Source organism: Oryx dammah, unplaced genomic scaffold, assembly GCF_014754425.2.
Source record: "Oryx dammah isolate SB20612 unplaced genomic scaffold, SCBI_Odam_1.1 HiC_scaffold_10, whole genome shotgun sequence".
NCBI lineage: Eukaryota > Metazoa > Chordata > Mammalia > Artiodactyla > Bovidae > Oryx > Oryx dammah.
The window spans coordinates 4,752,677-4,893,598 of record NW_024070194.1 but is presented as its reverse complement, the minus strand read 5'-3'; the positions used below and the strand labels follow the sequence as shown (position 1 = coordinate 4,893,598).

At 52.0% G+C, this 140,922-nt stretch overlaps 3 protein-coding genes across 7 annotated transcripts; 2 read left to right on the top strand and 1 right to left on the bottom strand.

The window, feature by feature from the left end:
- The first annotated feature begins 29,470 nt into the window (after positions 1 to 29,470).
- PTPN1 (protein tyrosine phosphatase non-receptor type 1) lies at positions 29,471 to 51,213 on the top strand. 2 transcript variants are annotated; one of them, XM_040248179.1, is made up of 8 exons: positions 29,471 to 30,046; positions 33,405 to 33,505; positions 35,765 to 35,863; positions 41,772 to 41,909; positions 44,942 to 45,151; positions 45,446 to 45,607; positions 45,979 to 46,205; positions 47,886 to 51,213. In XM_040248179.1, exons 2-8 carry the CDS (start codon positions 33,470 to 33,472, stop codon positions 48,070 to 48,072), a joined length of 1,059 nt encoding a protein of 352 aa, XP_040104113.1. In that variant the 5' UTR covers positions 29,471 to 30,046; positions 33,405 to 33,469; the 3' UTR covers positions 48,073 to 51,213. The 2 variants fall into 2 exon arrangements, with proteins under 2 accessions (XP_040104113.1, XP_040104112.1); XM_040248178.1 differs by having other exon boundaries at positions 29,928 to 30,026.
- Positions 51,214 to 52,289: 1,076 nt separating this feature from the next.
- RIPOR3 (RIPOR family member 3) lies at positions 52,290 to 126,501 on the bottom strand. 4 transcript variants are annotated; one of them, XM_040248146.1, is made up of 23 exons: positions 126,209 to 126,501; positions 124,490 to 125,556; positions 80,338 to 80,456; positions 72,079 to 72,225; positions 70,451 to 70,529; positions 68,064 to 68,087; positions 67,705 to 67,758; positions 66,988 to 67,137; positions 66,768 to 66,831; positions 66,375 to 66,418; positions 66,069 to 66,194; positions 65,839 to 65,984; positions 64,251 to 64,380; positions 62,260 to 62,832; positions 60,871 to 61,001; positions 59,934 to 60,057; positions 59,307 to 59,442; positions 58,556 to 58,717; positions 57,751 to 57,912; positions 57,058 to 57,260; positions 55,880 to 55,963; positions 53,966 to 54,056; positions 52,290 to 53,544 (listed from the first exon to the last, which is right to left on the bottom strand). In XM_040248146.1, the coding sequence occupies exons 3-23, from the start codon at positions 80,445 to 80,447 to the stop codon at positions 53,441 to 53,443; spliced, it is 2,844 nt and encodes a 947-aa protein (XP_040104080.1). In that variant the 5' UTR covers positions 80,448 to 80,456; positions 124,490 to 125,556; positions 126,209 to 126,501; the 3' UTR covers positions 52,290 to 53,440. The 4 variants fall into 4 exon arrangements, with proteins under 4 accessions (XP_040104080.1, XP_040104078.1, XP_040104079.1 ...); XM_040248144.1 differs by lacking the exon at positions 124,490 to 125,556; XM_040248145.1 differs by lacking the exon at positions 124,490 to 125,556 and having other exon boundaries at positions 72,079 to 72,210.
- Positions 126,502 to 135,954: 9,453 nt separating this feature from the next.
- LOC120869097 (60S ribosomal protein L35a-like) lies at positions 135,955 to 136,400 on the top strand. Its single transcript, XM_040248195.1, has one exon. The coding sequence runs from the start codon at positions 136,013 to 136,015 to the stop codon at positions 136,343 to 136,345; it is 333 nt and encodes a 110-aa protein (XP_040104129.1). The 5' UTR covers positions 135,955 to 136,012; the 3' UTR covers positions 136,346 to 136,400.
- Positions 136,401 to 140,922: the final 4,522 nt, after the last annotated feature.

Sequence of the window (140,922 nt, the reverse complement as noted above, 5' to 3'; positions counted from 1 at the left end):
TAATTCTGGCTCTGAAGATCATGTATCAAAGTAACACTGGATTTTATTTTTTAAAGAATAATTGTTGATTGCTAGTTGTCAGAGATTTGAAAGGGGGAGAGTTTTTCTGGATGGTGGGTGATGAAGTAGAGTAAAAGACGCTTTGACTGTCTTTCTTTTAATAGTGAAGGAGGATGTTTAAGTGTGCTTTTGGTTTTTGTCTTTCCTCCTTACAGTTTTATTTTGGAGTCACTTACATGTCACTGCATGGATATACTATGGAACATCATAGCAGTAGATGTATGGAGTAGAACAACAATAGTTCATAGACCTCTCACAGAATCGCCAGGCGTGGGGTGGGGGTGGGGGCGGGCGTGGTGTGAGGGAGCAACTATTTTAAGATGGAGGTGAATAGGAAAGCATCATAAAAATAGAACTTCAATAGAAGTCCAAACTCTGGACAAGACTCCGGTTCGTTGATTATGCTGTGTCTTCAGATTTGCTGAAGACAGTGAGAACAGTTAGGGCTGGAAGGGAGGTATAGGTGGGAGGGTATATCTTAGAGAGAACCCCAGCAGGGACTCATCTCCTAGTCAGTAAATCGCCTTCAGGGACTGGTTTAATTACTCGCCTGTATTGTGCTGCTTATGTTTTAAGTGGGCCCCTCAGCATCCCTCCGTCCCCCCTAATTTTCCCGGCTCCCAGCGAGTCCTCTGTCCCACGGCTGCGGTCCATGCGGACCATGTCAGTGATCGCTGGGGCCGGCCGCCTGCCATCCTCACCTTGTACAGTTCGTGTCTCTGTTCTCGGTTCCCCTCACATAGGCGTGCTCTGGCCCTTAGGGTCATCTCTGTCTTTGCCGTCTCGTTAGACTCAGACCTTCCACTCTCCAGTCACAGCGCCCTGCGCCCCCACACCCCCTCCCTCGGTTGCTTCCCTCCTGTGGATTTACTCCATCAGCCAGATTTTCAGCTGCTCGCTTCCAGCTCAAGCCCCCCTTCGCTCCTTAGGCAGTGGTCAGTCCCCTGAAATGCTGCCTCTCCAGTATTCCTACCTCGCCCTTTTGCCCATCTTCTTGCCCTCAGCACGCCAGCTTGTCTTCCCGTGGGCCCCCGCTCCTAAGTGCTGCTGGAGAAAATCTTCCACTTGTGCAGATGGACCCACTAGGAGTCTGGTCAGTAACCTCAGATCTGTCTCCCCCAGCTCCTGGCTGTCGGGTCTGAAGTTTGCCAGCCATCCTTCAAGCCTTATTTCTCTCGACGAGAAAAAGGAGCCTTTGTTCCTAAGAGAGCCCTTACCTCTGTGCTCTCGCGCCTTCCTGTCCTACCTCTGCAAGGTGTCTCGTTCTGACAGCTCTGTGGCACTTTTGGGTCTGTGTCCTGAGCCCTCCGTCTGTTTTGCCATCTTTTTGAGCCACGTAAACATTTGCCCACTTTCTCTGGCAGCAACTCCCCTACCATCAGCACTTTCCAGTTGAAATATTTGAAATAAATAGGTCACTCTGTCCATTGTTCACCTCCCGGTCACTCCCCGACCCAGGGAAGCTATGCTCCACCCTACCACACCGTGAAAGTAATTGTTCACAAGGTCACTGTTCGCTTCCTTGTTGCTAAATCCAACGGATTCTTTGCATCCTTATCATAACAGCATTTAACACGGTCGACCTGTTTGCTTCTTGAACATTCTGTAACTGCAGTCTCCATCGCTCTCTCCTTTCCTTTCCCTTTCCTTTCTGTCTCCTTCCTTTCTCGCTGGCTAGCCCCAGCCCGCCCTCCTGGGCTCCTCTGCTGGGGGAGCCCCACGCGTCTCCCCACACCGTTGCTTTCATCTGCCTCTCTGTTCTTTGCTGTTTCAGTTGTTCACCCAGAGGTAGTAACAGCCCCTGAATTTAGAGTGGCTCATAGGTGGCCTTGGAGTCGGGTACAGCTTCCAGAATGAGCTTCGTTCCTGAAATGCCAGCTCGCTGTTCCCCACAGGGCCTGTGTGTGCTGCCTCCTCTGCCTGGAACATTATCCCTCACCAGTTCTTGTTCTGCCTTCCAGTCCCAGCGTGGGCCTCTCAGGAGGCCTTCTCAGACTCCCCGACTCGCCCATCCCTGTACTTCCGTTTCCATAGCGCCCTGTGCGGTGACACTGTAATGACACCCATGGTCCTGTAATTGCCTGTTTGCGTACGTATCGCCAGCTAACCCGGCTTAGAAGTCTCCGAAAGGGCAGGACTGACAGGATTGCTTTTGTTTGAGTCATTTCTGTCCCTTATACCCGGTATAGTGCCAGGCACATGAAAGAACCTAGCATGTAGTTCCCGGCTGAGCTGATGAGCTGTGCTCTTTGGTCCGTGAACCAGAAGCTGGTTGGCAGGGAGGCACTGACTCGGTAAGCGTTGTGCAGGCCGTGTGTTGCTGGCCCACGATCGGGTCAGCACACACTTTGTTTTCTCTCTTGGAGAGTATGTGTGAAGCCACCCCCTCCTCCACTGAGATGGGGAGCCCTTCTAAGCCGGATCCGGGTGGAATCTTGGTGTCTCCCTCACAGTGCACTGCACGTAGTGGGACTTCATGCCTGTGGTCCTCATCTCAGATACGTAGACACTACACACACAAATACACCCACCGGAACTAAGTCTCGCCTGTAAACTGCCTCTGTCTTCCTCAGCTGGTCCTGCCTCGGGGCGGTGCACAGCCCACGCTGCTCGGGAGGGGCCTTTGCCCTGTGGCTTCTCAGTCCTCGTGTTCCGCGGTGCTGGCTTCTCAGTCCTGGTGCTGGCCAAGTACCAGCGGACGTCAGCGGAGCCGGGGCCGGGGGGGGGCCCCCCTCTTCCCTCGTTGAAACTCCTTAGGTTTGGTAGCTGCGACTGGCCAGTGCTGACAGGAAACAGGGGCATTTATTGAAAGCCAGAGCTGCCAGCGCGCAGGACCCAGAGCTCCTGTTAGCATATGGTTTTGCGGTTGGTTCGGTGCTCCTCTATAAAAGTGAAGAATTGGGCAAAAATGGGAGGCGCGTGCTTGTGTCTCTAAAGTTAGATCCTTTTTCCTAAGTAATTTGCCTTTAGAATTTCATTTGTTTGGAATTTCCTGAGATTTTGATCTTGCCAGAAAATTTCCAGCAAAACAAAATTCTGGGCAGGTGAAGAATTTGCATGTGAAACGAAATCATTGTTTTTGTTTTTAACTCTTTTCCTAACGTATTATCCTTAGTTCAACCTTGAAGGTTATTCTGTTTTTTGTGACTCTCAACTTTTCCCTCATCTTCTGGTTCTTAGGAAAGGACTGGTATTGTTTGAATGGAGGAGAGGAATAAAAATAAACGTAAAAGCCTTGTTCTTGCCTAGGCAGGCTTGGCTTTATGGCTTGGAGCGGAATGACGTGTCTTATCTGGTGAAGAAGGGGTATTTTGGATTGATTTGGCTTCTTGTTGGATTTGATTTTTTTTTTTGAAGGTTTGTCTTTTAAACTGGAATTTTTATGTGAATGTAATCAAATGTGCATAAACACCCTTAGTTTCACAGTTGGCATCACACATTTCTGTTACCTGTATTAAACACAAGTCATTGTGGTGAATGGCGTGAGGCAGGGTTGTTTTTTCAAACCAGCCGAGGCCTGGCATGATTAGGTGGTCGCAAAGCGGACTTGTGACCAGAGAGTTCTTTTCTTCCTGGTCCAGTGTCCTTTCCTCCAGATGTACGCCTTTCCTGGAGCCCGGGGATGCCTTTTGTCGGAGTAGAGGTTTCCTGTTGGGACTGCAGCACTCGCCTGCCTTCAACCTGCTCACCTTTGAACCCTCATTGCTCCTTAGAGAAGTTGTTTGTGTTGAAGATGGTTATGGGAAGCAGGAAGCTTTTCTATCCCAGTAGGCTGGGTTCAGGCATACTGACACGGTCCCGGGGTTGTGGCCTCCGTTACCGAGTCCGCACTCACCGTCACATTCTCGGTCTTGTTTCCCCCTTCCATGCTTCCCCTGCTCACCACCCTCTTCCCCCAAAGCCACCGCAGCCACCAGTAGCAATTAGCCCCATGTTGGATCTCGAGGCTGCTTCCCTGAGGACACAGGGCCAGTGGTGTTGGCTGTGGGCGTCGAACCGAGCTCCGCGGGTTCTCGCGCTGTGGCCTTGGGACATTTGACTGGCTGCAAACTACAACAAACGACTGCTCCCACCTTCTGATGTGTAGTTGCTTTCTGTCTCTGTGTTTAAGGCTGGTTGAAGAGGATGGATGATAGAAGCAAGCCTGTCTTACACTTGCTTAAGCAAGCCTTTAGCAGATTGGGAGAGGTGTTCACGAACAGCCGGAAAGCTGGGTGCAGCGGCCTGTAACACAGAACAGGCTCCGAGTGGCCAAGTTCGGTGTCCACGGGTTTTGTTTTTTGTCTGAGTTTTAATCACCCTGTTTTGTTTTTTTTAAATTGACAGGCCTCAGATAAAAAGCTGTGGGTGGTCTCCTGTGTCATGGAGTACCTGGGTGTGAGGCTCAAAGTTTATGACTCTCCGGAGCGTCCCTTAAATCTTACTTGGGTCAGTTCACGGGAACAGTGTTAGATGGACTCTTCCGGCTGGCAGAGTCTAGAACGGAAACCAAGCATGAAAGTACAGACAGCCCCTAATATGTAAGCATGTCCAGTACAGAAGGTTGAAAGTTTGTTGTTCGTGACACGGAACGTTGTTTCTATAGAATCAATGCGGTGGTTAGGGTCCAAACTTACCCTGGTACCTGTTTAATCTGCAGTATACCTGAAGTGTCCCTATTAATATGTGCTTTTCCTGTACAATTATGATATATGATGATTACTATATATAATATTTAATATTATGCGTAATAGTGATTTTATTAATAAAAACCATTCCAGGTTCCATCTGGGAGGTAGTGTGTGTGTGTCTCTGGGGGTGGGGGGTGGGATGGGTGTGTATTAATGTATCCTGTTCTCATGCAACCTTGGCACTGGAAGTCGTTTTTCTCCTCCCTTCCAGGTAAGTATGGACTCCCATGGATTTCAGGGGAGAGGCTGGATTCAGGGATGCAGGGGGTAGACTAGAGCTTGAAGAATTGATTAGGCTGGTGCTTCTGGGGCTGGAGAACAGTGGCAGCTCCCACAGCACTTCTTGGGCTGACCATCTCTTCATTGTCCTCTGTTGTCCTCTGGGGTCTCCATACATTGACCTTTTTTCCTTGGTTACCTTTTTTTTGCTTGGACCAGGGTTTTTGCTTCTGATCTGCACCTGAATTTCCTATCTGAGGCTCCTGTTTTTGAAATAAATACATAGCCTTTTTGAGGTTTTCAAAATTAAATGTTGTAGCTGAGTTGTCACCTGTTAATTTTGCTGTGAGAAATTGTAGAATCCCAGGTGACTAAACTTTATAAACTGTACCTGTATTTCAATTTCATTCTCCCCTGATATGTATCACATTGCAGAAAATAATAGCTTTTATAGTTAATACTGATTACATTTCCCTTGATTATATTTCTTATTTAAGACTTGTTTTCACTAAGACCTTTTCATGACAGTACATGAAACTGTACAACGCACTTCCTACTTGAGCCTTCAGAAGCTGTCCACAAGAGTCCAAGATGCATTCCATAGGCGCCTGGGTAAACCTCCAGGCAGGCAACCTCTGTGGCCTCGGCTCGGTTGGAGCCCCACTTGATGCACAGAGATCTTCATGGGCAAGGACTGGCAGCGCGAGCCAGGCCTAGCAGGCGGGGCCTAGAGAGTGTCTGAACGGCTCGGCAGGCCTGGCCCTCGTGGCCTTGGAGAAACGGTTTGCCTCTGGGGCTATCATCTCCCATAAATGTCACGTTCCCCTCCCTGAGCCCACAAATAGCCAGCTTGCACTTCATCTCCGTGCTCAACCAAGCAGTGCTGAGATGCGGGGGCCTTGGGCTGCAGGCTGATGGCCGTAGTTGCCCTGGGTGTTTCCATTTAGCAGCTGGCTGCTTTTGAACTGGCTCGTGGAGAGCTGCAGGGCCAAGGTTCCCTGCTAGCTCACATTCAGCTTTTTGTCCCTGACTGGATGGCTGCTGTTTCACTTCTCAGCAGAAAGGGATCCTGGGCCTACCCCCACACTCAGAAAGGAAGGTGTGATGTACCACTTCTGAAAGGTTGGGCCTGGCGTCATCATAAACAAGAAGGTGAGGTGGGGTCAAGTGGGGCTGGAGGTGGAACATGGCTGCTCCCCAGAATTACAGATTGTTCCACAAATGCACTCTGGTATAGTGTGATGGAAGTTTCTGGCATCTTATTCCTGTTAATAATCATAGCACAGAAGGGGATGGGGGAGTGGGCTTGTCTGGCCGTGGAAGCTGTCATATTAAACAGCACTTTTTGCTTTTAACAAATTTTATCCAAATGAGACTAGGTTTTCTCTCCCAAATTTACTGGCAGTTTTTCTGAAAACATCTAATTATTTTGCCAGAAAATCACTCAAGGATTTAGCCTTTTTTTTTTTAACCTATGCAGATATGTTATATTCTTTTACAGTAGATCAGACGGAAATGGGTTACCTGTAAGATTTTATATGTTTTCTAATGCATTCTTTTTATATTAGATGCATTTTTATAGACTTTCTTATGCTGTTATTTGGAGGATGTATTTTGTAACATAGAGCACTCTTTTATCCTGTCTTATAAGCTTGATAAATTCTTTAACCACTAAACATTTTTTTGTATATTGGGAAATCCACTGAGTAATTATAAAATCAGCAGATGTTTGTTTACACGTTAACATATGTATCTATTCCTGCTGCTGCTGCTAAGTCGCTTCAGTCCTGTTCCTAGTTGCACTAAAAACCTAAAGTAACCTTCAGTTCTTTAGTTTTCCCTTTCTTCCAGCTGATTGCCAAGTCTTCCGGCTTCCTTCTTGAAGTGTACGCCTGACCCTCTTCTTTCCTCATCTTCTCCCCTTGCCTCCATTCAGGCCCCCTCCTCTCTGGCCGTTTACAATCCCCTTCAGCTGGTTCGGGCCCTTGACTTCCAGCCTGTCTTTCATGGGACGAGAAGTGATATCCTTGTCCTACTCGAAGACTTCCAGTGGCTCCGTGTTGCTGGGCCTGGCGTCTCCAGATTCCTTGGCCTCACCTAACACAGGTGCTTAAAGCTGGTCTGCGGAGGGTGTGGCCGCTCTGCTGGCTAGCCTCCCCCGCCACCCCACCCCTCCAAAGCCCCCCTCACCCCGTTCCCTTTGCACTTCAGACTGAGTCATCGTGGGTGCTGGATCTCCTTTCAGCTCACAGGCCCCACCTCCATGGAGCATGTGCCTCCTGCTCCCAATGCCAAGCTGACTGTCCTGTTCAGTTCCCTTTTTTCAAAAAACTACAGCAAATATTATTAGTATGCTTTCTCTGTTACCTCTGTGAATGCAGTGATTTTCCCTTATCCGCTCAAGGAATCCATCTCCCAGGAAGAAAGCCACTGAGAAAGCATGTATTCTGCCTCTGACATGCCAAATAGCTTTTTTTTTTTTTACAGCATGTTGCTTCTTTTTAACAATTCCATTTTATGTGAATTAATATTTTTATTCTACTGCTTATATATTATTTTCTTCTTAGCTAGAACATGAACCCTCCAAGAATACGGGATCATGTCTTTCAGACCTTTGTATCCTCAGGACCAAGTGTATTGTAGCGTCTGGCTTATTGTCACCTTGTGGACCTGTACCATACACGCATTTAATCATGCTTAGTTAAACTATACATAGTGCCACAAACAAAAAGAGAAATTCCTCTAAGTACCACATGTCCTATCTGACCACCTCTCGATATCCTCTGCAAGGAAGGGGAGACTGCAGGTAAAGAGAAACAAAAGAAGTTAAGATCTAGACTTTAAAATATCTCAGGCTTCAGTGTTGACAATTCAAGATTTTTTTCCCCGAGGTTTTAATCTCACTTGCATGCAATTTTTGCCTCATCGCAAGTTATAGAATTTAGTTGCCCTATAAGATGGATACCTCTGTACACCCTTCAGAAATGTTTATGGAATTAAAGAAACAACATTAAGGACTCAACACTTAAGAGTAAGCTACTTAACAATTATTCACTAACAGAAGAGTTGTAATTTTCCCTACAAACCATTATGCTGGTCATCTATAAATTCATATAAATTATGTTGACACTTAACTCATCCCAGCTTGATCGGGTGCCCGTGGATACCAGGCGGGACGCTAGGCAGTGGCGCGTGCGCAGGTGCGGGTGGTCGGAAACGCAGCCCGTGGCCCCGTCACAGTCACGTGGGCGATGACTTGCGGAGCAAAGTGCCATGGAAGAAAAATAAAAGGTGTCAGGAGAGTGTTGAAGAAAGGGCTTCAAGCTGGTGAGAAGAGGTCAGTGAGTGCCTCGGTGAGGCTTACAAGATGGGGTGGGACAGCCTTTTGAACAGAAGGGGCTTAGCAGTTTTCAAGAAGGCAGGGAAGACATGCATGGCCTAAGCACTGGTCTCCAGAGTATGTCACCTCCTGAGATAATGATTCCCGGAAGTTAATTATTCACTTGCAGAAAGTAGGACTTCCTCTTTGTTTATAGACATTTTAAAATTAAGGATTTGTCTTATACTAGAGTCCCATGATTTGTTGAAGAGTCCTCTATTCACTTTACTCACATTGCTTGAGATTTTATGTAATATTTTGAGAATACCTAAAGTCTTGATCTTATCCTTTCAACCCTTGTTAAGAATTCTTTAGTTTTCTAATTTATACTGTATTTCATTATATAGTGATATGTTTACTGTGGAAAACAAAAAAGAATAAAAGTTTTCTTTATCCCTATCACTGCACAGTGTAGGTACTATAACCATTTTGTCTATTTTCTGCCAGTCATTTTTAATTGAAATTTTTATTGAGATAATTATAGATTCATGTGAGATATAATAGAAACATCCCTTGTACCCTTTGCCCAGTTTCCTCCACCTTGATAACATTATGCAAAAGTGTAATGCACTGTCGCCACCAGGATATTGATATGGATGGCAGCTTGTCCATCTTAGCAGGTTTCCTTGGTTTTACTTGTGCTTATTTGTGCGTGCTGTTTTCCATGAATTCTTGTATTAGTAATGCTATTTCGTGGTGTAATTTCATTCCAGTTTTTTTCTTTTTTGCCCTCAAAAAGCATCTCCTCTCCTAATCATATATCCCTCTCATATCCTTATGTGTTTTCTTGCAACTTGTTTTAAAAAGCAACTGCCCATAAGGGAAATAAGTAGACTGAGAACAGAATTGTCAGTCTGAATGTACTTTACCAGCTTACCGATTGTTTATAGACAGTTTAGCCAATTTACAGTCTCTGGCCCTGCTACTGAAAGATCCTCTGGGCGGTTTGTAACTGAGAGAGAACCATTTAGTGCCATTCAAAACAGACCAAAGTATGTCTGAAAAAAGCCTGACAGGGATGTGTAAATGTCAAGTTGCCTGTACTTTAAGCAGAGCAGAGTAAGTAGAAGAATAAATACATACAGGGACCGTACAGGTAACAAAGGAGGCTCTGAGAATTTTGCTCTTATTTCTTCAGTGAATAGTCTTCTCATTAAGCTAATAACCGCTTGCTTGCCGCATGTGTGGTCAGTTGATTTTCAGTAGTCATATGGTGTTCATACATGGTCTGGTTTTTGGTATTGTTTGAGTTTTCTCAATGGGAATATATTACCTTAATAATGAGAAAATACCCCCAGTTTTCAATTTTGAAGTAAAAAGAAACAGTAGACGTGTGAAAAGTAAGAAGGAAATTGGTTTAAAGTATCTGAGTTGAGGAAACCTGAGTAGAGTGGGAGAGAAGCCGAGATGGTTGATGCCAGTCGTGAAGCTGCACAGGGTCGCTGGAAGCATGGCGACTGGACAGGCAGCTTGAAGAAATTTCATAGTAGGAGGAAACTGCCAAGGGCATGCAAACGGAAAGGACCCCAGAAGGAACACGAGGCGTGAGTGTCGGTTTAGAGTTTGGAGAGTGAGAGAAGAGAGCTCCTTCTGTCCAGAATAGGATCTCAGTGGAGGTTAGGCTCCCACTGATGAAAAAGTTTGGTTCTGGCTAAGCTTGTTCAGCAACTCTTAATAATTAAGATTTAATAACGTAAGAGTATGTGGAAGGTACTTCAACAAGAGAATCTGTTTCTCAAACCTGGTAAAGTGGTGAAGTTTTTTTTTAAGTTATTGTTTAGTCACTAAATTGTGTATGACTCTTTTCGACCCCTGAACTGCAACATGCCAGGCTTCCCTGTCTTTCACTACTTCCTGGAGTTTGTTCACGGTCATGTCCCTTGAGTCGATGATGCCATCCAACCATCTCATCTTCTGTCATCCCCATCTCCTCCCACCTTCAATCTTTCCCAGCATCAGGGTCTTCTCCAGTGAGTCAGCTCTTTGCATCAGGTGGCCAAAGTATTGGAGTTTCAGCTTCAGCATCAGTCCATCCAATGAACACCCAGGACTGATCTCCTTTAGGATGGACTGGTTTGATCTGCTTGCTGTCCAAGGGACTCTCAAGAGTCTTCTCCAGCACCACGGTTCAAAAGCATCAATTCTTTGGTGCTCAGCCTTCTTTATGGTCCAACTCTGAGATCCACACATGGATGTGAGGCTACTGAAAAAGCCGCTGCTCCGATTAGATGGACCTTTGTCGGCAAAGCAGTGTCCCTGCTTTTCAATACACTGTCCAGGTTTGTCACAGCTTTTCTTCCAAGGAGCAAGCGTCTTTCAGTAAGGTGGTCTGACATTCCTATCTCTCTAAGAGTTGTCCACAGTTTGTTGTGATTCACTAGTCAAAGGCTTTAGCCTAATCAGTGAAGCAGGTGTTTTTCTAGAATTCTCTTGCTTTTTCTGTGAGCCAGTGGGTGCTGACAGTTTAATTTCTTCTATTTGCAGTGTGATTGATAAACCCAGAAAATGCAGTTTTAGAAAAATTACCTGAGTAAATGAAGGTAGGTTAGACGGCTGAATAACAAGATTATATTATAGACTAATACATATATTGTGGGCCTGTCTATGTAAAAACAAGTAGTAACAATTCAAAAACAATGAATTCATTATTTAAGAGTTCATTGTTTTTTATGTTTGGAGGAGTAGATACTGCTAGACTGTTAACGCTGGTGAAGTTTTTCATTACACCTTTATATTGTATACACTGGACATGTATTTATAATTCCTGTGGAGGGATTTTGTAAGTAAGTCTGAGTATTTAGGAATATTTGCATTTTCCGATGACCCCTTCGACACTGACGTCGCTGTTCTGTGCCCTTGGAGCCCTCAGTTTGGGACTGTTGCTGTGATTCCCTTCTGTGAGCACTACTGGAGTTACGTAGTAATCAGCCGTTCCCTCCTTCCCTCTCCCCCAGCATCCGATTTGAAGTATTTTTGGTTGGCGTCTGAGGAGTCTCAGTTAATATCCGTCGCTGATTGCCCTTCCTGTTCCTCCTTCCCCGTCCCCTCTGGCGGTCGTCCTCTGCATATACACTGCCCGCCGGGTATACACTGCCCACCGCGCCGCCATCCTCTTTTCTCAGGCCTGCTCTGTTGTTCAGTCACTAAGTTGTATCCGACTCTCCTTAATGCTCATGGTCGTTGCTCCTTAAACCTTTCTTGTCATTTTGGTTGCCTGATGCTCCTTCTCTACTAGATTCCTTGGGAATGGTTTATAGAAATATTCTGTGAATTATCAATGCGTATTCCTAACAGTTTGCAGCTTTAATATTTGAAGGCCATTTTATCTATATAAAAATCTTTGGATCACATGTTATTTCCTTAAGTAATTTAAATATGTTATTCCACTGTGTGTCTTGCGGTGTAGAGCGCTGCATTGGGTGTTTGATGGTCTGTGTTTTTTTTTGCCTTTTAAAGTGGTTTGGTCCTTTTGCTAGATACCCAGAGGAGTTTTTTCTTAACCTTTTGTGTCATAGTGTAATCATTTATTAAACTATATCTTGCTCTTGGCCATCTTGGGTCATTCTCCTCCCATACCAGTGTGTTATTTTAATATATAGTTTCACATCTTTTCTTTTTTTAAATTTCATGAGAGCCTTAAATTTGAAGTTCCAGTATTTTCTTTTGTTCCATTGTTTTGATTTCCTTCTCAGGGACTCAGCCTGTTGTGTGTTTGTTTGATTTTCTTGTTTTATCATCTATTTCTTTCACTTCCTCAAAAAATTTTTAAATCTAGTTAGCTTTTAAAGTAAGAGAAAAATTGTTAAATATACTTGCACGTTTAAAAAAATACAATTTCAAACTTATACAATTAAAACAGTACAGAGAACCTATTTCTCTTTGGTTATATTTTATGGAATTATTATTATTTTTTAACTCCACTATATCTGTTTCCTTTAAGGCATTAAACATGTGTTTGCTCTTGGGTTCTGCTTGTTTCATCTTTATTTCTGAAAATACTTTCTTCCTTTCTTTTAAATCCATCCCCGCTTTCTTTCACCAGCCTTTTCGAACCCTCCTGTTTCCCAGTTAACTCGGTTTGTGGATTCTCACTCTCATTGGTGCTGTTCTTCCTGAGCTTCTGCCGTGTTCTCAATGTCTCGGGTTAGTTTCATCTTTTGTGGGCCTCTTTCTGGCTTGCTCTTCTTTTCTGTAGGGGCAGCTTTTGTCCCTTGTTCTCTCGTATAGTAATGTTATGTGGAACTCAGCTGTTCCTTGTCTGTTGGCCATCTTTAAGCAAACAGTTTCCCAGCAGTTTTGAGGAGGAAGGGGTGTATCAGGCGGACGGTCTAGCTCAGGACTCTCGGGCTCCCTCTTCAGCTGCCTTTGTGAAGTGACTTTTGTGTCTCCAGGGTCTGCTTTCCCTGTTTCTCCTGTTTTTACCTATTAGCTCAACCTTCTCTCTCCTCTGCCCCTTTTGTCCTTACCGTGCTCGATGTGGTCTACTCCCAGAAGCCTCTTGGTACAGGCTTTGTCTTGGAAGGTCTTAGTCGGGAGAGTCTGGAGGGCCTCCGGGTACCTGGGGGAGGGGGAGCCTGCTGATGCCTGTGAATCGGAGCCTGCAGAATCTGCTCCGGGTTTGGCTACACACACGGTCAGCCTGTCGCCCCTCCCCGTGAGGCCTGATGCTTCGGGGTTCTCCTGATCACAGCCATCAGACTCCCCCATGTCTTGACCCTCCTCCCTCCCATACAGTGCAGTGCCACATGGGTCTTAATCACTGGCTGTGCCTCACTTCCGTGCACTTTCGGAACCCTAAGGGGCTTTGAGTTGTTGTCTGAGGGTTGTCTGTCGGTTTTGCCGTCCTGTTTACTTTTCTGGGGGAATTCAGGGAGGGGAAAAGCCTGTGCTGCTGCCACTGACTTCCCAGGACCGGAAAGCCAGAGTAGTCTCTCAGAAACACGCATCCGATGGTAGTATTGCTCCCTGCTCAAAAAAATTGAGTTGCAAGAACCCTTCATGCAGACTTTCAAGCATGGGACTAGATTAGGGTAACGAGCCCCTGTGTGTTTGTCACCCAGTTTCAGCCATTCTAAGCTCATGGCGCATCTTTTTTCCTCTGTAGCCCCTACCCATTAACCCCTCCCAGCTCTCATTTATTTTGATGTCCTAGCATCATAATAAATACTTTAAAAAAAAAATTGAACACTCAGGGATCAGAGGAGCCAGAGCCACATCACCTTTGGACTTGGGAAGGAAAGGGAAATGTCAGGGAAAGCTGACGTTAATGTCCAGGGTCTGGGCTGAGGCACCATCAGCCCGGACATACATGGACAGAAATTTGGAGTGCGGCCTCTAGGGAGCTGAACATCATGGCATGCTCTGCTAGGCAGGGAGCTGGGAAGACAGCACTTGCCCTTCCTGCCTAAATATTGTTTGCTGCAGAGGGCCCCAGGGGTGGGGGGGCGGTGGTGTGTGTGTGTGTGCTTTCTACCAGGCTGAGTTCTCAGCCCGGCTCCGGGCTCCAGAACAGCCTTCTTGATATTCCAGCTGCTGACCTGCTCCTCCGCTGCTCTGTACGGGTGGGGTTCATGGAGTGAAGCCTTCTCCAGGAATGTAGCACATCAGAGAGCCGTACCGCCTGCAGGAAAAGTGGAGAGGAAGAGGCACATCCTTCCAAGAAATGCTGCTCTCACACCCAGCCGTTCCCTGGGCATCATGGCAGGAAGTTACTCATTACTGGAAAATCACCCCGACCTTTCTGTTGAGGAAGTCCAAGAACAGAGTGCTCAGAGATAGTGGGGTCACTGGTGCTCGCTTCTGACAGCCACTGTTTGTTTTCCAGCGTCATCCTCACACTTTCTCGGATTTCTTCATTCCATGTTCCTCTCTCTTGGCTTGGTTCGTCCTGTTTAGCCCACTCAACTCAGGGGATCCTTGATGATGGCCCTGCGTCTGCAGGAGTCGTGCTCTGCAGGGAACACGCTAGACCTGGCGTGTCTGCTCCTTGGAGCTGAGGCGGCTCAGACCGCAGTCTGTGGGGAAGCCTGTGGAGCAGAGACAGGTTTAGGACATGGTAGCTATGCCCGATGCGCCCCTGAGGGTCAAAGACCCGGGTTGCAGGCCCGGATGAGGTGCGGGCCCACTCTCTCCTCTCTGACCACGGGCCTGGAGAGGGCCCAGGCGGCAGGCTGCTGGGTTTGCTCCAGTGGAGGGTGGCCATCCTTTCTCCTCCTCAGCCCTCGTTGCTCAGGCCTCCTTTGAATCAACAGAGTCAGAACAGACTAGGCAAAGCAGCTTGGATATCAGCCGTCTGACTTCTTTTCTCCGCTTAGCGCCAGCCAGCATGGGCAAGGAGACGCAGCAGGTCAGTAGCGCCAGGAAGAGCTCTGCTCTGCATGGATGTGGCTGCTCCCCAGGCGCTCCTGAGTTTGTCTCACTGTCACGGCCCTTCTCGATGCCTCTCCCTTCTTCCTGTGAATAAATGTCCCCTCTGGGCAGGACTCCACTGAGTAGTGCTGTGTTTGGCCACGGCTGGTCTTCCCCACTGAGTAGGAACTCAGTGAGGACAGGGATCATGACAGAGCCACGTGCCCCACAAAACTGGTGCAGCATGAAATGCAGGGCCAAAAATTGGCTGCAAGTACAATGATATATTGTGCTCTGGGTTCTGAAGGTGATCCTCAAAACTTGACTTTGGCATCATATGTGAGGCTTTGCTTTAAAAAATACACTTGGGTGTTAAGACCAATTACTTTTAAGAATGTTACAACTCTGGCTTTTTAACTACCCTGTTCTCTAATGAACATACCTTATTGAAGCTACACACTGTTTGCTATGAGTAATCTTGTGAAGATTGCTTTTCAGTGCAGTAAGAAAGCAAACATTCTAATGATGAGCTTTTTTTCAAGTTTAGGCATTGCCTGTTCCATGAAAATGTCACTAGACTTGGTGTCTCTAAAATTCTTTATTTATCCTGGTTTTTGCAAAATGTTTGATTTATTTGGTCCTAGGGATTTATTTTCCTGCTAAACCAGCATAAATGTCTTCATTTTCTGAGCCTTGGGAAGAAGAGTGTCTGGCTATTATTGTAATATCTTAAGGGATACTGCTTCTGCAATAGCTTCAGTTATTTATGTAATAATAGTGACCCTAGTCTGTATCTAGCAATATGTATATGGATTTTTAGTTCCTATATAGTTTTAGTTGTAGCTTTGAGATATTGAGCAAATCCGCTTGAGGAAAGACTTGGCATGCATCAGCTTTCAAAACCTTCTAAAAATTGATCATATATTATTAGAAGAGGTTTACTGCCTCCTTCCATCCCTTAGAAAATGTGTTTTTTATGAATCTAATTCTAAGAAGGCAGATGACCAAAAGATCATGCAGCTGTTGCCCACAGCTTATGACTGGAGAGGACGAGGGCACAGAGCCCTTTTAAAGCAGTTTGTGGTGGTGGTGGTGCTTTAGCCACTAAGTCGTGTCTGACTCTTTGCGACCTCATGGACTGTAGGTCACCAGACCCCTCTGTCCATGGGATTTCCCAGGCAACAGTATTGGAGTGGGTTGCCATTTCCTTCTCCAGGGCATCTTCCCAACCCAGGGATCGAACCTGCAGATCCTGCATTGACAGGCATCTTCTTTAAAACAATTGCATCTGAATATGTTGAAGGAGGCGGGAAGATGTTCTAATTTAATTTGTTGAGGTACAACTATTTTTGGAGAAGGAAATGGCAACCCACTGCAGTATTCTTGCCTGGAAAATTCCATGGACAGAGGAGCCTAGCGGGCTACAGTCCATGGGGTCACAAAGAGTCGGACACAACTGAGTGACCGAGCAACAATAACATAGCTATTTTATGCTGGATCTTGTTTAAAGAGTTACTCAGAAAGTTGCTTTTTAATTAAATATCCCGAAGAAAGACAATGCCAAAGAATGCTCAAACTTCTGCACAATTGCACTCATCTCAACACGCTAGTAAAGTAATGCTCAAAATTCTCCAAGCCGGGCTTCAGCAATACGTGAACCGTGAACTTCCAGATGTTCAAGCTGGTTTTAGAAAAGGCAGAGGAACCAGAGATCAAATTGCCAACATCCGCTGGATCATCGAAAAAGCAAAAAAGTTCCAGAAAAACATCTATTTCTGCTTTATTGACTATGCCAAAGCCTTTGACTGTGTGGATCACAAGAAACTGTAGAAAATTCTTCAAGAGATGGGAATACCAGACCACCTGACCTGCCTCTTGAGAAACCTATATGCAGGTCAGGAAGCAACAGTTAGAACTGGACATGGAACAACAGACTGATTCCAAATAGGAAAAGGAGTACGTCAAGGCTATATATTGTCACCCTGCTTATTTAACTTCTATGCAGAGTACATCATGAGAAACGCTGGGCTGGAAGAAGCACAAGGTGGAATCAAGATTGCCGGGAGAAATATGAATAACCTCAGATATGCAGATGACACCACCCTTATGGCAGAAAGTGAAGAGGAGCTAAAAAGCCTCTTGATGAAAGTGAAAGAGGAGAGTGAAAAAGTTGGCTTAAAGCTCAACATTCAGAAAACGAAGATCATGGCATCTGGTCCCTTCACTTCATGGGAAATAGATGGGGAAACAGTGGAAACAGTGTCAGACTTTATTTTTGGGGGCTCCAAAATCACTGCAGATGTTGATTGCAGCCATGAAATTAAAAGACGCTTACTCCTTGGAAGGAAGGTTATGACCAACCTAGATAGCATATTCAAAAGCAGAGACAGTACTTTGCCAACAAAGGTCTGTTTAGTCAAGGCTATAGTTTTTCCGGTGGTCATGTATGGATATGAGAGTTAGACTGTGAAGAAAGCTGAGCGCCGAAGAATTGATGCTTTTGAACTGTGGTGTTGGAGAAGACTCTTGAGAGTCCCTTGGACTGCAAGGAGATCGAACCAGTCCATTCTGAAGGAGATCGGTTCTTTGGAAGGACTGATGCTGAAGCTGAAACTCCAGTACTTTGGCCACCTCATGAGAAGAGTTGACTCATTGGAAAAGACCCTGATGCTGGGAGGGATTGGGGGCAGGAGGAGAAGGGGACAACAGAGGATGAGATGGCTGGATGGCATCACTGACTCGATGGACATGAGTTTGAGTGAACTCCAGGAGTTGGTGATGGAGGCCTGGTGTGCTGCAGTTCATGGGGTCGCAAAGAGTCAGACACGACTGAGTGACTAAACTGACTGACTGGCTCAATAAAGTGAAATTTGCTTTGACAGAAGTTAAAAAGTTAGACGTCAGGTAACATGGAGAAGTATGCTTTTTACAAAATAATCTGCTTATTGACATGGGGAACAGAAATAATATAATGTTTTCATTTTTTTCCATGTATTTCACTACAAATTTAGACACATAATAATACATACCAGATAAATACGGGGGCAGAACTTCATGCCAAAGCCATGCTGCCTGCCCTTTCCTTACAGAAGAACAAAGGAGCAGTGTTCATCTTAAGTGCAGAAATATTATTGTGGGTTTTTTTAATTTCCTACTATTTTAATCTCCTGTGTTCCTCTTGATCTTTGCTAAATAGTTGCAAAGAATGAATTGAGCCTGCATTAATCTTTTTTTTTAATTCTACCTAGTTTTAACAGTTTTTCTTTCTCTGAAAAATAGTGATTTGTTCTTTCAGAAATCTGAATGATTAGATGCAACTGCATTTTTGTTACTGTTTGAGTTTAGGGAGAGGGAGCTCGAGCACTCTGAAAGGGACACAGAGATTAGCAGAGTCACTGTGAGGCTGACGGAGGGGAAGAAGCACCTGTTCTTTGCCTAGCTTGAGATTTAGAGACAGCAGAGTGGGTATAGGTGAAAACTGTAGAAGGAAATAAACCAGATGGATGAAGATTCTTTTTTTTTTTTTTTTTTTGCTAAAGTGTTATTACATACTGAAGAAGACGACAACTTTCTACCATTAGAAGCAATAAAGGAAATCGCAGAGGAAAAGTTCGATAGGGTTTGAATACTTTAAAACTTAGAACTACTTTGAAACTTTTTATTACTTAGATAATGCATATGTGCTGTAGAAAACCATCGGAAAACAATAGAAAATAAAAATTCCCTCAATCATTCTCCCAAGTGGCAGCTCTATTGTTACAGTGACATTTTACGATCATCTTCCCACACTTAAAAAAATTTTTATGTAGGGGAAATTTAATGTGCAAACAAATAAATTGGAAAAGTGGTTTCCAGCACAGACATAGAATTGATAGCTTTAAAATATGTAAAGAGTATATAAGAGTAAGAAAAATGCTTATATTCTCAAAGACTGTTAGGCAAAGACAGACGTTCGTTCCATTGTACATCATTCAGCAGACGTTGAGTGCCTGCTGGTAAAGGAGTGCTTACTGTGTACAAAAACAGCTGTTAGAAGGGACAGACATGGCATTTTGTCATCTGTATGTTTTATTCCAGCGTTTTGAGTCATAATCAAGATATAAGTGAAAATATATGGGAAACATTTTTCTTTTAACTTTCAAAAATAATGTAGGCGAGTGTGTGTATAAACTTGAGATGGAAAACCATTTCTTAAACAAGACTCCCCACAAAAACTAACCATAAAGGAAAAGATTCATAAATTGAACTGTGTTGCCAAGAAGAACTTCTCTCCGTCGAAAGACACCGTTACCGTGGGGTTGTCTGCAGACGTGGCCCCGCGTGGGTCAGCTTATCCCCCATTTGCCTGCAGAACGTGGGGTGCGTGTGCTTCTTTGCACGGTGCCTGCAGTCCTTCATTTTTCCCCGGGCACAGTTCAGCGCTAGAACCCAGGAGGAAGTGAAAGGAATGCGTGTGAGGGTGGCGGTCGGGGCTTCTGAACTGCCCCTTCTGCTTCTCCAGGAGGGATCAGATCCCTGGTGGTAGGAGGGGGTGTAGGTAGAGTATCCGCTTGCTCGGAGCTCTAATCCTTCTGTTTTACCATCAGTCCCTGATGAATAGTGGTGGGCATGTTTGTGTGAGTTCTGTGTGGCAGTGCCTAGCTCAGAACCTCGTTTCTGTTTGTCTGGCCATCTTCCCCACCGGAGCACAAGGTCCACAGTGGCAGGACTTTGCCTCCCTTGTTCACCCTCCTATCCTTCTTGCTTTCCACACAGTCAGTGCTAAATAAATATTTGGATGAATTGAAGAGATTCAAACATTGAATGTAAACCTTGCTTCCTTAATTCACATGTGCTGAGTTCTTTGCAAAGCTGGGCAGAAGAGCTTGGTCACCGCTTCCTCTCTTCCCGGAATCGTCATCTTACTTTTGTGGCTTCACTAAAGAACCATCGCTTTAGAATGCTTTTGAGCATTGGCGCATCTTCCTTCATCATGTCTAATCCCGAAATGGTGTCTAGAAAAGTACATTTACATCTAGAAGGTATTTAGAAAACTCACTTGGTTGGTAACAGTAATACAAAAGCCTTTTCTTTGGTTATGATAAGAGAATCTTGTACTACTCTTGGAATGTTAAACAAATTCTTAACCAAAGCTGGTTTCATTCTGACATTCTATTTCCCTCCCATTCACACTCCCAGATTATCCACAGAATACTATCAGTTTCATAAATATGGTTTTCAGTTATTTCAAAGTGGGCATATTGTGTGGGTTCCTAAGGTCCCCGTAGGGAAATTAACCGTGGAGGGAGGAAGCTGGTGGTTGGCAGTCTGATTCCTTGTAAAGCAAGCTGTGAACCTTCCACTCTCAGATGTCTGCCAGCTACTTGTGTCCTTAGTCAGCTGTGCCACCGTCCTCGGCAGAGTGGCAGAACCCCAGGGCCTGAACACATCACCTGTCCTTATGGAAAGCAGAAGGTAAACAAAACAGAAGTGAAAGTGGATTCAGTTTTTTAGACTGTTCTCTTACAGGAATGGTAAGAGAACATTTGTGGTTCTCAGCATTCAAAAAAGAAAAAAAAAAACTTCCAGTATGCTTCATTGACATCAGTTCCTGTAAGTCTGATTCATTTTCTGCCTATTGATTTCTGCCCAAGGTGAAATTTATGACATTTAACAGAAAACGTAAGTGATGTTAAAAAGCAACAAAAACAAAAACCAGATACTTTAAGGATTGTAAAAATAAGGTTTAAAGTCAGTGACCCTTGAAAACACAATTTTTCTTTGTTAACTATTTGACTGTGTAACCGTAGAGTTATTAAAAATAAATGAAAATGTTAATGTTATATTAAGCATCCAAAGGATAATATAATTTACTTTGAAGATTCTTTTTTTCCCCGTAATACTCTGCGGCTTTACTCTGACCCTAGCATGCAGGCACTGACTTTTATTTTGGAGGCGCGCTGGGGCCGCCCTGTCCTGTGTATCTCCTGCTTCTCCATGCTGTCTTCCTCTGTACTCACTTCCAGAGTGCCTGTCCTTTGTGATCAATGCAGAGTTCGTCTTCGTCTGTTAAGGTCTGTTGTTGTTTAAATGCCAGTGGTTGTCGATTTCATTTCAGGATTTCTCGTTCATTCTTTCCTATCTGCTTATTGTGGCTCCATTTATTCCTTCCTAGATGCATATGTTACCCCTTTTTTATGCACAATTTCTGTATTTGTCCCTGATCGCAAATACATTTATCTTTAAAGGGCCTGACAAGCCAACAGTACATTTCATGTGAAATAGTTATTTTTCTGATTATTTTTCAGAACGAGTCTTCTATAGTGTGTGTGTGTTTCTTTTTTTGGTATTGGGCTTACAGATGATTTTGAGTGGGAGGTGTGTTGTTTTCATTTTGTTTTGGAGCCTAGCTGTGCCTTTGTGTTTTTCTTTGTTTAATCGACCCTCATTTGCGTTCAGAGCAGAGGGTGTAGTTCAGAGCTGAAATCAGCCCCACCACCTCCACCTGTTGATTCCCTGGTTCCCCTTGCCGACTTTGTGGAGGGTACTCCACACTTCCCATGCCTGCCCTCATCTTCTCATTTGTGGGGAATTTGTAAAACAATTTGATTCTGCTTTTTTCCATGTCATTTTCCAAATGCACATAATTGTTCTGGTAGTGATTTGTAACTCCATTATCTTTGAACCTCCCCCCTGACCAGTGGACAGGATGACCCGCAGGCTCTGGCGAGGGTGATCACTGCGGATCTGCTGTCTTTTGAACGCTGGCCAGTTGTGCTCATTTCTCCTTCCTCTCTCTCAGCTTACCACATTAGATTCTGAGGCTCTGGGATTACTTTCCAGCATCTTTTTCTGTTCAGTACATAATCATTTTAAACTTTAAACCAAAGCAAGCTTGCTACTCGTTAACTAAATTTTAAACTCTTTATTATCTAAGCAGTGTAGATTATCTTACAGTTTAGCAGTATTGACTGACTTCTGTCATATTGATTATATAAATGGATAAATATAATCGTTTACTAAGGCTTATTGGAAGGGCTGAAGCTGAAGCTGCAATACTTTGGCCACCTGATATGAAGAGCTGACTCCCTGGGAAAGACCCTGATGCTGGGAAAGACTAAAGGCAAGAGGAGAAAGGGGTGGCAGAGGATGTGATGGTTAGGTAGCATCATTGACTCACTGGACATGAATTTGAGCAAACTCTGGGAGATAGTGAAGAACAGGGAAGCCTGGCGTGCTGCAGTCCATGGGGTGGCAAAGAGTCGGATGTGACTTAGTTATTACTTAGCAACTAAACCACCACAACAAAGATCTTTGCAGTAAGTTATATTGTTCCATTAACCAGCGTAGACAAAAAGCACAGCTTGCTTTCAGCTTGAAAGACGCTGAATTTCTGATTTTGAAAGTTGTGTGTTTCTCAGTGTGCTTTACTATACAGTAATTTTATATTCTCATTTATAATAAGATTTATGAGTAACAGTTTGTTCAACACAAATGTCACTTGGAAGATTTGGTTCCTAAAATTCTAGTCTAGCCATCCCCGCCCCCCTCCCCACTTCTATATATATCTTCCTATTCAGTGGTGACTACTTGCAAGAGTTCCAGGAAGTGTGTGCCCTATATGTTCACTTACTATTTTAAATTATTGCCTTTACTGTACTTCTGTATTTCCCTTTGATCTAGCTCTGTTTCTGAGAGGCAGTAGTTTCCTTAAAGTACTAGGTAGCAGCTAGAACAATCAAATTAGGCAACCATTTGTAAAAAGAGGGTGTGGGAAGTATAGAAAATGTTGAAGATACTAAGGGAGTCGCAGTTCGTTGCGATTCTAGCAAATACAAGGTACCACTGGGGGTTTTTTCTTCTTTCAGACATTTAAAACAGATGGCTATCTAAATCATCTAAAAATAACCATTTATGCTTTGAATTTGTGTTTTAGTAGCTCTTTAGTACTATCTTGTTGAGAGGCTTTGTGACTCAATTGCAAACCAAAATAGTAAGAATAATAATTATTGTTATTATTGGAAAGCAGGAGTGGACCAGACGCTTGCTTAAACACACCCCCTTTAAAGAACATTTCTACAAGATGAAGCAGACTGGTATTGAGTTAAGGACTTTCTGAACACCTTTAGAACCATTCCTTAATTCAGTTAATAGAATTAGGTTAAATGCCCACTCTGGGCACAGGCTGGTGCTAGGAGGGTTGAGTCTAGGACCTTCCCAGCAGACTCCCAGCTTTAGTGAGACACTGGCTCCACCTCATCACTCTTGGATAGTTTTAAGAGAAATGATGCATTTTACAGTGGAGCCAGAGACATTCACCTTATTGTGGGACTGAAGAGAGAAGGATGTTCAAACCAAAATCGCTAAGTTTAACTTAACAAAGTGCTATAATAGAATATTTGTGCAAGCCTGGCTTTTATGCCTGTGTGTTTTCAAAAATTAGAACTCTCACGTAAAACATTATCAGCTTTACCCCATGTTTGACTTTTGCCTAATTGGATTTGGGACGTATTTAAATAATGGATAATGAGCTTTCCTGTAAATAGAGAAACTGCTTGACTCTGGGCCCGGATTCCTTCTGTTCCCAGAGCTTTATGAGAAGCTCACTGGGTGCTCACTGGAAGGTCATCAGTCATCTTGTTAAGTGAGTGTGGAAGGATGGGGAGTCAGAACTAGCTTCAGAAATTTTTCAAGTAATGATGGTTTCTGCCCTACCTTGCCTCTTAAGATTGATTTTCAGTTCAGATGTTTTGTTTAAATTTTATCAGGCATCTTTAGGACTTCCCTGATAGCTCAGATGGTAAAGAATCTGCCTGCAATGCAGGAGACACCGGTTCGATTCCTGGGTCGGGAAGATCCCCTGGAGAAGGAATAGGCTACCCACTCCAGTATTCTGGCCTGGAGAATCCCATGGACTGTAGAGTCTGTGGGGTTGCAGAGAGTCGGACACGACTGAGCGACTTTTACTTCACTTCAGGCATCTTTATCCCAACTTTCTAGCCCAGCTCAGTCATACTTTTAAAAGAACTGTGTTTTGTTTTTTTTTTCTCTCCCATGAAAATGATTCACTGTAGAAATGTGGCAGATCATTTTGGGTGCCCAGTGCCTATATAAAATGACACGGTGTAATGTAAACCACTCACCAGTAAGCCGTGACTGAACGTGAGCCCTCCTTTGGCCGCACACCATCAGATGTGTCCTGTAGGAGAGCGTGAACCTTTGATGTCTGTTACACGTGATGCTTTCTGCTGTCACATTTCTGAAGAAACCTGTACCAAGAATAGGAAGTAGACTCCAGAAAAGCCAGTGAAGCACCATCCGAAGGAAGGAGACGGGCAGCTGTCTGTTTGTTGGTGTAGGCCACTTCACTGTTACAAGGTCCCATTCAGTGTGATCTCATCCCTGCAAGGATGAGGTGCACATTGAATGGTGATTGAAATGTTGAATGGGGGTTTTCAAGGGATGCTTTCTGAGAATATGTTTCATGGCGAGTTTACTATTTCCTTCTTGGCTTGGCTCCTAAATTTACCCAACAGTCATCTTCTCATCATCAGCTTTAAGACCTTTATTTTATTTTCTCTGTGTGGATGTTTTGCACGCTTCAGTGGATTCTTTAATCTTTGGTCAGAGCAGTAAAAGATCTAGGGATGCCATATGCTGTGATATGCTTGGTCATTGATCTGCTTTCCTTCAGCTGCTGGAAAGCCGGCTCGCCTTTGGTACCCTTCAGAAGCAGAAATCTTGTTTTGCTGTAGTTCTGTCACATTTCGTGGTACAGTTGTTGATCTACTTTTTTCTAAACCACTATTGGTAGTTAACTTTTAATTTTATAGGTCCTTTATCACTCCTCAATATTAATACTATAATCCTGGCATTTTATTTTACTGAGTGAAATGTAAACTCATATTTAAAGCCTGCATGTATTTCTCATGTGCAGTTCTGAAATAGGGAAACACTTAAACTGGGTTTGTTTTATTATTTGTAAATTATACCTGAAAATTGATTAGACAACAGGGACCGGTTGTATAGCACATGGAACTGCTTCAGGTTATGTGGGAGCCTGGGTGGGAGGGGCTGGGGGAGAACGGGTCCAAGTCTGTGTGTGGCTGCCTCCCTTCTCTCTTCACCTGAAACTGTCACAACATTGTTAATCGGCTATACCCCAGTACAAAAGGAAAAAGTATGACATTTGGGGAAAAAATAAATCAGGAAACAAAAAGAAATTGGTTAGAAAAACTGACTGAACTACATATTTAAGATCTGTGCATTTGACTGTTTGAGTCTACCTTAATTTTAGACTCTTCTTTCAAAGCTATTGTGTGAATAGCTTCTATTTTCCCAATATTTTTATTAGCTGTTTCGGTGTGTTCTCTTCAACCAAAAAAGTACACATTACTAAATCCTTCAGCTGCATAAAATCAGTCGCACACTGTTGTTATTTTGGCCCTTATTTCCTTAAAATGAATATTTTTTCAGTGGTTTATTCATATCAACTGTTTCTTCTATCTCGTTTCAGTCACACCAGCTGGACTGATCAAGATTGTTTCATGTCATAAGGCAAATTTGTACCTATTGGTGAACACTTCCAAATAACAACTAGAGTAAGAAGTTTACAAATGAAATTTTTTTTTTCCCTTTCAAGTCATTTTTCTCTGCTGTGTAGCATTTCCCCCAAAGCTTAATCTCATCCATAAAAGATGTGATGGATACATTTACTACTAGACTAATTTGTTTAATCTCAAGTGGGTTTATAATATATTATCTTACTTTTCAGTTGCTGTCTGTCTTGCTCCTATGAGTCAAAAACCTTGCCATTTTGTAGGTTTCTCTTTTAAATAGCAGAATAGCAGAATGTAGACTTTCTCTTTAAATCCAAGTTGAATGTACACATGGTTTAAGAAGTTAAATACTACCACCGTGGTCTTAAAATCCAGTTATTTGCTGCCCACTGGGAATCTCCCCATTCCCAGTCTTTCTCTTTATGAATGACTTTTGAACTCTTTGAGCCTGCTTTGAGCTTGCATTTGTTTCCAGTTTTTAAGGGAAATGTTTGTCCTTTGATTCGTGAGTTTAGATCTTCAGGGAGATACAGGATGGTGCTTTCTTGCAGCCGTCCCTTCTGCTGTCCCTCTTGCCTCCCCTCCCCCGTCCCCCAGCATGTGGTGCTTGTCTGCCTGGCTTGTCTGCCTGGCGCAGCTTCACAGGCAGTGCTGTGCTGCCCTGCTCTCCTTTCTGATAGGTTCTCTTGGAGTCAGTGGTTGCCTTTTCTTCGTTTGCATAGTTTCCTTTCTGCCTGAGTCGCCGGGGAAGCCCCTACCTGTTGTTAACTCTTCTCATACCTTCTGAGAACCTCTCACAACAATTTTCCACAAGCTCAGTTCAGTTCAGTTCAGTCGCTCAGTCCGACTCTTTGCAACCCTTTGCGACCCCATGAATCGCAGCACGCCAGGCCTCCCTGTCCATCACAAACTCCTGGAGTTCACTCAGACTCACGGCCATCGAGTCAGTGATGCCATCCAGCCATCTCATCCTCTGTCGTCCCCTTCTCCTCCTGCCCCCAATCCCTCCCAGCATCAGAGTCTTTTCCAATGAGTCAACTCTTCGCATGAGGTGGCCAAAGTACTGGAGCTTTAGCTTTAGCATCAGTCCTTCCAAAGAAATCCCAGGGTTGATCTCCTTTAGAATGGACTGATTGGATCTCCTTGCAGTCCAAGGGACTCTCAAGAGTCTTCTCCAACACCACAGTTCAAAAGCATCAATTCTTCGGCGCTCAGCCTTCTTTACAGTCCAAGTCTCACATCCATACGTGACCACTGGACAAACTATACCCTTGACTAGATGGACCTTAGTCAGCAAAGTAATGTCTCTGCTTTTGAATATGCTGTCTAGGTTGGTCATAACTTTTCTTCCAAGGAGTAAGCGTCTTTTAATTTCATGGCTGCAGTCACCATCTGCAGTGATTTTGGAGCCCCCAAAAATAAAGTCTGACACTGTTTCCACTGTTTCCCCATCTATTTCCCATGAAGTGATGGGACCAGATGCCATGATCTTCGTTTTCTGAATGTTGAGCTCCGTTAGCACTATCCAATAGAAATACAGTACCAGCCATGTATGTAATTCTGCTTTTTCTAGTAGCTGCAGTAAGAAAGGGGCTTCCCAGGTGGCGCTAGTGGTAAAGAACCCACCTGCCAGTGCAAGAGACATAGGAGACATGGGTTCGATCCCCGGGTCAGGAAGATCCCCTGGAGGAGGGCATGGCAACCCACTCCAGTATTCTTGCCTGGAGAATCCCGTGGGCAGAGGAGCCTGGCGAGCTACAGTCCATGGGGTCGCAAAGAGTCAGACACGACTGAAATGACTTAGCATGCAGCAAGAGAGGTACAAGGAAGCACATGAAGGTAATAATATAGTTTGCTTAATCCAACATGTTCAAAATGTCATTTCAACCAACAGTCAGTGTTTCAAGTATTTGAGATGTTTTACTTTCTTTTCTTAGTACTGAGTGATCAAAACCCGGTGTGTGTTCTTTGCACTTGCACAGCATCTCTTTTCAGACTCGCCACATCTCGGGTGGCTTATGGCTACTGTATTAGACAGAGCAGGTTCAGGTGATTCCGCAGCTGCAGCCCTGGTCTTGGAGGAGGCATCCTTCCTGGACACCTCCGTCCACCCAGCTTTGCTTGCTTCTCAGTTGGCGTCCCTGTTTTCTGGACTGCAGGTATTCTCATTTCCCTCTGGTGGTCTTGCTCAGTCACAGAGGGTATAGTGGACAGAGGCATGCTGTTGGCATGTCCGTCTCTTGAGTCACTCTGGTTCAGTCTGGCTGCTCGCCTCCTGGGGCTGGTGTGTAGCTATCATCCTGCGGCCTCCCCCGCCGCAGCCTGCTTGGAAATTTCCTGTGCCTTTGCTCTTGTGGTGGATCCTTTTTTGTTCGTTTGTTTTTCCCCTGGGTAGCTTACATCTTTCTCTTCCTTGGTTTTTTCCTTCGCTCAGGTGGAAACGCCAGTGGATGCTGAGAAGGGGAGCAGAGGTGGTGGGGTCTCTGAGGCCCTGCAGATCTGAACCATGTCTCTTGTTCCTTCTTGCCTGACGATTATTGGGGCTGTGTATAGAATTCTAGGTTGGACATCATTTTTCTTCAGAATTTTGCTCTGAAGCCATTCAGATCCCCTTACCTTTTGAAAGTGAACTATTTTTTCTTCCTGGAAACTTACAGAATCTTCTCTTTGTTGGCGAGATCCTCGACCTACACATTACTGTGCTCTAGTGTGGGTCTGTTTTTATCATTTTGCTGAGCACTTGATGTCTCTGGTAGATTTCCTTGAACTATTTTTTAATGTTTTCTTTCCTTGTATTTTATTCTGCTTAATTTTCCATTATTTATTTAGGCTTTGCCTTCTGGAAAGGCAGTTTCTTCTACCTTTATCTTCTGACTCTTCAGTTAAGCTTATCATTTCTGCCATCTTGTTTTCAAGTTCCAAGAGACATTTTATCCAACATCCTGTTCTTAATCCATGAATGTATGGATCTTATCTTTCTGAGTATATTAATGATAAATATATTTCTAAGCTCTCTGCACTCTGTTTCCTCCAAGGGGCTTGTTTTTCCCCTGTTTTATTTTTCCTTCAGATCTCTTTCATACCAGAGGCATTCCTTCCTCTGACATCTCTTAATCGGTGGTCTGTGCGTGATGAAGACGAGGGGCTTCCGAGGTCTACTGCAGGCTCCCAGCAGGTGCCCGAGGCTGGGCAGCACACGTCTGCCTCGAGGCCTCTGGGGGCAGGTGGGCTGTTATTTGCATACCCTCGTGATGGTACCTTTTGGTCTTTCCTCTTGTTTGCTCATATCACCTGGACGGAGCTCTGCCCCCTGATTCACATTTTCCAGAAAGTAAATCTCCAGATTTCAGCAGAGGTGTGAGGCAGCAGGCACCCAGCAGCAGGAAGGGGGAGATGGGGGCGGAGATGCAGCTCCCCTCGCCCAGCCCCACCCCACCCTGCGGTGAGTCCCACCCCTCGTTCCAGAAGCAGGCTTCCTGCCCTCCTGGAGGGTTCTGTGGTGGAAACCAGGCCGGCGCTCTGCTCTCCCCACCGCCGGCTTGTGACTGAGCCTCCTCCCACCTGCCAGCTGCTCATCAGTCTGATTGCCAGCTTCCAAAGCTGTGCTGCTGTTGTCTGCTCTCCTGTTCTTTCACTGCAGCCTTGTCCTTTTTTTTTTCAAAGTTCTGGTAAAACATATATAACATAAATTGACCATCATAGCGATTTTTAGGTGAACAGTTCAGTGGCATTGAGTGTACACACATTGTTGTGCGTGCTTGTCTTTTCATAGTACTAGTGAAAGTACTAGTGAGATGCAGACGTAGAGGAAAAGGTCTCTACGCGGAGTCATAGCGCTGTTGATGTAGGAGAGCAGAATGCGCTGTGTGTGCTCTGTCTGGCAGGACACGCGCTGCAGCCTTCTGTCAAGGCTGTATATTGTCACCCTACTTATTTAACTTGCTTGCACTTTCTGACGGTTTGATTTAATGGGATTTGTTTACCATCCTCTAGGAAAGCATCTGGGGCTTCCCAGGTAGTGCTGCTGGTAAAGAATCCACCTGCCAATGCAAGAGACTCAAGAGATGCAGGGTTGATCCCTGGGTCGGAAAGATCCACTGAAGTAGGAAATGGCAACCCGCTCCAGTATTTTTGCCTGGAAAATTCCATGGACAGAGGAGCCTGGCAGGCTACAGTTCATGGGGCTGCAAAGAGTTGGACATGACTGATTGCGTGTGTGCGTGCATGTGCACACACACACACACACATATGGGAAAGTGTTTGGATAGTTGCTTAGCAGAAGAGGGCCTTTTATCTGCTCTTGATAAACTGTAGCTTTACAAGAGGTTGCAGATGGAATTCCCAGGCCTGACACAGAAGGCTCTCCAAGATCTGATCTCTACCCACCTGTGTACTCCAGCCCTGTCGTTCCTCCACCAGCCCGCTCAGCCCCGTGCCTCTGCTATGCTGGGTGCTCTGAGTACTGCGCCCCGTTCCCGTCGCCCTCTTCCACATCGTTTCAGCTCCTAGCCCCACGCCGCCTCCTCCCACCCACAGCACGCGGGTGTCCTTCTGTCTCCCTCCCATGGCCTTGGACGTGCCTCTGAATTAACACGTTGCCTTTCCTGCCCTCCCTGGCCCCCTTTGCTGTTTGTTTCTGTGCCATGTCTTCCTCAGTGCTTGGCACATGGCCTGCACGCAGTCAGCTGGGTTCCTGGTGCCAGAGATTTCAAGAGAGAACTCTTTATCTCTTATTTTGTAGGATATCCGACATGAAGCCAGTGACTTCCCATGCAGAGTGGCCAAGCTTCCTAAGAACAAAAACCGAAACAGGTACAGAGACGTCAGTCCCTGTAAGTATTCACACCACAGTCACCTGCTCCCATCCAGCCAGCTCGTCCGAGGCTGTGGGCCTCTCAGACTCCTTTAGCCCTGGGGTTTGGTAATAAATCAATAGCAGTCAAGGTTTGTGACTTGATTGTTTCCTATGATGAAAGTATTAGAGGCTTATAGTAATGGTTCGTTTTTCCACCCATGGAGGAGGGATAAGGTTTCAGTTTCTAGAAAATTCAGCGAAGTTGAAAGAGCTTTTCTTAGCTTTGACTATTTTAATGATGAATCATTTTCCTACCAGCTGAGTGTGTGTAATGGCAGGCGTAATATAACCCCTTCTGGGTGACTTGGTACTCTTGGGCCCCAAGCATTGTACTGACCGGTAGTGATGCCCTGCACTGGCACAGGCGGAGGTGGGTGAGGCACTCACCCACCGCCTCAGCTAGAGACGCAGTCGGCTCTGCTTGCTGACCTCACCTCCCCCCAGGTCACCCCCTCCACCATCACTGTTTTTCTGGCCCTTTGCTGCCCTTAGCTCTCAGTGTGCCTGCTGGCAGCCTCCTCTGCCTTCTGAGTAATTGGCTTTCAGTCCGTTGATCCCTCGAAAGTGAATAACTGTGTTAGAATCTGTGTAAAGTGAGAAAAACTAGAGGAGGGAAGGATGGGAACTTCACCACCTCCTCTAGGTCACAGAGAGCCTTGGGACTCACCTCCACGTGCGTCGCCCAGCAGTGAGGGCCGTGGCTGCGGCAGCTCCGCAGCAGTGCCCTCTGCCGGGGATGTGACCATGCCGCCAGGCCCGGGAGCAGGCCAGTCCCACCGAAGCCTGCTACAGGGGTGGCTCCTGGTGCCCTCCACAGGAGAGTGGCAGTGCCTCCTGCCAGATGGTGCAGTGCCCCAGGCTGTGGGCTGGGAAGTGAATCAAATCTGGGCTGGCGCTAAGCAGTCTACCTCTGACAGCTGCCGCAGCGCTCTGCCCCTCTGAGCTGCGTGGCCTCAGGCGGGTTGCCCTCTCCTCTGATCTTCAGTCACACCGGAGTCACAGGGATCTCAGGACTGGGTGCAGACTGAAGTCAGGACACATCAGTGCTTAGCCCCAAGTCTCACTCTCAGTGTCGGCTGTGGCTGAGATGGCCAGGAACTAAAGTGCCCGCCGGGCACGTCCACCACGCGGGTAGGTCAGGTGACACAGGATTTTGCCCCAGTGCCTGATTCTCTTGATTTAGCACTTCCAGGCTATGGCTGCACATAGATTTCATTTAAGAGTAATACTGATGGCCTCTTCTCAGGGAATTCTGCCATGAGGCCCTGGCCAGCTGCCCTGCGCTGGAGTCACCACCACAGTTCACACCACACATGCGTGCCCACCGAGCCGTTGGTCTGGAGCCTTTGCTGTACTTGCTCTGAATTAGGGAACAGTATTATCCTTCATATTTCTTTTCTATGTTTTCGATCAGTATTCATCTAAATAAGTTGTAAACCAGCTTTACAGAGGAAAAAAAACAGCATTTGAAATATTCTTCCAGGGATACAATTCCCAAACTTCTTCAGTTCAGTCGCTCAGTCATGTCCGACTCTTTGCGACCCCATGAATCGCAGCATACCAGGCCTCCCTGTCCATCACCAACTCCCAGAGTTCACTCAGACTCAACGTCCATCGAGTCAGTGATGCCATCTAACCATCTCATCCTCTGTCGTCCCCTTCTCCTCCTGCCCCCAGTCCCTCCCAGCATCAGAGTCTTTTCTAATGAGTCAACTCTTCGCATGAGGTGGCCAAAGTACTGGAGTTTCAGCTTCAGCATCATTCCTTCCAAAGAAATCCCAGGGCTGATCTCCTTCAGAATGGACTGGTTGGATCTCCTTGCAGTCTAAGGAACTCTCAAGAGTCTTCTCCAACACCACAGTTCAAAAGCATCAATTCTTCGACGTTCAGCCTTGTTTACAGTCCAAGTCTCACATCCATATGTGACCACAGGAAAAACCATAGCCTTGACTAGACCAACCTTTGTTGGCAAAGTAATGTCTCTGCTTTTCAATATGCTATCTAGGTTGGTTTTAACCAGTCTTAACTCCTTGCATTTTTCTCCCCTACCTCCACTCTTCACTAGAGAAGGTAATTTGCTTTTAAACTTATGAAGGAAATGGGGAGAATGTTTCAAGGTAGAAGGTGATCCTGGTATCTTCTGTTTGGCAGGTGAAACACTCAGCACTCAGAAGATAAGTTTCTGCCCAGGGTCACCACCCAGTGCTGTGAGGCCGCTTATGTCCATGGCCCATTTCAGTATCACCTGAGTATTTCAGTGTGTAGTAACCCTCTGTGATGAGAAACATTATTCCAAACAATGGCTAATCTACTAAAACATCTCTTTGGAACGCTTTCAAGTAGAAAGCCCCTAACTGCTTATCCGCATTAAGTTTTCCTTTCTCTCTGGGCAAGGGGAGAACTGTTTATGGGCCGTCACACTGAGTTTACTGTCCCTTGTTTGTACCAGAAATAAAAACACCCACCTGCTCTTGTTAATGGGCCTGGCAAGATAAGGAAAGTTGCCTTCAGGAAAATAGGGCTTTTGTGACAATGTGGTAAAGAGGAAAAGAAGTGGCTGTGCTTTTTTAGTAACCTGGGGTAGACCTTTCAAATGCAAGTGTATTTCTAAAAACTATTCTGAAAGTTACTTTTAATATATTTTCAGTGTTGTGTTTTGGATTCGGAGTCTATGTTTTCCTGTTAAACTCTCTTTTAAGTGTCTTTGATTGTGACATTCATGGTATACTTGAGCTTTTTTAAAGACAACCTTGTATCAAGGAATTCAAGTTATGAATTTTCACACTGTTGTATACTTCAGCCATTTAATCTTGGAAGCATTAGGCACAGGTGAGCCTGAGACCCGATCGTAAATGAACAGCTTGGTTCATTGTACCAACTTGAACTCTGGGGACTGGGTGGAATATTGGTGGATTTTGTTCCCTTTTAAAGATCAAAGCCATTGCATTTTTCACTCATAAAAATATGTTTTAGGCCTCAGAGAACAGATTACTTGACATCCCTAGTCTTCTGAGGTGTGAGGACAGTAATAAATATTATAAGACGATAAAGCCTAAAAGCAGATTTCCCAAACAAGAATTAATAATCTGTGTTTTAGTGTAATTTGTTTCTGTTGCTATTTTGTATTAAGTTTCAGATACTTTCAAAAACCTTCTGAAAGTACTAGTTGTTCCCATTATTGGAGACACTAATTTAATCTCAGAACAGTTTGGACTCAGCCAGTGTGAACACCCTGAGCGCCTCACTCGTCTTCTCTGCTTTCCCCATAGGGCGCATCGCCTGTGCAGGCACTTAAGTCCCCCTGGATTAACCTTGCATTCTGGTTTGCCTTTCAGTTGATCACAGTCGGATTAAACTTCATCAAGAAGATAACGACTATATCAATGCTAGTTTGATAAAAATGGAAGAAGCCCAAAGGAGTTACATTCTCACCCAGGTAAACAGAGTCTGAATTTTTCTCTAGTGGGTTTTGCCTCTCTCGATGTCAGCCAAAGAGTTTGACAGTGCCGTTATCCACGCCTCAAATAAAGTCTTCCACATCTTTTAGAAGACCAGGTTTCTAACCCAAAAAAGCAATGGAAGGGAAAAGTCTTCCTTCAGAGATTCAGTCTAGTCATGACATGAATCTTTTCTGGGAAGTATGGCATTGCTAGGTTTGTAGACAACAGCAGTAAAATGCCAGGGTTGTCTGGTTTGTTGACAGAGGCAGTAGCTAGAGAAGACGGTACCTGTGTTGAGTCCTTAAGTATTTGCCTCAGGGCATCAGAGCTGGTTATGGACACATAAGAGGGTTAGTAATAATGGACTAGAAATCTTTATCCAGATGGCCTTTCAGAATTCCTCTGCGTGGTCCTCATTCTTCGGGGGTGGAGGGGTGTGTTAGGTTATGTGGAGAAGCATGCAAAATGACTTGAAACTCCCATTGGTTTTTGGCATCTTTATGGAAAAAGAAATCACAACAGTGTTTTCATAATTGGCCTTTTGTGACACACTGGTATACGACCCAAAGACCATGAGAGTCTGGGGAAGAGGGTGAAGGGGTCTCTCTTAACCAATTTTCTCAAGTCTTCATCTGTTACTGGTACATTGATATACACAGTGTAAATCTCTCTCTCTCTCTCTCTCTCTAAATCCTCATTTCCTCTTCTCTCTTTCCATGTCGGTTTCTCAGTCTTATATTAGGTTGGGTCCTAGGGTGACTGTGAACATCACAACCCTGTCTGATATTTGGAAGCTAAAATGACAGTGAAGCTAGGCAGCACAGTCTGCTTTGGGGCCTTTTCCTGGGGGCCCTTCTTGACTGTCCCTTTTGTTCTATCCGGTTTCCTCTCCACACATGACCAGAGTCGGCCCGACACCCCTCCAGTCATTGTACGGAACATCAGTCCCCAGGCCCTCAGCCGTGGTCCTCCCAGCCCTCTGGGGTTGGGGTGAGGGGCAGGGAGACCTTGGTGGCAAGCTGGTGGGAAGAGGTTGTGGCAAAGTGGCTTCTTGGCAACTTCTCTTTTAGAAGTAGTCAAGTTTCTTCACTTCCTGATTTCAGCCGTTCAACTTTGGTCTGGGGTCAGCAAGCCCAAAGCAAAGATAGGGTATATAAAGTCAAACGGGCATTAGGAAATCACCGTGAAAACTTACCCCGCTGTCCTCCCCACCCCCGCACCCTTGCAGTTGCTTGGCACATCTGAAGTTCCGTCTGTCCGTCAGATCGCGCCCCAGATGTATCCAGCTGCTTGCTGACATGGTCTCCCTCTGCCCTGAGATTCACTTAAGGGGTTCAAGCAGCCTGGCCCCAAAGTTGCACCGCTGGACAGTGGGACTGAAATCATTTCCATGCCACAAAACCAAGAACACTGTGCCCATTTTTTCAGTGTCGTTCATTAAGCAAATAATGCAAGGCTCTCGTCTTACTTTTAAAATCTGTAGAGAGTAATGTCACGGATACTGGCCTTCACGCCCGCCTTCAAGTATTGGCTGTTTGTTGTGTGTCCTTTCAGATCTTCCATGACTTTAGTCCCTCAGACCCGTTCTGGACTGGAGTGATGTTTGGGGCCAGTGGCACCACGGCCCTTGCCCACCCCCGGCTGTCTGTGTGCCCTCATCTCTTAGGTCCCGTGCTCCAAGGGTGAGGGGAGTCTGTGGTCAGGTTGGCCATTAATAGTAGTAATAATGATAGCTCACACTTTGTAGGGTATTTACTGTGTTCCAGGTCCTGCAGAAAGGTGTAGTCAGTCTGTGATCATCTTCCCAGCCCTGTGAACATGTGCTCTGACGATTAGAGGCTGGGCGGAGGAGCTGCGGGAAGGGAGGCAGGTGGCTCGTCCGAGGTTGTGCGGGTGGGGCCCTTCCCCTCCGCCGCTCACTTGCCGCCAGCAGTGTTGCTCGCTGTCCCAGCTGCCCTGACGCAGAGATCTCTGGCCCCCTTGCTCCAGCGAGCCCAAACCAGAAAGCAGAATCACTGTTTTCTCTCCTCTGTCATTCGGCTCTGAACCAGCTCTGAGATACGGAAATGACCTTTCGCTACATGGTAGAAAATAGAACTGTGGTTACTGACCGCTAGGCAGGGAGAGGCAGGTCCTGGCCTCAGCCACGGCTTCCATGCTACCTGAGGGCGCTGTTGTCCACTCAGCACTGACAGTGAGCTCGCACCAGCACAGGTTTGTATGTAAGATGCACACACTGTGAATTGTGTTTGCAGGGCCCTTTACCCAACACCTGCGGTCACTTCTGGGAGATGGTGTGGGAGCAGAAGAGCAGGGGCGTCGTCATGCTCAACAGAGTGATGGAGAAAGGATCGGTGAGTCGGAGCTGCCCACGCTTGACACCACTGTCCGCGCGGGTGCCAGTCCGTTAGGGCGACGTTTGTCTGTTCATTTCTTCAGGTTGCTTTAGATTTCTGTTAGAAAAATCCAAAGAAGCTGTCTGTAATTACATGCTTATTATGAACAAGTCAGAGAAACAGGTGAGTTTAAAGGAGAGAAAGGTTGAGCGGCCCTTGCCCTGGTCTCCACCCCACCCTGTCGGCCGGCCTGCCCGGCGCCTGGTGCGTGAGCCCCGCCTTCCTCTCCTGTGCTTCTGGTGCTGCTCTGCTGGCTTCGTGCAGCTGTGCGAGCAGAGCTTCACTTTGGAAAGCAAGTTCCTGCTGTGCCTTGACCGTGCCTGCTCTCTCTGGTAAAGTGCCCCTTTGCACAGCCCAGCGGTGGGAGCGGCTGGACGCAGAGTCGGCCCTGTCAGGTATCCGCAGGCGCTGGGCCCTTAGCGTCTCCCTGGCTGCTCCTCTCACAGGGACGGTGTCTGCTTGCGCTTCCCTTCCGGAGTGTGGGCCTCGCTTCCGAGGACTTTGCAACATGAACCTGTTTGTTGAAGCCACCGCCTGCTTCTCCTCTGTCTCTTCTGCCTCTACATCCAGAGCGATCTTTCTAAACCAGGCCTCCCACGCCTCTTGCCAGCTGAAACCTTTCTGGGGCTCGCACGCCTCCCAGGACATATGCTGGACCGGGTACAGCTGGGCCCTCGGTGGCCTGGGCCCCGCTCTCTCCCTTCATCACCCTACTCCAGCCAGAACAGACTTATTTTATTTAAAAAACCTTTTTTTAAAAAAGTCTCTTGCCCCTTTTCTGGACTAATGACCTAAATCGCACTTGCCCCCTCCAGGTGCACGTGGCTGCCCTCAGGCCCACGTGGCTGTGCTGACCTCCCCTCACATCTGAGGGCACAGTAGGTGCCACGTCCTCCTCCCGGGCTCCTGCCCTCTCCCCAATGCCCACTGCCAGCACGCGGGGCTCCGCAGCCTCCGACGCGGAGGCCCTAGGGGAAGAGAGCCGAGGAGCATGGAGGCCAACGGGAAGGGGGCCCCAGGCTGGGCCGGCGCTGGCACCGTGCTCGGGCTCAGCAGGGACGCTGCTGTCCCAGCTTCTAGAAGGACTTGAATGCTCCAGAGAGGCCCGCCTCCGGAGAAAGGGCCATCGTGGCCCTCGGGAAAAGTGCAAGTGTGAAGCGGTAATGTGTCAAAGGAAACTTGAGCAGTGAAAACCTGAAGGGGTAACGCACCCGCCACACAGACTCATCCCTCTCTCCCCAGAAAGGACGGGGCTTGGCGACAGCAAACGGCCCTCTTACGACAGTTCATGTTTAAAATCGTCTTTTTGCCTCTGCCTCCTTTTCTGAGAAGAAAGGATTCATTTGCTCTACAGAAACAGATAAAGCGCTTACTTGAATATTCAGCTGCTACAACAGTGCATTTTGTCTGAGGAAAAAAAGTCTTAGTGAAAGTGGTTTTTTAATTTTCTCTGCAGTGGCTTGATTAGTAAAACACAAATTTGCAAACGTGAAGTAAGCCTTTATCCACCACCTTTCTTGTCAGCAACTTTGAATAAAGAAACAAAACATCAGGTTCCTGCCACACAGGCGCTCCACAAGGGAAAGCGAACCATGGTGGCCAGCATGGGTGCTGAGCGCAGAGGAGCACCGGGGTCTCCCAGCCCCAGTGTTGCTGCCGCTCCGGCCGGGTCGCTCTCTGCCAGGGTCGGGGAGGTCCGGCCTGTGCCTTGAGGCATCATGGTCTCTACCCACCAGCTGCTGGGAGCACCCTGCCGGCAGCCGAAGCCTTTAAAAGCGTCCCCAGACAGTGTCCGGTGTCCCTGGGGAGACAGACTTGCCCTCAGTTGTGACTCACTCTATCGTGGTGTGGAGGGTTGAGAATTTTAAATCAAGACTGACTTATTCAAAACTCATCAGAGAAGGTAGCATTTGCCTTTTATTTGTTTGTCACTAAAAGTTCAGGTGAAACCTCTTCACTGTTTGCACATGGTTTGCTCCAGCTACTGTGGTCAGAGGACACCAGGAGGGGTATCCAGGTACTCAAGTGGCATGCTCCTCAGCAGGCCCTGCCCTTGGTGGTCTCCCACCCAAGGCTGAGCTTAAACAGACCACAGGTCCACTGTGACGTCCTTTCCCCTTGGACTGCTGTGCTGGCCGTTTAAAACCATGTATAGTTTTATATGTAGCTTACTGTGGTAATGTGGCGTAGTCCCTGTCTTCCTCTCTAGCTCTTCTTTTTACCCTCGGTCACTTGGGCATGCAAATTGACATGGAAAGCAGTGTGTGGTTTATGGTTCTTAAACCTTCCTTGGGATAAACATCTTAAATTCTGCATCAGAGTGCTCAGTTACCACCCCCATCAGAGCTGACTAGGGGACATTAGAAGAAATTGCAGTCTCTTGTTTGCTCAACCAATCTAGTTATAATTTCTCCACTGCAGCCTGTGGTTGAAAACCAGCTGGCAGAGCGTCTCCATGTAATGCCTATTTGTTTTCTGGTTTCTGTCACCAAATAGTGTCCAGTGGTCCCCCTCGTATGTTTTGGCAGAACTACCCGTTAACCTTTGGGGACCCGATATACTTCCTGGAAGACAGTTGTGCAGAAAATGATTGTGTGTCCAAATGGCTAAAGTTCTCATTCATTCCATGTAGAAATTGCATGTAGACATGATAAGCTAGCGTGCATATGTATGCAGGGGCCGGGAACGCAAGTTGTCTAGACAGGGGGAGTAAGCCAGGCCATGTTCACCCAGAAGCGTCACCCAGATCTCTCTCCTGAAGTCGCTACTAGAGATGCTGTTTGATTTCAAGGGCTTTCAGCCTGGGGACCCTGAGTTGTGTATCGCGGGTGCTTTAGGTTTCGTCTGTCTGTCTCACATTCCACTTTTGGTTCTCCATGTTCATCCCTCTTTCAGCCAGATCACCCATCAGAGGGTCACCTCAGAGGCCTTCTGTGGATTTTTCTCAGCATGCCCTAGCTGTTTGAGAAGAACCCGAGAACTCTCACACCGCCCTCCTGCTGGTGACAGCGCCTCTAACAGGTGCCAGCACTGGCCTGGCCGCCTCGAGACATGCCCCCAGCTTAGCTCAGTGAAGGGCTGCTTTCCAACAAAATAATCTCCTCTTCCAGTCGCTGTGGACCCACTTAATAGGGTCACAGGAGTAGTGGTCTTGTGCTGCTGCTCTTCTGTTCTGCTTTATTTTACGTGTTTACAGCGAAAAACTTCTACAGGAGATGACAGAGAGCAGACTGTGGCATGCTGCTGGAGATGCCCAAGAGCTCTTTGAAGAACTCCTATTTTTAAATAAGTATTGGTTGATTGACACTCAGTGTGTGCCAAAATTCCTCAGCGATAGAGTTTCAGAGTCTTGGTCTTTATCCAGATAAAAGAGATTTGTGAGGCTTTATATTCACTTTTGAAAGTGAGTGCTTGCTGTGTGGAGATGAGATTTAAAAGACTTGCCTCTCTTGCCCATGAGACATGAAAGCATTGGTCTTTTCTCTGAGAGCAACTGGCCATTCTGCGTTTCTGCTGCTTGGCTTCACTCTGTCTGCTTACTGCTTTGGGTGCCCACTCCAGCACTCGTGGCTCTGGGCCTACCAAGGTGGTTTCTTTGTTTCTGGTGTCCCAAGGCATTACACAGATCTGATTATTCGAAGTGTAGGAATAAATGCCTCCTTTAAACATCCTCTAAGTAGTCATGTATGGATGTGAAGAAGGCTGAGCACTGAAGAATTGATGCTTTTGAACTGCGGTGTTGGAGAAGACTCTTGAGAGTCCCTTGGACTGCAAGGAGATCCAACCAGTCCATTCTGAAGGAGATCAGCCCTGGGATTTCTTTGGAAGGAATGATGCTAAAGCTGAAACTCCAGTACTTTGGCCACCTCATGCGAAGAGTTGACTCATTGGAAAAGACTCTGATGCTGGGAGGGATTGGGGGCAGGAGGAAAAGGGGACGACAGAGGATGAGATGGCTGGATGGCATCACTGACGCAATAGACGTGAATATGAGTGAACTCCAGGAGTTGGTGATGGACAGGGAGGCCTGGCGTGCTGCGATTCATGGGGTCGCAAAGAGTTGGACACGACTGAGCGACTGGACTGAACTGAACTGAGTCTTGCTCTCACCTGCCTCGCCCACTGTGGCTGAGCGTGCAGTCGTGATTGTGCGATGCCATCAATGCTTCTGTGTCCTGAGTGGCAGGATCACTTCGATGCTGATAGTTGGGCTCTGTTCTGGGGGTTCATTTTGGCAGCTGGGCTTCCCAGGTGGCGCTAGTTATAAAGAACCTGCCTGCCAGTGCAGGAGACTTAAGAGGTGCAAGTTTGATCCCTGGGTCAGGAAGATCCCTGGAGGAGGGCATGGCAGCCCACTCCAGTATTCTTGCCTGGAGAACCCCATGGACAGAGGAGCCTGGAGGGCTACGGTCCATAGGGTGTCAAAGAGTCAGACATGACCGAAGCGACTTAGCATGCACATCGGTGCAGGGAGATGACATGGGTGAGACCGTCCAAAACGTCCATGTCTAGGCTCCTTAGAAAACCTTACTGGCCTTCTGTTTGGGGACCACAAAGTTGGATGCTTTGGTGGCTTCACAATGTGGTGTTTATTAATTTGTCTCCCCCCTTTTTTTCTGTGGCTTTGGTTTTCATTAAAGCAGGATCAATGGGCATTTGTTCTGTCTTCAGCCTCTTCAAGAGCCTCCTGGCTCCTCTGAGTCAGTGCGTGTTGAATTCTAAGTGTCTTGAACTTGTGCTGTTTCCCAAAGAGCTGTTGACACGCACTGATACTTCATTTGATGGAAGTCACACTGCCTCCGAGGGCCCCTGTCTGGGGATGTGTCAGTTCTGGACCCGGCAGGTTCTCCCTGTCTACCTGCCAGTTTTGTCCAGAATAGTCATCAGCAGCCAGAAATGTCTGGTGTAGAAACTTGGCTCACATGAAGCGTTGCCACTGAATTTGACCCGAATTTTCTTTCTTGACCTCTAAATGAAACCAAGTCTTTGGGACCTTCCTTGCTTTAAGGAAAATGTTAATGAGCTACATTTAAATCAAGACTATCACATAGTTCCTGGGATTTTTAATTGAACATCAGAAGGACTTTTCTGAACTGAACCAGACCAGAATAAAAGGGTGGGATGGGGCAGGAGGTGATCCCCAGCCTTGGAGGACCCTTCTCAAGCCTTCTAGATCCTGGTTTCCATTTGACTAAAGCCTCCAAGGGGCTCCCTGGTGGCTCAGCAGTAAGGAATCCGCCTGCAGTGCCGGAGCCTCAGGAGGTGTGGGTTCCATCCCTGGTCGGGAAGATCCCCTGGAGGAGGGCATGGCAGCCCACTCCAGTATCCTTGCCTGGAGAATCCCTTGAACAGAGGAGCCTGGTGAGCTACAGTCATGGGGTCGCCAAAATGTGCGGACACCACTGAAGCAAATTAGCACGCACAACCCCTCAAGTTTTTCACAGTCTAGTCTTGTTATCGTCCCCAAGGTGAGGAGTCGGCGTTGTGCCGAGGGCACCAGTCAGGTTCTTGATAATCTTTGAAATGGCTACATGAAGTCATTCCTGAGAGACTGAACCTTGTGTGCAGGCTGGCTCCTCTCCTGGGTGACAGGGAGGGGACGCGATGCCTGGAGCCCGTCTCTGTGCGGATAACCTGGGCGGCTGGGTGCAGAGTGCACGTCCTGTCTGCCCGCCTCGCCCTGGCCTAGGTCTTCACACGCCCCTCCCCATCTCCCCAGGAGGCGGGCAGGTTACACTGATGTCAGCATCCAAGGTCAGAAAACCCTTGGTTTGGAGGTTATCATAAAGCTCTTGGACAGTACTCCACACCTCCATAGGAAGACAGTCCATTGCTCACAATAACTGGGCGCTATTTTCTGTCCTAGTTAAAATGTGCACAGTACTGGCCACAGAAAGAAGAGAGAGAAATGGTCTTTGAAGACACAAATTTGAAATTGACATTGATCTCGGAAGACATTAAGTCCTATTACACAGTTCGACAGCTGGAATTGGAAAACCTCATGGTGAGTAAGACCCACACCTGAGTGCCCGGGGCGGGCCATTGGTGACGTCTCCTGGAGGTGTTTCAGTCGTGATTTACTTAGTACCAGTGGTTTTCTGAGCTCTGAGCAAGATGCGGTTTTCACACCATGGTGAGCAGCGCCTGCCTGCTTACCTGCCAGGTGACCAGCAGTGTCTGGGGGGCAGACAAGTCTTAGTACCTCCCTTTTCACAGAACTCTCTCAGCCCCAGCTAACACCAGTTCTTAGGGGGAAGGGTAGGTCCTTACCTCAGACCAGCTGCAGAGGGTCTAACGTGATAGCCTGGGAGTTAACACCAGCGGGGCACGCGGGCCTCTCGCAGGCCTCTCATCCAGTTGCTAGTCTGCAGGGAGGGAAGAAAGGCCCAGTTTGTGGTCAGTGTGAAGTTTCTAGATGAAGTTCTGGGCTTCTGGGGTGGCGGGGCGGAGTTTATAACACCAGGGGCCGGCTCTCATTAAATGATGGCCTTGGACCACCTCTCGGCACTGCTGGACGCAACCCTGCTGAGGACCCTTTCACGGGGAAGCTGCAGAGCTCGCCTGCGCCCCAGCCCCCACTGGAGACCCCCACCGGTGACGGAGACCGCGGAGGGGAGCTCCGGGGGGCTCCCTCAGACGTGGGCACCCCAGCCTTGTGCAGTCCCACGGCCCACCTCCTCAAACTGTCGGCCCTGAGCCGAGGGCACCGTATCTCTCTGCGTGTCAGTCTACCCCCAGCCCGGGCTTTTGGAAGGCTTCCCGCAGCGGTCCGTGTGCAGTGTGAGCAGCGCAGGCCCAGAGCGCGCTGTGAGGGGCTCGCGGGCTCCTTCGGGGCCGAAGGAGCACGGACCCCCAGGGCCGCGGGCGGGCCGACGGGCAGGGTCTGCTCCGGCCTTGTCTTCATTCGCAGCTTAACTTTTGACTCCTGGGGTGGGTTCAGAGTGGGAGTGAGATGGAGAGCTCGGCACAGGCGCCTGGGAGCGGAGGAGGTGGAAACCGCGCGGGGGAACGCGGCCAACGGGGTCCAGGCCCTGCCCTGCTGAGCGCTGCGGTGGGGGGGGGGGGGGGGCCCCGGGGGCGGGGCGCACACGGCTGGCTCCCGCGCTGACCGGCGGTGGGGCTGAGACGGGCGATTTTCAGGAGTAATCTTGGCGGAGGGTTGGAATGTGCCTGGAGGATTATGTGATAGACTTTTTTTTTTAATGCTTTTGAGCACTTGCGAGCCTGGCATTACGAATGACTTCTGGTAAACTCGAGAAAATTTCTTCACTCGTTGAAGAGAATGGAATTCCCCCGAGCAGAAGAAGCTCCCGCTGTCTGGGCGGCAGAGCAGAGAGGTTTGAGGGAGATATGTTTGCTCTAACAGAACGGGGTTTTTTTAAAAAATCTGTTCTGAGCCTTGTGGATCTGTTCGCGCACACGTCTGAAATGAATTCCTTGAGAAAGAGGTGGGCAGGCATGAGGGAGGGCGTAAACAGAGATGACCCACACCTTTTCAAGAATTTAAAGAAGGAACTTGCTTTTGGCCTGTTTTCTTATTCCATTTTTTAAAAATCTTTTTAAGTGCTTTTCTTACTAATCCCCTCCACACACACAAAAAAGATACATTTCTCTTTTAAACCATTAAAGTATATAAGGAGGTCATTTTCTAGGGAGGAAGGCGTGGAGCTGTCTGTGTGGTTTTCAAAGTTATCCTGATGTGATCAGCAGATTGGTTCCAGTTCTGCAGGAAGACAGCATGAGTCATGGCTGGTGCGGGGTGACCCGTGTGTGTTCTCTGCGGGTGTCAGGCCCTTGCTGTTTGTTGTGGGTCCTTTCCCACATTTTTGTCACCATCTGGTCAGGGAGGGTGGTTGTACCAGAGGCATGAGCTCTGGGAGGGCAGGGCCGAGTCGCTCCCTCATGGCACCTGGCACCCAGGAGGCATGTGGTGGACATTCGCCAAATGAGGGGAGAGGCGCTGTTGGCCGCCAGGTCTCCGACCCAGTGTTTCCCCGTCAGCTGCTCTGCAGGCGACCTGGGGGCCGGTGTGGCCCTTGGCTCCGCGCTGCTGGTGGGGTTCCCGTCTCAGGCCTTACTTACCTCGTGACTGGCTCCCGTGACTGTGGGCTCTTGGTTTGAGGGCTCTCCTCAGTGAGAACCATGGTTTGACCATCGCCCCTAGCAGCCCGCTGTCCACCCTGGGAGTGGAGTCTCAGAGGAGCAGAGCTGGAATCAGCCCCAGAGGCCGTCCTCACAGTCCCCCTGGGAGCTGATAGGGCCACGAGGAGACACACTCGGGGGCAAGTGTCAGGGTCCACCTTCAGGGTGCCTGCAGCAGGCTGTGAATGCGGGCTCTGGAGTCAGGCAACTCAGATTGAAACTCCTGCCCCCCTACTAGTAGAGGGGTGCCTGCCAAGCCACAGGCTTCTAATCTGGAACTTGGGAGTAACTGGACTAGTGGGGTTGCATGCCAGAGCTCCAGAAGCCCAGGCACCCAGCGTGGGAGCGCATAGACGCTCACTGTGGGGCCGGGCCAGCGGGAATATCGGCACCCCCTCCTCGCTGAAGGGATTGAGCCACACGTGCAGCCTCCAGTCTTTGGGGACCGAGTCAGTAACCTTTTTCTGTAAAGTGACAGTCGTCTGAGACGTCCAGATCGTCTTGTAAAGCCCCGAGTTCCCCAGAGCTGGTGCCCCTCACGTGTGGTTACATTTCCACTCTTTGATGTGAAACCCCGAGGCGCTGATGACAGGACTGCTGTAGGCGGTGGTGCAGCACTACTGTGACCTTGAAGACAGCAGAAGGGAGAAGGGCGTCGAGATGAGGGCTCCTGGGGACGAAAGTGTTGCAGCTGAAGCAGGAACAGCCTGGCGCCTGCCCGGGGCTCAGGGCTCAGGTCTTGTCCACGGAGTCTGTGGTCCCGAGGAGAGAATCTGGGAACGAAGGCGCCTCGTGGAGGCAGGCGGGTCGAAAGGCACTTCGCGCTTACTTGCAGTCAGTGTTTCTCAGACAGGTGATTCTTTGAGAGTTGTCACGTGTGTATTTCTCTTTCAGTCTCGAGAAACCCGAGAGATCTTACATTTCCACTACACCACGTGGCCTGACTTCGGAGTCCCCGAATCGCCGGCCTCGTTTCTGAACTTTCTCTTCAAAGTCCGCGAATCAGGCTCACTCAGCCGTGAGCACGGCCCCATCGTGGTTCACTGCAGCGCCGGCATCGGCAGGTCAGGCACCTTCTGCCTGGCTGACACCTGCCTCTTGCTGGTAAGACAGCCCTCAAGACCGCAGGAAGCAGAGGGAGCATGCAGTGACCGCCAGGCTGGCCTGGCTGCGGCCCTCTGTCACTGTCTTTGACTTGACTTTGGTCTTGACTTTCTAGCAGCTTCCCTCCCATCAAGGGAGCTTTACCCTAAACAGCTTCACTTGGAGGAGTGCTCTTAAAGCCAGAGAATCCCCTCCCCTCACACTCTTCCCTCTCACGCTCCCCTAGGACGTGTGCAGTCATGTTGTACCTGACACCCAGACCTCACTCAGCTGTGTCTCCTCTCTGGCTTTCAGATGGACAAAAGGAAAGACCCTTCTTCTGTTGATATCAAGAAAGTTCTGTTAGAAATGCGGAAATTTCGGATGGGGCTGATCCAGACAGCAGACCAGCTCCGCTTCTCCTACCTGGCCGTGATTGAGGGCGCCAAGTTCATCATGGGAGACTCTTCGGTGCAGGTCAGCATTCCTTCCGCTTTAATCCGAGTGTGTTGGTTTTAAACTTTTGCCTCTAAAGGAAGCTGTTCACTGTCAAAGTTGAAATAATGTCACGTGTCAGGGGAAAGAGCTAGACTTCATGTTTAAGTCTGTTTAGCTAGAAAGTTGTGGGAACTGTCACCATGTTCCAGTTTCTTTGAAGTGTTCACCCAGAGAGCATTAATAGGGAAGTTAGACCTTATTTTCCAAAGATCTCATCTTCCAAGGACATGGCTGGAGACCCGAGAAGCTGAAAGGCCCCTCACCTAGCCCTCACCTCTCCTCACTTGAAAGGGAGCAGATTTCCTGACAAATCACCAACCGTGAAATCTTCCTCTTGCTGCTTTTTCAAGGAGCAATGGAAAGAGCTCTCCCATGAGGATCTGGAGCCCCCACCTGAGCACGTCCCCCCACCTCCCCGGCCCCCCAAGCGAGTCCTGGAGCCACACAACGGGAAGTGCAAGGAATTCTTCCCCAACCATCAGTGGGTAAAGGATGACACTGAGGAGGAGGATAAAGAAGACGGCCCCATCAAGGAAGCAACCATAGCCCCGTTAAACGCCCCCTGCAGCCTGGAAAGGTAAAGTAAGACGGTCCTGGCTTACTGGAGGGGGCGGGGGCAGGCAGCCTTCTCTTGGCAACTGGTACTTCTGTGTCCTTGGGGAGACGGGGCCCCTGGACCAGCCCTGCGCCTCCGCTGGTTGGCGGAGCCTCTGCACTGAGCACAGGTTGGCCGGGGAGAGGGACTGACTGCAGCAGAGGTCTAGCGCCACCTGGTGGTGCCTGTTGGAACTGGGGCTCCAGCGCGACAGTCAAGTCTTCAAGCCCAGTGTTGACGGCGTCAGAAAACAGGAGCCAGGCTTTGGGCAGGTCCTGAAACTGATATCCAGGCTTGACCACATACCTCCAGCCCCCAGAACTCAACCTTTTCGTGTAGCTTTGATTGTCGTTTTTCTTTCTTACAGTTTGACAAAGGTTACTGAGCACCTACTTATGCCTGTGAGAAATGAGATAATTAGAGCAGGGCCCCTGATCTGTGTTCTGGACCATCTTGTTGGGAAGGGAACAGTAGGTTATGGTGGGGGCTCCATGGACGGGACTGTGATGGAGGCGCACGCTCAGGTGGTCAGCCTTAGAGAAGAGCCATCCAGCCTTTCCTGGGAGGTCAGGGAGGGCTGCCTGCAGGTGGTGGCGTTGTGCCAGAGCTTGAAGGGTGGACAGGAGTCAGCCTGAGCCCGTGGAAGCAGTGCCCTCAGTGCCTGCTGTTTCAGAGGGCAGCTTAAGATTAGCGCCCACTCTGACCTCGTATTTGTCTGCACCTTGAGATTCAGCCTGCAGCAGTTCTCAGCAGGTGTGTGGAGTGCAGAGGTGTGTAGGCAGAGCTGTTCATGGTGGCATCACCTGTAATGGTGAAAAACTAGAGGTGGGTTGATTGTGTATCCAGGGAGTGTATCGGGAGGGCTTTCTCCCTGTGCTGAATGCTCTGCAGCTGTTGCAAGGCGGGATCAGGGTGTATTCTTGTGGCCCGGCTTGGGAACGTCATGCAGGAGCGAGCAGGTTGCACGCGGTATGTGTCTTGCCAGGCCCTCCGGCTAAGCTCACCATCCAGATCTTCCCTGATTACTTTGCCAAATGCTGGCTTCCAGACTTGAGTCCCGGCCCGTGAACCCACTCCCAGGGCCTTTCGTGCACCTCTCGTTCTGGGGCTCTAGAGACACTTGTCCGGGGGAGCCTCCCAGAGCAGATCCTGAGTGCGGGAGGCTGTGCCCGGCTTCCGGGGCCTCCGCTGACATTCGAGGGTAGACGGTGTGCTCCCCCCGAGGGCTCATCGCGGGCCACGGGCGAGAGGCAGAGCGGGCCCGCGGCTTGTGCCACATCAGGGTCATGTGTCCTGTTTCTTCATTCATGAAGACCGTGGAGCGAGGTGCTCTCCACATTCCGTGGGTGAAAGTGAGGAGCAGGGAAGCGTGGATCTGGGCACTGAAAGCCAGAGGGTGCCAGGAGACCATGGAGCAGGCCAAACTCCTGAGTGTCTGCACCGGGGGGAGCCCGCACGTTCCCAGGCCTCGCCCCGGACCCCTGCCCTGGCCCTGCAGTCAAGCCCTGGCAAGGAGGTGGTGACAGGCAGGCTTCTGGCCAGTGTCTACGTTGTCAGGCCGTTTCCAGGGGGCTCCCTTCCCTACAGTTCCTCCCGTGATAATAGCGTCCTTGCCGTTGTCTTCCGGGGTGAGTAACCGTTCTCTGCCCCCTTACTCCTCAGCGCGAGTCAAGACACTGAAGTCAGAAGGCGGGTCGTGGGCGCAGACCCCGCGCAGGGGGAGCCGTCACCACCTGCCGAGGAGCGAGACCAGCCGCTGAGCCACTGGAAGCCCCTCCTGGTGAACCTTTGTGTGGCCACGGTCCTCACGGCCGGCGCGTACCTCTGCTACAGGGTCTGTTTCCACTGACGGACGTGCTGGCCGAACCGCCTGCAGAAAGCCTGGCCTTCGCCCAGCGGCGGCGCTCAGTGCCGGGGAGGCCCTGAGCCCGTCTGGAAGAAGCAGGCCAGAGGTTTTCAGAGTCTAGAACTGTGAAGGGCTAACGAGAGAGGGCTGGGGATTGATGCAACGGGGGCTGGAGGCACTGTGGTCCCAGGAGCAGAAGAGTCTAATCTCAGGGCCTTAACCTATTCAGGAGTAAGCAGAGGAAATGCCAAATACGTCTCTCTCTCTTGTTTCCTTTTTTTTGTTCATTTGTTTTTGGAAAAAAAAAAATAGAATTACAACACATTGTTGTTTTTAACCTTTATAAAAAGCAGCTTTTTGTTATTTCTGGGGTGGGGGGGAGAAAAGACCAGGCACTTATGAAACTGCCTTGTGCCCTTAGGTGGCCTCTCCAGATACAGTTTTTATTTGATTTCCCAGGGAAAGACTCCCACACGTGTACGAATGTAAACTCCCTTGGAGAAGAGGGTTGAGAGTCGGACCCTGTCTGGCTTGAGCATGGCCCCTGCTGCGGGCTTCCCCCACTGGGAGAAGGAGAGCAGCAAAGGCCGTCTCTAGAAATCAGAACCTGGCTTCTGCTTCTGCTCAGGGTGTCCTGCCTCCGTTTCCCCACACAATCCTCCTCTCGCGGCTCCCCACTCAGGGTCCCCTGGGGCCAGAGGTTACCACTGGCCAGCCGCCGGCCCTCCACCCAGGCCTCGAGACCCAGATGGAGCAGGTACTGCTCGGCTCGGAATAGGAATGCTGTCTCGGCAGAAATCCCCCCAGTTGGAACGTGTCACTGTTCAAGTTAAGGAAAAGGTCAAGGAGGAGCCTCAAGCCTCCGGTCACGGAAATCACCTCCCAAGGTGATTCGTTCTTAATTGGTTTTTCACATTTTACCTCTTTTCTAAGCAACCGTCTTTGCATCCAGTGGTTTAGCAGCATGCAAACAACTTTTTGTTTGGAGGTGATTTTTGGGAAGGCGGAGCTCCTGTGAAAAACCAAACTCTTCATGGGAGGCGGGGGCAGCCAGGGTGTGCGTGCGTCTGCAGCTCTGCAGCACCGGGCTCGTCTGGAAACGCTTGGTTTCTTTTCAGTTCCTGTTCAGCAGCGACACACAGCCTGACCCAGCGCCAGCCTTGTCCCCCTGGCGGGCAGCCGCTGTGGGTGAGGCTGCGGGCAAGGCCGCAGCCGCCCGTGTGCGGGTCTGCACTGAAGCGGCCCTCCTGGGTGCTTGGCCTCAGCTGCACCATCTCCCCTTCCTCCTCCTCGCCTGCTTGGAGGACCAGACCCACGGCCCAGTTCTGAGGAGGGCACAGGAGGGCGCTGTGCCCGTGGCACAGGGCAGGGCAGTCTGGGTGGGCAGCAGGGTGAGCCTCACGTGGGGGCCCGCAGCGGGCGGCCCACAGAGTCCTTCCCGCCACCCTCCTGGGAGACTGCCCGTAGTGAGCCTCTCTCCACTCCATATTTATTTTCACATCATTTCCCCTGAAGGCATCCACAGTGCACTGGCGGCTTCTTAAACCAATAACATGTTCAAGGTTTTCGATGTCAGCCTTGCACCAAGGGCTTTATCCAAAAGTACAGCAGTAAACCCTCAGGTCGGGCTGGGAACGGAGGACTTTGCCGCGAGCCTCCACGTAGACCAGTGCCCAGTAGGAGGATGGCTGGGAGCTGTCGTTGTGTCGCGATGCGGCATGCTCGAGAAGGAGTCTGCGTGTGTTCATAGAGCAAGGGGATAATGTATAATGGACACTTGGCTATTTAAGACACGGTGTGAGGTTCCTTTGTCCCAGTTCCTCACCTCCCCAGTTATCTGCTCAACCTTGATCTCAGCCACCACTCCCGCTGTGTGTGTTAAGATGCATGTCCCGTCTTCCTGTGTCCCCATCAGATACGACGTGCTTGGAATACTTAGCGCTCTGCTGACTAGCGTGCCCTGGGTACAAGTCCAGTTTCCCTTTGCACGGTCTGATCGTTACGTGTCTGTGGTCCCTAAGACTGTTGCTGAAATAGTCGCCATTCAGCAGTGGAATGACGTTTTCCAGTAACAGATAGTTGCCTAATTCCTGGCAAAACACTCTGGTGACTTCCTAGTGAGGCCCAGCCTGTCCTGCTCCAGCTGGGTCCACTGCAGCTCAGACATTCCAAGGGTATGGGAAGCCATAGTCACACCTGCACTCTGGACACGTAGAGAACCAGGGTCCTCCCACCCACCCACCCCCACACACATGCACCTTTCGGATCAGCCTCCACTGCGCCCAAGTTCACACTCGCCTTGAGCGGACCGTGATTTGGAACCAAGGCAACTGTTGGAAGCCGCCCTTCCTGAAACACCCTGGACGATGGTCCCTTCAAGTCAGCCTGTGGCCTTCTAGGTCCGGGTGCCTTGCTGCACGAGGCGTCTGCCCCCACCTCGAACTCTGGGGACTGATGGTGCTCAGGACTCTGCCTGCGTGGGGGGAACCTATGACCTCCACATTCAGTGGCTTTTTTTACCAAGAAAAAATAAAAGGCAGCTGTGGCTCACGAGCTGCTCTTTTGCCAGCATTTTCACATTGTTGCCTTTCACGTGTTAGAAGCTCTGCATAAGTTTCCGTGGGGGAGCATCTGCGGCGTTGCCCGCAGGCCCTGGTGAGGTGCGATGAGGCTGGGGGCCAGGCTGCACGCGTGTTTGAGCTGGGCTTGTCCGTCTGTTCTGTTAAGTCCTGTATGTGTATGTAGTAGTTTGGGTGTGTATATATAGTAGCATTTCAAAGTGGATATACTGGTTTAACCTCCTATCCTTGGAAAACAGATGGCTCTGCGTCCTGTCACACGTATGTTAGAGAAGTAGTGAGCTGCTCTGCTATATGCCTTAAGCCAATATTTACTCGTCAGGTCATTATTTTTTACAGTGGCCGTAGAATAAACCATTTTTACAAAAAAACAGCCAGGTGTTTTGGTATAATACCTTTCCAGGTGTGTGTATACGTGGATGCATGATGGGGGGGTGTGGGGGGGGCCTGTCTCAGGGTCTTCTGTGACCTCACAGAACTGTCAAACTGTACAGTTTTCCAACTTGCCATATAAATGATGGTTTGCATTTTAGTTGCAACAATAAAAGTCTTTTTTTCTAAAGAACATGGATTTGGGGTGCTTCCTATTTCTTCGCTTAAACCAGGCTGGGCAACTCGTGTCTCTTTCCATGCCTGCTGCTATGAAGCAGATGTTGTCGTTCAGGAGGGGCTGCAGCTTTTCCACATCTGAGGATTATGACACCTCCTGGGGTCACGGGTGTCTTTGGCCTGCGAGAACGTTCTCCGCCTGGTGCATTTACTCGGAGCTTCGGGGCCTCTTCTTACTCTTATCCCTCAGTAATGGTAACAAAACTCACCATTTCAGTGTATGAGGGCCCTTGAATAACTTGACAAGTTTATACAAGTTGTTTGAAGAACTGCTCAAACTTGGCAAGCGTGTCCCCTTGCCAGGGGACCACCTCTCAGCCCCTTTCCCAAGCCACATTTGACGGGGAGCTGATGGCGCTGTAATGGTGAACGGATTCACGTAGTGTAGTCGGAAATCAAATGGGACTCTCCCCTAAGGTGATTTTTTTTCTTTTAACTTCTTATTCTGGAATAATTTCAGATTTGCAAAATGTTGAGGAAATAGTACAGAGAACTCCCTTACATCCTTTAAGGTTTTATGGTTGTTTCAAAGCTGGCTGCTGAGTAAACTGGGTGCTGTGGCCTCCCAGTGAGATCCGTGAACCCAGAAGGGAAGACAGCCTGTGGTCACAGGGCCCCCAAGCGCCCAGCAAGGACAGTGGGGACCCAGAAGGTGGTGCCTCCATCACCCACCATCACCTCCGTCTCCAAAACTGTCACTGTCGTCTCAGATACAGAAAAAGGCAGCTGAGCTTTCATGAGGTGGGATGCCAGTATGAAACAAATTTGTAACCTTGAGCAGAAATTAGACAGGGCCCAGGGCCAGAGAAGGGTGGCCTCCTGGTGTCTAAGGAGAGAGGACTCGGGGTGCCTGGGGAGACTCAAGGGGCGCCCTGCCCCAAGACCACCCTCTGCTGCCACCACGTCTATGGGAGAAGCCTCTTCACAGAGAGTCACGTTGGAAAGGGCCCTGGGGAATGGGGCGGGGGCTGAGGGTGGCTTCTTCCTTCAGGATATTTGAGAAAACCACTACTGCCTTCCATGTGTCTCAGATAGAGTGAAACACCAGTAAAAAGTTATTTTTATTGAAGTTTCAGAAAACATATCGGCAAGGCAATAAATACTGAATTAAACCAAAAAGCACAAGATATATACATGAAATGTAAATGAGCACATTTAAATTACAGAGCTTTCCGATTCCACTGTGGATTCCACATCCAGAACCCAGGGTGCCTCTGTATTAACCCAGAAACATCCCAGGACACTGGGGTTTTCTTAAGACTTAAATAGGAAACTAATTTTCTTTCTTTAAACGTGATGTTCAGTGAAATCTTTCTTCAGACCAGCGCATGGCCTCTGAAGCAGTTTATTTAATAAGCCCTAAGTGGACTTGTTTCAAAATTCCATTTTGATTTGTGCTTCATTGTGCTTAGGCAGCCCGCCAGGCTCCTCTGTCCATGGAATTCTCCAGGCAAGAACTCTGGAGTGGGGTTGCCATTTCCTCCTGGGGATGTTCCCGACCCAGGGATCGAACCCTGAGTCTCCCGCAGTGCAGGCAGATTGATTACCGACGAGCCACCGGGGAAGCCCCTCTGTTCTGACTGGTGAAGGTCAGAGCAGAGAACACTCAGCTTCTCGGCTGAAGCCCCGTCCTTGTTCGCTCATGTCGTACAACCACAGTGAGATCGAGGTCCATGGTTGGCAGGCCGCCGCCCGGCTCCACGGGCATCTGGGCTGCGTGTCGGGCTGAAGTGAACAGTGGACACCCTGGCTGGGCCCTCCCACGTGCCCCCTGACCCGCACCGCCTCAGCAGGGTCAGCCGGCCTGCTCGCTGCCTCAATCCCGGACTTGAGGGAACCAGATGGTGCCGAGCCGGCTGCCCTGCTGACTCCCAGCCTCGGCCTCCCCGTAGCAGGACCAGCCACCACTGACCTGGCTCTGCAACCTGCGGAAAGTCAGGCAAGGCAGACCAGAGTGCAGCCCTCAAAAGTGCCGTGCTTGCTCTGCCCCGGGACGGAAGTCCCACATACGCCCCGGGGCTTCGTAACTGGCCTGGATGTTCAGGAAGCAGCTCGGCCAGTTGGTGCTTCTCGGGGAGCGCTCAGCCTGCCCCCAGCCGCACCCTCCCAAAACCCTCTCTGTGTTGGGGCCAGGCTGCAGCACAGACAAGGACGCTGGATGTGAGCCCATCAGCCGAGGCTTTTTAAAAGATTGTGATTTCAACATCTGCCTCCTGGCCAAAGGCCACATCTCTCTGTTCTGAGCAGAGTCTGTCCATCTTCTCAAAAGCCAAGCGGCCTTTCTCCCCTGAAATATCAAGGTCGTCTGTCAGGGGACTGCCCCTCCACCTCGCTCTCATCTACTCTGGTGGGCCATGGTGGCCTCAGTGCTTCCAGACGCCCGGGCCTCTGGGGCCGGTGGATCCTATGACCCGCCCCTGTGTCCAGCACGGTCTGCCGAACCTTAGTCCCACCTTACATCTGGCCTTCATCCCCATGGATCATAAACGGGGCAGGTTGAGAGGTTAACAGAGCGCCTCTTGCCACCTCAACCGTAAAGGAAACGCCCCAGCCCGGCGTGGTGAAGCGGGTCGCTGGCAGTGCCCGTCCCGCGTGCGCGTTTGTGTCTTTGGGGAGCTGACCGTGGCCTCCCCAGCACAACCTCTCCATGGACCCCGGCACCCCCCAGCCCCTGCCCACATTTGGGAGCACGGCACGCTAGACCTCACCAAATGACAGCGTGGTTTCCCGGGCGGCCACACGCACGGCCTCCACGTCAGACTGGCACAGGCTGGCGACCTGATCGATGCTTTCCACGCCCTGTTCGAGGTTGGGGAAAAGCAGGCCCCTCAGGGGACATTTTAAGGAACAGGTGTCCGCTTTCATAAACCCTTGCACAACCAGCCCTAGCGCGGTCTCTGCGATCTCAGCCCCTTCCTTCTCCGAAGGCTTCCATGCTTCTCACGAGGCCTCAGGTTCACTGAAGTGCCATTGGCAAACGTCATCTTTTCCACCCTGACACCTTCTGAAAGGCCCAAGTTGGAATAAGCCCTGCTTTCTTCTGGACCTTTCTACCTCCTCTGCCTCGCCCAACCCCACCCTCCAGGTCAGACCAGGAGAGGAGTAACCAGTGTCCTGGTCCAGGCACGGCTGCCCACCCACTGACCTCCAGCCCCCAGGACCGGAGTGCAGGCTAGCCCCCTCTAGTGGGCACCTGGCCACTCCCTGGTTATTTGATCATAACCAGATGGACCGCATAGAATTTCCTGTTGGTTCCTTCCAGAAAGAATTTAGTCTGTATTGGACCAATTTTCATCTAGCAAAATGACAATGAGTTTTTTAAAATAGTTACAAATGCAAATAGGAGTAAAACCAGCACCCCTCGTATCTGCATCTTTACACAAATGAGTGTAAAGGAGTGTGTTGTCTCAAGAGTCTCAAAAGCATTTAGGGGCTTCCCTGGTGGTTCACTGGATAAGACTCCACCTGTCAGTGCAGAGGACACAGGTTCAATTCCTGGTCCTGGAGGATCCCACGTGCTGTGGAGCAGCTCACCCCGTGGGCCACAGCCACTGAGCCTGCATGCTGCGACGGCTGGAGCCCGTGCGCCTACAGCCTTTGCTCCGTGAGAAGACAAGCCCCCACGACGAGGAGCCCGCGCTTGTCGCAACGAGAGAAAGCCCGGGCACAGCCACCGAGGCCCAGGGCAACCAAACAGATGTTATTGTTTTTAATTCATATTTTCTGGCCCTAGGATAACACTGAACACTAAGTCTAGCGTAAGGAAGTAATTCAGAACTCCATATAAATTTTAAAAGCTTTATGCACAGAGAGGGATAACTTTGGGGGAATTGCCTGGTGGATCAGTGGTCAGGGCTCCACACTTCCACTTCAGGGGACACTGGTTCAAACCCTGGTTGGGGAACTAAAATCCCACGTGCCTCAAGGTGTGGCCAAAAACGCATTTGCGTTTCTGCATTTTACACTTTTTTCCGTTTATTTTTGGCTGTGTTGGGTCTTCACTGCTGCACAGGCCTTTCTCCACTTGTGACGAGCCGGGGCCGCTCTGCCTGTGTGTCTTGTCGCAGGGCCTCCTGCTGCAGTGACTTGTTGCAGTCTGGGCTCTGGAGCACGTGGGCTCGCTGGTGGGGGTCCAGGGCTCTAGAGCACAGCCTCAATAGTTGCAGCGCACAGAATTGCTTGCTCCGAGGTATGTGGGATCTTCCCGGACCAGGGATGGAACCCCATGTCTCCTGCATTAGCAGGTGGATTCTTTGCTCCTGAGCCACCAGAGAAGCTCTATACTGTTTCTCTACAATGAGTTTATCGTGCTTTTAGAAAATCTTAAATTGAGGCTATTAAACCATATAATCCAAGAGCACAGAAGTGAGCCTCTTGGGGCCACCTGCTTGCTCACAGAGCCAGAGCAGACGTGCCCCAGGCCACTGCTGAGGGGCCTCCACCCACGGAGCTGCTGGCGGAGCTGACGGCCGTTTGTGTACAGCCACCTCTTTCCGGTGCTTTTCCACTGCAATGATTTTTTTTTTTTTTGGTCCCAGTGGAATAATTTCGAAATGCACTAACTTCAGTGTTAATCACAACCAGGCTTCTCTCCATCGCCAGCAAGGGCAGGTTAGACTCACCCGGAGATGTCTTAGCGCCATGCATGCAGCTTGCTGGAGCTTTTCATCATTTTCAGTCAGGGCGTTGGTGTAGAAGAGCAAGGCCTAGGAAATAAGGTGGCTGTGAAGGGGGACTGGTGAGAGCATAAGCCATGGTACTACCCACCGCCCGCCTTCCAGTATGCTCATAGCCTGCGCACACCACATGGAGTTGGAGGCTGTGGTACTCAGTTGATCTGCAAGCACTGGTCTCAGGACTTTGCTGGGGGTCCAGTGGTACGACTCCACTCCCAATGCGGGGAGCCTGGGTTCCATCCCCCGTCAGGGGACTGGATGCCACAGCTAAGATCCAGTGCAGCCAAATACATATTTTTTTGAAAACTCATCTAGTGTTTACAAAATGCATTCTGAAACTACCATCTAGGGAAAACGCTATATCAGAGAGACCTGCTGTCCACGGGGGACAGCAGAACTGAACACAGAGCTTGGGTGAGCCGCCGGCAGGAAAAGCATCTCTTCATCACCCTTTCCGGTCACAGCTCTGACCCCGCTGCATCGGCCACGTGACCGTGGTCATGTCTGTCCAGCTGGAAAATAAAGCTGGTGCTTCCTTTGCAATATTGCTTTAGGGGTTCATAGGAAGCAGGCGGGGGCAGGGAGGGGGGCTTGGGGGATGTGCCTGGCACTTGGGTGTGCCTGAGACTATGGTAAGTATTGCCCAGTATTGCCCTTCTCTGACCCCGGTGGGCTGGTCCCCTAAATCTAGAATAGTCACAGGACCAGGAACCTAAAAGGCGAAGGGGTCCCATCTCTTGGTTTTTCAAGTAAACCAAACACAACGAACCAGCCAGCCACATGTGTTAGTCGAGAGTAAATGAGGGTGACTGTCAGAATTCTGAAAAAGGAACATTCTACATGCAGGTGACATCTCAGCGACCGACTAGATAACGTGGCGGTAGAAACACTGGGCTGGGTGAGCTGGCACGCATGGGGCATGCAGTCATGACAGCTTGGCAACCCGGCCCTGTCCCCAGGGCTGGGGCCGCCCCTGGTGAGGATGGCCACGCGTGAGACCGTGGTCATGTCAGGAGCATCTCGCGAGTGCAGCACCCCCATCACCCCCATTTGTGTTTCTCCGAGACGAAGCCTGCCTGCCCCCGGCTCACATGCCCACAGAGGCCACCGCCTGCCACACTCACCTTTTCCCGAAAGCTTTTGTTTCTGGCCGCGTCGGCCAGGCGGGCGCTGGCTGCTCTGCACGCCCGGGGGGGTCCGTCCAGCTGGAGCAGCGCCCAGGCCCTCAGTGTCTGTGGCAGGGGCTGGAGCTGGCCCAGCCGCTTCCCCTGCAGCTTCCTGACTGTCCTGGCCTGGGCCCTGCACTGCAGCTCCTCCGCGAGCGTTACTGGAAGAGACAGAAGGGGGCGGCTGGGGTGCCCTCTGACTGCAGCCCGTCCGGGCAGCTGCAGGCTGAACATCAGCTATGGAGGAGCAAATCCCAGGATGAGTCCTTGTGCTCACAGAGGCCCTCCCCAAACTGGTCCCGCAGGGGCCTCCTGGAATCTCCAGGAAGGCATTCTAGCTAGGGGTCAAATATACCCTGAAGATGAATCAATGCCAGCCCCTACTTCAGGGACTCAGGCCAGCCCAGCACACCCTCCTGTCCACTTCTGACCTCTGCTCTGTGCTTCATACAACTTCCTGCCCTTGGAGCTCATTTCTACGTAGGCTGAACAGGGAATGTAATTAAATCAGGTTCTCAAAAGAACAGCTGGAGGGGAAAGGCATTCTGAAAAACTGGCTTCGCAGAGCCGAGACAGAGGACTCCGCGATGGGCCGTCCCCCATCGTTACCGTGTTGCCTGTGGGGCGCCGGCCCACCGCCCCAACCCCTACCTTCCTTGGTGAGCTGGGCGAAGTGCTTCTCCAGGTCGGAGACGCTCTGCCTCCGAAGGTAGCTGTGAAACTGGAACCAGGTGATGGTCTGTTCCTCGGGGAGCCCGGCTCCAGGCAGCAGCCCGCTGCAGCTGACCACCTGCTCCAGGAGCCTGCGACAGGCTGGCGACACAGAGAGGGCGAGGGGGAAGACGGGGGTCTCGATCCCTGGGCGATGCCCCGGGAGCCCGGCCGGGTGGGTCTGGAGGCTCAGTAATGGCCCGTGGATGGGATCTCTGGGGCATCCCCCATCCCATGAGGGACACACGCCAGCTGAGGCCCCTCAGTCTGAATCCCAGAGGCAGGGCAGGTGGTTAGAGCTGCTTAAGGTCCAGAGCCTCTGCCTGGAGTATGCCTGCCACCCTTCAGTGGTCAACACAAAAGTGCTACAGCTCCACATTCCGGGGAAGAGTCCAGCCAAGACTCATGATGCTGCTGTCGAGCAGATAGGGGCCTGCCCACCTTCCCCGGGGGCCCTTCTCTGAGGTTCTGGTGGAAGCTATGCAATCAACCAGTCCCCAGAAGCTGCACCAGCCCACGGACACAGGCCACTCCCGGCGTTCACTGGCTCCGCCCTCCTCTCCCCGGGAAGAGCAGGTGCTATGAGGTCAAGTGAGTGACACCTCCCTTTGATGCCATGCGGGCATCTGCAGTGAAGGCGGGCACGGAAGGGGCAGAAGGGAGCCCTGTGGTGGTGATGCTCCAGGCCCCGGGGGCTCCACACAGTGTTTCCCGGGGGGCGTGGGGAGGGCTGGGGAGGGGCTACCTATCTCTAGCTGTCCCGGGTATTTCCCCCTGACTCTGTGTAGGAACGTCTTCTTGAGCTGGTCCAGCAGCGCCGTCCCCGGGCAGGACAGGGTGGCACCGGGCCCCGTGCAGCCCCTCCAGAGCTTCAGGCAGCCCCTCCTCCGCGTGGCCTGTGGGAGGACTGAAAGGCCAGGCTCAGAAAGCCAACCGGCGTCGGGGGAAGAGTGAGCAACGAGAGGCCCGGGGGGGTCCCTGCCCCTGGGACCTAAGGGCTCGGGGAGGGGGTCACGGCCTGGCCCCACGTGCAGGCATCACCTGCAGAGACAAGCAGCCTCATCCGGTAACTGCCCGCCAGCCCCACAACACCCCCGGGACTGTGCTGCCCCCAGTCTCCCCTGATGGACAAGGGTAGGTCCCTCGGGGGTGGGGTCCCAGCCCCTGTTGGGCAGCAAGCCGTGTGTGCCTTGAATATGTGCTGGGGATTCCTTCACTGACACCTACCCGGGGGCCTCCCCATTATACAGATGGGGAAGCTGAGGCTCAGAGCAGCGACTTGTTTGTCCAGGGTCACCCAGCTGACCGAAGCTAGCTGGCCTCCCTTCCCACCCCCACGGTGTGGGTCTGGTCCCAGCCCAGCCACTCCCCCAGTCACGTCCCTTGGGTGCCATTGACTGTAGAGTGTCGGGAAGGGAGAGGAGCCCCCCACCCCGCCACGGGCTTTCATCCTTATCACTTCCTGCCATTCACACGGCTGGACAGCAAGTACTTACTCTCCTCAATGGACATCGCTTTGCTGACTTTCTCAAAGTCAAGCACAGAAAGTGTCTCTAGAACCTGCTTCTGCTGCGCAGCTTCTTCCAGAAGGCACTCCTGGACCATCCTCGACAGATTAGGGGAGCCCAGTTTCTGGGAAGCAGCCCACAGTGCACCAGGTTAGCCCAGAACATGCCCTCTGAGGTCAGCTACTATGCCCGTGACCCCCACCTGCCCCTACCCTGTCCCTCCTATCCCCACAGTAGCGCTGTCATCTGGGGATTCCTCCTCGCCAGAGCAGCTGAGAGGACAGGATGCAGGCTGGAGCTGCCAGGAGCCTGCCAGAGCGTGAAGCCAACCAGCGCAGGCAAGCAGAGCCAAGAGAGGGTGAGACCCAATCGTGATGTTGTTTGCAACCCTGGATCCAGCTGGACCTGAAGCCCACCTCTGGGCCTTTCAAGTCTGTGAACCAAATCATTTCCTTCTGAACCAGTTTGGATTGGAGCTCCAGCATCTGCCACCTAAAGAGTTGTCACCACTGCCTTCGGTTTATGACCTGGGCTGCCTGAGGACCACAGGACTGTTTGCCCTTCCCACCTTGAATCTTCCACCCCACCCCGCCCCACCCCCAGGTCCTCGCCCACCTGCAGCAGCGCTTTGCAGACCTGGAGGTGAACCGTGAGCAGCACGTCCAGCTCTGGGGCACCAGCCGTGAGCTCCCTGGATGATGCTCTCAGCGATGGTGGTGGAGGTGGACTCTTGTCCTTTCTGAGTGGAAGTGAGAACTGGGTGACTGGTCCGTTAGCATTCAGCTGCCTCCAAGGACAGAGGAAACCCTCCCTCCTGGAAAGCTCTGATCAGGGGGACTGACTCCAGGTCCCGGGGAGATGAAGTTAAACTGGGGAGAAAACTAAGAAACAGAGACACGGCAAATGGGAGCAACAGCTCACACAGAGCGACTGGGAAGGCCGCCCCCCGCCCGCCCACTTCCCAGCGTGTGCAATTGGCAGCAGAAGCCTTAGGTTCAAACGAATCCCTAGCTCTGGGACTCTGGGTAAGTCTGCCTCCCGGAGCCTCAGTTTACTCATCCAGAAAGTAGGGGCAGGAACCCCAAGCTTGGGCCTCGGGGGGTTGAGTAAGACACCAGCACACCCAGCACCATGTCTGCTCATGACGGGCTGAGCCTGATCCCCGAGGGAGTGGACGTGGCACCACCTCCTCGTGGGGTCCCGAGAGGGGGGGAGAAACGTAACCCATTCCTGTACTTCTGTGCTGCTGAGCTGTGGGCGCCCGACGTGCTCGTGGGGCCGGGGCTGCGAGATTGCTCTGCAGAGGTCTGGGTTCTACTGCCCGTGTCATTTTATAAGATTTAAAAAGAAAGCCCACTGCTCAGAGTGAAAGCTCAAGGCCAGCTGAGGTGTCCTTGTCTGCTCCGTTGGTCACATGCCAGCAGGGCCAGGACCATAATAAAGAAAACAGACGCAGAGTGGGTGCCGTGGGAGACGCCGACGGGGTGAGGGGCCAGCAGGCCACTGGGCCCGAGGCTGGACTCCGGGTCAGCGCTGGGAGGGGCGCACTCACCGCAGGCCCTGGGAGCCCCCAAACAGGGCTAGCTCGTGGGGGGCGATGTGGGCGTTGAGGAAGGAGAAGCTCTCCAGGATGCACTCCATCAGGCTCTCAGCGGACGCGTGCTCCAGGCGAGCTCTGCGGGGCTGCAGGCGGGTGGACGGACTGATGGCCAGGCCTCAGGGGCGCCCGGGCCGGGGGGCACGTCCCCAGGGCCCTCCCCAAGGGGCCCTGCCACCCATGGTGTGGGGCCAGAGGCGGACCGTTAACGTTTCCAAGAAAAACCAGAAACCTCGACTTTGTGGGGAGCTGCCCAGTTTTCAACTATCGACAACCAATTGTAAATTATTTTGTAAAGACGGCATGGGTCGGGCCCAACAACCCAGGCCAAAGCCTGCCAGGTGAGCCTCTGGATTCCAGGTGTCTCCTCTCCCAGGGAAGCGTGGAAGGGGAGGAGTTTGGAGGCAGCCCCTGCCTGCGGGACGGGAAGGGTCAAGTCATCAAAGCTTCCCAGGGGCCGCTCCCCTGTGGCTGAGTCCCACAGAGTACATGGGGCTGACTCAGACGCCACGAGTCAGAACTGGGCTCCTGAAGGTTGATCCCAGGGAGAAAATCTTGAGCAACAAGACAAGAATAAGGCTACTTGCAGATATTTCCTTGTTTGATGGGGAAAAAATGTATGCATGTGTATACATGCACGCGTGCACACACACACACACGGCCCCCATTATTCACAGTAATTACGGTGCATAAAGTCACTGTGACCCCTGGGATTTGAAACTGAACCAGTCTTTGCTCCGACAGGAAATGCAGAGGCCATGAGCCTCGGGTCAATGCTTTTTATCCGCCCGTCAATACAGAACCTTGTCTTATGTGTCTGTGTGTGTGTGTGCGTGTGCTCACTCATCTTTGACTCTGTAACCCCAAGGGCTGTAGCCTGCCAGATTCCTCTGTCCATGGAATTTTCCAGGCAAGAATACTGGTGTGGGCTGCCATTTCCTTCTCCAGGGAATCTTCCTGACCCGGGGATGGAACCCCCTTGTCTCTTATGTCTCCTAGCAGGCAGATTCTTTCCCACTGTGCCACCTGGGATGCCTGTGTCTGTTTAAAGGCATCTCATTTAATATAGACATATCACTGACTCATCAACACTGAACTCAAGGCCAAGGCTGAACAAGGCTTATCCAACACACAGATTTCCTCCGCAAGGTGCATCAGGAACACTGGCCAGCATCTCAGCCCAACCCTTGGGGGCTGTTTCGAACAGCAAAGTCACCAAACCTAAGTACTGTGTGGGCCAAAAGTTCATTTCAGTTTTTCCCTAACATGCCAGGCTCCCTGTCCCACTGCCAGTCACGGCACCATCAGCAAGCAGGGCGTGCCCCCCGCAGAGAGCGCACATACCTTCAGCTGGTCCCTGAAGGCGAGGATCTGGTACTCCAGCTCCCGGAGCTGCGGCGGGGCAGGGTCCACGGACCTCAGTAAGTCCAGCACCTCTTGCAGAGGCCTCTCAAGGGACAGCCCAGGCCCACCCGCCGTGTCCTCAGGGTCTCCTTCGTCGGGGCCTCCCTGGCTCCCCGGGAGCGCTTCGTTGTGGAAGGGGGAGCCCCGTGACAGGTCGGGGGTTCCCACCCCCAGGTCTCTCCAGCCCGGCTGCTCCACAAACGAGCCCTCCGCCAGGTGCAGCATGTCTGGCAGGAGGCCCAGGGGTGGGGGTTCCTCTTGGGCCTCCTCTTCGATGGAGGTGTTGGGGCCCATGGCCGAGGGCAGGAAGCCCACATCCGAGGTGGACGCTGACGTGCTGGTCTCCGTGTCTCGGGGGTCCTCGGAGCTAAAGGAGTCCATCTCGGGCAGTTCCTGACTGCGGCTCCGCAGGCCGGGGCCCCGAAGGTCGCCGTCGGACAGGCAGCTGAGAACGGAGGGGGCCCTTGGCCTGTCCAGCAGCAAGGCCTGCTGTGCCCGCGGCTGCACAACAGACTGGAGACAGACAGACAGGCCAGCCTCAGCAGCTGCCCTGGGGATCAGAGTGAGACCCCCCAAGGGCGGCCCCCAGACGTCTGCTCTGTGTACCCACAGCCGCGAGATGACGGGGGTCCACCAAAGTGCCTGGCACCTGGAAGCGCCGGTGAGAGCCTGGCACCTCTCCTGTCCCACTCACTCACTCCTTTCCAGCCCCAGCCTGAGTCAGCTCGCAGTGAACCCTCACCACACCTCCCTGAGGGTGGCGCTCTTCTGCCCTCGGGGAAGCAAGGTACGCACAAGGAAGAATGAACGTGCGGGCATTTTAATCCAGGCCAGCGACCCGAATCTGACCCCCTCTGCTGTGCCCTCCCCCTCATCACCCAGACCAATGGCTGACGTTCCTACAGCACTGCCTGTTATTGCCAGGCATTCCAGTAAGCACTCCTCATTTACAAAGTCATTTCTTCAACCCTCACAAAGCCCTGTCGGGGCAGGGCGGATGGTTTCATTCCTGCGATACAGAAATGGAAGTCCAGAGGGGCTGAGTGACTTGCTCGAGGTCACACAGCAGATGAAAGGCAGAGATAGATAGACTTTGGAGCCCAGGCCGTCTGGCTTCAGAGTCCACGCTCTTGACCATAGATGACTCTGTAACCAAAGTACGCTGGGACCTCCCCGGCCGGACAACCAAGCTCCCTCTAAATGCACAAGCTGCCTGGCTCATCTTAAGCTGCCTTCCCCACCTAAGGTCCAGAGGAGGGCGGCAGGGTGGTCCTGCTCCGCATGCCTGGACCCTCCCTGGGGCATCGACACACACAGCGTGATGTGTGTACCAGCTTGTTTACTGCCCGCTTGTTGGTAACAGCAAAAACTGAACCTCAGTATCTTGTTAAATAATGTGCAGTTTTTAGCCAAATACGCGGCGCCAACATGACAGAGAAGGTCTCCAGGGCGTCACCAGGGCAAGGGCTGCTGAGGGACGCAGGCTAGAGAGGCTGCATCTGCTCCCAGGTGGCCTAGAGCCTCTCTGGAGAACCACGGAGGAAGGTGAGTAGGGGTACTAAGGAGGGGACCCAGGCCCCTGGAGGTCACAGGAAAGAGGTATCTCACTGCACACGAAGTCAAGCTATTACCTACTGGAAACACGTCCCAAAGTGCAAAACAAACAAAGCCAAGGCTGTGGCCGGGGTGGTAGAACCATCTGGAAAACCCCACCCCAGTCAAGGCCAGAACCAAGTCCAGAGGCCACAGAACAGAGGGCAGGCAGTGAAAAAGAAAAGGTTCCCGAAACACCCCCAAACAAGGGAGGCTGACCTCAAAGCTTGCTGCAGCTGGAGGTGCACTGCTGACCCCATGCTGACCCCTGGGGAGTCACCCCCCAACCCCCAAGCCTAGCCCGCCCACCACATCCCCACCCAGGGAGGCCCACTCACCAGGTAGTATCTCTCCCGGAAGCTGGGGGTGTTTGGGGGTGTCCAGTTGTACAAGGAGCCCTTTCTGCTGCCTATGGAGAACTTGCCCGGGGGGCTGGGCGACACCAGGAAGCTCTCGGTATCAAATGGGCTGGAGGAGAGCAGAGGCCAGGGTGTCATCGATGGCCAAGAGGCCATCGGACCACAGATAGGACCAGGGGACTTGAGACAGAGGCTCGGTGTGGGGGCGGGGGAGGGGGACAGGCACAGTGGAGGGACTCCAGGTCCCTGCTCTGAAGCCTCCTGGAAATGTCTCAGATATCCACTGCCCCGAGGGTCCTTAGCCAGAGGGGCCAATGAATGACCCCTCTTTGGAGGCCCTTTGAGAAGCTCAGCAGAGCAGCAGCGGATACTCAGAGCTGCCGTCTTCTGCTTAAACCACGTCACCGCCCCCCGCAGGTTCCTCTCGGGTCAAGGGGCTCCCGGCACAGTCCCAGGGGAAGCTGCAGACCCGCAGGGGAAGCACGGGAAGCAAAGCTCCAGCCAGGCGCTTGCCTGTCCTTGGAGCTGCCAGGGCTGCGTCAGCCCTCCCCGCCTCATGGACACCAGCTTGCCTGTCTGCACGCTGGCCCCCCTCACAGCGTCTAGAGCCCAGCCCAGCCACGAGGTCCCACAGCCCAGGGGCCCCGCCTGGATGCCTATCCTGCCTGCCCAGGGCAGCTATGGGCCAGCGGAACGCCCAGGTCCTTGGACCTTCCTGACCTGGGGTTGCAGGGTGCTGCAGGGCCACCCCCTGCCCTGACTGCTTGAGTGGTGTGCGCACCCCCACTAGACAAATGCAGGCACCGAAACAGGGGTGTCACTCCTCCAAGTTCACCCAGTTCACCCCCAGGGAGAAAGGACAGACTGGCCCCAACTGGGCACCAGAGTAGAGGAAGGGTGTGTCTGCCTCGTTGCTCCTGCAGCACCTACCTGCCCTGGAGAACCAGGAGAAGGGAATTTCCTCAAAACACAAGGTTTCATTTGGGGATTTTTAAAAAAAAAGGATCTCTGCTAACAAAACCCCAAACCTGTGGAAACCATCAGGACGGGATGGTCAGTGGAAAGCCCCACACTAGGGAGGGGTGCTTCCCACGTGCGTCCCCCATCCGGGGCGGTGGCCAGGTGGACCGCAGGGTGACCGCTCAGCCCTGTGCCTGGTGGGCGCCGGGGTCAGCAGGTAAGGAGATGGTGGGTGTAGGAGGGCAGAGGTGGATTTCTCCTGGGAACCCAGCCCAGGAGGCTGCCAAAAAGGGTCCTGGCCGCCCCAGTCTTTAATAGCCACTAATTCAAAAGTGAAAAAAAGAAGAGAGTTTAAACTCGGGGCAGGCAGCGGCATGGACAGGGCTGCAGAAAGAGGTCTGGGCCCCTGCCGGCCTCGGGGGCAGCCTGAGGGCGGGGCCGCCCCGGGGCGGATGCTGGGGTGAGCTCAGGCCACCAGGGGGAGCCGGAGAGGTCTCTCCGCGGTCCTGCGGGAGGCGGGGGCGGGTTTGGGGCCGAGCCCCTCGCCCTACGCCCCTCCCCCCACCCCTCCAGGAGGGGCAGCGGGGAAGCGGCCGCCGGCACTCACTTCCACAGCACCTCCAGCTGCAGCTTGATGGTGCCCAGCTCTGTGATGTCCACCACGATGACCTGCGGCCGGGTGGTGAAGAAGTCGGTGATGTCGCAGGTCACCGCGCCCACCGCCAGCGAGCTCAGGCCGCGCAGCTCTGTCACCTGGGGGAGGGCAGAGTGGTGGGTGTGGGCACCGCGCCCCTGTCAGGCGCGGCCCGCCCCCCCCCCCCCCCCGGCCCCACCCACCTTGATCTCGAAGTTCTCGTGCAGGGTGGGGATGAAGGCCTTCGCCTCCTCGTCCCAGGTCTGGCTGTCGTCCGACTCGATGCGGCCCCGCAGCTTCCAGCGCTGGCGGCCCAGACGCAGGAGCACCTGTGCGCCAGGCCCCAGAAAGGAGCGGTCAGCCGCGCCCCCTTGCCACCCCCTGGGGGCCCTCCCTGCCAACTGGGGGGCGGGGATACAGGAACCCAGTGGAGTCCCTGGTTCCCAGAAACCCCACTTCCAAAGGCCCGGCAGGGAGCCCTGAGGACGGATCCCAGAGGGCAGGCGTACCTCGTACTGGTCTCCAGGACAAAGACGTGCATAGCCCACCAAGCCTGGAACACAGAGACGGGCTCATCTCTCCGCTGTCCACTGTCCCTACCCCATGGGTCACAGGCCCTCAAGCAGGGAGCACCCCACCACACTGGGGGGTCATCAGCGTCGGGGGCGGGCGGGCAGTGAGCTAAGCCATTACGATGACAAGGGGCAGACCTGGGCCCTCACTTTCAACTCAGAGAACAGGCGGGTCTTGCCCGAGGTCACAAGTCACAGGAGTGGAAACCCGGGCTGGGCCTGGACCCTGGGATTCTGACCATCACCCTGCACCCTCAGCACAAGCCCCAGGTCCTGGAGAAGGCCTGAGGCGCCACCCAGACTGCCCCCGCCCCGCCCCAGCCCTGTCACCTTTCATCCTGACGTGGAACTCGCCCAGGTGAACCTCCAGGGCCCCCTCGATGAGCCACATGTCCTGCAAAGCCCCACAGAAGGTGGCTCACCGCCTGCCCTGGGATGGACCACGGGGCACGCACGGACCCTGCCAGACAGAGACCGCCCACCCCCGCGGGCAGAGAGAGAGGCTGCCTCAGGGCCCAGGGAGCCCCTAAACCGGCCCTCCACCGCCCACCTCGGCGCACTCCTGCAGGCTGCGGCCCAGCTCCTGCAGGCTCTCTCGGGAGGCGCGGCTGGGCGGGCACCGGGAGAAGGCTCGCTGCATGTTGGAGGCCCCGTCGCGCAGGCGGCACTGGATGCAATAGCCCTCGTAGAGCTCGTCCACCTGCGGGGCGCACCCATCGGGAATAGTCTCCCACCCCAGCCCTCAGGAGGCCACACCCCCCCGGCGTGCTGGCCCCGCCCCCGGCGAATGTGCGCCCTCGCAGGCAGGGACCGCGTCTGTCCCATCCACTCCGCAAACCCAGCACCTGGCAGCGGGCTGGCGCACAGCTCAGGCACGATAAAAACTAGTGAGCTGGATGGGTAGATGCGGTTTTCAGCGGTCAGACAGGGAAGGTGCGTGTGTGATGTTCCGTCCACCTGCGGGGCTCCCAGGGAACAGAGCGAGTTCATGGAGGGGTTTGCCCACACAAAGCTTGAGGGACTTGCTGTGTGACCTTGACCCCATCGTGTCCCTCTCCGAGCCTCTACAGCCCCATCCGTACAACTGGGTGGTTGGACTCATCACTTGGCCCGAACCCCACCCCCTGATCCCCACTTCTGGGCTCAGCCCCCACGGTCTCTGCACCCCTTGGCTTTCTGCAGCCACCTGGCACCCAGAGAGCCTTCCTCCACTGACGCCACAGAGGTCCCCCCTCAAGCCGAGAGGCGCCCCCAAAACCAGGCTGACCTTGCTGATGTGAAACTCCATCTTCCGAATGTGTCTCTCCACTGAGCGCGTTTGCTTCTCCCAGAAGAAGAGAAGGTGCTTTAAAAGGAGCCTGGGCCACCCCCCACCCGAAGCCCACGCCACCCTCCTGCAGGTCCTGACACAGAGCTGGGCTCGAAGTCAGGCCAGCCCCTCACCATCCCTGAGGAAGGCTCATCGCCGAGCCTCAGTTTCCCCATCTGTCAAGTGGGGAGGAAACCCAAGTATTCCTCCCATAGGATGGCCGGGGGATGGAAGGCCCACGAAGACATTACTCCCATCCAGCCAGGCCTAGCTGCGGCCCGTCTTGCTTACCCCATGCGGACGGAAGTTTCCCTCACCTTGTCCAGGTCGTAATAGAAAGCCTGTTGGGGAGAGAGGTGTCAGGGCTCCGGCGTGCCTCCAAGACCCGTGAGCCTCCATCCCAGAGGCGCTCAAGCTCAGAGGACAAAAAGCCAGCGGCCGCTCCGTCCTCCAAGGCCTGCAGTCAGCAAGCTGCGGTCCAGGCCGGGCAGGAAGAATGAGCGAACGCATGGGCTTTGGGGGAGGCAGCTGAAGGGCTGACTCCTACGTGCCAGCTGTGTGTCCCAGGCAAGCTTCTCTACCTCTCTGAGCCTCCATCTCCTTTTGAAAGAGGAGACGCCATGGTGCCTAGCCCACAGCATTGTTATGAAAAGGACGAGAGGGGAGCCGCTGCGGTTTGATTATTTAAGGGGCGACTTCAGCCAAGACCAGAGACTAGGAAGAGGCAGCTGGCAGCAGCCAGGAGCTCAGATGGAAGGAGACTGGGCCATCCCCTCTAGGGGCCACGGTGCAGCTGTGAGAAGAATCTATTGTCAGGGCGAGGGAGTCTCTGTGCAGAGGCGCAGAGAATAAATAGCACAGCTTGTGCCTGCCACATGGTTCCTGCCTCTGGAGCGTGAAAAGCAGCCACGAACAGTGTGCCCACGATGGGTGTGCCTGTGATCACGTAAAATTTATTTCCAAAACAGGCCCTGCTTTGCCCGCATGGGTTAGGGTCACTGTATCTGAGCCTGAATGAATTTCCGCAAAGTTGGCGACCACCAACAAAAAGAAGTAAGACAGGGGAGAGTATGCAAGTTGTGACTTCACTTTGTAAGATGACCCTTATAGACCCCTCTATATATGCACAGTCTGCGTACTTGCAGTAAGGTGACGAGGGAGGAAAATATGGAAAGATAAATACTAGATGAGCCTCAAGGGTTAAACAGGATGGGACAGAGACGATTGGGGAGGGGGGTCGGTCAAGCAAGAGGGAAAAGATGATTAACCACCCCCTAAAGGGGCGTCTGCTTTCCTAGGTATGTATCTATGTGACATCGTATGTGTGGGATTATGAGATGAAAACCCTATGTAAGAAATTAAGAAATGGGGAAGTTCCCAAGGCTTTGGAAAGAACAGTAACTGTACAGCAATTTCTCAGAGACTGGGAACCCAGCCTCAAGTGCTTCAGACCTCTGGGTGGCCCCTTCGTGGCCTCAGTGTACCCATCTGTGAAATGGGAGCAGCTAAAACATATAGACCTCTACACAAGCCTCACCTTCCTTAGAGTTACTTCTAGAGGGGAGAGACAGAGACAGCTGAACAGCCACAGCCGTGGGAGAGGGAGGTGTGACAAGTGCTCGGAAGGCTGGGACCTGCGGTGGGGTCTTGGCACCACTTCCTTCGGCCTCTGTGCTGACCCACCCGCCTCCCAAGACAAGGCGTGACAGAGCCCGCCTGCCTTCCCTTCCCCCTGTGGCCGGGCCCCTGGTCAGGCGGGGGGCCCTGCCTCTCCCACTCTGCTGACCCTCAAGGTCTTTTCTGCTGGGGCCAGGATACAGAGGTGGGAGACACAATTTGATAGAGTCATCCCCCTCCCCGCCACCACATTTGCAGTCCCTCGGTCAAGCTGGCGGCCTGTTCTGTGCTTTGGTGCCTTGCAGGAGTGACGCTAGAATGAGCTAGAGAAAGCCACAGGCAGCAAGGCCTCCTGGTCTCTGCTTGCAGAAGTCTACTGTCGAGGACAGAGGGGTTTCCTGTCCTTAGTAGCAGCCAGATAGAGACGAGGGGGCTGAGAGGGATTCCCCAGGACTGGAAAGAACCCAAGTGCTGGAGAGACACAGGCCCCCCTCGGGGGCGGGGGGTGGGGTGCGTCCTGGAAATGCCAGCAGATAAATGACAAAAGACAGCCAGGTTCATTTCCAATGAACAATGGATAAAGTTTCTTTTTTAGTGTAACTATGTCCTGAAGATGGCAGGGGACATACTTACACTGAAAAATGATTTGTTATTTATCTGAAAATCAAATTTAACTGGGCATCATATTTTTTTTTTTGGTTTGTTTTTGGTATTGGGCTTTTCTGGAGTTTTTTTTTTTGAGTCCAAGTGAGGCTCATTCAAAGAGTTGACTCATTGGAAAAGACTGATGCGGGGAGGGATAGGGGGCAGGAGAGAAGAGGACAACAGAGGATGAGATGGCTGGATGGCATCACTAACTCGATGGACACGAGTCTGAGTGAACTCCGGGAGTTGGTGTTGGGCAGGGAGGCCTGGCGTGCTGTGATTCATGGGATCGCAAAGAGTCGGACACGACTGAGCGACTGAACTGCACTGAGGCTCATTCATTAAAAATGAAGTCTACTCTGTCGGCCTCTGCATTCCCCACGAGGCAGGCAAGGGGGTGCACCCGAGCGCTCGGCTGGGAAGGGCTGGGGAGGGGTCTCACCAGCCTGGAATTCCTGCGGGTGTCCTTGTGGCGTCCTGTCAGGTAATCCAGCTCAGCCTGCTGGGCGCACAGATGCTCCCTGCAGGGAGGGCGAGGGAGAGGAGTTTGGGAAGGAGAAGAGGAAGGAACAACATGGGTGGGGGCGCGGTGCTCCACGGAGGAGGCAGCCACGGCTGGCCTGGGGAGAAGTGCCATGCTCAGCGGGTTCAAGGGTCAGAGGGCAGAGCCAGCCCCCCGCGGAAAGCCCGGCCCCCGCCCACTCCCCCTCTGCATCCCATACACGGTGTGCCTGGCACTGTGCCGAGTGGAAATTCCCCAAACAGGCCTGCCAACAGGAGGGAGCTGTTGTTATTATACCCATTTTAGAGATGTGCAAACTGACTCGGAAGCCACCCAGTACAGGGTCCACAAGGCAGGGAAGAGTCTGAACCCAGGTCTGAAAACAGGCAATGGTTTCCAGAGGCCAATATCCTCCCCCAAGCCATGGGAGCTGTGGGAGGCGGGGGGACACGCCTTCCTCATAGACAAAGGCTGGCTGTCCTGCTGTCTGGATGGCCGGGACCAGAAAGAGTCTTAGCGAACCCCTATTTTGGAAAACACAGAAAAAGCCGTGGGCCCGACGGGACTTTTCACATTGTGTTTTGCAGCCAAAGAGACTCTTGAGAGTCCCTTGGACTGCAAGGAGACCAAACCAGCCCATCCTAAGGGAAATCAGCCCTGAATATTCATTGGAAGGACTGATGCTGAAGCTGAAGCTCCAATACTTTGGCCACCTGATGCGAAGAACTGTTTCATTTGAAAAGACTCTGAGGCTGGGAAAGATTGAAGGTGGGAGGAAAAGGGGTCGTCAGAGATGAGATGGTTGGATGGCATCACTGACACGATGGACATGAGTTTGAGTAAACTCCGGGAGGTGGTGATGGACAGGGGGGCCTGGCATGCTGCAGTCCCTGGGGTCGCAAAGAGTCAGACATGACTGAGCGGCTGAACTGAACTGAACTCTGCGGCTGGCACTTGATAAGCCTCCAGTAAAAATACGGGGAGTAAGTGACTGACTCCTCTGTCCCCGCCTCTGCTCAGTCAATCAGTCGTCCTCTCCTTTACTCAAGCCCGGCCGCTCTGGCCCTGACCTCTGGCTCCTCTGCAAGCTCCTACCGCAGGGCCTTTGCACATGCTTTCCCTCTGTCCGGGATGTTGGTCGCCCCAGAGGCCAGCATCATGGGTCCTTCTCAGAAACGGCCAGGACACCCTCAGGGAGGCCTCCGGACCACCCTGTGTGACAGGCCCTTGAGGAGCTGCCTCTCCATCACCTCCGCTGTCACCGCCCTCAGGGCACGTGGAAGTTACGGTGTTGGCCACGTTACTCCTTTATGGCCAACGCTCCCTGCCAACCGTGGGTGTTCTCCATGGGAACAGGGCGCCCCTGCTGTTATTCCCTCATCCCGGTACCCAAGGAAGGGGCCGAGCACGTGGCTGCACCCAGGACATGCTTGTTGACTAAACAGATAACCAGAAGCTCGATCTGTGGCCACGCACAGACAAGACCCACCCCCGATGCCCAGGGAGAGGCAGAGAGGAGCAAGCGGGCAAGGCCAAAGGATGTGACAGGCGGCACACTGCCTCCTTACTTGAGCCCTCTCTTCAGCGCTTCGAAGATCTTCTTCACTTGCTGGGGCTTGGGGTCCGAGCAGACGCACCCCTTCCGCAGCGTGCCGTACGTCTTGGAGGATTTCGCAGGCATCCGAGACCTCACTGAGTTCCCGTGGACGGACTTTCTGTGAGAAGGATGGAGGGGTCAGGCAGGGGTCTGGGCACGGCCCTTCTCGGGGACAGGCCCTTCGGAAACGGTGGCCAGAGCCCCAGGCAGTCAGGAGACCTCGCTGAGTCCTGCCCCCAAGCTGCATGGTCTCAAGAAGGTTGTCAAGACTCCCTGGGACTTAGCTTCCTCATCTGCAAAATGAGCGTTTGAATTTGAAGATGAAAAGAACAGTAACACTAACCTGATATGAGAAATTAGCTTAGAGTGAGCAATACAATCAAGCGGCCCGAATGCCAACGCTGTCTGTCTGTCTGCGCTCTTCAGCAAGCTCTGTGCAGGCGAAGCATCGTGAAGACCAAACCGTAGTCCAGTGGCGTTCCCAGGCTGGGCACCTCTTGGCTTTGGCGGCCCAGCATCCATCCCCCTCCCTCTGTTAACAGCGCCTCAGTTTTCCTCTGGGGCATCTCCCCAGCCCTGCTCTTTATTCATGTAGTTTGGCGAGAGGTAGACTGACAAATTGCCGCATGCATGGACACGCACACGTGGACACACACACATGAACACGCACGTATGGACACGCACCCGTGGACACGCACGCACATACATCCATAGGCATTCTGAGGCAAGCCCCTGTCCCCAGCCTGGATTAGTCAACACATCCCTCCCCCCGAAAGAGAACTTCTCCCCCTTCCTCGGCTTTCTCGGTGCACTGAGCAGCAAGCTCCAGCCCCGTGCACTGGGACCCACTCAGGGGACCGCTGAGCAACAAGAGCAGGGACAGGCCAGCCCTGGAGCGGACCATCCACCGGCTCCACGCGCTCATGAGAAGGAGGGAGGATGACTGGTCTTATCTAAGGCTCTATATCTTGGGAGGTTTCTTTGTCAAAGCAACTTCACTAATACACTACCCGAGCCTCAGTTTTTTTCATCTGTAAAGTGGGAAATACAGCAGAACCTAAATCAGAGGGTGATGCTAAGAATTCTCCCAGGTACCAAATCAAAGGTTTGGCAGGGTGGGGTTACTTAGTAGGTGCTTAATAAATGTCCATTACTGTTAAAGTAATGGTATCCTATCTGTATCCTTCCTTGTAACACAGCCTGGAAGACAGTAGGGGCTCAGTAAATACTGAACTAAGCTGAACAAGGGAAATGCCACATGTCAAGGGCGATCCTGGGGCCCTTGGCTGGACCTTGAAGGAAGAGCCAGGAACAAAGGTAACCCACCCCCCAAGAAGGGTGTTCCAGGTGAGCGGACAGACTGAGCAAGGGTGGAGAGGAGCCGGTGGAGTCGTGTGTGATGGGGGCAGTGGACCTGCAGGGCAAGGCTTGACTGAAGCAGAGGCGGGAAGATGCTGGGAGGTGCTGGACACAGGGCCCTGCCTGCCTTGGGGACCCCGGGACAGGTGTGGGGAGGAGAGCATCAGGTCCTAGCAAAGTTCCAGCTTCAAAGACCTTAACAGTGGCAACTGGGATTTCCACAGAGCAGAGGAAACGAAGCCCTAGCCACAGCTCCTAGGCTGCTGGATCCACCGACACCATGCCCTTGACGGCCCAGGGAGCCGAGTGATAAGACGCGGCAGAAGGGTACATGCTGAGCATCCGCTGTTGCCCAGCACTTGCTAAAGGCTTTGTATAAATATCGACTTGCACAACCACCCTAAGAGGCAGGGATTAACCCCTGCCAGACAGGGAAACTGAGGCTCAGGTGAGTGACTTGCCCCAGACTTCCCCCAGAGGTGGGACCTCAACCACGTGCGCACAGGCCCTCAGCCTGGGATCTGAGGATCTCAGGACTCCGTCAGGTTCCTAGAACCACGTGCAGGATTTGTGAGACTGCGATTTTCCCCCAACCACCGCTCCACCCTGAAGGTTCTGCTCTCATGGGTCTGGGTGGAGCCTAGGGATCTGCCTTTCTAACGTGTTCCCAGGTGCTGCCCGGCATGCTGGTCTGCCATCGGAGGACCCCTTTCTCAGGAGTTCTCCCTTTCTGCTTCGCTCAGAGCCATCCTCTCGATGGAAATCCAGCTCCAGTTCTCCCTGGACACCCTTCCCCATCTTCTGCCTTTTCAGGGTTTCACATCAAGGGCACAGGCTCATTCATTCATTCGAACACTCACAGAGTGGGGCTTTCTCTGAGCCAGGCACCTCGATGGGAGCCAAGGGGCCAGAGATCTAATCTTGGAGGCTCAAAGTCCGCAGGGAGTGGGGTGGGGGCTTGGGGTCTGGAGAGCAGGCCACTGGGCCACTGATGAGCCCTGGTCCCCGCGAGGGCTGGCAGGGTGCTGGGCTGCCTTTCCAGTCTAATCAGGACGCTGCCCGCTCCATGGACGGTCACGGAGGCCTGCGGTCGACTCAGGAGCGCTGTCCTGCCCTCCTGCCGGCGGGGACCAAGCCCCAAGCCCCGTGCTTCCCCAGCATGGATGCCACATCACAAACCAGTGTGCCTGAGATACAGATCCAGCCTTGCCCAGGCACGCTGAGAACTCCGTCCCAAGGATGCTGTGGGAAAGAAGGGTCTGGAACCCCGCCCTGGAAACCTTGGGGCCTCGCCAAGCTAGAAACTCATATCATCTCTTGGGACACAGCTCCTGGTCAGCTGCCCGTGTCCAAATCCTAACCCCAGAGATCACGGATACTTAATCCGCTGGAGCCTCAGTTTTCCCATCTGTAAAAGAGGGATAATGAGAGGGCACGTCCCACAGAGTGTCATGGGATAGTCATTCACTCAGGAAATATTTACTGAGCTCCTGTTACGCAGCAAATGCCATTCCAGGAGCCGGCACTGGGACAGTGACCAAAACAGTGACAAAACCTCCACCCTGTGAGCTGCCTGCCAGCTGGGGGAGGTCGTGGGAGGAAGTAGGAAGCACAGACTCTGGAGCCAGGGATACCATCTGGCTCCCCCAGTTTTAAGCTCTGTGACCTTGGGAAAATTATTGGGTCTCCCTGTGCATCAGTTTTCTCATCTGTAAAATGAGGACCAGAGGAAGGGTTGCTGTGAGAGCTAATAAATGTAAAGAGATTCAAGCAGTTTCCAGGAAAAAGTGCTATATACATGCTGAAGTTAATAAGGTGACTTTTTAAAGTGCACATATCGTTTATATCAGACAGCAACTATTTGTTGTTGTTTTTCAGTTGCTAGGTCGTGTCTTAGCATGACTTAGCCCGACGGACCCTTTTGCCTCCAGGCTCCTCTTTCCGTGGGATTCCCCAGGCGAGAACACTGGAGTGGGCTGCCGTTTCCTTCTCCGGGGGGTCTTTCCCACCCAGGGATGGAACCTGGGTCTCCTGCATTGGCAGGGGGTTCTTTATCACTGAGCCACCTGGAAAGCCCACGACAACTACACTCCAATTCAGAAGTTATCATCAGATAGTGCCCAGAGCCCAGAAAAAACAAAGGCCGGATAATGAATCTCAATAGGGTGACCAGGGAAGGCTCCTCCATTCAGGCCGTGCTTGACCAGGTAACGTGCATGGAGCCCTGGCATAAAGCCTGTCGCATCAGTAGTGCTCACCCCTGCACCTGCTGTGGCTGTTATTCACATACTGTATGTCAAGGACACTTTGCACAGCCCAGGAAGGGGCTCTGTGCCTCGCTCTCCCACCCTCCTGGACGCCCCGTCACCCACCTCTTAGCACACAGCCTCCGCAAAGTTGCCATCTCCAGGCCAGCAGGGACAGGCAGGATTGTAGCCTCGAGAGAAGCAGGTTTCAGACAGACTAGGGCCTCCGGCCAGAGAAGGCAATGGCAACCCACTCCAGTACTCTTGCCTGGAGAATCCCAGGGCCAGAGGAGCCTACCGGGCTGCCGTCTGTGGGGTTGCACAGAGTCGGACACGACTGACGCGACTTAGCAGCAGCAGCAGGGCCCCAGGCAGGTGGGCAGGCAGGCAGGTGCGGTGGGCACACCGCTAGGAAGTGGGGCTGCGGGAGCCCCACTCACCTGCCAGCTCCCGGGGGCCCACGGCCCTGCTTCATCTACCTGGAGGCTTCCCTGCCCTCAGTCTGCAGCTGTGCCTGAAAGCACGGGCTCCCGGGGAAGCTCTGTGCCCGGTGGCCACTCCAGGGTCAGCAATGCAGCCTCTGGGTGGTGAAATCAGGTTGCACGTCTGGCCCAGTGTCACAACCGCCAGGGCAGGGAGCACCCTCCAGGGGTGGATGTTACACTAGCCCTGGGAGGACTCAGTAAATATTAAACACCCCCGGCATGCCAGACAAGCTTCCAGATGGGCACGTGCGACCTACTGGACCCATCTCTCACGGGAGGCCGCCGGGCTGGTCTGTCTGCCCGGGGTCGTTGAGAAACATCGGCGGCCACGGGTGCATGACTGCTGCAGGTGTGGGATCCAGAGGCGGGCGGGGCTGGCGATGGGGCAATAAATAATAGTATCAACCGGACATGTTTCGGGTGAAGACTCAGAGCTCGCTGCAAGCTCCCCTTTCCTCCCGCGTCGGTGGTACTCAATGCCCGGTATGAGGACAGACACGTACACGACACCCGCCACGGTCAGGTCTGCTCTGGGTGCTCCCTGGGTGCTAGCCCGTGTCTCCTGACAACTCTGAGCTCTAGCCCCCATCTGTCCTTTCTCTAGTCTCCTCTCCTTGGAAATCAAGGGCTGATGCTTAGTTTTCACACTGACATTTCCCAGGCATGTCAGCGGAGGAATTCCCAAGGTGAAAGGGACATCGCAGCAGATCCTGGCTCGGGAGGGTCCCTGCCCAACAGCCTGGGGGAGGGGAGACCTGGCTGAGGAATGGCAGGAAGGGGTTAAGAGTGGCCCTGCCTGTCAATCAGGGCAGAAAGGGGACAGTATCAAGACCCGGCCTTCTTCACCTCCCCACCTTAGTATATATGCCTTATTTTATAATATATTATTATGTATCAATATTTATTACACATGGCCTAGTTATATTAATAATAGTCCTTCACACCTTAGTGGAAAATTTCCAGATTACTTCCCCAAGTAAATTCTTTGATTATGCAATTAAAAAAAAAACGTCCAGAGTCAAAGGGTGCCAGGGCAGGAATGTGGGCTGGGGACACCTAAGTGGAGCCCGGCTCTCCTGTTGTCCCATCGAAGGTTATTTTTGCCTGATCTGCCCCCAGTGCCAAGTACCTTGGCGAGCGGCTCTGTTTCAGCCTGGTTGGATTACCTGGGCCATTAAGCCAGAAGGTGAGGCCTGAAACCCAATCTGGACCCAGAGCCAAGGGTCCAGACCCCTGGGTGCAGGACAGGGACAGGAAGTTAAAGATAGACCTGCTGCTTCCTGCTGTTGCAGGCAGCATCTCCCCCACCCCTGGCGAGGGGACTGCAGAAGGCGAGGTCCAATGGTTGCCACTCAACCTCAGACCCCATCCAGGGCACATCTCCTCTGGAACTCCCTGTGGGATTGAGAGGGGCTGGACGAGAACCCCCAGGAGGGGCCTGGGACATTTACAACCACCGAGGCCATCTCTCTCAGACTGGGATACAGGCTCTGCAGGCATCTGGTCAAGACAGCCTTGCTGATGACCACTGAGCTCTAGGGTCAACAGGTCAGATCTGCTCAGTTCTCTTTCTGTCCAGGAGAGGCCAGCAAGAGCCCGGGGACCCCCCTTGGCACACTCTTTGTGCAGAGCTCCCAGTGGGGCCTGAAGGGACATTTGCCATGTATACAGGGAGTCTGGGAGCTCCAGAAGCCTCGAAGGAGGAGAGCTGCCAGCAGGACGGGGGACAGAATCGGTGATGAGGCAGGGCAAGAGAAAGCACAGGACCCTTCGGTCAAAACTTGCTAAGGATTTTGGGGTCGTGACAGCAGAGTGTGGACTGTGAGCGTGGGCAGCCAGCCTGGCCACAGGGTCCACAGACCCCTCCCCGCTGCAGAGCCCAAGGACAGAGCCCCCTTAGTTCTTCTGTAGAAGTCAGAGGAAGGCACCCCCCCGGAGGCCCAGCCGCACACTCGGCTCCACGTGCGCTCAGCCGGGATGGGTCCCACGGGCGGGAGGCCCCCGGGGACATGCACAGGTGTCCTTGGCAGCCCTGTACAGACCCGATGGGGTGGGGGCCCGGTGAAGCCCAGGAAGAGGCAGCTCAGACATGACTGGGTGCAGAAACTCTCTGCAGCATTTATGGAGCGCCCACTGTGTGCCGTCCTCATTGCCCCTAGCCCCTCTCTGCAGTGTTTATGGAGTGCCTACTGTATGCCTTCCTCATAGGGGCACCCACATGGTCCCTCCTCAGAGGCTTAGCGTCAGGGGTGCTGGTGCTAACTCCCTCTGAGGCTTTGGCCAAATTTCTCCCCGTCTTGGGGCCTCAGTTTCCTCTGCGCCAGCCCGTCCGTGGCTCCTCTCATGCTGTGCATGTCCCAGGAGCCCCCATCGGGTCCCCTCCCTTCCTGATCACTGTCTCCCAGGCTGGCCGCATGCCCATTTCCTGCCCCTCAAAGCTCATTCCCATGCCAGGGCCTTTGCACTGCTCTCCCGCTGCATGGAAGGCCTCCCCACCCCCACGCCCTCTCTGCAGTGCTCGACTCCTCTCCCCTCCAGCCTTCACTGAACTGGGTCCCTCCTCCCTGTAGCCCCCGCTGCCCACTTGCCTGCCCTGCTCTAACTCCATGACACCTGCCTCCAGCTGCACCCACCCCCAGTGTCATTGGCTTAGAGGGGACAGGGCCTGGGACAGGGCCAGACCAGAGTCGGTGTCCAGAAATACGTATGGAATGAATTAGGGGTTCCTTAGGGTTTCACCGGACCTCAGCTGGTAAAGAATCTGCCTGCAATGCAGGAGACCCCAGTGTGATTCCTGGGTCGGGAAGATTCGCTGGAGAAGGGAATGGTTACCCGCTCCAGTATCCTGGCCTGGAGAATTCCACGGACAGAGGAGTTGGGCGGGCTACAGTCCATGGGGTCGCAAAGAGTCGGACACTAACTGAGCAGCTTTCCTAAGGGTGCTTCCAGGATTTCAAAGCTGGTGCACCTTGGAACAAAGGAGCTGAGTGGGGTGAGGGAGCTGGGAGGGCCTGACTGCGGGGCCCAGCCTCACGGCAGCGGGGGCCCCCTTCCCCACCCCAGGATACGGCAGTGAAGCTCAGGCCCCTGAGACTAAGCAGGACCGGGCCAGGTGAAGGAGGGCGGGGAGGGTTCCAGGCGGAGGTGGGCATGGGGCTGAACAAAGGCCTGGAGGGGGCAGACGCCAGTGTGGGCTCACGGCGCAGCAGGCCGGCCAGGCCTGGGGACAGGACTGGGCTCTGGGTGGCACTAGAGTCCCTGCGGGGTCTCGGGAGGGGAGCGCCGTGGCGAGCTCGGGTGGTTGACGGGGTCACCAGCCCACCAGGCCCTGTGCCCTGCTCAGCTGCCATCACAGCCGCTCGGCCGGCCGGCTGGCGGGCCCCTCAGGATGCCAGGGCCGGCAGAGCCGTGGCCCCAGGGGCGGGAACGCACCTTGCTCCCAGGCACTCCCTGAGGTTGGAGGAGACATCATGGAGCCGTCGTGAACCCAATTCTGGGGGTGAGTGCCGACCAGGCCGGTCTCTGCAGAGGCCGCTCCACCTCCCTGGAAACCTCCCACAAGCCCCTACTGTGTGCCAGCGTGCCCCAGCAGTCACCACATGTCGCCTCCCTGTACCCACATGGCAAGCCTGCGAGGCAAGGACACTGGGCCTCCCCACTGGGCACATGAGGAAGCCAGGCTCAGGTAGGTGAAGCCACTTGCCCCAGGTCATAGGTGGCCCTATTTCCTGTTCTGTCAACCAGGAAGGACATTCTCTCCCAACCCCGCCTCCAGGAGACTAAGTTCCAACTCTGAATCTGTCTTGCTGGGCGGCCTTGGGTGAGTGGCTCCGCCTCTCTGACCCTCAGTTTTCTAATCTGCCAAGTGGGCCTGATAAACTCAGGCAGATGACACCTGTTTGGATCCTAAGCAAATTAGAGGTCTCTCCCAGCACTGAGTCTCACGCCCACACGCACACGCGCACGCGCACGCGCACGCGCACGCGCACGCGCACGCACACGCACACTGCCCTGGGCTGCAGCGCTGGCATGAGTGAGAGCCTCAGGGCCACCGGCAGCAGAGAAGAACGCCCTCACCACCTCCTCCCCAGTCCTTGGCCTTCAGACAAGCCTCCCCCGCGCGGCGTGGGCAGAACTTACGCGATCCTCCGGCTCTGGGCGCTGCTGAAGCCCGCGAAGGAGGCGCTCCGGCCCATGACGCCCACGGTCCCCGCGTCCCCGGAGGACAGGAACCGCACCCTCACCGACATGGTGGTCACCTGCAGGGAGAGGGCTGGACAGTCAGCCTCGCAGTGGCACCTGGCGAATGCTGACCGCAGGCCGACCACCCTCCACCAGGACGCCCAAGGGACCGGCGGGGCGGCAGGGGGGCAGCCATGCTGTGCCCAGCTCACAGATGAGAACACTGAGGCTCGGTCAGGTTAGGAGAGCAGGAGCAAGATGGGAACCAGGTCTCTCTCTGCACTCTGCGCTTGGGTTCTCAGTGCCTGTGCGACTCTGAGTTCTCGTGCAGGGGGGTCCAGCAAGTCCTGAGCCAGCTCTTCTCACCGCCCCTCTGCCAGGAATCCCGACCCCCTCCACAAACTCCCACAGAGCATCTCCTGTGAGCCAGACACCGAGCAAGGCGGGCCAAGCCCTCACCCTCCGGGGCTCCTGGTCCAGCTGGAGGCTAGTGAGCCACCGGGGACAGGAGGGTGTCCTTAGCGGAGTGATGGGGGTACCAGACCCACCCATGGAAAAGGCGACCAAGAACTGAGAAGGCAAGGCTGAGGAGGGAAGAAGGATAAAGGGAGGTGGGGAGGGCGTCTGAGGCAGGGGAACAGCATGGGCAAAGGCCTGGAGGCGCAGAGGACCAGGTGTAACCCAGGGACGGGCAGTTCAGCGGGCGGGGGTGTGGCCCCAGGTGAGGCTGGAGAGGCCAGCAGAGCACAGGCCATGGGGGCCTCAGCGGCCCCAGGGAGGGCTCTAGCCTTGCAGTTGGCTGAGGGTAACTGGGAGCCATGTGAGGTTTTGACCAGGAGGTGATGAAGCCCGGTTCACAGGATGCCGGGCCGCTGGCATCGGAGGCTCCCAGAAGCCCCCGGTCCACTGTCTCGTCTCTGACCCAGCTGCAGCGAGGCTGGCCTAGAACCCTGTCTTTTCCTTTCTCCAAACCATCTTGAGACTGGAACAAAATGCCACTACATCCCTTGGGAATAACGCCAACTGTCTTCCAGCACAATCGGAAAGTTCTCCTGCATATCTAACCTAAATCTCTGCTGCTACAGTTTCATACCTCACTCCTCGGCCAGGGTGCGGTCAGTGCTAGGATTCCAGGGACCCCACTGGTCTGCGGGGGGGGGGGGGGTCTGCCCCACCACATCAGCTCCTTTCTGCTCCCCCTCGGTGAGGTCCCTGCTTCCCACAGCCCCCAGACCCAGAGGCTGAGTCCAGACTCCACGCCTCTGCCCACCCTGGGGCCTCTGGCTGGAGCAACATTCTCCTTGGGGCCACGCCTGTCCAGTGTCTGGTCCTGCACTTTGTCTGTAGCCCCTGACATAGGCTCCAGAGCCCTCACTCTGAACCCCCTGGAAGATCAGTGTAGCCCCACAAGCTTCCTCCACCTCCAACACCCCTCACACCCCTCAGCCCCACACCCGCTGTGTGTAGGTGAGCACTGGAAACCAAAAAGCCAGACCTGGGCTCAAGTCCCAGCTGCAGCTGGGCCACTCCCTGGCTCTGGGCCTCAGTGATCACATCTCTAAAATGGGAATTCAGAAAAGGATCAAGGAGACAACGGTCTGAACAGCACATAATGTGAAGTAGACGCCGGAAAGAGCTGGTTGTTGTGCGGCGGTCAGCTGACCGAGACCCCAGCCTGGAGACCCTGATGCTGGAGCAGGTGAGCCAAGGAACAACCCCTGGCCCTGATGGGGAAAGCAGAGACGGTTTGCTGAGCACCCACTGCATGGTGAGCCCCAGTGCCAGGGGCTGTCCCACTCTATAGACCCGTGACCCGCAGCCTGGTGTACGGACGGGGAGGTGGATGCAATCTGGCGGCGGCGGCAATGTTTATTGAGTGCTCATAAGTGCACAAAGTGCCTAAGTGAATTATCTTATTAGTTCCACACAACCCTCTTGGCGTAGGAGCTACCTAGCTCAGTAGATGAGGAAACTGAGGCTCAAAGAGACAAAGGAGCCCAGGGACCCAGCTAGGAAGCGACAGAGCCAGGCCGAGGACCCAAGAGTTCTCAGACACGGATGCAGATGCCAGCACCTCTCAGGCACGCAGTCAGGCATCCCCCACCCTGGGGGCTCACCCCAGCCCCACGGGGGGACACCCGGAACCCCCACAGTCCCTACCTGGACTGCACTGCTGCTAGCCTGGACCAGCTCGCAAGAGTCGAAGGGTAAGTTGTCAGGAATGTTGGTAGCTTGAAATCAGCCGCAATAGAATTAAGTGCAGCGCGGAACTGGGCAAGTGCTGCAGATGAGGTTTTGAGGGTTTTTTTTTTCCACTGCCGGTTGTTAAACTTTTATCTGCGCGCCACTGCCCCCACCCATATCAGCACAGGCTCTGGGTGGCACTGGAACCTCCTCAAACTGCCAAACACCCCCTCCCTCCACCCCAGCCAAGCTGGGTGAGGGAACAGGAGGGAACAGGCAGGAGGACCCCCAAGGTCAGCGGCTGGGGCGTGCCCGCCCTGAGGGTTGGGACCTGAACGCCTTCCTGCCACCCTTCCCCTCCGCCCCGCCCCCCACCCTCCGTGCCCTTCTGGGGCCTTCCTCGAGCCTCCCTCTATCCTTCACTTCAGGATAAAAGAGAAAGACAATTGCTCAATCGCTCAACAGGTCCTCTGCATGCAGTTCCCTAAAACAAACCCACCACCTTCCTGCCCAGCACTAGGAAAGGAGGGCTGAGGAGGAGGAGACCTAAGGTTCGGTGCAGACCCACATGAGGTATCAGCCCCTGGCTGTGGACTAACAGTTCACGGCAGGGCCATGAGGGCCAATGACCCCACTTTTCCTATGAGGAAAGAGGCTCTAAGAGGTGAAGAGGCTGGCTCAGGTTTCTGCGTTTTCCATGTGAGGACAGAGGATGAGATGGTTGGATGGCATCACTAACTCAATGGACATGAGTTTGAGCAAGCTCTGGAAGATGGTGATGGACAGGGGAACCTGGCGTGCTGCAGTCCACAGGGTTACAAAGAGTCGGACACAACTGAGTGACTGAACAACGAAGCAAGGTCTGGCTGCCACGTGGGGGCTGGTCCCCTGACTGTGGAGGCTGATCCCCTGACTGATACCTCTGCCCTCTGCCTCCAGCCCAGATGTCACCTCCCCCAGGAAGCCTTCCTGGACCTCCCCCCAGTCCCCAACTCCCTCTAATTACAGTGGACTGTGAAAGGTGAGTTCTTTTGTCTCTCCCACTAGACAGTTGCCAGCAGGCAGGGCCAGGGATGTTCTCTGGGGCCTGGAGGATTCACAGCACATCTTTCTGGGACCAGAGGCCATGTGCTTCCCCGACTTCACCAGGCTGTGCAGCTCAAGGTGGAGGCCGTGGAAGAACAGGATAAAGATAAGAACTTCGACTGTGTTTTGGACTCCAGGGAACAGGGGACAAATGTCTGCTGTGAGGGCCAGATAGTAAAAGTTCTTGGCTCTGCAGGCAGGCCTTGTAGTCTTTGTCACAGCTATGCAGCACTATCGTTTTAGAAAGAAAGTAGTCACCGACAATATGCAAATGAATGAGCCTAGCTAAGTTCATGCATTGGAGAAGGAAATGGCAACCCACTCGAGTGTTCTTGCCTGGAGAATCCCAGGGTCGGGGGAGCCTGATGGGCTGCCGTCTATGGGGTCGCACAGAGTCGGACACGACTGAAGTGACTTAGCAGTAGCAGCAGCTAAGTTCCACCTAAACTTTATTTACAAAACAGCAGCTTTTGACAGATGACCCCTGGCCAGCACTGTGCCTGCTACCTGCTCCAAAAGCTTAAAATCTCATTCCATTCTTTCATCACTATAGGAGGCAAGTATAATTATTATCATTCCCATTTTGCATATAAAGAAACCGAGGCTCAGAGACGAGGGAAAATAAGTCATCCAAGGTCACACAGGTCGGAACCTTTAGAGCTGGGTTGAACTTGAACATGACAAGCTTCAAAGCCTGCTACTTCATGTTAGGCTGCACCTGCTTCTATGAGGTCTGTGCTGACGACACACAACCACCACCCCCCGCCCCCCAACATGAGCCTGAAGCGGGGGAAAGGGGGCCCAGAAGGGAAGCAAGCTCATGATCGAGACCTGCCAGGCTAGAATGCGGCACTGGAGGTGGCTGAGAAACCCAGCGCCATCCTCGGTAGGCTTCAGGGGGGTGTGGAGCCCAGGTCCCTTCGGACCAGCGTCGGGTCTCAGCAGCGCCCCCTCCTGACCTGCCCCTGGTAGGGCTGATCCTTGGTCGCGGACCCTTGGGATCTCACCTAGCGGGCTGCAGGACCGCCCCCTTCTGGTGGACTGGCCGTGAACGGGCCGAGCTGAGACCCCTGGGTTCCCAGGAGCCCCCTGTGGGCTCCCGACGGGCCCCACCGGATGTCTGTCACCTTTAACCAAGGGTCATCCCCGTAGCGATGCTCCATTGTTGACACAACAGCAGAACTGACCACTCAGAACAGAGACCGGGCACCCTGGAGCTCCCTCTCTTCCCAGCAAGACCGTCCCCCTCCTCCGCCCTCTTCCCCCGCCGGCGTGATCCTTCAGCGGCTGGGCTGTGGGCATGTCGGGCGGCCGCTGGCACTCTGCAGGGCATGAGAAACCGGCCAGGGATCTCGCGGGGGCCCCTGGGCAGAGGAGAGAGACACAGAAGTCATGCAGACACCAAACCTCCGTCGGCAGACAAGACGTGTCCCTCGCTGCCTCTCTGCGCCCGGCGCCCGAGGCTTGGGGAGCGCGGGGCCGGCGGGGCGGCTGAAGGGGCTCCTCACCCAGCAGCAGCTCACCAGATACTGAACGGACCGTCTGGGTCTCTCCCCGCCAGGGGCAGCCGGAGCGGGCCGGCCCCTGCCCCTGCTAAATCTGTCCAGTTCAGGGCTGCCCGAAGCTGCGCACCGGCCGCGGGAACCTGCAATTTCACCTCATTTGGAGGTGACGCTTCTAAATTTAACGGCATGGGTTCTCCGGGCTGGGCAGCATTTATGCCCGTGTCCCTCACTTAGGGCTCTTTTAGATCCGCTCAAATGCCAGCCAGGGATTAGTTTGCTTATAGGAATTTCCAAAATAGCCCTTGGTTTAGCAGGAGAGGAAATGGCAAAATAGCCCAGGATGAGGAGTGTGAGTTTATACCAAAGAGGGAAGGGCTGCCCTGGAACCAGACCGTCTGTGCCGGACACAGTCCAGCTCCCTCATCTTCTCGATGGCCAGACCCAGCCCACAGGGGTCAGACAACCTGCCCAGATCACCTTCAGGGCAATGGAAGGGCCAGAAGAGCCAAAACTCCCCCTCCCTGCCCAAACCCACACCACCCTCTGCGCCTCCCCTGCCCCATAAAGCCCAGTTGCTGACCCCTGCCCAGGATGGGAGCCGCGGAAACCCCCAAGCCCGCCAGCTCGGGCTCCCCTAGTCTCCGCCGAGCACCTCCCGAGCCACGTTGCCTGGGACCGGGGAGACGTGGCCAGGGAAATAGGAGAACGTGGTTCCAGCTGCACACGATCTTGAACAAGTTCGCTCCTCTCTAAACCTCTGTCTCGCGGTCTGTAACCTGCGAGGACTGGGCTAGAAGGCAGGCACACTCTGGGCCAATAAGGGACGCACAGCAGGCCGTGCCTCTCGGCGAGAGGGTTATCTCAGTCTTTAGTCCCCCTTTCATCCCGGCTCCCTGGCTCCCTGACACTTGTCACCCTTCCTGTTCAACAGAGCACAGAGCTGGCCCCAGGCACAGAGCCAGGGGCAGCAGAGGAGGAGCTGGAATGCAGTGGGTTGTTTTGTTTTTGCTGAATTTCATTTAAGGTAACCGTCCATTTAGAGCAGACGTCCTCTGTATGATTTAAAGTGTTTTGTTTTTTTTTAAATGCTGTGTTTAAATGAAGAGAGTACGGACTTGAAGGACACTTAAAGACAGCAAGTAGAAACCCCCCTGCCCAGCAGGTCACATTCCTGGGTCCTATCACCAGCTCTCAGGGGCTACCGTGGAAGGGGCACCCGGAGCCAGGAGGACACACCCTGGATGTGTCTCAGCAGACAGACAGCCAGCCTCACAGGGGCAGATCAGCTGACAGTTCCGGCTTCTGCTGTAAGACAAGAGCAAGTAGCTCTTGGGGAGCCCAGCTGGACCTCAGAGTTCACTGTCCCACGGCTGCAGGGCAAACAGAAAGTTCCTGACTGCCAGATGGTTCACGACCAGAGTCAGGATCCCTGCTGCAGGAGGGCCCCCTGCTTCCGTGTATCATGCGGTCCATGGCCCCCTGTGTCCTTCCTGCCCAGGGCAGGCCTGGAGGAGTTCCTGTCCTGCTCCAACTCCAGCCTGTAGCCCGTCAAGGACCAGTCACAGGACAGGGCCGGCAGTCCCTCTCATTGGACTTCACAGCACACCTCTGCCCATTTCACAGATGGGAACACTGGGGTATGGCTACAAATGGCCAAGTGCCAGACCCAGGGTCAATAACCCATTTGTGTGGCTGTTGCTGCTGCTGCTGCTGCTGCTGCTGCTGCTAAGTTGCTTCAGTTGTGTCCGACTCTGTGCGACCCCATGGACAGCAGCCAACCAGACTCCCCTGTCCCCGGGATTCTCCAGGCACAAACACTGGAGTGGGTCGCCATTTCCTTCTCCAATGCGTGAAAGTGAAAAGTGAAAATGAAGTCGCTCAGTCGTGTCTGACTCTTAGCGACCCCATGGACTGCAGCCCACCAGGATCCGCCGTCCATAGGATTTTCCAGGCAAGAGTACTGGAGTGGGGTGCCATGTGTGGCTGTTAGGAATATGATTTTGAGGAAGAATGACATGAGAAAATTTTGAAATAAGATGTAAGTAAATTTTCCTAAAGGAAATCAACCCTGAATATTCATTGGAAGGACTGAAGCTAAAACACTAATACTTTGGCCACCTGAATTGAAGAGCCAACTCATTGGAAAAGACCCTGATGCTGGGAAAGACTGAAGGCAAGAGGAGAAGGGGGCATCAGAGGACAAGATGGTTGAAAGGCATCATTGACTCAAAGGACATGAGTTTGAGCAAACTCTGGGAGACAGTGGAGGACAGAGGAGCCTGGCGTGCTGCAGTCCGTGGGGCTGGAAGAGTCGGACTCGACTGAAGCTATTGAACAACAAAAACCAGAGCAAGATGTAAACTACATACAGCATGCTTTACTTGGGAAACAGTGAGGTGAAGTCACTCAGTCGTGTCCAACTCTTTGTGACCCCATGGGCTGTAGCCTACCATGCTCCTCTGTCCATGGGATTTTCCAGGCAAGAGCACTGGAGTGGCTTGCCATTTCCTTAACGTAACTGGAAAAAAGTATTAATTTGAAGAAAATCAAGAGGTTGATTAAGCTGCCCTTGGTCAGGCAGTAATCAAGCCGCCAAGCTGACTGTATGTCCGCCAACCTAGAGAACCCTGCTTTTCAGGGTGAATCTGGGGTCTAAGGAGAGACTTCCCTCTTTAAAAAAAATTTTTTTTCCAAAGGTCCACAGATATCATCTACACGCCCAGCTAACTCCATTGGGGTTTTACCAGGCAAAGATGACTCATGAATTTCTGTGAAATATACAGAGGGTGTTTTAATTTAAATGGCCCCCGATCACCACTGACACACTCCACCAGCAGGTCAACCAGGGGTCTTCAGGAAGAGCCAGCAAGTCTTAGCAGAAGCAGCCTCCTGAGGTCCATGGAGGGGAGTGTGTGTGGCTGTGGACATGGGCAGGGCAGGGGGCTTGGGTACCCAGAGAGGAAGGGGTGATGAAGCTGGGCCTCTGGGAACACTACCTCCACCCTGGTCCGCTTAGGATCAGGAATAAAAATGGCACTAGGCAAAAGGAACGGGGCATCTTGCCACAGCACCCGTCTGAGGTGGGCACTGTGAGCACCCCCATTTTGCAGACTGGGAAACTGAGGCTGGTAGAACTGAAATGGCCTGAACCAACAAGTGGCAGCAATAGGTCTTCAATAGTTCACTTTAAGGGACTTCCCTGGTGGTCCAGTGGCTAAGACTCCATGCTCCCAATCCCGGGAGCGAGGGTTCAATCCCTGGTCAGGGAACTAAGATCCTACGTGCCCCTTGGCATGGCCAAATTAAAACAAAATTCACTGTAAAATGCTTGCAGGTGGGTGTGCATGGCCCAGCTGTGCGTAGACCTACCCCTCATCCTAGGGGTGAATAGGTATCACGTGGGTGTCAGGTGGAGGGTGCTAATTAGGGTCCCACTCCAGAAGCAGCTAGGGGAGGGGCTCTAGCTCAGCGCGGCTGCTCCTGGGGCAGGCTTCTCTTCACCGTGAGCATTGTCCTGTATATTTACAGTACCCCCCACACGCACACACACCAGGAGCTCTCCACCCTCCGGCTGTGATAACCAAGATTGTCTGCAGGCACCACACTATTCCTTGGGGCTAGTCAGGGCAGAATGGTGACCACGGTGCCCGAGGGGAACAGCCAGGGTGGAGGCCACTGCTCAGATCTGCAGGCAAGGCCGGGATTCGCGTGCTGGGGGTCAGGAATGAGTTCTCACGGGCGAGAGGAGTGGTGGTGGAGATGCGGTGTTCTGTGGGCGACACGTGTTGTTCAGGCTTCTTCTCCTGACCTGAAAAGGGAGAGGGAAGCTGGGGGGCCTGGCATCCCGACGTCTTCAGAAGGGGCCCTGGGCCTACGGCCTCCACTGGGCCTGGGCTACCACCACCCTTCACACTCACGTGCACACGCGTACACACACCCGGGCACGGATGAGAGCCTGGAAGCCCGAGCTCAAGGACTTGAGCTCGGGGTAGAGGTTGGCCTCCTCCTGGAGGGGGCGTGCTGGCTGCAGCATCCGAGCTCTGCAGGAGGCCTCCTTCACTGTAAACCCCACCCCGAGCCAGGAGAGACCCAGAGGCTACGCAGCCTTTTAATCCCAAGGAACCCGACTGCTGAGAACGCACACCCTGGTGTGGGCAGCCCAACCCAGGCCGGGTTTGGATTCAAAGCCAGGCGGGCAGAGCTCTGACGGCCACATGGGCTGACCACTCTGCCCTGGATGAAACCAACTGGAATTCTCGGTATCCTGGGGATACAGAGCGTCCCCTCACCAGACAGCCGGACACCAGCGCCCAGGAGTCTCTCTCCAAACCAGCCCAAAGGTCTGGGAAAGAATTCTGTTCCTGGCTGCGCTCTGTGGAAGAACAGTTAGGGCCAAATTCTCCACCAGGGATGGGGTCACAGGGCACAGGCTCCACGAAAATGCGAGGATTATTTTTAAAATCAGAAGACTGAAAATGAACTTTCAGGTCAAAGGGAATGCTTTACTATATAATTATAAAATTACATTACTTATATATGTTAATAGGATGTATTTTATCACATAATACATTCCTCTTTATACCAGTCGTAAAATACTGTACTATTTAATATTTTTTGCTATGTGGGTGGGGGCGGGGTGGGGATGAAAGCCTTCAGGTGGCCATGTCCTCGGCCCCCTCCTAGTCCCTACTCCAATCTGTCAGCCTGCAGACCAACCCTTCCTCCTCCAGCCCAGGGGCCCCTCTCCAGCTCCCTCCCACCAAGCCTTTATTATGCAAATCAGATTCATCCTTCCTGCCCATCTCCCTCCTCCATCCTCCCAGTTCCACTGGGCCTGGCCCCCCAAGATGCAAGAGCTAAGACCTTGCACTTGACCCAAATAAGCTCATCTGAAAGCGTGCCCGACTCTCTTGGGACTCCATGGACTGTAACCCACCAGGCTCCTCTGTCCATGGGATTCTCCAGGCAAGAAAATTGGAATGGGTTGCCACGCCCTCCTCCAGGGATCTTCCCGACCCGGGGGGTCAAACCCGCGTTTCCTGTGTCTTCTGCAGTGATGGGCGGATGCTTTACCACTGAGCCACCTGGGAATTTCAGCAAAACGTGGCGCTGGGTGTTTCATCTCATCTGATTCTGGCCTTTGAGTTTGAAGAACGTAAGCACAGGCTGCCAGCCTTCTCTCAACCGAGGTCTTACCTGCCAGGTCTCTAAAATGGGCTGACGTGCCCTTGGACAGAAGTCACGCATGGACCTGATTCCTAGTGAGAGCGCGTGTATTTCCATTCGTACCTTGTCCTTCGAGTGCCTTCTTCTGGGAGTCACAGATCATCTTCCCTTGTACAGTTATCTAGCTTGATCTCCTTGATTTCCAGGGGCTGTTTATAAATCCTGGATGGTGATCTTTTCTTGATTTTCTCCCAGCCCCTCACTTACTTTCTGCCTTGTTCTTAACGGGGTGTGCGTGCATGGGTGTGTGTGTATGTGTAACAGAAGCTTCAAATATTTATGTGACTGGCTCTGTGAACATTCCTTCTGTGTTTCCCAGTTAAGAACCTACTTTTCCACCTCTGAAATTGTTTCAGAACTGTTGACACTGAAATCTAGGTCCCCGGGAGAGAGTTTTGTCTTCCTGGCAGCCAGGCTGGAAGACCCCCGGGGCATCTCTTTCCTCCTTCTAGGTCACCGTGCGCCCCGCTTCTCAGAAACACCCTGAGTCTGTCCCCTCTTTCCACCCTGGACCCCAAGGACAAGCCCCCATCCCCTCTCTGGTCTCCACTGGTCTCTCTGCCTCCACTCGCCCTCTGCCCCCACCTGAAAACCAGAGCAAGCCTTTAAAACTGTCTATCAGCTTCTTATACCCCACCGCAAGTTCGGGGCTTCTGGAAACTCTAAGGATTAAAAACGTTACCCCTTACTGCACCCACAAATCCCCAAAGGAGGCGGTGCCTAAGGAACCAGGCAGGGATGGCAGAGAGCTCCCTGCTGACCACCCAGGAAGTCAAGAGCCCCCTTGGTGCTCAGCCACTCAGTCATCTCTGACTCTTGCAGCCCCATGGACTGTAGCCCACCAAGCTCCTCTGTCCGTGGGATTTCCCAGGCCAAAATACTGGAGTGGGTTGTCATTTCTTCTCCAGGGGATCTTCCCAACCCTGGGGTTGAACCCAGGTCTCCTGCATTGCAGGCAGATTCTTTACCTTCCGAGAGACCAGGGAAGCCCCAAGAGTTTCCTTCCTGCCTTCCTACCCCTGAAACATTAATCACAACCGGGTATTCTCACGGTAAAGGCAGGGGCGGGGTGGGGGTGAAGGTGGAGGGGCTGGGAGGGGGCAGGGACCGCAGAGCCTTTACATCACCCCTCCTATTCCCACCCTGTCAGGCAGCCCCTCACCCCACTCAGAGCCGAAGTGCCTGGACCCTGCACCCCATGACGCTCCTTAGCACAGGGGTGCTGAGTCACCCTCCTGGAATACCAGAGGCTTCCCCAGCCCGAAGGCCTGGGACTCCTGCACGTGGGCCGGTGGAGCAGGACTGTTTGCTAATAGACGCTGTTAACAGCACGAGAAATGGTCAAGGGGTCAGCAAGAGAGGAGCCATCTGGTTGTCCTGAGGTAAACAATTTACAAGAGAAAAGTCCAGCTAGCCTGTTCTTCTGGGTTTTCTTCCTACAGTGTGGACGTGCAGTAGACAGAGACTGTCTCAGGCACCCTGGCTTCAGCTCCAATGCCCCCTGGGGGTGGGGGGTGGGGGTAGGCAAGAAGGCAGGAAAAGTCAGATTTTGTTCACACTTTTTCTTGTCCAATTCTAAGGACCAGGTGACTTCATGCCAGCTGGTGAACCCACATTGCGAGGATTTCCTCCCAAAGGAACAGCCTTATTTTCTAGCACCCAAAGCCTTGAACGGCGAGAATCTTCAGCCTTAAATTTATTTCCTGTTGAAGGAAAACCCCTATTGGTCTCCCCAGGGATTGCAGCCCTGCTCTACCAACCACTACAAATGCCCGAGGGAGTGAGAGAGGGTCTCCATTCTTGCCATTCGGCGTGTGGCCAGTGGATTCCCAAGCATGAAAAACATGCATGTGGTTTAATAGCCTGAAATAAACAAATTGTGCTGAAATCAGAACCCGAAAGTGTTGCAAAACATTCCAGGCAGACACTGGAGTTGAGATACTACAAGCTGTTCACCAGTTAATTCCTTCTTTGCCAAACATTCCTACTTGGGTCTATTGGGAGATGATTTTGGTGGGAATGCATCTCCCATTTTGTAATGAAAATCACCAGGGGAAGAGGGCTCTATCTGCAGAGGCTCAGATTTCAGAAAATGTGGTTGGAACAGGTAGTTCCCTTAAGGACAAAGCTAGTACTGAGTTTCACAATAAAGAAAAAGGACATCTGGGGACTAGGATCTGGAGACTCTGCAATGACCCGTGAGAGCAACATCCACACATTCTCAGGGAGGGTGATGAGTACAAGCCTTGGGGTTAAAAAAACTCACGTTCAAGTCCAGCCTCTGCCTCCTTCTAACTAGGTGACTTGGACAAGTCACACACTCTGAGCCTCAGTTTCCTCGTCTGTAAAATAGAAACTGTTACAATTAGCTCCTTTTCTGTACAGTTTCCAGGAGGTGCTTTTTTTTTTTTTAATTCTCATTAAAAGGAAAAACCAAACCATCATTTACAGCTTTTTCTACTGCTTTGTGCTGCTGAGGTCAGAGACCTGAGGTAGTATCTTAGTTTTCTGTGGCTGCTGTTAACAAAGTATCATTGAAACAACAGAAATGGGGGACTTGCCGGGTGGCCCAGTGGCTAGGACTCCACGCTTCCAGTGCAGGGGGCTCCAGTTCGATCCCTGGTTGGGGAACTAAGATCCCACATGCCTTGCAGTGGGGCCAAAAAAACCCAAAACATAAAGTGGCTCTTCCTGCTATTAAACGACAAGGATAGAATGTATCGTCTCACAGTTCTGGAGGCCGGAGTCCAGTCAAGGCGTCAGCAGGGCCCTGTCCCCTCTAAAGCCTCTAGGAAAGAGTCCTCCTTCCTTGCCGAGTCCAGCGTCTGATGGTGGCCACCAGTCCTCCACCTTCCTTGGTTTTCAGCCACACCACTTCAGTCCTGCCTCACGGCGACATGCCCTCTTCTCGCGTGTTCTGTCTTCACAAGCATTTCCCCCTAGTTATAAGCAAGCACTCCATCACTAGGTCGAGGCCCACTCCAAAGGCCTCACCTGAACTTGATTCGTCCACAAAGACCCTACTTCTTTTTTCCGATTTATTTATTTTTGGCTGCATTGGGTCTTCATTGCTACATGCCAGCTTCCTCTAGTTGCGGTAAGCGGGGGCTTCTCATCTCAGCGGCTTCTCCTGCTGTGGAGCACCGGCTCTAGGGCTCACGGGCTCAGCTGTTCCGTGGCACATGGGATCTTCCGGGACCAGGAATCGATCCCCTGTTGCCTGCATTGGCAGGAGGATTCCCAACCACTGGACCACCAGGGAAGTCTTGCCAAGACCCTATTTCTGAACAAGGTCACCTTCGCAGGTATGAGGGGGTAGGAATTCGGCATATATTTTGCAGGGAGAATGTACATTCAATCCATAACAGATCAAAAACACGTTGAAAACGCGTTGTTTAGCCAGGTGGTGTATTCAGGTTTGGGATATGCTAAGGCAATGGCACCCCACTCCAGTACTCTCGCCTGGAAAATCCCACGGACAGAGGAGCCTGGAAGGCTGCGGTCCATGGGGTCGCTGAGGGTCGGACACGACTGAGTGACTTCACTTTCACTTTTCACTTTCATGCATTGGAGAAGGAAATGGCAACCCACTCCAGTGTTCTTGCCTGGAGAATCCTAGGGACGCGGGTAGCCTGGTGGGCTGCCGTCTATGGAGCCGCAGAGAGTCGGACACGGCTGAAGCGACTTAGCAGCAGCAAGCTGGGCTCTGAGCATTGCCGGGGGCGGTGGGAGGAGAAATGCTGCTCCTCCCTAAGAAATTGACAGCTGGAGCTGGGGAGGCTGTGGGGGAGGGGAGGGCAGCGCGCAGGACAGCCTCCAGGCAGCGGGATTGCAGGACGGGGATTCCAGACTTGCGAGTGTGCTCCCCCCCGGCTCCCATCACCCCCGATTCTGTGGACTTCCGCTCTTCCCGCCGGCACCCCGGGTTCCCTTTTCCCAGCCCGCCCCGTTGGTCTGCTTTAGCCCCACCACCCCTAAGGAGAGAAGCTCAGGCTAAGCAGACACGGCCTCCCCTGGGAAGGAAACTCAAGCAGAGGAGCCGGAGACAGAACACGCAGGGGTCGTTCACTCCGGCTGCGGAGCCCCCAACTGCGAGGTCTGTCACGAGTTCACCTCGGGTTCCTGAGCCTGTGGTTCAGGCCATTTCCAGGCCTGCTTTTCTGGATCCATTCAGGGAGCGCCACACCCCCCCACCCTCCCCCACCCCCCGCCCCAGATGGCCTTCCAGGAGACCCCCCTCAGCTTAAATTAACCGGATTCTTTTGCACCAGCTCATAACAGAGATGGCCAAAGTCTCTCCCAGCAGACTTGTGTCAGCAAAACTGGGAAAAATGGAAGAGCTGGAGCAGTATCCAGCACGAGATGAAAGGGGACAAGACAGCAATTTTAGAAGAACGGAAGTTTTAAAAAACTTAATCTATCGGCACAAATGTACCTAGAAGAAATGTTAAGACCCTGGAGAATTCTTGGGGCTAGTGCATGGGGGTGGGGGGCAGGGATTGCTCGCTGGGGTCTCAGGCTCTGGTTAATATTAAGGGGGCATCCACGAGTCCCGGGATGGTGTATGGAGATGAGGGTCGTGATGACCGCTCCTTGACACACAGCCCTCTGGACTGCATGGCCCCCTCTTTCGGCCAGAGCATTGCAGCCTGGGCGGACGCCCTCCCCCGCCACCGGTCCCTTCCTGCACACATGCTGTTTTGATTCTGCGCCCCCTCAGTCTTGCCTCGCTTTCCTGCCTAATGAGGTGAGCTTCACCCGCCCCAGGGGCAGTTCCTGTAAACGCCACAGCTTTGATGACCCAGTGGGGTGAGTGTGCAGGGAAGCGCTCCCCCAGGGCTGGGCTGGCTGGAAACAGATGCTTCGTCCTTTCCAAGGACGGTAATGAGGTCTGAGGGTTCTGACGGCAGGCGGGGGTGCTGTGGGCGCCAAGAGCCCACAGCTGGCTTGGGGTCAGAATATCTGGGCTCCAGCCCCAGACACTCTAATGAGGCGTCCATCTCTCTCCTGGATAAAATGGGAATAATGCACACACCTCATAGCATCACTGTCAGGCTCCAACCGGATCACAGATGTAGTCAGTCTGAAAACCACGATGCTCTGAGTAACAGGAAGTACCACTGTTCCTGTGGCGATAATCTGGTTATTATTAGAACCTAAGGGGACTTCCCTGGTGGTCCAGTGGTTCAGACCTTGCCTTCCAATGCAGTGGATGTGGGTTCGACCCCAGTCGAGAAACTAGATCCTACATGGCTTGCGGCCAAAAAACCAAAGCGATGCTGTAACCAACTTAGCAAAGATTTTAAAAATGGTCCACATCAAAAAATCTTTAAAAAAAAAAATCCCCCAAACCTAAGATCTTCCATGATGGACGATCCCAGGGGACTTTGAGCTTGAATGAAATCCTCTGCCCTTTGAGCGTGGGCAGAACCTGGGAATACCAGGAGGCACTACTCCTGTGAGTGTGTCACCGTCTGTGATAAAGGGGGGGTTATCCTGGGCAGGCCTGGCCTTCTCAGGGGAGCCCTGAGGCAGGACTGGCCCCTCCAGCCAGAAGAGGTTTAAAGCAAGAGAGGGATTCGGTGTGAGAGAGTCTCTATTGATGGCTTTGAAGATGGGAGGCCACGTGGCAAGGACACTAGAGGCCTCTGGAAGCTGAATGTGTGCCCGGCTGACAGCGAGGGAGGAAGCAGAGCTTTAGTCCTCCGAGTGTGTGCGGGCCTGCTCAGTCGCTCAGTCGTGTCTGACTCTTGGCGACCCCATGGACTGTAGCCCACCAGGCTCCTCTGTCCATGGGATTCTCCAGGCAAGAGTACTGGAGTGGGTTGCCATTCCCTTTTCCAGGGGGTTTTCCCTACCCAGAGATGGAATCTGGGTCTCCTGCACTGCAGGCGGATTCTTTACCACTGAGCCCCTGGGGAAGCCGCTAGCCCTGTGGCCACATAGAATTGAATGATGTCAACAACGACAGTCTTGGAAGCAAATTTGTCTTTAGACCATCCAAACAAGAACTCGGTCTACCCACCATCTCCGATACCAACTGCTGTTCTCCAGAGCTGGGAGCCCTGCATGGGGACTGCGTCGCGCTGGCTGGGTTTCTGGCAATTCGTTCCATGGCAATAGAAACTCGTCTGGCCCCCGTGAAAGCGAGTGTTAGTTGCTCAGTCACGTCCATCTCTTTGCGACCCCGTGGACTGAGGCCCCCTTCCCGTGTGAAGGAGGCCTTAGAGCGGAAGGCTCCTACACCATCTCCCTCCTCGTGTAGCCTAGTCAGTAGAGATGAGGTTGGACTCCTGACTAGACCTCTCATTGGCTGTGTAGGGTGGGCTGCAAGACCTCCCTCGGGGCTCAGGACCTCAGTTTGCTCATCTCTGGAATGGGGATGGAAATTAAAAGCAAGTAAAACATCAGAGCTCCCCTGGTGGCACCTGTGATGCAGGAGACGCGGGTTCGATCCCTGGGCTGGGAAGATGCCCTGGAGGAAGAAACGGCAACCCACTCCAGTGTTCTTGCCTGGGAAGATCCCATGGACAGAGGACCTAGTGAGCAGGAGCGTGTAGCGAATGGAAAGCGCCAGAGCGGAGCAGGTCACAAGGACACACAATAGATGCCCAAGAAACACGAACATTGTACATGTCAGTGATAGACGTCAGCCGTCGGGGACACGCCGCTTTGAAAGCCTTGGCCCACTATGGCCCGTTTTGGCAAAGCAATAAAGGTATTATTTTCTACTCTGCCACCTCCCCCCAAAAGAAATCAGCCAGCCGCTGACAAAGAGCGTTGAGTCTGGGGTCATGAGAGCCCTGCCCCCACACTACAGGCACAGGAATGAGCCCCAACCAGGTCCTGGGGGTCAGGACTGAGACAGAGGGTGGTAGGTGCCCAGTGTTCTTAGTGGGCTGCAGGCCATGCCTGGAGCTCTGAGTCCCCCTCAGAGCCTGGCACACACCTGGGAGAGCTGCCCACCTCAAGACCCCCTTCGCTCCAGCTTCCCCGAGGGGAGTCTGTGGCCTTACTTTGGCCCCCTTGGTCTCAGTGAAGCTGAAGTCCAAGGCCCGTGCTTGTGAGGACGCAGCTCACCCTGGGCCCTGGAGGAGAGGTGGGTGCCGTCTCCCAGCTCCGTTCCTGGCACGAGTGCTCGCCAGCACCATCACACCCCTCAATTCTCCAGCCTCCAAACCCCAGGGACCCTCTGACGGCCCTTCCAGCTCCCTGCGGTCCTTGGAGTGGCCGCGAAGCCCGGCTGCCCCCACCCCAGCCTCTATCAGCCCTCCCTCTTCGGCGCCCACTGACCCCAGTTCCAGCTACACCAGGCTGGGGCTTGGGCGGTGGAGACGGTAAGTTTCCAATTAATCACAGCTGGGGACTTCCTTGGTGGTCCAGTGGTTAAGAATTTGTCTGCCAAGGCAAGGGACAGGGGTTCGATTCCTGGTCCGGGAAGATCCCACGGGCCTCGAGGCAACAAAGCCCAAGGGCCACAATATGCCCAGAGCCTGTGCTCCACAATGAGAGAAGTCACCGCAGCTGAGAGCAGCCCCGACTCGCCGCAACTAGAGGAAGCCTGCGAGTGGCAACGAAGACCCAGCACAGCCAATAAATGAATAAATAAAATTTGAAAAAAAAAGAAGGCAGTCAAGGAGAAGGACTGCTAACTTAGCCCCTCCTTCCCACCGTGGCTTTAGATGAAAAACAAACAATCATAATTTGCCTGATAGGGATGCCAGTCGATCATAGTGAGTTACCATCTGACATCCACTAGGAGGGCCATAATCCAAGAAGCGGACAATAGCAAGAGAGGAGACCCCGGGGCCCTCAGACACTGCTAGTGGGCACGCAGGATGGCGCAGCCGCCTAGGAAGACCGCCTGGCAGTTCCCCCCAAAGAGTTAAACACAGACTTAACATATGACCCAGCAGTCCCACTCCCAGATATATCCCCAAAGGAACGAAAACATATGTCCTCACAAAGCCTGTACGCAAATGTTCGCAGTGGCGTTATTCCCAAGAGCCAAGAAGTAAAAACCATCCAAATGCTCATCAACTGATGAAAGATAAACAGAGTGTGGTACATTGACACAAGGGGATATTTTCCAGCCATCTAAAGGAATGCAGCACAGACATATGTTACAACATAGATGAATCTAGAAAACATGCTGACGAAAAGAAGCCAGACACAACGGGCAATGCATTATACGATTCCATTTGTATGAAGAGCCCAGAACAGGCAAATCCAGGAGACAGGAACCAGACCAGTGGTTGCCACAGTCCAGACCAGAGGAGAGTGGGCGTGACTGCTCACGTGTCCAGGGTGTCTTCTGGGGACCCTGAAACTGTCCTGCGGACTTCCCTGGCAGTCCAGTGGTTAAGACTTCACCTTTCCAATGCAGGGAGTGTGGGTTGGATCCCCAGTCAACCCACATGCCTCTTGGGCAAAAAACCAAAACATTATGCAGAAGTAAGTGGTAACAAATTCAATAAAGACTTTAAAAATGGTCTACACTGGGAAAAAAAAAAAAGAATCTTTGATTAAAAAAAAAAAACAACTGTTCTGGAGTTGGATTGTGGCAAAGGTTGGGAAGATCCCCCAGAGGTAGGAAATGGCAACCCACTCCAGTATTCTTGCCTGGGGAATCCCGTGGACAGAGGAGCCTGTCGGGTTACAGTCCAGGGTGTCACAAAGAGTGGACACAATGGTTGGAGGACTTCGTGAAAAGGCTAAAAGCCCCTGAATTGTACTCTTTAAATGGTTCGCTTTATGGTATGCGAACTATGACTGAATTTTTTTAACAGAGATTTTTTTTTTTAGTCCTGAGAGCAGCCTACCCTGTATCGCCTTGCCTGGGTGACCTGGTCAAGCCTGCAACTCCCCATCTGTGAAACAGGACTACCCACAGCGCTGCCTTGTGGGTCCACTGACATCACGGAAGAAAAGACAGGCAAGCTGTGCTCAAGATGAATGGAACTCCCGTTAGGATGAGTCCTGGGACAAGTGCAAACTTAGCATGGTCTCCCGAGGGGCCATCTCCCCCAGCAACGCGGCCCCCTGACTCACTTGCTGCCTGGTGGCTGTCCCCACCTTTCCACCCCCGCCGCCTGGCTCCCCCGTTCCCTCTGCCTAGAATGTCCTGCTCGGCCACGCTCAGCAGGTCCAGACTCGCCCCTGCCGTCAGCGGTTCCCCCACCAGAACCCTCCCCTCCGACCAGATCCCCCGACCCATCAGAGCCTCAGAAAACACCGCCCCCTTCCGGAAGCCCTTAAAGGGACCCAATGAGCGCAGACTGTCACACGGATGAGCTTTCATCTCCCGAGTCAGGCTCTGGGCAACTCTAGGTGAAGGGTCACGTCTGATTTTCGCATATCCCAAATTTCATTTATTGATCACCTTTACAATTTCCCCCATGTTTGAGGACCACCTGTATTTCAAGTTCCTTAATACTTTTTCAAATCAACTCCCTTTTCAAAAACTAGAAAAAATTATAAAGATGCTTTTCATAACTGTAAGTGAAGAGCTACTGTCATTTGCCATCAATAGTAATATAAACAGTAACTGCAAAATAGTCACACTGAACACAATGTCAAGTTCAAGCGCTGGTAGGCACGCTTGCCTACCAAGCTTCTGAGCTTTCAAGGGGAAGCAGGGAAGATTTCAGGGTCTTAGGGAGGCATCAAAGACATATTGACAATAAGTAGAGACTTTCTGATTGGCATTATCAGAACTGAAAGATGCTTGAAAAGGGACTTAGGCATGATCCATGAGTCACTGTTACTGAATTTCTGTGCCTCTTGAACCATCTCCCCTCATCTCCTGCAAGCTGTTACTTAACATCTCCTTTCCTGGCCCCTCATTTCAGTGGGACCACCCCTGCCCCTCTTTTCCCAACCACCCATCCCAGCTTAGCATTTAATACCATCTGATATTCCTCCAGACTACATCTTCCTTCTCTGTCTGTCATCCCAGCTAGAATCCAGGCCCTAAGAAGCAGTTTCCTGCTAACAGCCCAGCCTCCCCAAAAGGTACCTGGCTCCTAGGAGGCTTCAGTAAGAATCTGCCAGATGGATGGATCTGGTATCTCCAGTGGCTTTGTACTATCTTAACACTAGCTTTGTATCAAATCTTACACACAGGAGATGGCCCAGTAAACAATCGTTGAGTGAGCCAGTGAATGAATGAATTCATCACTCGACACATTTTTGCCTGGAGAGGGAAGCTCACAGGTTTTGAGATAATCCAGATCTTTGTGTGTATATGCTTTCAAAGTCCCTGATTCTAAATTCTGCAGATTGTCTCCAGGACTCAAGGAATGGGGCGGCTTTGCCAAGAACAGAATTTGAATTCTCAGGCCTCCAGTTTAGATTAAATAGAGATGGTTTACTGGGAAAAGAAAGTTGGGGACCCCAAGAAGTTGTGGGGAGATCTGGAGAGCCTTCCCCAGAGCCGAAGCCCTCCGTGCCCCTCTGCCCAGTGCCCCTGGCACCCTGCCGAGCTGGAGAAGCCAGCCAGCCATTCAGGCACGCTGCAGTTACTAAGTAATCCTAAGTACATCAAGATGGGTGCATTGACGCGAGCCACTTGGAGAGGATCTGGAATGAATTGGGGGGTTGTTAAGATTACCGATTTAAGCCTCTCCTCACAGGAAAAATATTTATTTCACTGAGCTCTGCTTTTTGGAAGCTGCGCCTGTAACAGTCTGCATCGATCTAGCAGAGTTTTGGCTACTGCTGGGTTTTGTCTCCTCTTCTGGTGTGTGTGTGTGTGTGTGTGTGTGTGTGTGTGTCCATGATTATTAAGCAATCAGCCAGAACGCACAGCCAGGACACTCTGCTCTACTTTAACCAGAAAAAAAAAATGGACACAAACTGAGTTCGTGGCAGGAGACACAAGACCTGGAGGTTTTATCTTCAAAGATGCCTGCTTGCAACAGGCAACTGCCTGTTTCTTTTCCTGTTTATCTGATATGTGCTCTCCCCACCCCTGGCTTTGGAGGGAAAAATACAGACAAGCATAGGGAAGAAAATAAAATTAACTCCCTCCTGCTCTTCCAAGGAGCACGATTAGTTTCTAGAGCACTGTGTTCTTCCCATTCGTTTTCTACTCTTTGGAGCTCAGGGGCTTGGGTTAGAATCTCAGATCTGCCACTTTCTGGCTGTGTGACACTGAAAGTCACCACTTGGATCCTCTGTTTCCTCATCTGTAAAATGGAGTAATAATAGCACCCACCTCTTCGGGTTGTTGGGAGGAGTAAGTAAGAAAGAACTTAGCAGAGTTTCTGGCACAGAATAAACGCTCAATAAATGTTACATATTTTTATAGGATCAATATAGTCAATATTTATACCTTCTTTTGCATGAAAGGCTGAAACACATACAGTTTCCCATTTCACTATTCTCATCAGCATTTTTACTGACGACAAAATAGTCCATTACAGGACTCGTGATTCAGTCGTGTCTGACTCCTTTGCAACCCCTATGAAGTGTAGCCCGCCAGGCTCCTCTGTCCATGGGATTTCCTAGGCAAGAATAACTGGAGTGGGTTGCCATTTCTTCCTCCAGGCCATGACAGGACTAGGCCAGCCTTATTTTTTTCACTGTTCCCAATGGATAGAAATAGAGGATGCCTCCACAACATTACAAAGATAGCTGTAACAGACTTCTCCAAATATTGGTCTGCAATTGATGTTCTTTAGGATGAGTTCTCAGAAGTGGAATTATTGAGTCAAACGGTACGAACATTTCCAAGAACCTCAATACATCATATTTAGCATTGCAAGTCATTTCCAGAAAGATTACCCACGGATGTCTATGAGAGAATCCATCTCACCATGTCGCAACTGCATTATTTTTTCACTGTTGCTAAGATGACAGGGGAAAATGTCATCTCATTCTTTCATCTGCATTTTTTAAATTTTTACCAACTATTTTTCTAATACTGATTTTTAAAAATCAGCCACAATATGTTGAGTGCTTACTATACACCAAACATGGGCTAAGGGCTCTTTTTAAATTATCTCAGTCGCACTCTGGGTAAGAAGTGGAAACAGAGGCTTGATCAGATGTTTATACACCTGTGTTCACAGCAGCATTTATTCACAATCCCCAAAAGGTAGAAGCAACTCCAGTGTCTATTGACAGATGAATGGATAAACAAAATGCTGCCTATTCAAACAATAGAATATTCTTCAGCTTTAAAAATGTAAGAAATTCTGACACACGCTACAGGATGGGTGAACGCTGAAGACATTGTGCTGAGTGAAATAGACCAGCCAAAAAGGACGAGTCTGGTTTGATTCCACTTACACGAGGTTCCTCAAGTAATCAGATTCACAGAGACAGAAGTGAGAATGGTGGTAACCAAGGGCTGGGGGAGAGGGGACGAGGAGCTCTTGTTTAACGGGTGCAGGGTTTCAGGGGGCGAAGACGAAACGATTCTAAAGATGAACGGCCGTGATGACTGCACAACGGTGTGAATGTACGTGATCCCACAGAACTGTGCACTTAAATATGATCAAAATGGTAACTTTTGTGTGATATATATTTTAGCACACAAAAATGGCTTAATCAGTTCTCATAACCACCAGTGTGCTGTGCTGAGCTGCTCAGTCATGTCTGACTCTACAGCTCCATGAACTGTAGCCCACCAGGCTCCTCTGTCCACAGGGATTCTCCAGGCAAGAATACTAGTGTGAGTTGCCATGCCCTCCTCCAGGGGATCTTCCTGACCCAGGGATCAAACCTGGGTCTCCTGCATTGCAGGCAGACTCTTTACCATCTGAGCCACCAGGGGAGCCCAAGAATACTGGGGTGGGTAGCCTATCCCTTCTCCAGGGGATCTTCCTGACCCAAGGATCGAACAGGGGTCTCTTGCATTGCAGGCAGATTCTTTACCAGCTGAGCTACCAGGGAAGCCCCACACCCGATGAGGTAGATGCTATTATTACCTCCCCTCTTCTTTAAAAATGACAAGGGCTTTCCCTGGTGGTCCAGTATGTGGGTTTGATCCCAGGTCGGGGAGCTGAGATCTCACATGTCTTGTGGTCAAAACAAACAAACATAAAACAGAAACCATATTGTAACAAATTCAATAAACAGTAAAAAAAACAAAACAAAACAAAACAATATATGATGAAACTAAGGCCCAGATGATGAAACACATTCCCAGAGTCACACAGCCTATGCAGTAGCAGAGACAGGCACTTTAGACGCCAGGTCATGCCCTTAAAGACCATGTTATCCTGCAAGAATAGATGCAGAGTCAGAGGTGGAAAGTCAACCAAACTCAAGGTGGTGTTAGCAGGCAGCCAGGGCCAGAGAGAGCTGCTGGTCCTCAGGGATCAGAGGTCAGTTCTAAATTTATTCTCTGACCTTCTTGTGGCTTCTAAATTTGACCAAACAAGTTCTTCCAGTCTAATTGATGATGTAGGTGCTTTGTTTTGAAGATCAAACCTTTTTCCTGGTATGAAAGTAAGAAAATAAGGCAGAGTTTGTTTGACGAGGCAGCCAGGCTGCCTGTCAAAAGCCACCTAAGGATAACCCTGGGCTTGTTCACAGTGGACACACGCAGTTACTGATCAGCTTCTCAGGAACAGTGATCAACACCATCTCCTGAACTATGTCTGAATTTCTTCTCCTGAATGAACCAGAAACAGAGCCTAGAGAAATAGCTATATGCAAAAAAAAAAAAAAAAAAGTAACCAGAACCAATCTTAAAATTTCCCTAAAATTATTAATTAGAACAAATGAGGACTCTTCAGATAGTCCTCAGGCCAGGGAGGACTTGCAGAGTCCCTGGGGACTCCTGGCACTCAGCCTGTGGATCCCCACTTCTCTGGGAAGGTATCGGGGTGACTGACTGGTCCGTGACCACTTCTCAGACATCCTGCCTCCACTGGGTGGGAGCAAGCACGTGACCTTTGTGGTCTGGCCACTCGTGACTGAACCCAGGAGAGACCATCCACTCACTGGCCAGAAACACACAACTTCTGGTGCTTGACCTGAGAGAATGAGTCTAAACATCTGATTCCCTCCCTCAGGAATATAAATGAAGAGACACAGAAGGACACAGTGGTTGTTTTAGGTCCTTGAACTGAAGGGTCACGCACGTTTGAAGTTGGAACAGCCATTCTGGGAACACATGCAAACGGATGTCCATGGAAGAGGGACAGGGGCTGTGGCAGTCTGAATCCCCATGATAGTGCTGAGTGGCTGGATCAGACCTCATCTGAAACCCATCCTACCACTGGACATTTCCATTACCTGAATCAACAAAGCTTTCTTCAAATTGGTTTTATTGGGTTTTCTAGGATTTGGTGTTTGTTAGTTTTGTACAATCAAAAAGAACATCTCTGTAACCTTCCAAGGCATCCTCCCTTTACCTGGAATTGTTAGAGCGGATTTATGACCCCCTGAACCCTAACACACCACGCCAAAGTGGGGAGAAGCCCTTTGAGAGAGTCAGGATTCAAAGCCCTGTCCTTGCATGTCCCAAAGGACAAGCTCCCTTGCTCTGTGCTGAAGCACTTGGAGGAGACAGCAGGAGGTTGGAGCTTTGCTGCAGGAACACTCTGTCCTCATCGCAACCCCTTCTCAGCCTCAGCACTGCTGTTATCAGCATCGCTCTGGAGGTCCTGGACAAAGGGTGAAGCCAGGAACTCCTGAGGCCAAAGGGCAGGTCAGGGGCCTGGGAGAGAAGGGGCAGAAATATGCCTTCCGTTTCCCTAGGGCCTCCGCAGCACAGCTGCTGTCCACAGGGAGTCTCGTGGACTACGGGGACGATCGCAGGCACTCCGCGGGCCGCGCCCCAGCGCTCGGCGGGCACTCCTGGGGGTGAACCCAGTCTCATCAGCGGTCCATGTAGTTCTGGGACGCGAACCTGCATCTCGTGGGCTCCAGGAGTGGAGTCTTCTCCAAAAAAACTGCGGCGAGGCCCTGTTGACCCTGGGCCTTTGGCTGTAGCCACCATCTGCCCTCGCACTTCCCTTCCGGCTGCTTCCGCCATCAGCAGCCCCTCCAGAGGCTCCGAGGGGCTGACTGTGCATGAGCAGAGGACCGGCCGCAAACGCCACTCTCCAGCGGCTGCCAGACCCACCGGAGGCGCGGGCGTATCCAGCCTACCTGCGAGCCTCTGCTTTTGTCATCAGTCAGGCTGCCTTGATTAGGGCCGGGCCCCCCTGAGGACGCGGAGAGCCAAAACGTATTAGAAGTGAATTTCCAAAGGAAATCAAGAAGCAGACATAATTGGCCACATCTGTGAAATCGGGCGCTTCTTAAGCGCCAGGTCCCGGGCCTGGGTTTGAGCCCAGGCGGCGGACCTCACGGGCGCTGCCGTCATCACGCCCGCCGCGCACAGCACCCTTGGGTGTTTCTCCGTCCCGGGCACCCCCAGCACCCTCCTCTTGGATGCTCCAGCACCGCCCCGCCACGGTTTGGTCCCTATCATTTCTCTTGGGTCTCCAAGGGAGTCAGCTGAACTGGGACCCGGATCCGGATTCAGGTCCTGGCCCCTCGGCTGGCCGCTGTGCCACTTGGGGGAAGTCAGTTCGCCTTCTTGAACCTCCGTTCTCTCACCTGTACAATGGGCGGGGAGGGGGACTTGTTCTAGACCAGAAGCTTTCAAACTGATTGTGTCTCTCGGTGGGCCACGAGCTTAAATGTCACAGCGGGCACTTCTTACATTATTAGCGTCCCCAGAGATGTTCCTCCCAAAGGCACACCCTGTGCTTTCTGGGAACGACCATGGGTTTCTCTGAGCCCAGCAGCAGCTTGCAACCTGCTGCTGGGGGTGACGGGCTGAATGGCTCTCCAGGGGCTCACACGTTCCCTTCTGCCCCTCTTCACCATGTCTGCCAGCCCATGGCATGGCGCTCGGCCAGGACCAGGGTCGGGCAGGTCCGACTGGGAGCCCAGCTCTACCCTCTCTCACGGGTGGCCGGGGGCAGTGTGGCTCCCTCTCTCTAAGCCTCCAGTTCAGCCTCTGTTCACAGGGGCAAACTCCACCTCCTCTTTAGTGTTGTGTGAATTTGATTTAAGATAATGCAGGGCTTCCCTGCTGGCTCAGGTGGGAAGGAATCTGCCTGCAATGTGGGAGCCCCAGATTCGATCCCTGAGTCAGGAAGATCCTCCTGGAGAAGCAACTGGCAACTCACTCTAGTATTCTTGCCTGCAGAATCCCAGGGATTCACAATGCAGGCAAAGGGCTTCTCAGGTGGCACTAGTGGTGAAAAAACACACCTGGCTGCTGACGCAGGAGATGTAAGAGACACAGGTGCAGCCCCTGCGTTGGGAAGACCCCCTGGAGGAGGGAGCCGCAGCCCACTCCAGTATCCTCGCCTGGAGAATCCCACGGACAGAGGAGCCTGGCGGGCTGCAGTCCATAGGCTTGCAGAGTCGGATGCGATTTAGCACGCAATGCAAGCAAAGCCCCCACAATTCCTTTTTTTTTTAAAGATTTTGTTTTTGTTCATGGGGACCATTTAAAAAGTCTTTACTGAATTTGTTACAATGTTGCTTCTGTTCTATATTTTTCGGTTGTGGGATCTTAGCCCCTTAGTCAGGGATTAAACCCGCATCCCGGATATTGGAAGGCATAGTTTTAAACACTGAGCCACCAGGGAAGGCCCCTAAGACCATACAGGCAAATCTCTTGCCTTTGTGACAGGCACATGGTGAGCCCAATGTCAGTCCTCCGAAGTTATTAGTAAATTCATGTCCCATACTTGACAGTAGGCTCCTTGAGGTTAGGATCCCCTTGGGTACCTTCCTATGGCCAGATAACCAGCTGGTCGTTCGGCACGCACTTTCTTCCTCAGACTGGGTGAGGCTGAGCTGGGATAAAGGCTGACATAAAGGCTATGTTAGGACTCGGTCTCTGCTTTCTGGCTTCCCAGCCCTTTCTCCTTCCCTCTAAGACAACTCTAACCCCAGTCCTCAGGAGGAAGTAAATTCAGCATTATTTCCCGTGAAGAGAGTGTGTCTAGTAGAGCACGTTTTATTATGTTTGAGGTAGAGCACCCGGGTTTTATTATATTTAAGGTAGGGCACGCAAATGCCCATTGAGAGCTCTGTGGGTGCCCGAATGGTTTGACTGGTGGTTTCCAGGTGAATTGCCCTGCCCGCCGAATCACACTCAGCCCCAGGGAACGTTCTCAGCCTGAGCTGGGTCAGTAGCTGAGCTTTCTGGCTTTCCTCTGACCTCAAGTCTATTTCTTTACCACGTGCAGCAGTTGTCTGGAATGGAAATCTCCACTGAGGGACAGACCTCCTCTCAAGGCTCAAATCAGGCAGAATCCCACAGGAAAGGCAGCCAGCCAGAGTCAGGCGGGTTCAGTCAGAGTTCCTGCGTGACCCTGGGCAAATCACATAACTCTCAGAGCTTCAGTTTCCTTTACACCATCAGATTAGAACAGAAATTGCACATCGTTTCAGCCCCTGTTCTAACACCGACTGATGGATATGGGGTGCTTCCAAATCAGTATTGAGTTGGCGTCTGCAGTCACTGCGAAAGGGAGCTGTGATCCATTAGCAATGCCTGCCATGAATTGAAGGAGGGGGAAGAGGGGTATTTATGTGGCACATGCTTGTTGTGCCAATCCAGCTGCTCTATGAGGTCCTCAGAGCTTGGAATGGCTCAGAGACTTAAGATCTCATTTGACCACACAGAACTTAAGAAGATCTCTCTGACAACGTGACTTTTCTTCCAACAGCACCAAAGGTTTCTCCCAACCAGTGACCTCGTCACCACTTTCCAGTCACACCACTGACACCCATTCAGACCACCACATTCTCACAGCTACCACGATTGGTTCAGCCAAAGAAATCGCTTCTAGTCTAGGCCACTGAAAATCAACCTTAAGCTCCTCCACCTCCAGCCACTCCACTGGATCCAGCCACACCTGAAGCTGTACCCAACCCTAGACTTAAATGTGAGCCAGTACATTCTCTTTTTATTTTTTTTAAAACATTCATCAACAGATTTATTTATTTTTTAATTTATTTATTTGTTTATTTAAGCTCTTAGTTTTGGCATGTGGGATCTAGTTCCCTGACCAGGGATTGAACCCAGGCCCCCTGCTTTGGGAGCACAGAATCTTAGCCACTGGACCAACCAGAGAAATCCCCATTCTCTTTTCAGCTTGAGCCAGTATGACTTGGGGTTTTATCACATGTAACTCAGAGTCCTAACGCAGAGGTTATTTTTCCCAGGAAGGCCCCAGAGTGGGGACAAAAGCAGTTTTAGCGAATATGTCTAGGGGATTGTTTTCATTTTTTTTTCTTCAATCCAGCCAAGACAAAAGGCATGCAGACACGGGACACCACTTTCTTCAGCTGTTGGTGCCTGGAAGGTACCTCCCGAGGGGTCTCAGTGATAAGGGGGGCCTCTGCTTTAGATGGGTAGAGTCAAAAAGGAGGCAAATTGTCTGGCATATCCTTTTATTCCCCCACCCTGAACAGTTTCCAGGACGGCTATCTCCTTAGATTCTGGGGGCACTGAGTCTAGCTTGGTTGAATTTTGTTTCAAAACACAGGCATAAATCATGCATACCCTTGGGAGGGAACATTAACCATCAACCAGCAAAATCAGCGTCCTCCCACCCCCCACCCCGTCTCCTCCAGTGACATGGACTGGAACCTCCACCCCTTCCCCAGAGGACCCTTCCCCAGAGGACCCTTCCCCACCTCTTCCTAGAACATTTCGAACTGGGTTTCTGCTCGAAGTTCCCGACATCTGCTCCTGCAGCTCGGCTCCTTCACAGTGAGGGGAAGGCAGGGTCACAACACAGCTCATAGCTCTGGGCATTTCTGGAGTCTGGCACTTGAAGTTTTTTTTTTTTCCCTGGGGCAAATTCTTCTCTCCTCCACTCTGTTCCCCATCCAGAGACCTGAATGGCCCCACAGGCATGGGAGGACAGTGAAGGGTGTGGAGTCAGACAGCCCTGGGGGATAAATCCCAGCCTGCCAGGTTCTCACAGTATCATCAAGGCGAGTTGCTCAAGCTGGCTGAGTCTCAGTTTTCCTTCACGTAAAATGGAGATGATGACACTACTCTCTGTGCAGGGCTGTCTCTTGAGAATTTGCGGTTATACCACCTGCCCAGTGGTTGACACAGGGGCCTTCTCATTTAGATAGGCCTAGGTGGGGGCAGGGAGGACAGAGGATGGAGGCAACTGAGGGAGGAGAGGGTCTGGGATGCCCACGGGACTCCTGTATCCTTCTGCCCTGGGCGGTCCCGGCCTGCTCTCCCCGGTCACCCAGGTTTCAGCATCCCAGGCCACTCCCAGGAAAGCTGCTCCACCTTTTTGAGGTGACAGGCTGACCTCCTTGTTCCCAGGTGGGGAGACTGAAGCTGGGCCTCTGCTGGGTCCCAGAACTGAAGCTGAGATGGTGGCTCTGACTGCCGGGTCTCTGGTGCTTGGCCCCCGCAGCCTAAGCCGTGTTGCCCTGTGTTTCTCCTTCAGCATGGTTGTCACGACTGTGGCTGATGGAGTGTATGGCCACTCCTGTAACACATTGGAAAAGTACTGCACACTTTCCTCTCTGCTTTGTGGGGAACAGCCCTCCCCTCCTGAACTCAATCCTCGACCTGCCCGGGTAGAGGGAGATTCCGACAAAAGCAGAAAGAGCAGGACCCTGGCCAGCCTCAGTTCCCGATAATCAAAATGGATTCTGCCGTGAGACAGGAGACTTAAAACCCTCTTAAAAGCCTCCACTGTGAGGAAACATTCTTTGAAAGGCCCTTAGCTCTCCATGAACATAGCAATTCCCAAATTACCAAGAAAGTAAGAAGGCCTCCCTTCAGCCGTGACCCCGGGCTGGCCAACTACCCCCAAAGGAATATATGCAGAGGAAGTGAGGACCCCGCTGCCCCTCTCTGCTTCGGCCCAGTGAGGACACAGATGGAGAATGTCAGTGGTGAAGAGCGTGGACTCGGGGGCACCTGGGTCCACATCCCAGCTCCACCACTTACTGGTTCTGTGACCACAAGCAAGCCATTTCCCTCCTCTGTGCCTCAGTCTCCCCATCTGTAAAATGGGACTAACACTACTTCTTCACAGAGTTGCTGTATTAAGTGAGCTCAAGCGTGAAGTGCTTAGAAGAGACCCCAGTGTATAAAAGGCACCCTGTGTGTCAGCTACTTCTATTTATTGGTGTTTTCATACATTCGGGGTCAACTCCAAAGGCAACTTCATCTTCCGGAGGCTCAAGGAATTAGCTGCCTTGAAACTACTGCCCACTACTTAGGGTTGGGGAACCCAGAGATGCGGCAGGTTGAAGAGAAAGAAGCCCCGTGGTCCACTCTCCGTGGCTACACGGGGCCCCCCCCATGACCAAGATGGGGCTCAACACATCCCTTCTGGGGTGGGGGGGGGACACATTTTCGGGGCAGGGGCCGAGTGACCGCAGCAGAGGTTGGCGGTGGACAGCTGAGGCAGGGGGCCAAATGCAGGGGTGATGGAGGGGGGTGTGAGCCAAGGTAGAGACAAGCCAGCCAGGCAGGGCTCCAGGCCCAGAGCGTGAGTTCTTCCAGCCGCCAGCTGCAGCCACAAGTGCCAGAGAGGCAAGCGGTGATCCAGGCATCGGACGTGGCTGCAGGCCCACCTCTTCCCCTCGGCAGGGAGCCTGGCCCGCAGCATCCCTGCCTGACACACAGACTCAGACGTGCTTAGAGAGAGGCTCAGGGGGAGCGGGAGCATTACCTCCAGGCCTCCATCAGATTACCCTTGCCAGCTTAGACTAAATCGAGCGCTTTCCCATGTTGCCCTACGACCGGGGCTTCTGAGAAATCTCATCTCAGTCACAGGACATTTTTCTCGCCACACACATGTGACAGTGTGAGGGGATGTGCAGCTAGCTACCCAAGGTCAGTCCCTGGGATGGACATTTCCGTGGGTGTGAACCACAGCTGTCCTGTGCAGGGCCTGAAACAGAGTGGGTGCTCAGTAAATGCTCCCTGAGTACGTGAACAGGTGGCCCAACTCTGACCTGGTGGGTAGCAGACAGGTGGCCAGTCTCTAAGACTGGGGAGGAAAGAACTCTTTGCTCAGCTTTCTTCGGCAGGGCGGGGGTAGGGAGAGCAGGCTTTGGAGTCAGACCCAACTGGGTTAACATTCTGAGGCTGGGCAACTTCCAAAGTGGCCCGCAACGACCCACCCCTGCTGGCGCCCACCCTATCCTCTTAAGTATGAGTCGGCCCAGTGACTTGCTTCTAATGAATGGAAAATGACAAAAGTGATGGGGATGGATGTCGTCTCCAAGATTAGGTTATAAAAGACATTGACTCAAACACACACACACACACACACACACACACACCCCTTCCTGGCTTGCCCACTTTGACAGAGCAAGCTGCTGTGCTGGAGAGGGCCACGGGGCCAGGAAACCGAGGGCTTCCCACCAACAGCTGCGGAGGAACTGCACCCTGCCTGCACTGGCACGAGAACATGGAAAGGATCCTGCCCCCGTCGGACCCTGAGGTGACTGGAGCCTCTTACCGCTTGACTGTCGCCTGTGAGAGACCCTGAAGCACAGCCAGGGTCTGAGCCAGGCCTGGACCTCCAATCCACAGAAGCGATGAGATTATAAACGTGCACCACTAAATCGCTAAACTTTGGAGTTGTGTGTCACGGAGCTACACACAACTAACACAGCCCCTCCTTAGCTCTGTGCCCAGGAACTAGCTCTACGTGTGGTACCCCATCTAAAAACGTGCATATTAATAATAGCACCTCCCTGCTTTATGGGTTTGTTGTGAAGACTAAGAAAATGAATGAATGGGACCTCTGGCTGGAGCAGTGAAATGAAGAATCAGGAATTAGAATCAGGAAATAAAGCCCATCGGAATGGAGCCATGGGACTTCCCCGGTGGTGCAGTGGATAAGAATCTACAGGGGACACTGGTTGGACCCCTGGTCCGGGAAGATTCCTCACGGCATAGAGCAGCTAAGCCCACGAGCCACAACTACTGAGCCATGTGCGCCAGGGCCCACGCGCGGCCACAGCCAGGTCCCACGGGGGCCTGTGCCCCGCGACGGGAGAAACCACCACAGCAGGCATTGCAACAGGGAGTCTCTCCCACTTGCCACAAATAGAGATAGCCCGTGCACAGCGATCAAGACCCAGGGCAACCCCAAAATGAAGTTAAATACACATGTGAGTAAGAATGAAGCCAGGAAGGGCCCTCACCGAGCAGCTGTCACAACGTCAGGGCCCAGCGGCCTTCTAGGGAAGGTCCTCCGCCCTGGAGAAGCCTCCCCTCCATTCTCACTTTGCTGGCCTCCTGGGCTCCAAAGGACCATGCTCAGAGCTGCCTGCAGCCGGGGCACCCAGCATCCTGTGCCCGCCCCCGCCCCGGCCACCCCCATGCTGGGTTCTACGGTTCCTTCTTCACGGATTTTGGGGCTCCTGTTGCCCAAAAGCTGGCTGGGCTTGGAGCCGTGGAGATAAACAAGCCAAGAGCCACAGCATCTGAGAGCTCCAGAAACTGGCCTTCATGGGAGAGTTGTAGCTGGCTGGCACAGCCTGGCCATGACCCCCGGGCAGTCAGACCTGGAGGTGACGGGGATGTCGGGGAAGGGTCAGGCCTCAGCCTTCACATGCTGACAGATACCTGACTCCAGGTCCGGAGAACAGACTTGCAGCCCATTTGCAGCTCACGGGACCTGGGCACCTTGATGACTCTGATGTCCAGCACTCCCCACTTCAGGTCTGCGTGATCCCCACCCCTGAGCTGGACCCGTCGTGCAGCCCACCCCCCACCCCAGGCTGGCTGCCCATAAAGACACGAGTCCCTCCCCATCTCTCCTCCGGGGTTGGAGCCACCTGAGAAGGATCGCAGGGACCACGTGGTCACCGTCTGCCCTTCCATCGGCCCTAAGCTGGGAATATGAATCAGATCCTTGATGTCCACAGGGCTGGCTTCTTGGATGCTGAGCACACGGACAACCCAGGCCAGGTGAGACCACCTCGACACTCGTCTCCCAGTTGCCCTGAGGGAGGAAGTTCCTGCCGGCCGTGTCGGGCAGCTTAGGAGTCTGGCCCTGGAGCCGCAGCAAGAGGTCCGCTGCCTCGGCTCCTCTCTGTCTCCAGGCTGCCCCGCACTGGGCCCAGTTCCTGAGGACACTGGCTGGGGTTAGTGAGAACTCGACCTATGCTGTTAGCTCAGGGCTCCCCACAAGCCCCCAGGGCAGGCTCTATGATAATCCCTGTCCAACAGCAGGGCTGACCAGGGTGTTCGGAAGGAGACAGGACCTGGACTCAGACAGCCTGCTGAGCTCTCGGTTCTGGGGCCGGGCCCATCAACCGCCCCCACCAAGTGCTGCAGGCCAGCTGGGACCTTTGGGGACCCCGATCTCCCTGGGGATGTCCGATCCATTCAGTTTCTCCAGGCTGACAGAGCCAATATTTCCTGGCCCCAAAGCCCCAGTTGTTGGAAATGACAATTTTTGTTTCCCGACTCCTAATTGCCCACACCTCCCATCGGCCAAAGCATGTTCTTTCCTTGACAAGCGTGATGAAAGCTGGCCTGCAGGGCACCATCTGGCTGGCGCTCATTTGTCTCCCTCGGGCCCATCCCGGCCCCCGAGCCCCACTCTCCCCTCTCTGCTGACATCAAAAAACCAGCCCTAGTGCTGCTGCCAGGCCGTGGCCGGGCCCGGCCTGAGAAGTCAGGGCTGTGGACCCAACAGAGTGAATCGACTCTGCGCGAGCATTTAATAGCACGGTCTCGATGATGAATAAATCACACCTTAGAGGACCCCTTTGCAATTTGTAGCCCCCAGTCAAGACTCCGAAAACGTTCCCAGATGTGAGGATGACGTGAGTGCCTCTGGCATGCTCTCACACGCACGGGGGCCACGCCAGCTTCCTGCCCACAGGAGACCCGGCCACCAGCGACCCACGGCAGAGCACAACCTCATGTTTCCCGAATAAAGAATCCTACCCCCAGCCCTTTTATAGCCTCTCTGGGGGAGATGTTTCTGGAGAGACGTGTGGGCCAGAAGCGAGCCCGTCTCAGACAGCGGGATCCTGGGAGGAAAAGTATGGCGGCCCCAAGCTCTCGGGGTGGGGTTGGAGGGGCTCGAAATCTTGTCAGCTTTGCAGTCAGAGAGAAAAGGGTCCGAAAGCCAGGGTTGCTGTTTACCAGCTGTGTGACCTGGGGCAAGTCAGTCCACCCCTCTGAGTCTCATAGATAACCATGAAGCCACTTTGCACAGCTTCGGAGGGGGCCAGAGGAATAAAGAGAGAAGGAATGCAAAAAGCTCAGGGGGAAGGGATAGTGAGGGAGTTTGGGATGGACATGGACACACTGCTGTATTTAAAATGGGTAACCGGCAAGGACCCACACATAGTACAGGGAACTCTGCTCAGTGTCACGTGGTGGCCTGGCTGATGGAAGAGGGGTTCAGGGGGAGAATGGATACGTGTACATGTGTGGCTGAGGCCCTTTGCTGTCCACCTGAAACTATCACAGCACTGTTAATCTTCACGCGTTCTAAGTCACTTCAGTAGTGTCCAACTGTGCAGTCCTATGGACGGTAACCCACAAGGCTCCTCTGTCCATGGGATTCTCCAGGCAAGAATACTGGAGTGGATGGCCATGTCCTCCTCCAGGGGAATCTTCCCAACCCAGGGATCAAACCCGTGTCTCTTATGTCTCTTGCACTGGCAGGCGGATTCTTTACCACGGGTGCCCCCTGGGAAGCCCTAATTGGCTATACTCCATTACAAAATAAAAAGCTTTTTTAAAAATGAAAAAAAAAAAAAGCGCTCAGAGAAGCGCCGACACTTGTGTGTGCTGCTTCAGTAGGCGGTGGAGGAAGTGATATTAATGGTGACTATTAGCTGCTGTCGTGAGTTGGACGGTGTCCCCCCAAAATTCGTGTCTACACAGAGACACAGGACATAACCTTATTTAGAAATAGTGTATCACAGATGTAATTAGTTCCACTGAGGTCACACTGGATTAGGGGGGCTCTTATGAGAGGAGAGGGCATACGGATGTGGGCCGGGGAGGGCAGTGACCCCCTGCTCCTTCCTGGGCTCTCTCGTTCAAGGCAGGTCCCACAGCAGCCCGGGAGGGACCAGGGCTTCCAGCATCCACAGTTCAGGGGCCTGCCGCCCTTCAGGTACCCTGGAACAGCTCCTGAGGTCTTCAGCACTTTCACCCTCTCTGGATCTTCGGCAGTCAGGTGTAGGGGAGAAGGGAAAAACGCAGACAAAAACCACGCTTCTGACCGACCCAGTCCAGCAGCAAATATCCTCACCCCGGGTCAGGAGTGTTTGTCCACCAGGAAACAAGAACAGTTCATCTGAGTTTCTTCACCCCGTGTCCCCAGATGCAAAAATGACAGAAATGTGCAAGGGCCCTGCTCAACGAGGGACTCTGTATCTCGCCCCCGCGGTCCATTTCCTGTGTGAGGCGGAGTAAGGACCACTGCTCTGAGGGTCAGAAGTGGGTCGGCCCCTGCTGCGCTGGGAGCTGGCTGTGGAACACGGCGAGAGGCTCTCCCGTCTCTGAGCCCCTTTTCCTCGTCTGTAAAATGGGGGTGCTGACGCCTGCTCCAGCATCCCACAGAGCTAGGCGCCAGCAGACGGCATGAACCACAGGTCAGGTCATCTTCTCTCTAAGGGACTCAACCACAGGAGAAATGGAGCCTTCCATCAGTGCCTCCCACAGACCCTACCTTATAACCATCGGACTTGGCCCTGACAGTCAGTGCATTTGATTCGCAAAGTACCCAGGGCACGTACAACACTGTGCCAGGTTCTGGGAGGATGTTTTACAATTATTAACACAACAGTCATGATACCAGCAATAGCCAGCGTTTATTGAGCATCTGCCAGGTCCAAAGCATTATTTGCTTTGGCCTCACTGAATTCCCCAAACAAACCTGCTAGATAGGTATCATCGGGACCCCCATTTCCAAGAGAAAACTCAGTCCAGAAAGAGAACGACTCGCCCAAGGCCACATCGTTAGGTTGGACTCCGTTTATATTCGGTTCCAGACTGGATACCACTGGCTGCAAGTGCCCACAGCCCAGTGGGCAGGCAGTTGGACCCTCCCGCAGGTGACATTCCTAGTCCAAGCTTGTGTTTCTTGGGACCAACGGCAGGGTCAAACGTTCCAACAATGTTATGTTGCTGAGACTTCCCAAGACCTTTCTGAGGAGTTGCTATCATTATTGTTATTATCTGGTTCACACAGAAGAGGACACGGAGGCCCCAGGAGTTACATGGGTGGAGGGCTAAGAAGTCAGGCCTTCCTGACTCCTCATCTTAAGGCCTTGCCCTCCTCAAAAGGGAGCAGGACACCATGGTACTAAATCCATCCAGAGACAGTCACGAGTGTCAGAACATAGATCCCAGGGGGCTTCCTGGAGGAAGAGGATCGCAAAAGATGGGCAGAGCCTCCATGGCACAGATTTCTTCTCTCCAGGACACCGTGGGCATTGGCTAGGATCATGGGGGCTGGATGGCTCAAGAGGGCCCAACCCTGCCCTGTCCCACAGGCCTGTCTGCATGCCAGGCTGGGGCTGACCCTTCCTCCACACGCCTCTCCTCATTCTACAGGCCCTGGGAAGGAAAGTCCAGAGACAGGGTTATCGTGGGTTTCACATGCCTTAGGGGAGAGGTAGGTACACAAAGCTACAGGTGATTCAATGCTGCATGATTTGAAATCACAAAAGACTGGAACCGATCACCAGTCTATCAACAAGGGGCTGGGTTAAGAGACAACGGACAACCACACACGCCTCGAGTGTCAGTGAAGTAAGAATGGGAGGGTCCTGAGTCAGTAATAAAAACTGACGTTTAGGGACTTCCACCTGCCAATACAGGGGCCACTGGATTGATCCCCTGTCCAGGAACTAAGATCCCACGTGCCTCCGGGCAGCTGAACCTGTGCACGGCACCCACGAAGCCCTCGTTCCCTAGACCTCAAGCTCCGAAAATAGAGAATCCTCCACCACAAGAAGTCCACGCACCGCAGCTAGAGAGCAACTCGAGAAAGCCCGTGGACAGCAACAGAGAGCCCCACGCACCGCAGCAAAGACCCAGTGCGGCCACAGCTAAATACATTTTAAACTTTAAAGCTGACGTTTAGGAAGGGCTTTATGTGCAGACAGGGGCTCCTCCGAGTGGAGCCACTCGTGTGGTCCTGACAGCAATCTCAGGAGGAAGGACCATGACCATCAATTTAAAAATGGGGAAACTGAGGCCACAGGACCTCAAGTCCACGGCTTGTGGCTACAGCAGAGCTGGGCTCTGGTGTGGGCAGTGGGCGTCAGAGGCCCTCAGGGGCCCAGCCCACAACACGGCCTCCCAGCTGCTCCATCTTGCCAAGAGCCCCTGCAACTCTTGGGAGCCGGGAACGAAGACAGACAAACTCCCTTCAGCAGCCCCCGCCTTGCCTGGGGCCCAGGTGGAAGGAGAATAGGCTTGACTGAAGCATCCTCATCTCAGCCGGCTTCTGATAACTCAGCCACTGGGGTAGCTAACTTCCCCTCCAGCCAGTTACGGCCAGTGGGGCCCACTGATGGTTTTTATAGCCTTTCCTGGAGTCAGCATGACAAGGAAAACTAAGTGAGCTACAGGACCCCTTTCAACACTAGCAGCTGGGTATCACGGTTGGGGGGTGCAAGAAGGAAAGAAAAGTCACTTTCTTCCCCCCACTTTGAGCTCATCCACAGAACACGAGCCTGGGCGGCCAACATGCTGGTGTTGAGAAAAGCTGTTCTCAAGCGGAACTGATTGGCAACAGAAATGGAATTTTTCCCCCAAGAAAAGTATAAACACGATTTCTCCCTGGGAATTACCCTTCGGAATAGGTATTCCAGACGTTTGTGTGCAACGGCCCGAGCGCGGCTGTCAGCCTCACATGGATGAGGCCAGAGACCAGTGCTGGTCACCATTCATCCTGGACAGTCTCTCTGGCCTTAAGAAGGTCAACGGCCAAACCAGCCCAGCCTGGAGTGGACATCTGCCCTCCTGTGGCCCAGCCCCTGCTCGCTCCGCCCAAGAGTTGCCACTGGCTTTGGGGCACCTCAGGGATTCCCTGGTGACTCAGCTGGTAAAGAATCCACCTGCAATGCGGGAGACCTAGGTTCGATCCCTGGGTTGGGAAGATCCCCTGGAGAAGGGAAAGGCTACCCACTCCAGTATTCTGGCCTGGAGAATTCCACGGACTGGATAGTCCATGGGGTCGCAAAGAGCAGGACACGACTGAGCGATTTTCATTTTGGGGGCCACCTCATGTCCGGATTTGCCGACACTGGTTTGGGTGGAATTGATTCCCACTCAGCTCCAAGGATGAGCCTTGTCGGTTCCTTACGCCAATGAGAGGATTCCAGGGATGCTGCAGGAATTCGCATACAACCCGACAGGAAACAATAACGGCAGAAGAACCATGGAACGCTTCACGCGGCTTCTGGAAGAGAGCGCTCTTGCATTCTAGAGGTGCAGAGAGGTGGAATAATTTGCCCAGAGTCACAAAGCACGTTGACAAGGGATCCAGGATTTGAACCCACATCTGGAGGACTGAGGCCTTCCCTGGGGGCTCAGTGGTAAAGACTCTGCTAGTCAACGCAGAAGCAAGCAAATATCTCCATAAGGCTTAACTGAGTGCCTGCTATGGGATAGATACAGCACTGAACAAAACAGGGAAAAAGAGAGAGAGAATCCTGCCCTCAGGAAACTCACATTTTCATTTTAAAAAAATAATTGTGTCTGTTTGGCGGTGCTGGGTCTTTGTTGCTGCGCTCCAGCTTTCTCCAGTTGCAGTGAGCGGGGGTTACCCTCTAGTTGCGGCACGCGGCCTTCTCGTTGCTGTGGCTTCTCTTGTCGCTGAGCTTTGGTAGCCGAGGCTGCCCGGCTCGAGAGCACAGGCTCAGGAGTCGTGGCACACGGGCTTAGTTGCTCTGCGGCACTTGGGATCTTCCCGGATCAGGGAGCAAACCTGTGTCTCCTGCATTGGCAGGTGGATTCTTTACCGTGGAGCCACCAGGGCAGCCCCTCAAGCAGAAGATATCTTGAAAAAGAAAAATAATGTATCGTGTCTTACATGATGGCAAGAGGTAGGGAGGGAGCCATGTGGTGATCTGGAGAATGAGTGTCCCAGGCAGAGGGGGCGGTGAGACCAAAGGTCCTGAGGCCACACTGTGCTCAGCACCGTACTCGGCAGCGAGTTCGTTGATGGGGCGGGCAGGGGAGAGGAGGTCCAGATTCTCTGGGCCCTGGTGGCCGTGGTTAGGACTCAGCCTTCTACGCCGGGTGAGGGGGAGCCAGGCTGGCAGGGAGGAGGTGCCCTGAGCAGAGGAAGGGCGGGATCCGATCTCCTTTGAACAAGACCCCGCTGGCTGCAGGTGCAGAACAGACCGTCAGAGAGGCAAGCGGAGAGGCAGAGACATCAGGAGGCGACCACAGCAGAGAGGAAAGAGACGGTGGCCGTGGGGGCAGAGGGGAGCGGTCAGCTTCCAGAGACAGGCGGATGGTGGGGCCAACAGAGTGTCCTTTAACTGAGAAATGGAAGCAGCTAGGCTCTATTTGTGTGTTCAGCGGTCAAGAAAGTTCGAGACATGGGACTTCGCTGGTGGTCCAGTGGTTAAGAATCCACCTTGCAGGGCAGGGGACACAGGTTCGATCCCTGCTTGGGGAACTAAGATCTCACATGCAGCGCCCACGAGCCACAACAAAAGCAACTAAGACCCAACGCAGCCAAATTAACTAATTTAAAAAAGAGTTCTGCATGCCTCAACAAAGACTGAAGATCCAGCAAGCTGTGGGCTGCAGCTAAGACCCAGCACAACCAGATAAATAATAAAAATATTTAAATTTTTTTTAATAGAAAGTCTGAGACCTGATGTGAAAACAGAGATATGGTTGTCACCATAGCTCCCCTCTCACAGTCCTGCTGGGGGCAGGCAGCGAAAGCGTCAGGTCTTCCTGTGCTAACAGGGAAAAACACCCAAGGTATATCGTCACGTGAAAAAAGAAAGATGCAGAATAAAATGTAAGAATGATCTCATCTTTGAAAATTAAAATTACATATGTGAATGAATATAGGCTTCCCAGGAAGTGCAGTGATAAGGAATCCACCTGCAGTGCAGGTCAAGCCGTGGGTCAGGAAGGTCCCTGGGAGGAGGAAATGGCAAACCCACTCCAGTGTTCTTGCCTGGAGAATCCCCACGGACAGAGGAGCCTGGGGGCTACAATCCACGGGGGTCACAAAGAGTCGGACACGACCGAGCGACTAACACACACACTCACACGCATGTGAGTGAATGAACGGTCTGGAAAAGGTTGCCTGGAGTGGAACCCACTGAGATTTAAACTCAGGATTGCTGTTCCTACATGCAAAATTTAAAAAAAATTTTTTTTAAAAACTGGTTTTAGCTCTTTTTAAAATTGCTGCGGGCAGGGCTCACTTCCTGCCATCCAAGCCTCGCTTCTCTGAGGCAGCCAGTGTCCCCACCTGGGCCTCCTCCTTGGCTCGGACCCTAAGAAGGCGGGGCAGGGGAATGAAAAATATTTTCCTTTCGTGCTTGCCGGCCTGGGAGACTGGAAAGAGCCCACCTGGCTCCGAGGCTTTCTAAAAATAGAAGGTGGTCTGAACTTCCCTACAGGTTTGGCTTAGCTGTTCCTCTTCCACGATCCAAGACGCCGTTTTGATTAGAGAATCGTGTGTTGTGCATTAACAACAAGGATGGAAGGAGTGAGACCTGAAATGGGATGGGATTTACAAGGAGCTGCCCCCAGGCAACCTGGAAACCCCGCAGATGTAGGAGGGGCATGAATGAGGGAAAACCAAGGACTCGGAGAGCAGGGTCTTCCTGCTGCCCGAGCTGGGACCCTGGAGGCAGCTGGTGCCAACGACACCCTCTGCAACTCCCAGTCTCTGCATCCATTCCAGCGCTTAGGGCAGGAGAGAGGAGTTTCGCTGTTGGTTTGCTTGAGGCCAGAGGAAGAAGCTGAGGAACTGTATCCAAGGCCCGCTGCCTGGAGTTTGAATCCCTCTGGGTGAGAGCTGAGCACAATCTCTCAGGATGGTCCATAAGATTTCAAAGACCCTCGGCACAAGCAGAGATGCGGAGGGGCCAGCGGTGTGTGGGTAAAGGTTTTAACAACCAGTTTTCCGGGGGAAAGTGTATGTGTGTGTAAGCACATGCACACATGTGTACAAATCTATGCATTTACACACACTCTCGAACACATATATACTCACGTTTGCTATAGATTGTATTGACACAAAGGCTGTGTAACACACAACTTACAGATAAACATAAAATGTACGATGACCCCTTTTCCGTAAATTTCATATACTCAAGTGACTCACACAGGACGTTGTTATAGATTTTTGCCCCTCAACTCTTGTATCTATTGTCAGCCTATGGTTATAATTGATGAGCGACTGTAGTTCCTTCCAGAACGTTGGCTGATATCTGCTTTCACGCTAAGGAGTGAGAAAAAAGGATACAGCAGAGAGCAGGTTGGCGCTTTCCTGGCTTGTCAACAGAGTGAGCAACTTCCTCGGGTTTTGGTGCTAGTCCCACTGTACCAAGCAGAGAGATGACACACTTCTGTGTTCAATCTGCATCAACCTTTTCTCCTTCCCTTCCTTTGTCTAGGTCATTTTGCCTGTTGACCTAGATAATTAACAAAACAATCAATCAAGCCCTGAGTTGTACTGTTTGCGATTTCCCTTAGTGTCATTACTCCCACCCATGGCCAACTTCAGGCTACCGACCTGAAGTCGCAAAAAAAAAATGGAATTGGGAAGAGATTTGCAACAGCGTACTGGAGTATTTCCCCCAGACAGACACACAGGATGCAAATATCCCCAGAACACTAGTATCAGTAACCAGGCAGCTTTTTAAAAAATGGAAAGTGATGAGTTTTGAGTACCTACGACCTCTATTTTTAATATCATTTATTTAATTATAAATCTACATAGTTTAATTTGTAATAATGGCTCTGTTTACCAATGAGTTCACCAAGTTCCTAAAAGTCTGACAACTGGTTTTCACGAGTCAGGCCAAGCTGGCTCCAGCACACCGCGTGCAAAGGCCACATAGCTGAGAACGTCCCAGGCGGGTGACAAACCCACAGCAGGTCAGGCACTCAGAGAAGGAGATGCAAGAGTTGAGGGTTCGATCTCTGGGTCTGAAAGATTCCCAGACTCCTGGAAATGGCAGGAAATGGCAACCCACTTGCCTTGAGAGTCCCATGGACAGAGGAGCCTGGCGGGCTACACTCCATGGGTCGCAAAAAGTCAGACACAGTTGAGCAACTGAACGCACACCTTTCTGAAGCATGTGGATACCCAGGAGTGTTCTCACTGACAGCAGTCACTGGGCGCTGCCGGCCAGCAGCCACTTCTTCAAGCTCGTCTGAATTCCAGCCTGCTCTAGCACATTCCCTGATGGGCTGGGGGATTCACGGGGAGGTTTTCCTCCTCTTTAAGCTTGTGTCTCACCCACCTTTAGAACTTGAGTGTTCTGACCCTCTCCAGCCAGAGTCACAGCATTTTAGAGTGGCAAAGAGATTGTAAAGATTTCCTAAAATAATCCTTTTGTTTTACAGATGGGAGAAAGCAAGTCACTAGCTCAAACTTGCCAAGGAAAAAAAAAAAAGAAGAAGAAATCAAGGGCAGAACTGGGTAGGGTGACCAACCATCCGAGTTTGCCCAGGACTGAGGGGAATCTCCTGGGACAAGCTGGTCACTCTTGAGCGAGGACCGCCAGTCGGGTCTCCGGTCAAGCCCAGGGCAGAGGGCTTGGGCCAGACCCAGAAAGAAAAGGAGTGAGTACAGAGCTGCCATGGGATGGAATTTTCCAAGAGAAGAAGAAAGAGGAGGCCACATCTGGGTGCTGGGACTTCCAGCTCTGCCCAGATGCCAGACACCCAAGGGACTTCCCACCTGCCACGGCCTGGCTGTGGATTTCCCAGCCCTCGTCGATGTAACATGCTTCCTCCTTGTCGGTGCCAGAGAGACACTCGCTGGCTTTATCTGCATCTTATCTCTCGGCTGCTGCCATCACAGCTGCTGGGATGCATATGCAAATAGCCTCTGATGATGTGAGTGCGTGATTCCCCCAAGGGAGGCATGTGGAAAACACTGTATGTGTTTCACAATTCTGTTTGGTCCAGAGGAGCAGAGGGAGCCCAGAATGATTCGAAACAGATTTTTGAAAAGGCAAAATAAAGTTGGAGCACAACCTCGTACAGACATGTGCCACCCTCCCCACCCCCAGCGCTCTCCACCCCTGCCTGACATTAACCCTCTTCTCTCACGGCCCCGGGAGCCTCCTGTAACAGGGCAGCAAATACCGCAAGGGGCATCAGGCCCTCTGCATTCAAGCCAGGAGTCCCTGCCCATCCCCGGGCTGACAGACCCTCCGAAGAGTCAGAGGCTGGTCGGCCTGTGGCTTCTCCTGTCCCGTCCCTCTGCCTGCCTCCTACACACACTTCCTCTCCTTCACTCCTGCTCTCTGGGATCATCACAGACTCAGAGAACACAGAGGACACAAGTCCCAGCTACTCCTGGAGGTGCAGAGCTTAGCAAGAGGCAAGTCAGAAAGATCGAGATCTGATTCCCATCTCTGCTGCCAACCAGCTGTGTGACCTCGGGCAAGTCACTTCATTTCTCTGAGCTTCCCTTTGTCAGTGTACGATGAGGATAACAGTAATAAGAATCTCTATCCTGCCCCGGGGCTGGAGGGGATTGTCTGAGCTGAAGCTTCATCAATGCCTGGCACAACGCCTGGAGCGGCAGACCCACGAAACATAGTAGTCATAGGGAATTCCCTGGCATCCAGTGGTTAGGACTCTGTACTTCCACTGAAAGGGCCCAGGGTTCAGTCTCTGGTTGGGGAACTAAGATCCTGCAAGCCTGCCGCACAGTTAAACACAAGAAGAAGAAAAAAATAGTAGTCATAGCAAGACCCCCTTAAAGACGACCTCCTTCAACCACTCATTTTAGGGATGGACAAAGGGAGGCCCAGAGTGGGGGAAAGAACTTGCCCAAGGCCACACAGCGATCCCATCTCAGCCTCAGGGCTCGCGGAGCTCCAGGTGGGATGAGCTGGACACGCTGCCCTCCCACCCGAGTCTGGTCCACACTCACCACCCGGCAGGTCCGAACATTCTCTGCCGGAGTCGCCCCGTCCCCCGGGAGGCAGCTCGACTTTCTTTATCGCTGAGACGAGCGAGCGGCGGCTCCCACCAGCGCGGGGCTCAGATGAGGCTGTGCGCTCGGAACATGGCCTCGGAGGACCCCCGGCCCGGCCTCCCTCGCGGGGACGGCGCTCCCCGGGCTCAGATAGCGCGACCGGGCTCTTATCGGGCCGGGTCAGGGTGCAGGCGGCCGCGGAGCGGGGTTCCAGGAAGCCCGCCTGGGCGCCCCCGGCCGGCCGGGTCCCCCCCGGATGCCGCCTGCGGCTCTGGCCGCGGCCGATCGCCCGTCGGTGTCACTCTGAGCTCCGCCGGGGAGAGTTCCATGCTGGCCCCCAGCAGGCGGGGCCCCCACCCCTCACGGCCCGGCCCTCACTCCCATCTTGGCAAGGGGGCCGGGGGAAGGCAGCTAATTTCAAATCCGCGCGGCGTTTGCGGTCGCGTCCTGAACTCTCCACGGTTAATCACCGGGGCATCTGATTTCTGCTTGGCCTCGGAGGGGGGCTGCGGGGACGCCTGGAAGTTTCTGCTTACTCATTCGGCACCGGCTTCGGCGCTAATCGCAAACAGACCGGACGTAGCCTCCCCCTCCCGCTCTCTCCTCGCCCCCCTTACCGTGCCACTTTCGGTCCCCCCCCAGCCTCTCTCCTTTCTCCCCTCTTTCCCGTCCCCCTCCCCCGCCTCTGTCCTGGATCAGACCCTGCGCACTCCGCATCCCGGTCCAGCTTCCCCCCTCAAGCCCCATCCCCCTTCACACCTCCCACTTCTCCCCGGGTGGGAATTAGCATGGCCTTTTCCCCTCACGTCTTTACACTTAGTGGTCAGCCTCTTTTACTGCCTCTTTTCCTTATTTACAACCTAATTATTTCAGGGTTTGGCCCCCGCCCCACCCATTACATGTATGTGGAATTCCTATGAACTCGACAGTGTCTGCCAGTCAAGAGTGGGGTCCAGACATGGTCCACGGCTGGTTTGGTCACCTCGGTCCACCTCGGTTTGGGATCCTGCTCAGGGATAGACCTGGGAACAAAGCCCCCATTGACGCCTCCACAGAGACCGCCCCCTTACCCCCCACACACACCCCTGTGGTGCCTCCCAGCCTGTAACACCTAGAGATGAATTTCTCTCTGGACCCCTTGGCTCCCTGCCACCCTGCAGCCACTGCAGACAAGACAGCGGGAATAAACAGCCTCAAAGAAGAGAAACGGACACCCCTCTCCACAGAGACACACACAGAAAACCAGAAATAAGCAGAGCCTGCCAGACAGAACATCACTTAATGCACATCCATAAGGAGGCGTGCACATGGATGTCTGCTTAAAAAAGAAAAAAAGAAAACACATTTATCATAAGAAACGTCAGAAATATCCATCCAAAAAAATGACATTAAATGGAATATGCAAGAGGCCAAGGCAGGGATTTAAAGGGTGAGCTGCAGCTGTACGTAACAATGGAGTTGGGTCTTCAAGACCCAACTTGTGAGTGAAAAGGCGATCAGAATGATACAGTCAATATAAGTTTGGTTTGTAACCCTCCGCCCTTACACACACGTAAAATGAAATGCTATGGAAACACATATAAAGCCAGGAAAATAGTCTGGAAGAATATAAACTTCACTGAGTCATTACCTCTGGGAAAGGGGAGAGGCAAATTTTAAGGGTGGTGCTCATACCTGTAGTAGCTTCATTTCAAAAAGTGAGATGGATTTATTGATTATCTCTGTCCCAACCAGCTTCCTTCACCAGCAACACGGCACCCCATACTCGGAGAAAATTTCATCTGTCCGTTGGCCTCCTTGGACTGACTCACAGAATTCTGCAATCTGTCAGCCAAGAACTAAACGTCAGCCCTGAGGAGTGAACCCAGAAATTCTGTAAACGGCCCACTTTGATCAGCTCTGCCAGGTGGCACTAGTGCTAAAGAATCTGCCTGCCAACGCAGGAGATGTAAGAGGTGTGGGTTCAGTCCCTGGGTGGGGAAGATCCCCAGGAGGAGGGCATGGCACCCACTCCAGTACTCTTGCCTGGAGAATCCCACGGAGAGGAGCCTGGTGGGCCACAGTCCGTGCGGTCACAGAGTCAGACATGACTGAAGCGACTTAGCATACACTCATGCAGTCAGGTGTTGGGACCCAGAACTGAAAGTGACTTTCCACTGAGTAAAATTCCTTAGGAGCCAGGGAGCTGTCCGGGTTACTCCAGAGCTGACTTTGGTCTCCCGGAAAGAAGGCCAGCAGATCTCTATCTGAAAGCAAAGTGCTGGATTGGAAAGTGATGGCTTGGTTTCAGGAGACAATGTCACCTACTCTAAGTCATGAAACACAAAAACCAATGTGAAGCCTTCTAAAGGAATGAACGTGAACGAGTTCAGACGTTTCACCGAGACAAGGGCTGCCGAGAAGCCCAGTTTCAGTTCCGCCCTCCTGCTCACCGACCACTCACACAAGCTGTCTCTTCAGCCCTCCTGCTCACCGACCACTCACACAAGCCATCTCACACGCGACGGGCAAGCAGGCCTGACGACATGCAAGGTATTTCCTCCCCACGTGCTGTGGTGCAATGGAATTCTCCAGAAAGCTCTCTCTGCCTCCCTTGTCCAGTGCCTGCAGGCTTTGGGGATTCAGCTGGGGCGTTACTATAAAGAAGACAGATGATGTCCCCACAGCCCTGGGCCAGTGGAGGCCCCAGCCCCTCCGCCTTGTCCTCCAGGGCAGAAAGGAGACCCCAGGGTGGGAAGCCCACAGCCTTAGACTTGGTGTTTCCAGCCATGTGCGGTTGGCAGTTCCCAAGGGGAGGCTCACACGGAGCAGTGACTGAGACGACTCCGGGCGGCACCCAGAGTGGGCACGGAGCAGTCCCACTGATTCTACAGCGCCAATGTCATTTCACTTCTGGGGCAATTCTCTTCGCCTCCCATTTGGCCCGGGAGAGCCTCAGCTTCGTGCTAACCCATCTTTAACACCTCTACCCTCTACTAACATCCCTTTTGGACAAAGAGAAAGCAGGCCTCAAGCTTAAGTCAGCCATGAGCCAACAGCATCCAGCTAGAATCCTGTTTGCCAAGTGATCGTGGTTTTCCACTGTCCTTCATTTTCCTATTTTTACCTTTTTTAAGTTTAAGAGGGAGTCCATCAGATAAGGGCAAATCTAACAAAACCTTAATAAGACAGATGTCAGTTAATAACGTTGCATCAACATTGGGTCATTAGTTATGACAAATAAACCATAGCAATGAAAGAATGACAAGGGGGACAATTAGAAATTGGGTGCAAAATATGTAAGAGTTCTCTGTCCCATCTTCGCAACTTTTCTGAAAATTTCAAACTAGTCTAAGATTGAAAGTTTAGTGGTGATCATATTGTAATGTGTAGAAATATCGAAGCATTGTGTCATATAACAGGAACTAACATAATGTTGTAAGTCAATCACACTTCAAAAAACGATCAAAGTCATAGAAGAAAGGTCCGGTTTGTGGATACCAGAGGTGGGGATTTGGGGGGAGGGAGGAATTGGATGAGGGTGGTCAAGAGGTACAAGCTTCTCATTGCAAGATAAATAAGGGGGTTCCCCTGGTGGCTCAGTGGTAAAGAATCCATCTGTCAAAGCAGAAGACACAGGCTCGATCTCTGATCCCGGAAGATCCCGCATGCTGTGCAGCTCACGTGCCACTAGGACTGAGTCTGTGCTCTGGAGCCCGGGAGACGCAACTAGAGACGCCCAGGAGCCCGAGCCAGCGCTCCTCAACTGGAGACCCTTAAAAAAAAGAGATAAATAAGTCCTAGGGATGTAATGTAGAACACAATTAATATAATCACCACTGCTGTACGTTCCTGAGAAGGTTGTTAAGAGAGTGACTCCTAGGAGCTCTCATTACAAGCAAAAAAGTATTTTTTTTCTTTTTCTTTATTTTGTATCGATATGAGAGGATGAATGCTCACTGGAGTTATTGCAGTCATTATTTAATGATGTATGTAAGTCAAATCTTGTGCTGTATACCTTAAACTTATATGGTGCTATGTGTAAATTATATCTCAATAAAACTGAAAGAAAAGCAAGTAAATAAAATTGAAAGTTCATTTAAATATATTTTATGAAGCCAAGGGCTTCCCTGGTGGCTTGGCTGGTAAAGAATCTGCCTGCAAGGCAGGAGACCCAGGTTCGATCACTGGGTCAGGAAGATCCCCTGGAGAAGGGAATGGTTATCCACTCTAGTATCCTTGCCAGGAACATTCTATGGACAGAGGAGCCTGGTGGGCTACAGTCCATGGGGTTGCAAAGAGTCGGACCTGATTGAGCGACTAACACTATGAACCCAGAAAAAAAGTTAGGTGATAAAGTAAATCGATGTAAAGAAAAATATTTAGTACACAAGGGCCCATGTGGCAAATGGATATGACCAGGTTGCCAAGGTGGTGCTGAGTTGCTGGCATTTCGGAGACGCTGGGCTCAGAGGTAGTCTGGCAGGGAGACCTATGATGACTCCAAAGGACCCTCCCAAGTCGCTGAGTGACCACACTCCTCCCCGTTGCCCCAGAATCCCCTCTGCAGCCCCCCACAGGCACCCACCTTCCAGGGCGCCGTGTTAGCAAGCTGTCAGACCATTTCTCCGTCCCAACCCCTCTGAGTCAGCAGGGCAGGTGCTCTCACCCCACGTGCCAGGCTGAGGCTTTCAGGGACAGAAATGAAGAAGGAGGAAGCGTTCCAGTGGGAGACGGACGTGCAAACAGAAAGCTATGCTGCCAAGTGCTAATTTCAGCCCGGGTAGCAAATACCAGGTGGGCGGGGCACCGAGGCAGGGCCCTTCCTCGCCTGCAGCCTGTCTTCGAGAATGAAGGGGACGCCCAGGGAAGTGTCACCAGGGCAGGATGAGTCAACAGAAGGTTTGCCGATCCTTCTAGAGAACCTCTGTTTTCTGGCCCTGGGGGAACATCAGAGCTGTGCCCTGGGGGCCCTGCGGTGTCTGTAACTCTACCCCTCTCCTCGGCAACCCCGGCCTGTCCCTCTCCTGTGGTTTCCCCAGCAGAACTCTCACCCCTGGGCCATCTCCCCCTGCCCTCCTGGATTTTACCTGGTTGATACCTTAACTGTTAACCTGCTGGAACCCCCTGAGGAGCCACATTCTCCAAAACGTTCTCTGAAGCCCCAATCTGTCGGGGAGCCCCTCTGCCCGGCAGCCCCGCTGCCTCATCACGGCAACTAGAGACGCGTCCTGGCTCCCCTCCGCACATGAATGACCTCAGGCAAATCACCTGACGTCTCCATTTCCTCATCTGTAAAATGGCAATAACTCTACAGAGCCTCACTGGGTTGTTGTCTTACGGACCAGAGGATGAGGCATCGCCTGGGAGCCTGTTAGTGCAGAGTCCCAGGCCTCACCCCCAACCTTCTGAACCAGATTCACAGGATCCCAAGGTGATTCACACGCACTTTAATACTGAGACGCACTGAAACCTTATCTGTAAAGTGCGTAGGCCCTGCCTGGCGTGCAACCGGCTCCTGTTGCATAGATGTGGTTGTAGCTGTCAACAACATCTCCTTCCTCCCTGGCTGCCTTGCACACCATTGCACACTCAGAGGCCAGAGCAGAGAAGGGACTTTATGAATCATGGCTGGATCAAATCCTTTTGTCTAATTTTCACGGAAAAGCCCGACTGGAGCCTCACTCCTAGCTGAGCTTTTTTGAACTCACCCCTTTCCCAAATCCCCAGTCTCCTGCAGACACAAGGAACAGAGTCTGGGATGGTGAAAGGGTCTCCCCTTGTGTAGTAGGATCACAGCTCTCCTCTTTTATCAGCCCTTTGGCGCCAAAGAGAGCATCCAATTGCTGATTCTTCCTGGAGGTAAATATTCTGATGTATCAACGAGCAAATGTCTTCTCCGCTCCCATCTTGACTCAGAGTCCAGTTCCTGGCACCTCTGGTCCACAGTGACAAGCTCGACGGATTTGTCAGCTAGAGGCTGGCTCTCTAGAGCTGGGCAAGGCTCTGAAATGACAGGTTCTCCCTCTGGCCTCAGCCAGGGCCATAAAGCTTGCTTCAGCGGAGGAATGAATCCACCCTAAAAATCAGGGCGCCTTATCAGTTGGGGGGATTAGCAAAGGCCTTGTCCTGACCTGAAGGAAAATCCCGGACACCCTCCAGACTCCCTGAGGGACCCTCTGGAGTCAAATATTTTCCGAACCAACTCCAGTTAAGTAAATACTTCTCCGCACGTGAGTGCCCACAGGGCTTCTCGGAGGACCTGACATTCTCCACTTGGTGACTGTCATTTCCTTACAAACACAACATTGGAAGCAATCTTTGCATTCCCAGAATGACTTCCCCAGCTGAGGAATTCTGTGTTTCTCCTGGAGTTCAGGGTCGTGGCTTTAGTTTTCACTTTTATGACAACATCCTGTAAAAGCATCTTGTATAATTTGATAAGAAAACCTTCCCCACCGCAACCCCCCCCCACCCCAATGCATGTCTTTCTTTGCCACAGATTTCTAGTAAACTCTTCAAAAGAAACGCACAGCCTAAATTGAACCCTGATGCTTGGGGCACTAAGGGGGTGCCTTCTTCAAAGCAATTCTTTACAACCCAACAGTTTACATGGTGCTGGAAACAATGGGCTTAAGCGCACAATTTATTTGGATTGGCTGGTTTCATGCTGGTTGGAATCTGCTTTGGGGGGAAAATAAACTCTGCATGTGTTTAGATTTATAATTTATACTGAAAGCACTTACCTAGTAATAGGGCTCCGATGAGAGGCGGTTATGAACAAAAGTAACCACACATGGAGGCTTCGCTGTCCCGCAGATATATTAAAAGAAATTGCACTCAGCTTTTTAGTGAGGCCACCTCTCCTTTTGCATCTCCATACCCTCCCCCACCCGCCCCACCCCGAGACACATCTTTAATAGAAGCCGGAGACCATCTGCCTGGCCTAGCTCCTCCCCAGCTGTCTGGGGTGGTGACTGTCCCGTGCCCACTCTGAGTGCTTTGCGATGCTTTCCTTACTCCACCCTCACCACACTCTTCCGGGCATCACGATCCCCATGTTAAGAGGTGGAAACTGAGGCACAGGAAGGTGAAGTCGCTTCCCCGAGGTCACATAGCAGGCAAGCGACAAAGCCAGGATTCTAACTCAAGGAGTCTTGGTCCAGAATCAGTGCTCTCCACCCTGAGGTCCTTTTGCAGTACAATCTGCAGAACTAGCCAGAATGCTCCATTAACTTGACTTTTTATTGCAGTTGAGTTGGAAGAGAAACAAGGCAAATGGCAGGAAAATAAAATGAGATCATGACTTCACCAAAGCAAAACTGAGATCCTGCTCCCCAGATGAAACCAAACAAAATCTGGAAAAGAACAGATTCAACATAATCTCCTCCATCTTTTCCAGCTCTGTCTCCAGGACCAGACAGGGAGATGCCACATTTGGAAGGGAGACTCAGGGTCCCTGAGGACCCTCCATCTACAAGAAAGACCCAGAGCTGCCCTGTAGATTCCAGAACGAGGAATGGGAAGAGTGTCCTCCAGAGAGGTTGCCGTGGAGGGTTGCTATATTGTGCGTCCCGGTGAATGTGTCCCCTGGATCCAGTGCCCCCGTGATGAACTGCTGTGGCCAGGTAAATCTGTGACCTGCTTTGACCAACAGATCAAGGCAGAAGTAACGGCTGTCCAGCTTGGGAAGCAGTCTTCACCTCACACCTTCTGTCTTTGCTTTCACCTTCTTGGACCCTCAAGGCCACAAATGGTGAAGAGGCCCAGGTTAGCCTCCTAGAAAATGGATGTCCATGTGAACGAGAACTGTGGCACCCGAGCTGACACCAGATCACTACTGGGTGCCTGAGTGTGGCCATCTGGACCCTCAAGTCCTCATCAAACTGTCAGATGACTGTGGTCACAGGAGAGGCCAGTACACCCACCAGATTGCCAACCCACAGAATCATAAGACACAACCAGCTTTCCGTTACACACAGCCACTAAGGTTTGGGGTGGTTTGTTATACAACCGCTAGAGCTCAAATAATTATTAACACAGTTAAAACGAAGGTTCCCTATTGAAACCACAGCTATAAAGAGGACTTCAGCATGACCCGGGATGACAGCACTTTCTGGAGGATTTACCGAAACACCTCGTACTGTGTGCTCAGCTCATTCATTAGGACATTGGAAGCCCAATTGTGCTTTTGCTTTTATTTGCTCGTTAAATATTTGACCACTGTTTTCCACATAAAAGGAAGAACTATCTTTAGCACTGGGGACAGAGATAAATTTGGCACAATAATGTCTTCTAAGAAGTCCCAGGCAACAAAAGAGATAGACAAGAGCACCATTGTATTCCTGCAGCAAATATTTGCATACCAGGCACGAATTAAGGGCTGGGGATACCATGATAGGAAAGTCTCGAGTCCAGACCTCATGGTGTCAGAGTCCAGCTGGGAGGAGGACGTTAATAGAAAGAAAACGGATAAACGTACACTTGCAAATGGTCTTAAATATATTAAATACAATGAAGAAGTAGCCCACAATGCTCTGGAAGAAAACTAATCTGCTAAGAAGAAGCTAGAAAGATTCACTTGAGGAAGCACCTTCCAATTTGGACTTGAGGGACCTCTCTGGTGGTCCGGTGGTTAAGAATTTGCCTTGCAATGTAGGGGACTCAGGTTCAGTCCTTGGTCAGGGAACTAGGATCCCATATGCCACGGAGCAGCTGAACCCACGTGCCACAACTAGAGAGTCCGTGCACCGCAACCAAAGATCCAGCAAGTTGCAGCGAAGATCTTCTGTGCCTCAACTAAGACCTAACACAGCCAAATACATAAATAAATATCTTTTTAAAAAAAGAATAGGTGAAGCACCTGGTCAAAGGGTAGACGAAGACTGTTTCAGCCCGAGGCAAGAGTATATCTTGGTGGTTCTTACCAGGAGCAGTTTGGTTAACCTAGAATACAACTCTATTTTACATTTAAACACAGACTGGTTTTTGCATGGTTTAAACACACACTGAACTTTCCTGGAATGCAGTGACCGTGTAAATTGAGAGAAGACTGAGCTGGACTCTGCATGGGGGTTCCCACTGGTCATTCTTCTGAAGCATCAGTACTGGCAGCATCTCACTCCCCATGCTGGTGGTACACGAGGGGTCAACAGCCCACACCTGGGTCTACCTGCGTGCGCAGCCCTCACCTGCACAGAGTTTCTACCTGTTCAGTTCAATCCCTTGGCTACTTCACTGGGACTTCCAGCACTATAATACATATAATTTTCTTATATATTACTTTTCACTTATTCTCCTCTGTTTTAGAGTTTGAGAATTACATGTATGGGTTTTCACTCTATGAGCAGGTTATATTATTTGTGAATTTCATTTCAGGATAGACAATGAGACACTGGGTCTGATTAAGGTTAGAATCACAGGCACCTTTAAGACCTTCCATTTGGTGGTCTTGGTGGCTCACTGGTAAGGAATCTGCCTGCCAATCCAGGGGACATGGGTTTGATCCCTGGTCCGGGAAAACCCCACAGGTGTCAGAGGTTAGAGCCTGGAGACCCAGGAGCAGCATGGTACCAGATGAGACGAGGGGAGGATGAGGGGAGATAAGAATCCTCAGACACTGCTGGGGGATGGGAGATGGTAGAATCTGGCAGATCCTCAAAGGTGAAACACGGACAGTCGTCCGAGTGAGCACTCTACTCCCAGGCATACGCTCTACAAAATACAAGGTCAGCCAAACACCTGATCACGGATGTTCACAGCAGCACTATTCATATTAGCCAAAAAGGAGGAACAGCCAAAATGTCCATCAGCTGGAGAACGCATAAACAAAGATGTGGTACATTCACGTGGTGGAATATTATTCAGCCATAGAAAGGGATGCTGATCCATGTTGTGACGTCGATGAACCCTGAAAGTCTCATGCTAAGCGAAAGAAGAAGTCACATATTGTACAATTTATATGAAATATCAGAATAAGTGAATCCATAGAGACAGGAAGAAGACTCAAGGTTGCCGGAGGCTGGGGCTAAGGAGGTAGTGGAAAGTAACTGGCAATAGGTCTGAGGTTTCTTTGGAGGGTGATGCAAATATTCTGGAATTAAATAGTGGTGACAATTGTACAACTCTGTTAATACAGTAAAAACAAAAAAACACTGAATTGTATACTTTAAAAGGGTGAATTTTATGACATTTGAATTACATCTCAAAGAAAACAAAAGGACAAGCTTTAGAGATACACAGGGTTGCCCCATTCAAGGCATCATAGTCCCGTCACTGAGGGCTTTAGGCAGCACTAACTACTGCGTGGATCACAGCCTTGTTGTGGGGAAGGGGGCTTGTGTAAATCGCTGAAGCTATGAGCCATGCCGTGCAGGGCCACCCAAGACAGATGGGTCATCGCGAAGAGTTCTGACAAGACGTGGCCCACTGGAGAAGGAAATAACAACCCACTCCTGTATTCTTGGCTTCTCAAGTGGCTCAGTGGTAAAGAACCTGCCTGCCAATGCAGAATCTCCTGCAAGAGATGTGGGTTCAATCCCTGGGTTGGGAAAATCCCCTGGAGAAGGAAATGGCAACACGCTCCAGTATTCCTGCCTGAGAAATCCCATGGACAGAGGAGCCTGGTAGGGCTACAGTTCATGGGGTCGAAAAGGAGTCGGGCACGACGGAGTGACTAACACTCTCCTGTATTCTTGCCTGGAGAACCCGGTGGACTGTGTGAAAAGCAGAAAGATATGATGCCCGAGGATGAACACCCCTCCCCAGGTCATAGGATGTCCAATATGCTCCTGGGGAGGAGAAGGGCAATTACTAGGAGCTCCAGAAAGAAGGAGATGGCCGGGCCAAAGTGGAAACAAAGTCAGCTCAGTTGATGTGTCTGATGGTGAAAGTCAAGTCTGATAAGATGGTTAGACGGCATCACCAACTCAATGGACAGGAATTGGAGCAAATTCTGGGAGCTAGTAGAGGACAGAGGAGCCTGGCAAGCTACAGTCCACGGGGTCACAAAGAGTTGGACATGACTTAGTGAACGAGCAACAAAAAAGTGACAATATAGGCGTGCATTTAAGAACAATACCTGGTGAAGAGTGGACGGGAGATGGGCAAAGGTAGATGGCCCTTCTTTTTTAGGATTTATTTATTTGACTTATTTCTGGCTATGTGGGGCCTTTGTGGCTGAGTGTGGGCTCTCTCTAGGTGCGGAGAACAGGGGCTGCTCTCTAGTTGCAGTGCCTGAGCGTCTCAACGAGGTGGCCTCTCTGGTCGGACGCATGGGCTCTGGGGGCGTGCGCTCGGTAGTTGCAGTACAGGGGCTTGGTTGCTGCGAGGCACGCGGGATCCTCCTGGACCGGGGATCAAAGCCGTGTTCCTTGCTTTGGCAGGCAGATTCTTCACCACTAGACCACCAGGGATGTGCAAAGACGAATGGTTTTGCTCTTTCGGCCGTCTTGGACCCTGTGAAGGCCTGCTGGGATCAGGACTTCTAAAACGACAAATATGTCTGGAAGGCTGTGGTCCAAGGCAATTTTTGCTGGCTATAAACGGGGTCTACGGAACCAAAGGGAACACACTGCTCTCCTGAAAATTGAAGGTGTATATGCTCGAGATGAAACTGAATTCTATTTAGGCAAGAGATGTGCTTATGTGTACAAAGCAAAGAACAACACAGTAACTCCTGGTGGAAAACCTAACAAAACCAGAGTAATCTGGGGAAAGATCACTCGAGCTCATGGAAACAGTGGCATGGTTCATGCCAAATTCCGAAGCAACCTTCCTGCTAAGGCCATTGGACATAGAATTCGTGTGATGCTGTACCCTTCGAGAATTTAAACTTCTTGAAAATAAATAAAAGTGTGGATTTGTCCTGTTAAAAAAAAAAAAAAAAGACGAATGGTTTTGGAGCCGAGGAGGAGTCGGGTATCTGGAGTCACACCTGGCTTGGGACCTGAGCAAACTGAGGAGTCAGAACCCTTCTTGGGGGTGCTGGAATCTGCCATGTTGACAGTCGTTTTCTAGAATGGCCGTCTCAGAGGCACAATCATGCTTGAGGAGACAAGAGCTAGGAGAAATTGCGTCTGACTGGTGGCATCTAGGAAGGCGTTTTGGAAGAGGTGGTCTTTGAGCAGAACGTTGCAGTTAGTTTAGGGCAGGCTAAGGTTCTAAGAGTCTGCTAGGAAGAAGGGGTCATATAAGCAAAGGTATGGATCCCAGCAGTGCCCAGGTTTGACAGAGCTCTGTTTAGCTCAATCAGAAGGAGAACAAAAGTTATGGTACTGCATTAGTCAGGCCTCTCCAGAGAAACAGACCCAGTAGGAAATAGATAGATATACAAGAGGAGATTTATGGCAGAAATTGGTTTATGTGACTGCGGAGACCAGCAAGTCCCTTGATCTGTCCTCTATAAGCTGGAGAACCAGGAAAGCTGGTGATGTAATTCTGCCTGAGTCCAAAGACTGGGGGCTTCCCAGGGGGCTCAGTGGTAAAGAATCTGCCTGCAGTGTAGGAAACCCTGGTTCGGTCCCTCAGTTGAGAAGATTCCCTGGACAAGGAAATGGCAACCCACTCCAGTATTCTTGCCTGAAGAGTCCCGTGGACAGAGGAGCCTGGCGGGCTGCAGTCCATGGGGTCACAAAGAGTCGGACACGAGTGAGTGACTAACATGTACACGTACATACCAAAGGCCTGAGGACAGGGGAGCTGGTGGGGCTCGTCTCAACTTAAGTCTGAAGGCCAGAGGACCAGGAACACCCGTGACCAAGGGCAAGAAAAGGTGGGTGTTCCAGCGCAAACCCGGAGGGCAAATTCGCCCTTCCTTCACCATGCTGTTCTATTTGGGCCTCAAAAGATTGGATGATACCCATTAGCATTGGTGAGGGTGATCTTCTTTATCTTTACTCAGAGGACTGATTCAGATGGTAATCTCTTCCAGAAATATCCCCCCGAGTCACACCCAGAAAGAATGTTTAACCAGTTATCTGGGAATCCATTAGTCCGTCACACTGATTCACCAGGAGTCCACTCCTTTGTCAGCCTGCATCTCCCATCGCCCACATGCATCTCCCCAGAACCATTCTTCATGTCCTCATGGAGACGACAACTCGGTTTTTAACTTTGTCTAATACAACTCTCCTGCCTCTAACCCAGAACACACTGATACGGGCCAGCAGAGTGTGTCCCCCCGTTTCTCAGAACTTCCCTGGGAGTCATTAACCCCTCTTCATAGGAGACTGAGATTGAAAGAGCTCGAAGGGGCTTATCCCTATAGTCCTCCATCTAAAAAAGGGCTTTTTAACCTCAGGTCGATTTGGAGGAAAAAAAAAAAAGATGCACAAGGTGGGTTCAGGCCAATCTGCAGTATATGGACTTTATTTTATAGGCAGTAAAGTCAGTCCTTCTCTTCCTGAGCCATAAGACTCATTCTTCTCTGTGTGCCTGCTTTGTATTACACATCCCAGTCCCTCGCATCTTTCGATAACGTTTCCTTAAGGGAGAGATTGTGCTCATTGTTCGGAAAATATAATCCACCATAGCATAGGAGATGACTGAGGACTCCCGACACCTCTGTGCAGGGAGGTAGGGTGTGTATATTTCAGTGCCAGATGAACCATAACCTGCGAATGCTGTATCGAGAGTGATGACAGCTGTCTAATATCAAATAGCAGACGTGTGTTCTTTCTGCCACTTAAACTCCCTGGCTTTGCTCTGAGCAATAAGTAACAAAAATAAATGCATATTTGCTGAATTTTTGTTGCATTCTATTTGGATTCCGATTGTTGAGATATAATCAGTTCTTTTATGTAATGGATTTTTAAAGTATATACTTGAATCTTTACCTTATGGTTTTTAGCAGCCATGGAAAAAGTCTTAAAATATTTTTAAAGAGAAAGAGGTGGGGCAGGAGGGAGGGATGTAAGATACAATTGTCAGAATTTAAGACCCAGTGCAAACAAACCTAGCTGGCGACAGATAGGAATTCTGAAAAGGTGGAAAATAAAATGGGGATGGTGCAGCCACCAGCTTGCTTTCCACCTGAGTGTTTATGCAACCTGCGATAAGCAGAGGAAGCTTGTCTGAAGGGCAAGGGTGTACCTAGGACTTTTGAGATCCTTCTGATATGGAAAACAGACTGTACAGGTGCAAGGGCAGAAGCAGAGAAATCAGACTGGAGGCTACTGCAATAGTCCAGGTGAGAGAAGATGGTGACGTGGTCCAGGGCTGGAGGTATGCAGGCGATGAGAAGCGGTTGGTAACTGGATAACTTTGGAGATCAAGCCAGTAGGACTGGATGTGGGGTATGAGAGAAGCAGAGCAGTCGAGGATAATACTGACGGTAGTTTGGAAAACACAAGATCTAGGCTGGGGTTGCCATCTGCTGAGATGGAAGAAACTGCTTGATGAGAAGGGGGTGGGGAGATCAAGAGTTCAGCTTGGACCATGTCCATCTGAGATGCCTGCCTGCGGGCTCGGTCGCTCAGTTGTGTCTGGCTCTTTGAGACCTCATAGACTGCAACCCGCCAGGCTTCACTGTCCATGGAATTTTCCAGGCAAGAATACTGGAGCAGGTTGCCATTTCCTCCTCCCAGAGGACCTAACCCACTCAGGGAGCCTCTTGCATCTCTCACGTTGGCAGGTGGCCTCTTTACCACTGCACCCCTTGGGGTGCCTGTGCTGTGCTGTGCTTAGTTGCTGAATCGTGTCCGACTCTTTGCAACCCGATGGACTATAGCCCGCCGGCTCCTCGGTCCATGGGATTCTCGAGGCAAGAATACTGAAGTGGGTTGCCATGCCCTCCTCCATGGGATCTTCTCAACCCAGGGATTGAACCTGCATCTCTTATGTCTCCTACATTAGCTCTGGGGCTTTCCAGGTGGTGCTAGTGGTAAAGAACCCACTTGTCAATGCAGGAGATATAAGCGATCACCCAGGGAAGAAGTCATAGAAAAGAGAGGTCCAAGAACAGAGTAGACATGAATGACGATCAAAACCTCCTTTCTGGGATTTCCCTGGTGGTCCAGTGGTTAAGAATCCACCTTCAAGTGCAGGGGACTGGGTTCAATCCCTGGTCAGAGAACTAAAGTCCCACATACCAGAGGGCAACCAAGCCTGCAAGCCACAACTAGAGAGAAGCCTGCAAGTAAGACCTGATGCAGCCAAAAATAAATATACAAATACTAAAAAGAAGACGATCAAGGATTAATAGGAATATAGGCTGCAAGTTACATTTAAAAAAGAACTTCCACTCTACAAATGAGAAATATAAACCTTGATTAATTTAGTCACCCATCTCTGATCTCCTTCAGCCTAGTTAGGGTGGGAGGACAGTGGAAAGAGAACCGAATTTAGATTCAAAAGACCTGGCCCCTCTTCCTTACTGTGGACCTTGAACTCAGCACGTCACTTCTCCCAACCGCTTCTGAAAACTGGGGGAAACACTGCTGCACAGGCGACTGTAAGGATCAGATGAGATGACGAGAGCGCCACGAACTATAAAGTGCAGGAAGCCTCGTCCCTGTTCAGTCCTTCCTCAACGGCCCAAGTGGGGAAATTCTCATTTCGTCCTGGGCTTGGGCTGTTCATTCACTCAACAAACAGTCCCTGAGAGTCTCCTATGTGCCAGGAATTGGTCACCCAGCAGCAAAAGACGCAGCCCCTGACTTCACAAAGCTTCTTTTCTGGTCAAAGGGCTTGGTTATAACAGCCACCTGTTGTTGAATCTTACTTCTCTTGGAATCCTTGCATTTTGTGTTCTGAAAAGTTCATTATTGTTTTTTAATTTTTGTATTTGTTTCTAAGAGGTGAGGAGAGACCGTTTCAGATTTTAATTAGTAAGCACTGCCTTCCCCAAGGAAGTACAGATGTGTATAGAATCACATTGCTATGTAATTTTTCTTTTTTTCCCCTTAATCATATCACTTTATTCATAAATACACAGTGCACACACAAGATACTTATACATACACCCAAATAGCTATTTTGTATGTATTATTCTTTTTAATGTTGATTTTTCAGTAATATGGGCTTTTTGTTAATTTATCAGATGAAAACAGCAGTGAGCGTTCCACTAGGGTATAAATGACACAATGTAGTCTACGAATTAAAGCAATTTATTACCAAGTGACTGCACGGTCCTCAAGGAGTGTCACTGAAACCGAGCAAGTGACTGAGCCTCCGGCTTATTCCTTTTTTGTTGCAGGGGGGTGGGTTGGGGAACAAAGCCCTATACTGCCTGGTGTTTTAAGAGAAATTTAAAAATAATGACTCCACTCATCTTTTTAAAGTTAGACGTTAGCCGGGCACCACTGCCGTTTTTGACATTTCAAGGGACCCTCTTGACAGACCCCTGGGGTATGAGGACCACTGTTGGGAAGCACAGTTGAGACACAGAGGGCTTAAGACTGGCATCACCA

Coding starts and splice junctions, on each gene's coding strand:
- PTPN1 (XM_040248178.1), top strand. CDS start 29,966: ATGAAGCCAGTGACTTCCCATGCAGAGTGGCCAAGCTTCCTAAGAACA. Junction 33,506..35,764: donor GGAGTTACATTCTCACCCAG/GTAAACAGAGTC, acceptor TTGTGTTTGCAG/GGCCCTTTACCCAACACCTG. Junction 35,864..41,771: donor GAGTGATGGAGAAAGGATCG/GTGAGTCGGAGC, acceptor TTTCTGTCCTAG/TTAAAATGTGCACAGTACTG.
- RIPOR3 (XM_040248144.1), bottom strand. Junction 66,419..66,767: donor GTTCCACGTCAGGATGAAAG/GTGACAGGGCTG, acceptor TCTGTGTTCCAG/GCTTGGTGGGCTATGCACGT. Junction 60,058..60,870: donor GGGGGCTCCCAGGGCCTGCG/GTGAGTGCGCCC, acceptor ACTTCCACTCAG/AAAGGACAAGAGTCCACCTC.
- LOC120869097 (XM_040248195.1), top strand. CDS start 136,013: ATGTCTGGAAGGCTGTGGTCCAAGGCAATTTTTGCTGGCTATAAACGG.